We start from the raw sequence: 123746 nt of genomic DNA, 5'->3' as shown, positions 1-123746 counted from the left end.
CAGAACCCTGCAGAATGAAACACACTGAAGAACAAACAGGTTGGTGTTTATTCTTGATCCTTCATCAATGAGACTGAGAAACAATAATGTTATAAATATTCAAGCAGTTCATCAGATTTAGTGGTTGTGGCAGAAAAAAACTTTGTGAAGTTGTGCAGAGAAAAAAAAACAGAGTTAAACTAATAAATAATATAGAAAGGGGACTTTATATGTGCAGGGTACAAAATAAAACACAATTCTGAATGGATAACAGGGTGGCAGATTTAGCATAAAAATGTATACTTTTAGATAAACTTGTATTTTATAGTGTAAAGTTATTTTTCTTATTACTTTGGTAACAGGGTTTGAAGAATGCAGTGAACATGGATTGAGATTATTTTCACATCATACTCTAGAAAGCAGGGATGCACGATATATCTGCAAACATGTTTGTGTTTAATGTTATGAACTGTTACGGGGAAAGCGCATATATTTCTTTGTAAGGCAGTAGATACTAGGCTACTGTACTGGATATGTTTGATTTATGTTGAAGTGTTTGGGACGTGGATTTAATGGTAAACCTTTGTTTTTGTAATGTAGCTTTAAAAAAAATACATTAGCATTTTGATTTGGATTTAGATTTATCTGCAATTATATCAGTTATTGGCTTCCATATATAAATAATTATTGGTATCGGCCAAAATGTTAATATCGATGCATTCCTACTAGAAAGAGTTCAGATGATGTCACTTCCTGGGTGTGGCCATTTAAGAAACACTTTGTTTTTTGAAAAAAGGATGAAATTGTGTCTAAACTGTGTTGAGTTAAAATGTAGATTCAATATAGATCATTATATCTCATTTTATAAAAATGCATAGAATGGTTCAAAGTCGTTGTCTGCTTTTACTTCACATTTCTTTCATTTTTATTATTTATTTTGTGACTTTTTACTTTCATTTCAGACCTGATGGAGGAGAACGAGGAGAGTGAACAGCAGAAATATCATCGTGGCAAACCTAGAGATAAAACTCACTCTCAGACTGAAAGAGTTTCTTTACTGAAAAGAAGAGACGAGAAAAGTTTCACCTGCACTCAGTGTGGAAAGAGTTTCACATACAAACAGAGTCTCAAGAGACACATGAGGATCCACACTGGAGAGAAACCATTCACATGTGATCAGTGCGGGAAGAGATTCACACGATCAGAAAACCTTAAGGAGCACATGATCATCCACACTGGAGAGAAACTGCATGAATGTGATCAATGTGGAAAAACATTTTCATGGGCTTCAAACCTGAAGGATCACCTGAGAGTTCATACGAAGGAGAAACCACATTCATGTTCTTTCTGTGGAAAGAGTTTTTCACATCCGCAGAGTTTAAAACTACATCAGAAGATACACACTGGTGTGAGAGATTATATGTGCTTTACATGTGAGAAGACTTTTATTACAGCTGAACATTTGAAACAGCACCAGAGGATCCACACTGGAGAGAAACCTTACAAGTGTTCACACTGCGACAAGACATTCAGTCGGTCAGAAACCCTGAAATCACATGAGAGGATTCACACTGGAGAGAAACCGTATCACTGCACTGCATGCGGGAAGAGTTTCACTCAATCATCTTCTCTACGCAGTCATAAAATAAACAATCACAATAAGTAGTTCATCTTCAAGAATGAATAATTTCATAATTGTAGTTACATCCAAAAACCTATGAAATTTTATGATTGCTTTTTTTTTTAAAAGCCTTGGGTTCGAGGACAGGAAGCATCAGGACAGGATGGGCAGGCGAACTCATGAATTGCCTAATAAACTATATTTCAGCTCACACCTGACTGTCTTTTTGACCGAATTTTGCCGTTTTGAACACAATTTGGCGCGTTTTTGATCATCTACCGCTGATTTCACCTCGGGCGATGACGTCATCAATCACGCGCTTCAGTGTGAGGTTTCTGAGGTGAGCACTTCACGCGATTTTATATAATGTAAAATACTCATTACACAGATTGTTTCATCAATATTTAACTTTTTTTTTTCTGAATGGTTTCATCCGGTGTTTGTGTATCTGCTAACTGCAGCACTTTAAAGAAGAAGGTTTTACGGTGTGTAGCCTACTGTTTTTTTCACATATGAAATATTACTATGTTAACTACTTAGGAATGTTATTAATATAGTAATAAAAATCGACTATATTCACATTCATATGGGCAAATCACAATGTTTGTCAAAGAATGGTTTATACCAGCAAACAAAGATGATCTGCTGCTGATCCTGAATGGCTTGTTTAATGAGTGTTTATAGTCTGAGGCTCATCAATATTATCAGCTGCTGAAAATCCTCTTTATTTCATGTCAATAGATCCTGTTGTCACCTCATTCATTATGCTGATGACTTCAGATCTGTTAATTGCCACATTAAGTCTGTATCAAATGACACGATCAGCTATTGTGACATTAGCATTATAACAACATTTATTTAATTAATCTGTAATAAAACATGTATTATACACAAAACTAAAACACAATAAACAAATGCAAGTTGCTAAGTTAAACTTCAATGGTAGGTTATTTGTTTCTTGTGAATTTGTAAATTTATTTTCCTAATTTTGTTTTTCATTTTTTTCTTACATTGTTTATATTTGGTATCTTTTAAATGCTGTAGTCCTAGTCTTTATTATGTTATGTTGTCTACAGGGGTTAAAGTTCTCTGGCACCATGCTGTATCTCCACCAAAAGCTTGTTACAAACTGAGAGATTTCGCTTGAGTCTGATGAAATGTTAGTATCAATTCGAAGTCTCTTTAAAGAGGACAATTAGGTATTTCTCTTTTCCAAATAAAAAAAAAAAAAAATTTCGAGTTCATTTCTCCTTCTTCCAACCATTTACGCCGTGACCTCACAAAAGCTCCTTTAGCTTTATTCTCAAAGATTTGATCCAGTTCTAATTGCAATTTAACTAACGTGTCTTTATCTATCTGAGACAAATTAATGTTTTCCATATATAAAAGTGATATGTTTAATTATGAAGTCCTCATTAACCCTTCTGACTTTGGCCATTTATTTTCCAAACCTGATGGCAAACTTCCTTACTGAATACTTCATAAATTCCCAGTGTTTCTCATACACTAGAAGCACTCGCCTTTCTATAAAAATCCTTTATAATATCTTTAACCATTTTTATTTTTAAATCGTTAATTTCCAAGGAGAGGGTTATTTAACTTCCAATAATTAAACCCTGATCTTTTTCCAGCCAAACTATCAAAACTAAACATAACATAAACCATTTTGTAATCAGTAAGAATGGAAGGAATTTAATGAATATCTATTTCCTTAAATTTATGTGCAAATTCTTTATACAGTAACCAAAAATCAATTCTGGATTGTTTGGAACCATCCTTATTACTCCATGTAAACTCAACTTTATCAGGATTCCTACTTCTCCATTCATCAAGACTATTAAGATGCAAACATAAATCATTAATAAAAGAAAAATTATTTTGTTGTACATGTCGTGGAGGTAAAGGATTACTGACACTATTCCAGTCTCCACCCAAAACTACACTGTAAAAAAAAAACAGAACACATTTACAGAACAAACAGTAAAATTTATAGTATAAAACTGTAATTTACAAACAAGGAAATCTGAATGTAAACCAGTAAATTCAACAACACACTGCTATTAGAATCTGTTTTGTACCTTTAACATACTGACCATAATAATGCAGGCGGTAAAAGAGAAAGCCACATGAAGAAAGAAAAGCTCATCACAGGTAGCTTCGCCACAAACAGAAGTATATACTAATGTATAGAAGGTGCCCAGAGTCATTCAACACAAAACACCATCATGGTAACACGCATGATACTTAAATAATGCAATAAACTTTCATTAAACAACAGAAGATGTAACATAAAGCCCAAATCTGCATAACTTATAACAAAAACTATATAAAAACATGATTATTTAAACAAAATACTTTCAAATGTGAAATGTCATGCAGGGAATTCTGGGAATATCAGTTTACAGTTTTTGACTGTAAATTATACATTGATTTGTTATTTTTTTTACTTCTAAAACTGTACAATTAACAGCATTTTACTGTAAAATTACATTAAATGTCTGGTTAGATCTTTTACAGCTTTTCCCTGTATATAATATGGGAACAGTACTATACAGTTAAAATCACACTTATTTTTTACAATATTTTACAAAATATTAACAACATTCCTGAAACCTCCTCTTCAGAACTCTTCAACAAAGTTTGATTCTCAGTTTTGTTATTATAACCATAAATGTGGACTCGGGGCGTCCTGTGTAATTCAGCTTCTTGGTCAGTTTCAGTTCTGGTCACATTATCACTGTCTGATTCACTCTGAGATCCTACAATGTTATGTTTGGACTTTTAGAGAAGAACAAAAGCTCTGTGAAGGAAAGGACCATAAAATCAGAGATTCTGTCATGTGATGCCAGCAACTCTAAATCTCTTATGAGTATTATATAATGCTCAATTTTCTTATACTGCATATGTATCACTTCGAGATTGTTTACTCTTTTATGAAACTTTTTTTTTTGTTTTACATGTACAAACTGTTCTTGTTCAGGAAGCAGAAGAAGAGGCCGTAACACTTTCAAGAGAGATTTATTAACTGACTGACTATTAGAAACAAGATTAAAGAAGGAATTCTGGTGGGAGTATTGGGAGGTTTTCAAAAAGAAAGAGGAGGAAAACTCCTGTAATGAGATCACTGGTTAAAAACTGTGAGTGAGACGTTCTGCAGGAACATTTATCCATCTCAGCCAGTGATCAAACATATTATCTGGCCTACAGAAGACATTTGTAGAAGTTGTTTTAATATTATGACGCCGGTCAGATGCACTTTAAAAGCCTCGTGATCTACGTGACTGAGATTGTGTATGGAGGCTGCAAGAATGAATAATGTGTTCACCGCCCAGAAAGATTATTAAAACCTTGACAGCTCATGTGTAATGTAATATGCCTCTGGGCACCTGGAGAGGGTTAAATAATAATAAATTAAAAAAAAAGGTTATCTTTAAAACATCTTGTTTTGACTCCTGGGACTTTTCTCTTAATAAAGAGAGAGATCATGTCTCATTTGTTTTTACATCTACTCACAACTAAACCAAACCTATTAAAAAACGAACACTTTAACATACATCAGCTTAATAAGAACTACAAATGACACAATCCATCTTTGGGAGAATTTTATTGGAAGTGTAATTAGATTGTTTTTTGTTTTTTTGTTTTGTAGTTTCCCTCACGCTCCATTCGTTTACATGCAGAGGGCGGGGTTTGAGCTGAACTGCAGCCGAAAATGATTTGACTTCACTTCTCAGGACCTGTGCAGCACACTCGCTCTCAACAAATAAAGTATGATTTTTTTGACAATGGCAACTTCTTGAGAGATTTTTTTTTTTTGAATGAGAAAGATTTTGCTCTACAACAAAGTCTGTCTGAAATCAGTTCGCCTTTCGTGCACAAACGCTGTTTAAGTCATTGCTTAATGAAGCATCAAGAGCTGCCAAAGCTTTCAGTTTTCTGAGGTGAGTTGAGCTGTTCACGACATTTAGCATATTTAACTGTAAATGCACTGCTTGTTTATGCAACAAGAGGTCGTTTCTGCATTGTTTTCATCGGTTGCAGCGCTGTGTGTTTGCTGGCTTGCAATAAACACTGAGGGCAGCAGATAAAGACCAGATTCCAGCAAATAGACTCAAATGATTAAATCTGTACATTAAATCTGTGTTCATTTACAGGTCTGAGAGCGAGTTATGAAATCTAAAGTTCTGCCATGAAACTCTAGATGACTCAGTCCGACAGGTTCTAACTAAATCTGACATAATGACATTCACATGCCGCAGCTGATTGGTTTCTTTTCATATCAGCAGCCAGTGAACTTGCTGCTCAACATTGAAATACTTGGCTAGAGCTTGCTGTAGTAGTTGCAGCACCCTTTAGAAACCCTCCACCTTCCCCAGCTCCATCTGTATAGATCTGCAACGGGGTGGCTTCATGTATGTTATAAATGTCGGTCATGTTCATAGAGAAAATTCATAGATGAACATAAAGATGAGATTTGTCTTATATGAATCTTTGTCTCCAAAGAAGATGCATATAAGTTTTCATTACATTTTCATTTAGCAAATGCTTTTATCCAAAGCAATTTGCAAATGAGGAACAAACCAATTTCCCCTTCACGGACCTTATGTTATAGTGGGGGGTTTTTTCAGTTATAGCGCCCTTCTTAGCAGAATTTTACAAAACTTGGTGAGCTTCCAAAAATTGTCCTGTTTCACCCAAAAATTAAAATTACCACATGATTTACTCAACTCAAGACATCCTAGGTGTATATGACTTTCTTCTTTCAGACGAATACAATCAGAGTTATATTAAAAATTGTCCTGTCTCTCCAAGCTTTATAATGGCAGTGATTAGTGGTCCAGAGTCATTTATTAGTAGTAATTAAGCACATATAAATGCCTTATTCTGCATGACCTTATTCTACAATCCTAATCCTACCCAAAAGGTATAGATACATATCTAAAAGTCATGAAGTATTATGATTGCTTTTTGGGCTTTCAACTCATTGTTGTCAATGTGAAACAACACAGTTATGGAAAATTAAATGCTAAAGTTAATGCTTCAATCTCCACCCGAAAGTGTGTCTGTACTTTCGGGGTATCCTTATAGCGGATCGAGAAATATGTAGTCAATTAGCAGATGACACCACCTTATTTTTAAGAGATGCTTCCCAAATCCATATACCAATTAATTACAGAAAACTTTTCTCTGAAGCTTCGGGTCTTAATCTAAACATGAGTAAATGTGAATTAATGTCTATTAAAGATTGTAGAGTACCCACTATTTATAATATTCCAGTTAAATCTGAAATTACATATTTAGGCATTGTGATAACTACAAATCAAGACAAAAGATGTACCTTGAACGTTGACATGGTTATAATAAAATCCCAAAGAAGATTCGACGCCTGGTTGCAGAGAGACTTGACCTTGAGAGGAAGAGTACTGCTTACTCCAGACTTACATACACTGTATCTCTATATGTAGATAACAAAGTTTGTAAATCAGTTGATAAATTCCTGTTTAATTTTGTTTTTGGAAAAACAAAATCCATTATGTTAAGAAGTCTGTATTAATGAACACATGTGAGTATGGTGGGTTGAATTTCCTTGATTTATTTTCTTTGAACAACACATTCAATATTAATTGGATCAGGCAGTTTTTGTGTAATACAAACTCAATTTGGAATTTTATCCCCAATTACTTCTTTTTCAAATTAGGTGCTCTCCCTTTCCTATTGATCTGTAATTATAATATTGCTAGAATCCCGTACAATTTATATAAATTTCATAAACGGGCATTACTTGCATGGTCATTAATCTTTAAGCACAATTTCTCCCCTCACCGGTACTTCATCTGGAACAATCATGACTTTTTTTTTTTTTTTTTTAATAATTGTTTTGAGAAATGCATTTTAATTGTCTCCCAATTTATTTAAGGTCTTGTTTTTTTTTTTTTTACCATTGTCATGGAGGCTATTCCTAAATGAGCTGTTATGCTTTTAAGGGACTCTGTTAGATCATCCAGCACATTACCTATTTCTTTAGACCCATTTGAAATCCCAGTAGGAAAACAATGCTTTTTGTTACATCCGTCATCACGTAACTTTAAGATTAGAACACTTTTTCAAAAGGAGCTTGTAACAACTCCGTGTGTGGTGTCTTATTGGAAGATTGTGGTTGACTAGAACAAAGTATGGACTCTGCCTTCGAAATATATAACAACTAACAAGGTTACAGAAATCTCATTCAAATCATTACACAGATTTTACCCAGCTAAAGTGTTTTTGAAAAGGTTTAAATCAGACATAGATACAAGCTGTTAATTTTGTGGTGACCTTAATGAAACTGATACGCATATCTTCCGGGATTGTCCTCACACACAGCTATTTTGAATTGCATTATCTAATGTTATCAATTGCAATGTGCTCGAGGGTTTCTGTTTGTTTTTTAAAGGGGTGATGAACTGAGAAACCAAAATTGCCTTGATCTTTTGACATATAAAAGAGGTTATTGTACTATAAAAACATCCTGCCAGTTTCAGAACTCAAAACTTTGTTATTAGTCTAAAAACAGCTTATACTGAAGCCAGTTTGCCAAATTGACAGCTTTTGTAATGTTCCTGGTGTAATAATAGGTAGATTAAGCACCGCCTCCGCAGAAGAAGATCGACATCACTGCCTGTTTAGCCCCGCCCACCGATTCGCGCGTGTAGTGTTTACCAGAGAAAGGCGAACGCAGGTCTAGGCAGAAACCAAACGATAAAGACGGCTCTGAAAACAACAGGACTCTCTGCAGTGCCAGTTTGTGGAAAAAACAGTCTTTGCATTGCCTTCCTTCTGATCCCAATGTAAGGAAAGAGTGGATGAGCTTTATTTTAATGAAGTTCCAGACCGCGTGAGTGAGAACTCAGTCCTTTGTTTACTTCATTTTACCGCGGATTCGTTTACAGTTACCCATAGATTCAGTAACACAACTGAATCTATGGGTTCACAAAGAAACTGAGGTTACTTTAATAACCGGAGTGACACAATTCGACTCGGGATTTTCTAAAAGATTGAAACTAAAAGACTATGCTGTGCTATTGGATCCAACAGTGATGTCGCAACAAAATTGTGAGTGACTGTTTTCATTGTTAACAGATTAATAGATCTTTTGATATACTGAATTATTCTTGTGTTTTAAACCTAAACCACAGCGGCATCCATCTATGAGGAATGAATGTACGCTGTCAGCCAATCACAGCAGTGGGCGTGTACTTCCCAGTCTACAATCCGCCTATAAACAGAGCGTTCTGCTGAGGGGGGTTAAAAGCAGCACAATAGCCTATTACTTATAAATTATGTTTTTTGATGTAAAAATATTGATAACATTATAATTGGACCTCGGTATAATTACAGTATAAAAAAGACAAAGGCAGTTCATGACCCTTTTAAGGACGTACTGTTTGGCTACTTTAATAGACAAAAAGATAAAATAAATGAATATTTTATGATTAACCTATTACTTCCTGCAAAATTTCATATACAAATTCACTCATCAAAATCCTTCATTTATTGTTTTAAAAAGAGGTTCAACAGTATATCCAACTGTTTCATCTCCCAAGGATCTTAAAGCTGTTATAATTTATATAATCTTTTAAATTTATTTTGTTAAAGCTCTTGTTTTGGATTACGGTATTTATTTATGTACATGTAAATGGTGCTTCGCTTACTTCACTCAGAGAAACTGTCAATCGTCTGTTTTTACAGCATCAAATAAATAACTAAAACCACCTATTAAAGATAAACACTTGAACATTTCAGCGTGATGACAGAAAACATCTTTACATGTCAATAGATTCTGTTTTCACCTCATTCATTATGCTAATGAATTCAGATCCGTAAATTGCCACATTAAGCTCATTTCATTGCTGTCAACAGACTTAAGCAAACGACACGACCAGCTACTGTGACATTACAAGATATAATTATCATAACAGCATCTATTCATTCTGTGATAAACCATGTTTCAAAATACAATAAACAAAAACTATTTGTTATGTCAATGTCAATTAGTAGATTATTTGTTTCTTACACTGATTTATATGTTAGTTTCTTTTTTTCTATATTCTTACATTGCTTATTTTGGTTACTATTCATTGACGCTTTTTTAAAGTGATTTACTTGTTTTTGACAGATCTGTTCCTCTTACTGTACAGCAATCACAATCACACCTTCAGTGAAGCTCCTCCCACAACAAGCACAGTGAAGCTCCTCCCACAACAATCACACCTTCAGTGAAGCTCCTCCCACTGCAGTTCAGCAATAAATGCTGGAATATTCCCATCAGTCTACAAGTGAAGACGAGCATCAGAGCATCAGGAAGAAGTGAAATCTGCAGAGACAGAGTTTATTGAAGGACAGAGAGAACATGAGAGATCCAGAACCCTGCAGAATGAAACACACTGAAGAACAAACAGGTTGGTGTTTATTCTTGATCCTTCATCAGTGAGACTGAAGAACAATAATAATATAAAGCTTCAAGCAGTTTGTCAGATTTTGATTTGTTGTAATAGAAAAAAAAAAGTATAGATCTGTGCAATAATATAGTGGAAGCAGTAAATAATAAGAGCACATAAACTTGTGGAGTTGATTTCATATATTTAATATTTCTCACTATAGAAACATGAGATTTGTTCCTATAATGTTTTAAACATAATAATAGGAAGATCAATGTACCTCATTCATGGAAAATATCTGTGATTTACTGAACATTAAACATTTTACTTTAAATTCAGAGTTGACTGAAGAAAATGAGGAGAATGATGAACTGAATGAAGAGGAGAAACATGTCAAAACTGGAGAAAAAGCTTTGAGTCGCTCTCAAACCAAACAGAAAGATTTAAAGAAAACAAGAGACGAGAAATCTTTCACCTGCACTCAGTGTGGAAAGAGTTTGACAAGCAAACAGAGTCTCAAGATTCACATGAGAGTTCATGCGGGAGAGAAATTGTTCACATGTGATCAATGTGGAAAAACATTTTTGTGGGCTTCAAACCTGAAGAATCACCTGAAAGTTCATACAAAGGAGAAACCACATTCATGTTCTTTGTGTGGAAAGAGTTTTTCACTACTGCAGAATCTAAAAGCTCATCAGAAGATACACACTGGTGTGAGAGATCATATGTGCTTTGAGTGTGAGAAGACTTTTATTACAGCTCAACATTTAAAACGGCACCAGATGATCCACACTGGAGAGAAACCTTACATGTGTTCACACTGCGAGAAGACATTCAATCATTCAGAAACCCTGAAAAAACATGAGAGGATTCACACTGGAGAGAAACCTTACATATGTAATCAGTGTGGTATGAGTTTCAGACAAAAATCTCAACTTAAGATTCACATGAGGATTCACACTGGAGAGAAACCGTTCACATGTAATCAGTGCGGGAAGAGTTTTGCACAATCAGCAAAGCTGAAGAGACACATGAACATCCACACTGGAGAGAAACTGCATGAATGTGATCAATGCGGCAAAACATTTTTGTGGGATTCAAGCCTGAAGAGTCACCAGGAAATTCATTCAAAGGAGAAACCACATTTATGTTCTGTATGTGGAAAGAGTTTTTCACATCTGCAGAATTTAAAACTACATCAGAAGATACACACTGGTGTGAGAGATCACATGTGCTTTGAGTGTGAGAAGACTTTTTTTACATCTACAGAATTGAAACAGCACGAGAGGAACCACACTGGAGAGAAACCTTACATGTGTTTACACTGCGACAAGAGATTCAATCAATCAGAAACCCTGAAAAGACATGAGAAGATTCACACTGGAGAGAAACCGCATGTGATCAGTGTGGGAAGAGTTTCAGACATAACGATCAACTTAAGGTGCACATGAGAGTTCATACGGGAGAGAAACCATATCACTGCACTGCATGCGGTGAGAGTTTCAGTCGATCATCATCTCTACACAAGCATACTAAAAAAATTCACAGTGAATAGATTATCTTCAGATCCAACATTTTCAGGTCTGACACCACATCCTCACCAAACATGACACAATAATGTGTTTATCTGATTTATACAGATGCAGTGCAGTTTGAAAAACTGATTTCCAGAGTCATGAGATTTTCGGTTTCAGTGGGCACAGCACACATGAATATTCATGCATTTCCCAGACATGCATGTGGAACTGAGCATTTTAGTTCACATTCCTTGTATTTCAGCAGGTTTAACAGAATATTTCAAAAACAAACAAATATTTTCAGAGTTCCGCAGACTTATTTAAACTTGTTCCATCATTTCGTAAGAGTTTAATGCTTTTTGAGTAACACTTTACAATACGGGTGCACAGATATGCATTAATTCATGCTTAACTAATGCACAGATAATCACGAGATAATGTATAACTCATGAAGAACTAAACCATTTATTAATGATTACTACATTAGCAACTAATGAACATTCTATATGATTCATAGATTAAGTAATAAATAAATTATTAGTTAAATGTGCCATAATTTATTAGTTCCCTAATAACATATTATACTAACTAATGGCGTAAATTCATATGTTAATCACCACAGTGGTCAAAGCTTTGTACTTCAGCCTCCAGTTGTCTGCTTTAATTAATCGTTAGCTAATGATTTGCATGGGTATCATTATGTTATGACTTTACTTGTTGAGGCACAGAACTATTAACTAATTGTTAGTTAATATAACATTAGTTATGTGCCTCAACAAGTAAAGTCATAACATAATGATATCTTTGCAAATCATTAGCTAATAAAAAGCAGACAACTGGAAGTTGAAATGCATGGCTTCGACCCATTGTGGTAATTAACACATGAATTTACACTATTAGTTAATATAATATGTTATCAGGGAATTAATACATTGACGCATTTAATAACAATTTGATTACTTAATCTATGAATCATATAGAATGTTCATTTGTTGCTAATGCAGTAATTACTAATAAATGGTTTAGTTCTTGGACATGATTATCTGTGCATTAGTTAAGCATGAATTAATGCATATTAGTGCCACCTTATTGTAAAGTGTTACCGTTTTTTTTTTTTGTTAGTTTGCACGTTTCGTGCAGCCATCACTGACTGAATGACCACAGACATTTTTGTGCAATGTTAGGAGAAAGCACAGCAAACTTCAGCTAGTTGAGTTCAGTTTGTTGTACTGTAGCTTATTAGTTGAAACAACTAAATAAACTTTTATCTGTGGACTAATCATTTTAATCTATCCTGGTCTGAGCTGTTTTAACCGAAAGAAGCTTGCACTGACTGATCTTAAAATATATCAGTGCCTTTGTTTTGTCTCGAGATGCACACCGGTAATGTTTTTTTTTTTTTTGTTCTAAGGCCTGTTAATAAAAAGTACTTAAATGTCCTAATTGAACAATGGCCTAATCCTGGTTTAGTCTAAACCCTGTCTGTGAAACAGGGCCTATATGAGAAAAATACTTAAAGGGATAGTTATAAATGCTTAAATTCTTAAGGGATATATATATATATATAATATATACAGTGCCTATAGAAAGTCTTCATACCCCTTAATTTTTTTCACATTTTGTTATATTGCATTATGTTAACCTGCTTTAAAGCTGATTTGATACAATTTTCATTGTTAAAAGCGCTATACAAATAATAGTGACATGACTACTTTTTTTCCACATAAATCTACATTGCACAAGTCTTCAGACGCTTAGCTCAAAACTTAAAGCACTTTGGCAACAATTACAGCCTCAGGTCTTTTTGATGCAACAAGCTTTGCACACCTGCATTTGTTGTTTTTTTTTTGTTTTTTTTGCCTTTCTTCTCTTTAGATAATCTCAAGCTCTGTCAGGTTGGCTGGGGACCATCGGTGGACAGCCATTTATAGGTTTCTCCAAAGATGTCTGATTAGCTCCAAGTCCCAGCTCTGGCTGGGCCACTCGAGGACGTCCATAGAGTCGTCCCTAAGCCACTCCTGCATTGTCTTGGCTGTGTGCATAGGGTGATTGTCATGTTGAAAGGTGAACTTTTGCAGTGATTTTGTCAATTCCAATCAGAGTTTCATGTATCTTTACTGAGGAGAAGCTTGAGTTTGGTCACTTTGCCGTCAAGCCCAGATTGGTGGAGTGTTGCAGTGATGTTTGTCCTTAAGTTTCTCCCATCTCCATATAAGATCATGGAGCTCAACCAGAGTGACCGTCAGTGTCTTGATCACCTTTCTAACCAAGACCCTTCTCCTTCAATTGCTCAGTTTGGCCAGGAGGCTAGATCTAGGAAGAGTCCTGATTGTTTCAAGGCCATTCCTTTGACCTCAGGGCTTAGTTTTTGCTCTGACATCCATTTCAGCTGTTAAACTTTGTATAGACAGGTGTGTGTGCCTTTCCAAATCATGTCCAATCAACTGAATTTGCCACAGATTAACTCCAGGCAGAGTATAGAAACATCTCGAAGACGATCCAGTGAAACTGGAATGCTCCTGATCCTGAAGTGTCAAAGCAGTGTTTTCAGTGTTTCCTTTTTAATAAATTTGCAAAGTTATGATAAATCAGTTTTTTGCTTTGTCATTATGGTGAGTGGGGTGTAGATTTATGTGGCAAAAAAAGTAATTTAAAGCAGTTTAACATAAGAACACAACATAACAAAATGTGAAAAAATGAAGGGGTGTGAAGACTTTCTATAGGCACTGTATAACATTACAATATAACATTTCTGTAATATATATATACCCTACCAGTCAAAAGTTTTTGAACAGTAAGATTTTTAATGTTTGTTTTTTTCACCAAGCCTGCATTTATTTTATCCAAAATACAGCAAAAGCAGTAATGTGAAATATTTTTACTCTGTAAAACAACTGCTTTCTATTTGAATATATTTTAAACGAATTTATTTCTATGATCAAAGCTGAATTTTCAGCATCATCACTCCAGTCTTCTGATTTGCTGCTCAAGAAACCTTTTTAATTATTATTATTATTATCAATATTTAAAACAGTTGAGTACATTTATTTATTTATTTATTTTTTTAGGATTCTTTGATGAATATCCAAAGGTCAGCATTCATCTGAAATAAAAAGCTTTTGGAATTCAGATAATTTATATAATATAAAAAATAAAAAGTTAATAATAAACGAAACATTAGTGGTAGAAACAGGAGGAACAAGGATGAGACTTGTACACACAGGACTGAATGCATCACTGTTACTGGAGCACATGAGAATGGTTTATGTGAGGAGAAAGAAACAGTAGAGCATGTAATATACGATTGTAAAAAAATATGACGACGAAAGAAAGGAATTAATAACATTCTTAAAAAGGGCAAGGTAAATAAGGATTTGGGGTAGGCTACTTGTTAGGATATGAGTTAAATAAAGATAGAATAGGATATAGGCTGCTAATAAAATAAATTTATAGTACAGGGTTAAGCGAGAGGATTTAAACTAAATAGATGGGACCCTGGAGCCTGCGAATCCGGTATAGGTATTTTGTTGTTGTTGTTTGTTTTTGATCCCACCCCCTACCTTTTTTACATGTTCATATGTCATTTTAAGGATAATAGCTAACATGACTGCACAGCAGTAATTGTACTGTAGGTGGAGCAATAGATTTAGATTGTTATGCTCCAAAAAACTGAAGAAGAAGAAGAAGAAGAAGACGTCAGCACTAGCTCTTCATTCAGTCAGCGCGCGTTTGTTGTGTCTTCTGAGGTGAGTTGATCAGCTCAGATATTTATCTTATGGGACACCTCACTCAGTTTGTTTAATCATCCTACGAGGTTATTTCTAAATAGTTTTCCTCTGATAAAACACGTTATGCGCCTGTTCTGGCGTCTGCAGACTGATTTAGTTGAAAGGAACATTACTGTAAACTAATGTCATGCAGACATGAACGATTTCGTGTATTTTTTAAAGCTTGTTTGTTAAATTATAGTGATAATGTTAGTGTTATTTAATGTTGAACGTTAAAGATTGATCTGTGATCGCGTGGTTAATATTATGTATATATTTATCATCGTGCTCAGAACATATTTACAGTAGCTTTGCAGCAGGCTTTGCTTCTCTTCTTCTGTTGATATGCTCTGGCTTGTGCATCAAAGAGAGATCATTCATTTCCAAATAATCATGCATTAAACTTGGATTTATAAATAATTGCTATTGTAGGTTTTTCATGTCTGCTGATTCTACTTGCATCAATAATAATTGTTCAATGATTTTAATAAACGGTAACTATGACTGTATCAACATGCAGTTCCGTTGACGAAGTAAGACGGGACTATATGTATTTAAAAAATAATAATAATAAAAACTTTACCAAAAACCTCTTTTTATTTTCGTGAAAAGGGAGACAAAAGGTTATTGCGGACTGCTGTACACGCCTCTACTACGCGAGTTTTCATGTGTGCGGTTGCCAGATATTAAGAGTTCAAATCCCCGAAGCTTCGCTGTTACAAGGATACATTTTCTGCCCGGTGTTTTGGTTATTTAAAAAGCCTATAATTAAATCAGTACACTAGATGAGGTTAAATAAACCTTCTAGGCCTATGTATGGAGCAATAGTATGGAAGCCCGTTTCTGCCACCTTGAGAAAAAATATAATTCTGTAAGTCATAATAAGGAAATACTTTCTCATAATAATGACTTAATCCACGCAGATGGCTGACTGACTGACAAATATATCATTACAAATATAATTTTGAGCAAAAATAATTTTTATCCGTTTAACCATTATACAGCATAACAAAAATGCGACTTCGATTTAATTGACTAAAATGCTCATACATTTTTCGTTGACTTAACCATGACTAAACGAAAACAGGTTGACTATATATGATAATTAAAATATACATTTGAGTAAGACTAAGACTAAATTAAAAATAGCTGCCAGAATTAATACTGCTGTAGGTCTATGGTTAATTAATAATAATGTTATTGCGAAAATGTCAAGTTTTCTTTGACTTAAACTAAAATGTTGAGACTTTTCCCCCTGGTTTCACAGACAAGGCTTAAGCCTAGTCCTATACTAAAATGTAAGTCTGAGCTGTTTCAACTGAAATAAACTTGCACTGACTGATCTTAAAATATATCAGTGCCTTTGTTTTGTCTCAAGATGCTCCCCAGTAATGTTTTTTTCTAAGCATATTTATAAAAATTACTTAAATGTCTTAATTTATGGCCTAATCCTGGCTTAGTCTAAGCCCCGTCTGTGAAACCGGGCCTTAGTCAACTAAAACTTGACTAAACCCAGATAGGATAAGGTTGACTAAATATGATTAAAACTAAAAAGGACATTTAACATGGGACTTAGACTAAGACTAAACTTGAAAATAGCTGACAAAATTAACACTAGGTCTCTAGACTGTCTCGGTGCTGCACCGCTCCTGCAGTTTTCTCACCTTTTTTTGTTCTGATAACATCATTATTATTATTATTATATTAAGTAGAAAGTCGATTTTTGAAATTTGTGAATCGATGTGAATTGCTACACCGCAAAAAAAAAAAAAAAGGATCAATTATAGATTATTCTTTAATATTTTTTTGTTTTGTTTTGTTTCTTTCGTTTTTTAATTTACTTTTTTTTCTACATTGCTTAAATTTTTTTTTTTTCATTGAAGCTTTTTTTGTCTAGCTTATATATTAATGATAGGGCAGGTAAATGTAGGAATAAAATACGTGGATGAAATTCCTAAAAATATGAAGAGACAAAAATGGGAATAGAATTTGTGAATAAGTATAAAACTGTTTGCAATTACTTAAGTTATATTACTAAGATACATAGATAAACATAAATGCTTTAAATATGTGAATTAGTGTAAAGGTGTGCAAAGTGATTTATTATTTGATTTTTACAGATCTGCTCCTCTTCACACCTTCAGTGAAGCTCCTCCCACAACAATCACACCTTCAGTGAAGCTCCTCCCACTGCAGTTCAGCAATAAATGCTGGAATATTCCCATCAGTCTACAAGTGAAGACGAGCATCAGAGCATCAGGAAGAAGTGAAATCTGCAGAGACAGAGTTTATTGAAGGACAGAGAGAACATGAGAGATCCAGAACCCTGCAGAATGAAACACACTGAAGAACAAACAGGTTGGTGTTTATTCTTGATCCTTCATCAATGAGGCTGAAGAACATTAAGGTTATAAAGCTTCAAGTAGTTTGTCAGATTTTTTGTTGTAGTAATAAAAAAAAATACAGTATCTCACAGAAGTGAGTACACCCTTCACATTTTTGTAAATATTTTATTATATCTTTTTATTATATCCATCACTCTGCACCACCATCCTGATCTTCTGCTCACCGCAAAAGATTCTGGCACCGGTATCGGCGAGTATTTGAACCCATGCAATACCATTTTCTTAAACAAGACCTATAGTTATTAGAAGAAATACAAACGTGCTAGCACATTGCCAGTAAATCACTCGCATATGCGACTAAATCTTCACCCTGGGCGACTAAATAGTGTATAAGATTAGCCACTGTGAATAAATGCTTAGCCTCCAACTCACACACTGGCGAGTAAAATCTATGTATAAGTTTAGCACAGATATATTGTCACTCGCTGAACACTCTGACTGAGCGCTTCAGAGTTTCGCTCTCTGTCAAGCGATCTGTGATAACAACCCTAGCCACAGCCATATCACCCTGCAGCCCAAGACCGGTTGCCCACTGAAGCTAAGCAGGGTTGAGCTGGTCAGTACCTGGATGGGAGACCTCCTGAGAAAACTAGGTTGCTGTTGGAAGAGGTGTTAGTGAGGCCAGCAGGGGGTGCTCACCATACATACATGCTCCAACAATACATCACAGTTATTAAAAACAATCATATTATGCTTGACATTGCTGAATATGTTGACATTAATTTTACTTGTCTTTGTTGTCTAATAGATCATTAGTAACTGTGATAAGTAATTTACCGCTAATCACATTTTTATTATCATAATTATTTTTATCAATCACCATTCTACACAACTGTTCTCCCGCCTAATTAGTTGATAACCTGGTACCAGTATTTCTGACCCCAAACCACTCATTTACATTGTAAATGAAGCTGTAGTGAAAAGTGAAACTGTATTTCTCAACCATGTTTTCCCATGTTTCCCAAGTGACTAATTAAAGATGTCCAGTATTGACCACGATCCTTCTGCTGTCGGTCATGAAGCAGACTGCAAATATACTGTATATATAGATTTTTTTTTTTTTTTGCGCACAGTATATGTCTAATCACATTTAAAAGTGCTCTAAAAAGTGCTCATTTTTGTCAGTGACAGGCTCAAATCGGACAACATTATAAAAGGGATCCCTACAGTGATAGACATTTTTATTGTAATATCCCTTTTGTTTAAACTTAAAGTGCCATTTATCGATCTCCTCAAACCCAGCAGACTCCATTGACAAAAATGGAAATTTTACCTTGCATACCATAGTAAAGCAAGCTTTGACAGAACTCAAATAAAACTCACCAAAATGGTCTCGGTTTGTCATTTCAAGCTAATTCACTAGACCTGAAAATGTCGGGAGAGCAGCGGGGTGAAACGGCACGTAACTCGCAGAGTTTCGATCTCTTCCCTATGTGTGATATGACGTCAGGTGGCGCGCTATTTACAGCAATCCTGTATTATTGCCTGGCGTATTACAGTCAGGTTACAGCAACACTAAAATATACTGTAAAATATTCCCGCTCACCCAGAATGCAGTATAAATTACAGTATTTTACTTTTATGTCCTTTCCTTTCATATTTTTCTGTGATGTACTGAAAATTAAACATTTTACTTTGATTTCAGAGTCAATTGAAGAAAACGAGAACGAAGAACTGAATGAAGAGGAGGAGAAACATCATGTCAAAACTGGAAAAAAACCTCTGAGTCGCTCTCAACCCAAACAGAAAGATTTAAAGAAAAGAAGAGACAAGAAATCTTTCACCTGCACTCAGTGTGGAAAGAGTTTGAAACGCGAACAGAATCTCATGGTTCATATGAGGTCCCACACTGGAGAGAAGCCTTACAATTGTTCACACTGCGACAAGAGCTTCAGTCGGTCAGAAACCCTGAAAACACATGAGCGGGTCCACACTGGAGAGAAACCTTACACATGTGATCTGTGCGGGAGGTGTTTCAGACAAAAACCTAACTTTATGACACACATGAGAGTTCATACAGGAGAGAAACCATTCACTTGTGATCTGTGCGGTAAGAGTTTTACACAATCATCAACCCTTAAGAAACACATGAACATCCACACTGGAGAAAAACCATTCATATGTGATCAGTGCGGGAAACATTTTATACAATCAGCAACCCTTAAGGATCACATGATCATCCACACTGGAGAGAAAGTGCATGAATGTGATCAATGCAGCAAAACATTTTTGAGGGCTTCAAACCTGAAAAGTCACCTGAAAATTCATTTAAAGGAGAAACCACATTCATGTTCTTTGTGTGGAAGGAGTTTTTCACATCAGCAAAATTTAAAATTACATGAGAAGAGACATAATGGTGTGAGAGATTATGTGTGCTCTGAGTGTGAGAAGGCTTTTATTACAGCTGAAGAATTGAAACTGCACCAGAGGAGTCACACTGGAGAGAAACCTTACAAGTGTTCACACTGCGACAAGAGATTCAGTCAGTCAGGATCCCTGAAATCACACGAGAGGATCCACAGTGGAGAGAAACCGTATCACTGCACTGCATGCGGGAAAAGTTACACTCATTCATCTTCTCTTTGCACACATACAAAAAACAATCACAGTATGTAAGTCATCTTTAGATCCAGGTCAGACACCACATCCTCACCAAACATGACAATAATACCAGTGGTGTAGCAAGTCAGCCCTGGGCCCATATGCAAAAAAATAAATAAATAAATGTTATTAGTTAAAGTGGGCTCAAACTTGGTTAACTTAATTTATTCTTATCTTTTCTGTGGTAAATGCGTTACGTGACTATTCACAAGCTGTTTGATTGATTGTATAATTGCTTGGAAATAATATTTAACGTTTTCAAGCCCATTCATTATTTGTAGTGTGCCAGCCACCCAATAATTGTGATAACCTTTGTGCTTTTAATGTAACACAAAGTTTCATCCTTTAAGTTCTGTCGATTTTATCATGAAATACAAACAATACTTTTTTTTTTTTATTATAGCTTCAGTTTTGAAAATAAGTGTTCCGCTGAAGCCACAGCAACAGAAGTAAATTAAAGCAGCGCAGCTAGCTACAAACCTTACAAAGTTTCTTTAAATTAATTATATTATTATTTTATTTGGCCACGGCGATGCAGTGTTTGCACATAGTTAAAAATTAAACAGTTCTACGGCAGCAATATACAAATGCACGCAATAAATGACAAAGCCCTGCATATTACGTGAAGACAAAAATATCTATATACATTGTGGCCACAAATTAAGAATTCGCTCCCTCATTTAATTAAAGATCCCCCTTGTTGGGCCCCCAATCTGCACGGGTCCATATTCTCATGCATACCTTGTGTACCCAGAAACTATGCCTCCACTTTCTGCTGTAAAATATCTTGTGTGTAAATCTGTCTTAATCAGCATTAACAAGCGACATGAACTATGTATTATATTACAATAGACAAATAATATTGTTTTATTATTATTATTATTATTATTTTATTTGAACAGCAAGTTGTCCTGCAACTTGACATGTTTTCAGTATCATTAGGATATTTAAAAATTTGTGCCAGGCAACTTGATATCTTAGACTTGATATCTTATGAAATTATAATGAACTTTTTGCATCTTTTATTATTTAAATTTACATTTAGTAGGTGCTTATATCCAAAGTGACTAACAAAATGAGGACAATAGGAGCAATCAAAACCAACAAAAGAGCAATGATATGCAAGTGCTATGACAAGTCTCTGTTAGCCTAATGCTAGTCTCGCGTAGCCAGACCTTCAGACAGATGGCTGAAGGTCTGGAATCCATGGCAGCTTTTATTATATATTATTTAATTGATTATTATAACTCCTGAAGTGTTTCCACTTCTGTGTGCCATATGCATCAGACGTTCAGCCAACGGTCCGTGGGCGTAACGTCTGAGGCTGAGACTAGCCTAACGCAGTATATATAGTTTTTTTTTTTTTTTTTTTAAACAAGTCAAAATAAGCAAATACTGGTAGCCACCTGGGGATCAGAAATTCATTAAACTTGGCTTGTTTCTAAAAATATTTAGTTGTCTATGTATACCACGTTTTGTGGAGTTTGGACTTTGTATTCACAAAATATTGGCCAATTAAAAGTGCGTACGTCTGCTCAGACCCTGACGTGACGCTAAGCACTTTTCCACGTCAAAGACCGTCTTTATAAATATGAGTGCTGGCGTGGATTTAAGCGTACGCACACGATCAAATCTGAGCGTAAGCACGCTTTATAAATGAGGCCCCTTGTTTTGACTTCTGAAACTCTGAGCTATTTTATTTAGTTTTATTTTCGTCGTCATGGAGGAGTGGAAGAGGACTCCAGTGGTAACCTGTGAAGCTCTGGTGAACTCCATGCCCAAGAGGGCGAAGGCAGTGCTGGAAAATAATGGTGGCCACACAAAATATTAACACTTTGGGCCCAATTTGGATATTTTCACTTAGGGTTGTACTCGCTGTTGTGGCCAGCGGTTTAGACATTAATGGCTGTGTGTTGAGTTATTTTGAGGGGACAGCAAATGTACACTGTTATACTAGCTGTACACTCACTACTTTACATTGTAGCAAAGTGTCATTTCTTCAGTGTTGTCACATGAAAAGATATAATAAAATATTTACAAAAATGTGAGGGGTGTACTCGCTTCTGTGAGATACTGTATTTAATTGAGTTTTAGAGATTGCATTTGTAACAAAATATGGATGTTCCCGCCACACCTTAGAGAGGTATCATGGAATGTAATCGCAACAATATAACATTTTAACACAAATAAAGTGGTTATATTGTGAATATAGATTTTATTTAACATGTACAATTTTATTAAATTGTTTTAAAAATATATATATATTTTGTTATATTTAAGAAAAAAGTTGTGTCCCCCAAATTCATGTCTGTGGTGTCACAACAATGGATGTCGCCCTTTTAAGAAAAGGGGGAATTCTATTTGGACTACTTCCTGTGTGTAAAGGTCACTGCAGGTGCTGGTTGATCTGGGGAGTACATTCTTTCTTATTCATTTTCTTAAATTTAGCTAAACTTCTGACAATTTCATGTGTCGCACTTTATTAGTGTCTGTGGTGTTATGTTGATAACTTGCAGATCTGACATATTTTAATCAAAATTTTGATAAATACATACTTATTAATATTTCTAAAATGTCCCCTGATCCTGAAATCATCATGATGGCAGCCTCCCAGGCTTTTTCTGTTTCAGCACATGCCCCTCAAAAGTTCTGATGTGCACAGCCCTGGGTCTCAGTGCTATTTGTGAGTCTGCTAACACTTATATTTGAGGGTTTTATAATTTATATTTAACAGAGTAGCTAACTGCTTTGCTGTTATTAATGAAGTAATAAAAAAAAAAACTATATTCAGATTCATATGGACCAGTCACAATATTTTAAAAAGATGGGTTTCTATCAGCAAACTCTCAGAATAAAGTGAGATGATCTGCTGCTGATCCTGAATGGCTTGTTTAATGAGTGTTTATAATCTGAGCTCATCAATATTATCAGCTGCTGAAAATCCTCTTTATTTCATGTCAATAGATCCTGTTTTCACCTCATTCATTATGCTGATGACTTCAGATCTGTTAATTGCCACATTAAGCTCATTTTATTAGTATTAACAGACAAATATCAACTATTTTGAGATTACTATTCTGATGTAAATATAACACGAGCATTTATTTCATCTGTGATAAACCATGTTTAATATAAAACGGGTGTCAAACTCAATTCCTGGAGGGCCATAGTCCTGCAGAGTTCAGATGCAACCCTAATTAAACACACCTGATCCAACTAATCAAGTCCTTCAGGCTTAATTGGAAACTGCATAGTTATGTGTGTTGGAGGAGGGTTGGAACAAAACTCTGCAGAGTTTGACACCCCTGCTATAAAAGATAAAACTAAAACAAGTTATTAGGTTAGACTCAGTTTGGGGGTTATTTGTTTCTTGCAAATTATATGTTAATTAGATAAAATTTAGTTTTAATGTAGGTATTGCACGATTAGACCGTTTTAGAAATCATCTGAAGAGACATAATGATGTGAGAACTCATGTGTGCATTGAATGCGGAAAGAGCTGTTTCAGCCAGTGAACTGAAACAGCACCAGAGGATCCACACTGGAGTGAAACCTTACAAGTGTTCACACTGCGACAAGAGATTCAATCATTCAGGAACCCTGAAGATACATGAGAGGATTCACACTGGAGAGAAACCGTATCACTGCACTTCATGTGGGAAGAGTTTCACTGTGTTGTCTTCTCTAGTTAGTCATTCAGAACGCAAATGTATGCGGTAAGTAGTCCAGCATTTTAAAATGCAGAACATTAGTGCCACCAGTGGAAAGAAATAATCAGTGTTGCTCATTTACTTGCATGAGATTAGTCCCTTAGAAACAGAATCTGAAATATTTATTATTCAAATTGTGTCTTGCCTCTGGAAATTGGAAACTGTTTTTGTTTTTGGCAGAAGGGCCACACTGGAAGGAGAGGACCGTGAGAATATGGGAGATACTGAAGAACAAAGAGGTTGGTGTTTACTCTTGATTCTTCATTATTGAGGCTGAAGAACTTAAATTGATGATTTCAGATTTACTGGAAAACGTTTGGTGCAATGGAAAAGAGCATACCTGTCTGTCTGAAAAGAAGCATTGATACAACTTAAAAAAATACTTAATGTAAATACTAAATTAATGTATATCTAAAATTTGAATATACTGGGAGTCTTTGGCAGCCCAGAAGAACCAAATTGTAAAAAGGTGTTGAAGTTTGGCACACAGATAGACGACAGTCTGAACAATAACCACAGCAGTTTTGGTTACCTCAGTCCCTCTAACGCTACCAGTGTTGCACTCACATTTATGCTAATAACTTTTGAACAGTAAGTGCTGGAGACACTCTTTTCTGCCTTTTGTCAAACTCGTGCAACTCATTTTCCCATCACATACCAGATCAGAAAGGCATTTATTTTCAATATAAAATTAAATATTTGAAAGTGGCAATTAAACGCCTCATTAATAATACAGTGTGCTTAGCTGAAGGTAGGTTTTTGTGCCAATAAAGTGGCTTTCATCAAATATAATTTACACTCTGTTATTGCATACTGTTTTATAATGTACTGAAGTATAAATATCAGCCACCTAACTACTATTTACACACCTGTTGCTAAAGAAAATGCTGTTATTTTAGTGTAAACAGAATGTATCATTATTTGCACTTCGTGTAACTAGAATATATCACTAGAAAAATATAATTGAAGATAGATGAGTTAAAGACCGCTCATTCAGTTCAGTCCAATAGCATATGTAAAGTTCTTCAATTACGAAATGAGTTCAATTGGGCAATATAGCATTGTTTACTAATATGAAGCCTTCTTAACAAGCCTTTGTAAAAAGAATAGTTAGCACATTTGTTTGTAAGGTAACAACCTTGACAGCTGTGCTGAATTAATGTTTGTCATGTGACAATTAAGCATACTACTCTGAAACATTTGTTGCTTATTGTATACTGTTTCACACACTATTCTTTAAAAAATAGTAGGTAGTATGCACTGTGTACTGGGCAGTAAGCAAGTATGCCATTTCGAACACAGCCTATATCTCTGAAATCTTTAGCATATTCTGACCAAACTTGGTGTGTGTTGACAACCATGACCTGAGGCTACCTGTTCAACTTTGGCACAGCACCACTTAGTGGTATTAAAATTTTTTATTTTTGCTTGTAACATCTGAATAGTTTGACCAAAAATCAAGAAACTGTTGTTTTTATATTCAGTGCAACATAAGTACTAGAATGAAACTGGTCTTAATAGATTCCTTGGGTCATGGCGAAAACATAGATACCAATTTTGCCATAGCCAGCTCAACTTCTTGTTCACCATTTTGAAACCTACTTTTTCTAACTCTTCCTAGACTTTTTGTATGATTTATCAAATTTGAGACGGATCATCTTCAGCCCATGCTGGCTAAAGTTATTGCTTTTTTTATTGATGGATGAAATCGTTTTCGTATACCACATCAACGAATTTGATGACACCATGCCAAACTGCATTTGAAGCTGTATCTCTGGAAAGATTTGGCATATTGACACCAAATATATGTATGTATGTGTGTAGCCAACGAAATATGCTTATTGCAAGTTTTCACAGAACCTTTAGAACATCAAAACACTTTACCTCACCATTGATTTTTGATGATTTACTGTGTTTTTGTTTTGTAGACCTAAATGAGAAAAAAGGGAGAGAGGCCAAAAGAACAATCAGCTGCCCTGAGTGTCAAAAATGTTTCAAACGTAAAACGCACCTCCACCTTCACATGAGAGTTCATACGGGAGAGAGGCCTTTCACCTGTGATCGATGTGGGAAGAGTTTTGCATCTAAACCACACCTTCGGAGGCACATAAAAACCCACACCGGAGAGAAGCCGCACACATGTGATCAGTGTGGAAAGAGTTTCACAGAACCATTAATCCTAAGAGAACACATGCGAGTCCACACTGGAGAGAAACCATTTACATGCGATCAATGCGGAAAGAGTTTCACACATAAAAAATACCTGAAGATTCACATGAGCGTTCATAGTGTAGAGAAGCCCCACGCGTGCATTCAGTGTGGGAAGACTTTCAAAAGGAAAGAATCCATAAAGTGCCATATGAAGATCCACACGGGAGAGAGGCCGTACACGTGCAATTGCTGTGGAAAAAGTTTTGCACACAAAGTGACTCTTAAGAACCACATAAAAATCCACACTGGAGAGAAGCCGTTCACATGCGATCAGTGCGGGAAGAGTTTTGCACATGCCGTCACTTTTAAATTACATGCGAGTTCCCACTCAGGAGAAAGACCGTTTTACTGTGATCAGTGCGGTAAAAATTTCAGTCTCGAATCCACCCTGAAGATCCACTTGAAGTTTCATATGAAGGAGAAGCTTCATTCGTGTTCTTTCTGTGGAATGCGTTTTAGTCAATGGGGTTCTTTAAAATTACATCAGAAAAGACACGCCGGTGAGAAGAATCATATTTGCTTTGACTGTGGCAAGTCCTTTTTTACAGTTCGTGAAGTGAACCTGCACCAGAGAATTCACATTAGAGAGAAACCTTACAAGTGTTCACACTGTGACAAGAGATTCAGTCGGTCAGAAACCCTGAAAAAACACGAGAGGATCCACACTGGAGAGAAACCTTACAAGTGTTCACACTGTGACAAGAGATTCAGTCAGTCAGAAACCCTGAAATCACACGAGAGGATCCACACTGGAGAGAAACCTTACAAGTGTTCACACTGTGACAAGAAATTCAGTCGGTCAGAAACCCTGAAAAAACATGAGAGGATCCACACTGGAGAGAAACCGTATCACTGCACTCTATGCGGGAAGAGTTTCACTCAATTATCTACTTTAAACAAACATACAAAAAACATTCACAGCAAGTAGCTCATTTTGATATTCAGGTGCAACACTGCGTCCTCACTAAATGTGACACAGTAAAGCATCAGCAAAGAATCTGGATCAATCAGCCCCAACAAGTGTTGCATCAAGAAAAAACAACATGCAAAGTTGTGAAAAGTAAAGATTCTGATTCAGTTGAAGATTCTGAAGTGAAGACCCCCATCTTCAAGACAAGCCGTTTTAAACTTTTTTTTTTTTTCCTATTTTATTGTATGCTGAATCTACTTGCATCAAGTATACATCAAGAATGAATTAATTCATCATTTTAGTTATATTCGAAAGCCACGAATTATGATTGCTTTTTGGGCTTTCAGTGTTTTACTTCTAAAGGGCCTAATAAATCATTTTTCACCCTACACATTACTGAGACTGAGATGCTTGTTTGTCTGCAATAACTGTTTTAGCCTTATTTTTCTTTTTTCATTGTGAACAGTATTTGGTCTGTTTTTGGTAACTGTAAACCAGTAGTGTAGTATAGTTTTTTTTTGTAGTGAGTATACTGTTACTTTTATACTGAAAACCCATAAGCACCACCACACTCATTAAAGCATACAGTATACATGTATATGTAGTTGAGAGCATTCTGAAAGACTGCCTATGTGTTAACATGTCAATTTATTATAAGCAACACAAGACTTTAACAGCCAATGACATTTACAGCTGGGGAGTCTGGACTGATTTTCTACTGTTTAGTGTTAATCATCTAACTCATCCAGTTACATTTATCCTTAGATGTTAAATGAGTATGGTCCCTGGAGCACAGGTTTTATCAGCTGGCAATTTTCAATGCACATTTAAGAGCCTGACTTTCAGTCCACAAGGCTGGCCAGGAGTTCTCATCTGAAACAAGGAGTTATCAACATTGAATTTGGTTTACTGCTGTACACAGACACACACATAGACAGTATCTTAAGTTATCTCTCCCCTTCTCCCGCATTCATTGATCCACCACACTAGTGTTAGTGAAGTTATTAGCTAGTTAGTTGGCTTGACAAAGCCAACATATTGTTATACTATTTAAACTTGTTCTTCTGAGACCCAAAATTGTCTCCTTCTAGGGCTTTAATGCTGCAAGCACCTGTTTGTTGCTATATCTTTTCTAACTGATCAGACCTTTTGAAAAAACTATCTGCAGTTTTTGTATAAATAATTATCATTTTTATCAGGTTGCTATGTTTAGGTTCAGTCATTTTACTCTAATGGCAATGTATAGGTCCTTTTCTAAGCAATTAAAGTGAATTAACTGAACATAAATATAGGGGGCTGATAAAAATGCAAATTTTAGGTGAAAATTTCAGATGGCACTTAGAGGCTTTTGCATCTGAACTCTTCATTTTCAATCAGTTAAGTTTATAAATAAATGCATACATTACCTTTATGCCACCAAGCATATTCAATTGTGACCAGGTCAGGTAATGACTGCCTGCAACCCGGTATCATGTGTAGTCAATCCAGAGTCAATCCCTTATGAAAATGAACCATGGTTTTATTGTAGTAAAGTAGTAATGGTTTTTTATTTTTTGGTGTTTGGCGTGTTTGTTACCATTTGTATAATCACAGTTTTACTTCAAATACCATGGTTAAACTATGGTTACTGTAGCAAAACCATGGTTAATTTGTGGTTACCATGGTTTAATTATAGCAACCACGTTGTTTTTTTTGGTTTAATTTGTAGCCATGCCCACATGAAAAAAATACTATAGTAATTTATAGTAAATACTATAGTGTTTTTGAACCATACTATAGTAAAGTACTTGAAAATAATTTGTTGTGGTAATTCTATAGTATCTGTGGTAATATAACAATTACAGTAATATAAACAAATTACTTTATCCAATACTGTACTAAGTTTTCTACAGCTATAGGGTATATTATACTACAATACACTACAGTTTACTGTAATAAAAACTAAAGTACACTACAGTATTTATTACAGTTTATCAGTTCAATATAGTTAATACTACAGTACAGCATTCATTAACAGTGTTGTAAATACTATAATATATACAATATAATGCACTTTACTATAGTGGTTCAAAAACACTATAGTATTTACTATAAATTACTTTAGTATTTTTTCATGTGGGTAATTTTCGTAAGGGATGCACGGTAACCACAACATATACCACGCTTCACCTTAAATGTAGTTTTACTGTGGTATTTGTACATATGGTAAGCACAGCACTTAAGATTAGCACAGTAAGATTTGTAATGTTTTTTTCTTCTGCTCACCAAGCCTGCATTTAATTGATCCAAAATACAGCAAAAGCAGTAATATTGTGAAATATTTTTACTATGTAAAATAACTATAATTTGAATATATTTCAAAATATAATTTATTCTTGTGATTTCAAAGGGGAATATAAATACAAGTTTCTAATGTTTGTAAACGTTTCGTTTATTTTACATTATTTCACATTATTTCTGAATAAAATGATAAAATGTGTTTTATACAATCATCTTGTACACCAATGCAACTTATCTGTGTGTCATAAAGTGCTCATTAAAAAAAAAAAAAGCTAGAGATGGTACAATAGAACTGCCATATAGGCCTATGTACAAGTATACAGTACAGTAGTGAGTGTCAATTTACAATAAAAAAAAATTAATAAATAAAAAAAGCTTAATTTGTCATAAACGTTATGCGGCCCCTCACATAATGTGGGAAAAGTTGATGTGGCCCTCGAGTCAAAAAGTTTGCCCACCCCTGTCTTAGTGGATTTAAAGCCCATATCACCCATCCCTAATCCAGTAACTAGTGTTTGTTGTAGATATTTTTCTCTTCAATAAAGAACACTGTCGAAGGCAGTCTTTGGATTTATTTTATTTTTGCAAAAAGTTCAGACAGACAGCAGTGAGCTCCGCCATGTCTGGGAAACATAACTGAGCATGCTTCTCTGCTTTTATACTCTTTTGGCCTATTGTTTTCAATAGCTGTCTCCCAATATTACCATATATAGCTTAAGAAAGCTTGATAAACACTTGATCAATTTCATTCCTCACGTAGCATCATCCCTAAATTCTCACGTTATCCTGTTTTTCCCAAGCAAGCGAGAACAAGCAGGTATTTGTGACATCGTAAATACTCATACAACAGTTCATAGTATAAAAGGAATAATATGGAAGATATTGCAGTAAATATATGAAGTAAATATGCAGTTTCCCACAGGATTTTGTGAGACTTGTGGCAGCAGGTGACGTCACATATTAATTTGCATATTTATGGCATCATTGCATCAAGTTCGCGTTCAGACGAGTTTTGGCATTTCAGATCTGTTCTACTCTATGAAATGTCACATACTGTAATACAACTGAATGCCCAATAAAGCGGTTCACATTATATTTTCTGTTGTCGTACATAAAACAAGTATAGTAAACACGACCCATTAATACTACATTAACCAGGAATCACTCTCACTATACTCCTTAAATCCTGATTTATAATCGCAACATCGTCTGATAAAATCAATATACATCTAACTTACACTAAAAAGCGACTATATGCGGTGGTTTTGGCTATATTAGCTAGGCTTCCGTTTTGTCTAATTCAGCGCACTGCCTGCGTCTGAGTAGCAAACTATGCTCATAGTAACAGTCGAATTATGTTCATATTTAAAAGTCCAAACAGTCAGTAAGCGACAGGTGTTTGGAAACGCTGTTTTGTAAATGATTTATTGACGATTTTGCAGCATTACGGCCAACTGAATGTGCTGCTTCTCTGCCGCTCACTGCTCAGAACAGACGCCGAGAGAGGCGACACTGTTTTTTAGTAAATATAAAGATTATTAATTTTACTTGATTTTTGGATACTCTACCCAACTTTGCCAGTGATTAACTTTTCAACCTTTCAGCCAAGAAAATCTCTTTCCACATAAAGAACATGAATGTGGTTTCTCCTTCGAACAAACTTTCACGTGCTTCTTCAGGACTGAAGCCCTCAAAAATGTTTTTCCACATTGATCACGTGTAAAGTTTCTCTCCAGTGTGGATCCTCTCATGTGTTTTCAGGTTTCCTGAATGACTGAATCTCTTGTTGCAGTGTGAACACTTGTAAGGTTTCTCTCCAGTGTGGATCCTCTCGTGTGATTTCAGGGTTCCCAACTGAGTGAATCTCTTGTTGCAGTGTGAACACGTGTAAGGTTTTTCTCCGGTGTGGGTCCTCTGGTGCTGATTCAATTCTTTAGCTGTAATAAAAGTCTTTTCACACTCAAAGCACATATATTCTTTCACACCAGTGTGTATCTTCTGATGGACTTTTAAATTCTGCAGCTGTGAAAACCTCTTTCCACAGAAAGAACATGAATGTGGTTTCTCCTTTGTATGAACTTTCAGGTGATTCTTCAGGTTTGAAGCCCACAAAAATGTTTTTCCACATTGATCACATGTGTGCAGCTTTTCTCGAGTGTGGATGTTCATGTGTATTTTAAGGAATCCTTGTTGTGTGAAACTCTTACCGCATTGATCACATGTGAACGGTTTCGCTCCAATATGGATGTTCATGTGCGTCTTAAGGATTGTTGATCGTGAAAAACTCTTCCCACACTGATCACATGCGAATGGTTTCTCTCCAGTGTGGATGTTCTTGTGTTTCTTAAGGATTGTTGATTGTGCAAAACTCTTCCCACATTGATCACATGTGAACGGTCTCTCTCCCGTATGACTGGTCAGATGCGCAGTAAGATGTCCTTTTTGAGCAAAACACTTCCCGCACTGATCACACGCATATGGTTTCTCTCCAGTGTGGATCCTCTCGTGTATTTTCAGAGTTTCTGACCGATTGAATCTCTTGTCACAGTGCGAACACATGTAAGGTTTCTCTCCAGTGTGGATTCGCTCATGTTTTTTTAGGATTCTTGACTGACTGAATCTCTTGTCACAGTGTGAACACTTGTAAGGTTTCTCTCCAGTGTGGATCCTCTCATGTGATTTCAGGGTTTCTGAATGACTGAATCTCTTGTCACAGTGTGAACACATGTAAGGTTTCTCTCCAGTGTGGATCATCTGGTGCTGTTTTAATTGATCAGCTCTAATAAAAGTCTTCTCACACTCAAAGCACATATGATCTCTCACACCAGTGTGTATCTTCTGATGAACTTTTAAACTCCGCAGTTGTGAAAAACTCTTTCCACATAAAGAACATGAATGTGGTTTCTCCTTTGAATGAACTTTCAAGTGATTCTTCAGGCCTGAAGCCCTTAAAAATGTTTTTCCACATTGATCACATTCATGCAGTTTCTCTTCAGTGTGGATGTTCATGTGTCTCTTAAGTTTTGATGCTTCTGTGAAACTCTTCCCGCACTGATCACAAGTGAACGGTTTCTCTTCAGAGTGGATCCTCATGTGAACCTTAAAATTATGTTTGCTTGTCAAACTCTTTCCACACTGAGTGCAGGTGAAAGACTTCTTGGCTCTTCGTTTTTTTAAATCTTTCTGTTTGGTTTGAGAGTGACTCAAAGGTTTTTCTCCAGGTTTGACATGATGTTTCTCCTCTTCATTCAGTTTTTCATTCTTCTCGTTTTCTTCAATCAACTCTGAAATTGTAAAATGAAATAGAAAAAAGCAAAATGTTTAATTCTCAGTAAATCACAGAGAAATGTGAAACGAAAAGACATAAAAGTGAACCCTGATGTAACAGTGGAAAGTAGACAATTGTTTTACAAAAATTTCATTATGTTGATGCATTTTTATCAATTTAAACGTCTCTGAAACTTTCCATGAATGAGGTACATTGATCTTCCAGTTATTTCTTTTAACATGACAGGCACAAATGCCATGTTTTTATAGTGAGAACTATTAAATATATTAAATCAACTCCACAATTGTCTTACATAAATTAATTGTGCTGAAAAAATGCAAACACTTTATAGAACATCAGGGCAGCGGAGAGAAAATGGCACAAATAAAAAGGTATCAGTCACTGCTATCTTAATTTTCCTCTAAAGCTCACACTGCCCAAACTACCTTCTTCCACACCAAGATCCACAGTGCATCAGACACACAAAAACTCTTCAAAACATTCAACTCCCCCTCCACCACCTCTTTAACTGCTGATGATTTTGCTAATCACTTCACTAACAAAACCACATCCATCAGCAGTCAGTTCTCAGCTCCGCTTACCCAGGAACTCAGAGCAAACACTCACACAGCTGAGCATCCTCTCTCCTCCAACAGAAGATGAAGTCTCTAAACTTATCCTCTCCTTGCCCTCTAGACCCAATCCCCTCACAACTCCTACAAGCTACTTCCCCTGCACTTCTGCACTTCACTCACACACATCATCAACAGTGTCTTCCTTCCTCTCACAGAACAACCTGCTGGACAATAACCAATCCAGATGTAAAAGTGGCCATTCAACTGAAACCACCTTGCTGTCAGTCACTGAAGTGCTACGGAGTGCAAGAGCCAAGTTCAAATCCTCAGTTCTCATTCTGCAAGATCTATCTGCTGCATTCAACACTGTTAATCATCAAATCCTCTCAACACTGGGCATCACCTGAACTGCACTCCACTGGTTTGAGTCTTACCTCACAGGAAGGTCTTTCAGGATGTCTTGGGGAGGAGAGGTATCCAAATCACATCAACTGGTCACTGGGGTTCCACAGGGATCAGTTCTTGGGCCCCTCCGCTTCTCTATATACACTACATCACTGGGACTCATCATTCAGACATGTAATTTTTCCTATCATTGCTATGCTGATGAGACACAGCTCTACTCTCATTTTAACCAGATGATCCAATGGTACCTGCTTGGATCTCAGACTGCCTAATGGACATCTCAGCATGGATGAAAGAACATCACCTGCAACTCATTCAGGCAAAGACTGAGCTTCTCATCATCCCAGCCTCCTCATCAGTACAGCACCAGTTTACCATCCAACTGGGCTCATCAACGATAATCCCATCGAGTTCGGCCAGGAATCATGGGGTGATCCTTGATGATCAGCTGACCTTTAAAGATCATATTGCAAAAACAGCACGATCATGCAGGTTCGCCTTACATAACATCAGGAAGATCAGACCCTTCCTAACAGAGCATGCAACAAAGCTTCTCATCCAGGCCCTTGTCATTTCTAGGTTGGACTATTGCAATACTCTTCTGGCTGGACTTCCAACGTGCAATCAGAGCTCTGCAAATGACTCAAAATACAGCAGCACGTCTTGTTTTCAATGAGCCTACATGGTACGGCATGGCATGGCTCACTTTTGAGGGGGTTTACACTTGTGTACAGTGCCTGGTACCTGGTACTTTTTTCAGTACCACCTCGGCTGAAGTTCTAAGCGAGCCGTACCATTACCAAAATGTGACGTGTAAACCCTGCCGATCACTGATTGGCCAGAGAGAATTGTCACTACCTACATCATAGAATTTGCGACACAAGACACTAGACTCACTAGATTAAATCAGCACAGCCAGCAAGGATTGAACGCAACTTTTTTTTTTGAACGAACGCAACAGTTTTGAATGAGCGCATCTTTTTTTAAATAACAAAATAATGGCTGTTTCGTGGTCTGTTGAAGAAGTATAGACGTTCCTCTCGTTGATAGCCGAGGAGCGGATCCAGCGAGAGCTTGATGGGATGATTGAAAACGTTTTTCAGGAGGTCGCTCAGCAGCCACTGGACCTACAAACGTCTATGACGCTGTCACGTCAGTAGATGCGGTGCAACTATAACGACATGACTATAATCCCGCACACTCTAAAGCGGTACTAAACTGCAGTGGGAACACAAACTAAGCTGAGCCGTGCCGAGCCATACCATGCAGTGGAAAAGTGCCACAAGAGAGTCCAAGTCACACCACTTCTCATCTCTCTGCACTGGCTTCCAGTCGCGGCTCGCATTAAATTCAAATCATTGGTGCTTGCCTATGTAGTGTCGTTTTCCGCAGCTCAAAGAACGAAATATGTAATTCTATCTGTCCCAGAGGAGAAGAGACCATCTAGACTTTGTTATGGTAAAGGGGAGAAAGCCCACTCCTAATTTTATCCAGATGTGTCTGCCACGTATACATTTTGACACAAAGGCCTTAGAATATAATGGTAGACTCAATAGATATATTTTTTGGCAAAATTCACCTTGATTATGTCTAATTAATTCTGATTAATATCAATAAAAATCTTCTACACCTACAGAACAGCCATGGTCTCCACAACCTCCTACCTATGCTGTCTCCTAAGTGTCTACGTCCCTTCCAGAAGCCTGTGGTTGGTAAACAAGCAGCGGCTCGTGGTCACATTGCAGAAAGGCACAAAATTACTCTCCAGGACGTTCTCTTTCACCGTACCCTGTTGGTGGAATGACCAACCTAACTCCATCCAGACAGCAAAATCCCTCACAATCTTCAAGAAACAACTGAAAACTCATCTCTTCTGTGGGCACCTAACTGCCTCCTCATAAAAATAAAAATACAGCAGAAAAGTATTACTTAAGTAAATCCCTATAGGTTACTGTGCTTAGGCTACAATAAATGCACTAATAGCACATGATTGGATAATTCATTCATATGTGTTTAGATGTGTACCAAAATTCACAATTTAACAGTAAGCATACTTTTAGCATAAAGTAGCTGAAGTGCTATATTTTTGATGTGGAAAAAAGTGCTACTAATGACATCGTAATAGTGTACTTGATTGTACTATTTAAAGACACCATAAACATGTAGTTAGGTACATCACATAAAGGGAATGTAAACAATTACAATACATTTGAAATGAACTATTTAATCTATACAAACATATGGGCAATACATTATAAATACATTTTGTATATGTTCATTATATATTAATCATATATTTTTAATAATTGTGTATTTTTAAAAGTGTATTTTCTCTGTACGATGTCGATGACTATGTTTAAAAGTGTATGAAAGATGGTTTCAATTGTACAACAAGTGGTAACTAAATACTTTTATTTATTTTTTATTTTTTACAGAGAAAGTATGTTAAAAGAAGATTTTAGTTCATTTTCATGGTGTCCCAAAATAGCACGGTTGAGTACACTTAGGCTAGATGTTCTTCAGATTATCTTAAGAAGTACTAAATAATCCCTTTTTAAAGTGTATTTTACTGCACTTATTTCATCTTGGTGATGAAGGATCAAGAATAAACACCAACCTGGTTGTTCTTCAGTGCGTTTCATTCTGCAGGGTTCTGGATCTCTCATGTTCTCACATGGAAAAATTCTAAATCTGTAATTACATGTGAAACTAAGAATGAAAAACCTTCTTTTCGATCCTTCAATTCTTGCAAGAATGGTCAATCTAACACACAGAAGCTCTGTAGTGAGAAAGACAGGAGGCAAATCAGTAGAGTCTCTGTTTTTCTGGGAAATATCTACTTTGACCTTCAGCTTTATCTCTTCAAACTAGTTCTAGCTGGTCTTAGCCATTCCACTGTTAGAGGAATATCAACAGAAGGTTTAGACACGTACATAGAGAAAATTCCCATGCAAATAGAACATATGGAAAATAAAGAATACATTATGGAAAATAAGCAGCAAAGACAGATATAGAAATGTCCATCACACTGTTCACACGAATGCAAAAATCCATTTAAGAAACAAATTGACTTTAACAAAAATGTTTGTGTTTTATATGAAATATATGATTGTTAATTCTTGCAGATGTCACAATATCTGATTGTGTCGTTTAAGTCTGTTGACACAGATAAAATGAGCTCAATGTGCTGCAACTTTAGAAAACACATGTACATATAAAAAGCACCAGCAAAATAAGAAAATGTTTTCATCAGTTTGACAGCACATGTGCTGCAAATACAGAAAAGCTTTTAAAGTAGAACAGACCACAACTAAAATGTTTCAATGTGTCCCTAGCAACCCTTCCAAAAATTAATCATGGTTTTATTATAGTAAAAGTGTAGTAACCATGTTTTTGGCGTATTAATTACCATTTGTATAATCAGCTGTACAAATACCATGGTTAAACTATGGTTAATGTAGCAAAACCATGGATCATTATAACTATAGAACTATTATTCAACTATAGAAACTAAAAAAACTAAACTAAAAAAAACTATATATATATATATAGTAAAACTATGGTTAATTTTTGTAAGGGAAGTTGTACAAGTAAGTTGGCCAGCTTACATAATGTTTTACAGTTACAGTAATTGTGTATTTCATCATCTTATTTAGGCTAATAATATTTCTTTTCAGCAGCTCTGATAAGCCTCAAAATATAATAAATCATTAAAGCTGCATTACGTACATTTTTGTGTTCAAAATGTACAAAATAAGCCAGTACATCATCAATCCATTTTCCAAACTGTGTTTTTGACTTAGCCTGAATCACTACGGTACACCAATAATAATATTTATAATATAATAATAAGTGTTTATATTCGGACTATTTTAGACTGGTTTGGGTCGGCACCGCTGCGCAGTAACGTTAGTCCAGTACCTGCGTGACACATAAACAGAGAGAAGCAGCTCCCGCTACAACAGCCCTGCAGAGTTTTGCTTCAACCCTAATCAAACACAAACCCTAATCAAACATACCTGAAACAAGCTAATCAGGTTCTCCAGGGCCCGGTATACTTCACTTCCAGCGTCCCGTTCCGTTCCGTCTCGCGCACAGCCTCGTCCGCACAGCTTTCAAACCATACTCATCCGCGGTGGAGCGCGAATTGCAAAGTTCGACACATGCGCAGTACAATTGTTTGGACTCTGATTTCTGATGACGTCATCATTCGCGCGCACTTCAGTGTGGAGTTCTCTTTCTTTCTTTTTTTTTTCTTGTTTTTTTTTTTTAAAATATATATAGTATAACACAAAAAAATATAAGAACAAAAAAAAAAAAAAAAAACGCATAATCAATCTTTAAACCATCCATTTTAATAAATACAAATTAAACGGGATAAGTAAGACATTATAATAAATTACATTTATCAAATAAATCTAACAAGATTCCAGCTTTTATATATATATATATATATACTTTCTGCATTATCTGGAGGTGAATTACAAAATTTGCATAATATCATTTCAAAATTAAATCTAACCCTTAGGAACTCTCCAGAAGGGTAAATGTCATATACAATTTTAAAGTGAGTTTCTTTAATTTTGGGGTGAAGTGGAAATTTTAAATATCAGATTCTAATACCTTTAAGCATTCGTTTGTCAAAGAAAAGATCCAAATTATTTCTTAAAGACCTGTAAGGACACATGACATTGCTGAAAATTTGTCTGATATAAACGTTTGTACATTTCTCAACTGTGTGGAGTTTTCTGAGGTTAGTAGTTCAGCTGTTTCACGTAATTGTAAAATAGCTACACGTTACATAGTTTAAGCAACCTTTTTCCGGGGTCATTTCTGAATAGTTTTTTTTATCGGGCTCAGTGCTATTTGTGTGCCTGCTAACACTTATAAAGAAGGCTTGTAAACTGTAAGAGGGTACTATTTTGTTATGAATATAGTTATTATTAGAAAAACAAAGTATATTTAGAATAATGTGGTCAAATCATAAAATCTGATAAAGATAGTTGTCAAAGTCTTTATATTAGTGGTATTGTACTGATTCAAATTAGTAATCAATTATTCTACCTCCCCTGACATGCTCTCCTGCCCCACACATTAACAACCCCTGAGGTAGACGACTCTGCTTGCATTCATTCACGTGAATTGTCCAGATGAGAGGTGACCCCTTCTGGTAGTGTGATTTATTGGTATTTCTAATCACCCAGACACTGACTCTTTGACTCTGAGTACCGGAAACCTGTCAGAAGTGCTGGTATGCATGAAAAAGTGCCGGTATGAAGACTAAAATATAGAAGTGCTGGCCCACTTCAAGCACTGCTTGTATCACACTGCAGATTCGCACTCTCTTGATTCATACAAACATGACTGGCGCCATCTTGTGTCTCATTTATCACCTCAGAGTACTTTAATACTAATATTGTATTTTATATACAGTTTTGTGTGTACATGTATAGTATTGTAAAGTAGATCATCTTCAGATCCAGCATTTTCAGGTCTGATGCTGCCTCACCAAAATGTGAGACAATAATTTGTCAAGCAATAAAATCTTTCCTAACCCGCCACAATAAGCTGCATGACAAAGAAACATCATGTAAAGTTTTCACAGTGAATAAAGTATGATTTATAAATACACACGATACACATCATGTTTGAAAGTGGCCTTCTTCAATTCTCTTGATATTTCCTCTTTGTAATCGTATTAATCAATAAAGAGAGATCTGTCTGTAACCCTTATTTTGTTTGATATGTTCTTTTATTGATTTAAAAAAAAAGAAACTGATAAATGATAGATTTAAAAAAAAACAAAAAAAAACGCGTTTTTATAAATCCGTTGATTTCGCCTCGCAGTGATGACGTCACTACTAGCGTAGTCTCGCGCTATGGCTCTGGTCTCGCGTAGCCAGACCTTCAGACTGACAGGTAAAGCAACCAATCACGTTTCGTCATGTTTAGGGGCGTGGTGTAAAACCGGTTGATCCTGACAAGCGCTCGCCTTCAGTTGTAAACACCACAGCTTTCTGCTTTCGCGAGGGGTTTGGAGCCACAGGCACCTTTGTTTCCAGGCGGAAAGTTAAAGGGGAGATTTCACTTTTTTAATGGTAGTTAGTGTCTTTTAAAATTCTGAGAGTTTCATGTCTTTTTAAAATTTTTAAACTTTTTTTTTAATGAAAATCAGAAAATGTACACGCAAAACAGGCTTTAAATGAACAAAATTAGGTCATAAGACATAAAGAAGAAGAAAAAAAAACACAATTGCAGATACAAGACAGACATAACTATAAGTTGTACATCATTAACATCAATAAATAAATATAAGTTAGAAATCAAGATGAAAAATATGAAACAAAAAATAAATAAAATCAATCTAAATAAATGCAGAAGGTGTTACTAGATATTATGAATCACTAAATTGGTTGAACGAATTAGCTAATGTAATAGCAATAATTTGAAGGTCATTTATGAAATGAGGGATGCATTTCAAAAATCTACACTTATGAATGAAGAATTTTCCACAACAAATAAGGTTGTTAATTAAGTAGTATTGCATACAATCTTTTTTAAAGACTCCAAACTTAATTTGTTTATAGTTAAGAAGGGGAGAGTTTCATGTCTCTTCATGTGAGAGTTTCACTTACTTCCCGGGTCCCTTCCGTCATGAACCCATAAATTTACATAAACCACGCCCCCGGAAACATGCAACAAAGAGGGCGAGGCCATGTTGTGCGTCTTTACAGGAGAGGAGTGAAAAGTTGTAGCCATGCCGTCGAAACGGTGTTATTTTCACCCAGCTATCAAGTCTTCTGTGTTCGGGCTTCCTTCAGATGCTGTAGTTCGTGAACAGTGGTTAACATTTCTTTTTAATTCTGTTCCTGAAGATTACAATCCTAATGTAGCTGTCTGTGCTGCACATTTTACGGAGGACAGCTTCCAGAATCTGCACCAGTTAAATGCCGGATTCACACAGAGGCTGTTACTGAAACATGGAGCTGTTCCCACTTTAAAACCAGAGGCAGCTGTTTTTGGGCCACAACCTGTAAGTATGCATTTGTAAATATATTGTCCATGTATACTTTCTGACGTTATTTTTTGGTTATATCAAGGACATAAACAAATGCCAATGTTGTTTGGCTTTAGTAGCCAGTTGGTTACTATTTCGTGTGTCTAAGACAAACGTGTACAAACACAAACAAAAGTATATGTAATCACACCAGCAAACTTCATCAGTGTGCAGTTTGTTTACAGGTTTTATGTAGTGTTTACCCACATAACTCATGTACCTAAATGTATATTTAGCTATAAATTGTCAATAATTACACATTGTCATTTGTTACAGTCAATATTTCAGCAAAGTCCAAGTACCCAAGAGTTCCCCGGTAAATCTATAGGTGTTGAAGTTGGATGTCAGTCAGAAAGTGTGGCCACAGAAATATCGCCAAATATGCGATCAGTGGGCACACAAATTTCTACAGGCACATTGAGGGATTTCCACGTGAGGAGCAGAGGTATGAAGTACACACTCCAAGTGTTTATGTATTACTTTGTAAAATTAATTATTGGTACATGTTATTTAATTGTAAGCTACTGTGCTGTGTATTGAAAATTGCTAACATGAAAATTGTCTCCATGTACACTTGATTTGTAATAGCATGACAGGTGGTTTAGAGTATGTTTAATGTACAACTTTATTGTCCACCTGAGTGGAAAATTGTCTTTGGCTCACCAACACAACAAGATTATTAACAACATACAAATAGAATAAAATCACAATAACTAGTCACGTTACACACACAACACAAAGAAAAAATGGATACAATTCAAGCCTTACACACTGCCTAATTAAAAATTTGCTGAATTAATGATTCTAATTGCATTGGGGATAAAGGACCTCTTATACACATTTTTATTTGCTAGATCATATGCATGATTTTATCATCAGCATATTTAAATAATCTGAAATTTTCCTCATTAAGTATTTTTGGTTTTGGCACTTGTAGGCATTCAGGAAACAGTTTCTAGCCAAGATGTTGGTACTGAAACAACAGTCATGTTTCCAGATGTGCATCTGTCTTCGACGCAAATAAAGGGCTCAATGTTCAGACCAAGGAAGAGACCTCGTCTGATGTTAGAGGAGGAGGAAAAGGATGACACTGAATCAGAAGTACAAGTGGAACCCCATGAATCGACATATAACCCCGAGTGTACTGCCACTGAGGAATCTGAATTGTCGTAAGTTATAAATACAGCAGTTTTATATGAATTATAAATAAATAAATAAAAAATGTAAACTTACTGTTCAATGAACAAATGGGACAATTTTATATTTGTTTATATTTAGGATAGATCCCCAGACTAACTCCGGTGAAAGAAAATACATTGTTTTTGAAAGTTGCATAAGAGAGTTATTGGGGTCCTGCCCAAATTGTAAGACAAAATGTGCAGACCAAATCAGGCAAATGGGGACATTTGTGGCATTCACTCAGATCTGTGAAAAGTGTCAGTACCACAGACAGTGGCAGAGCCAGCCCATTGTAGGGAGTACACCAGTTGGTAACCTGTTACTGTCTGCTGCAACATATTTTACCGGTGGATCCTTTGTTCAACTGCAGAAGGTATGTCAAACCATATTATAAGTAAATTAATAGGAAAGTAACTGTGTTGTTTCAGTTTTGATGTAAATACACGTTTCTGTATTTATTCTTTCATAGATTTTCAAGGCCATGAACCTCCAAATGACGAAATATAGCACTTTCAGGAAGCATGCCAGGAATTTAATTGAGCCTACCATCATTCATAAGTGGAACAGAGATCAACTAAATCTTATTACACAGCTGCAACAGCAGGGAAAGATCCCATTAGCTGGAGATATGCACGCTGACACACCACGTATGCTTTCTAATATTTAGGCTGTTTATTTTAAAAGTATTGTAGTTTTCATAAAATATTGTATTACTGGTATCATTAATGGTCTACTTTCGATTATGTGTGCCATAGGACACTCAGCCAAATTTGGTAGCTACACTTTGATGCATGTGGAAACCAACAAAATTCTGGATCTTCAACTAATTCAGGTTAGTAACTCCTAGATATCTACCAAAATTGTTACTCTTTCTGCAATCTGTTACTGTTAACACTTACATATTTTAAATACGCTATACCCAAAATAGAGCAGCGAGGTGGGAGGCAGTTACCACATGGAAAAGGAGGGATTAAAGCGTTGCCTGGATAAACTGGAGTCTAATGGTTTAGCTGTTGACTACATAATCACCGATAGACGTCCACACATTCAAAAGTACCTGAGGGAACGCAGTATCACTCAGTTCTATGACGTGTGGCATTTTGAGAAAGGTACATATTCTTATTTGTATTGAATTAATTACAAACATGATTACAGGCTTGTACAAGGACATTTCGCTTGTGATTTGGTTATCTAAACGTAATGCTTATACAATTGACGTATGTGTTTGTACAGGGTTGTCAAAGAAACTAGACAAACTTTCACAGAGAAAAGACTGCAAGGTGCTAAAGACATGGTTGCACAGCATAAAAAACCACATATACTGGAGTGCGACTTCCTCTGTGTCTGGGCCAGAAAAGGTGGCGAAGTGGACCTCACTGCTGAACCACATTCAAAACGTGCATGTTCACGAAAAACCCCTGTTCCCTAAGTGTGAACACCCGGACAGAGTTTCCAGGGATCAAAAGAAATGGTTCCAACCAGGTATGACTATATAAAAAGGATAACTAAAGTGACAGTGAACTGGTAAAATGTACATATCTTCTTCATAGTTTCATGTCTGTGCCGCTACAGGATCAGTGGAACTCCACAAATTGGAAAAGGTGCTAAACAACAAAAGAGTACTGAAGGACGTAGAAAAACTCAGTCACCACTTCCAAACATCGTCACTGGAGGCATTTCACAGCCTTATTCTGCGTTTCGCCCCAAAGAAAGGGGTTTTCCCGTTCATAGGGATGTTGTGCAGGTATTTAGCAATATTACTAAATAAAACACAATGTCTTACTGTCTACTAATGTTCTCATATTTTATGTGTTGTTCACCGTTTACAGGTTGTATCTCGCAGCCATGCACTACAATGAAAATGCTGACCATGACCAGGCAACAACAACTATAGGACAGGCTGTGTTCAAATTCCTTTTGCCTAAGTCAAAAATGGGGGAATGCACAGCAAAGCCAGTGAAAACCGAACCAGCATACAGTAAGTTGAAAAAAAAAAAAATTAACAACAATATCAAACAAATAAATAACTGTAATAAAATAAATAATTATTAATAAATACAACACATGAAAACTGCACAGCAAAGGTGGATTGTTTATCAGTAGTTATATAAAACAATATAGTGACTTTAGGTTTTCATCCTTTCTTACAGACTATGTCGATGACCTTATCAGTCTTCTGGTACATAAAGTCTGTCTGGACCCTACGCCATACACAGAAGAGCTGCATGCAGTCCCGATTCCACCACCTCCGTCTTCTCAGTTTGAGAAACCGTCAAAGGAAGATGTGACTGCACGCCATGTGTCCTGCTTCAGTCAAGGGAGGGCTGGAACCCAACATACTGGCCAGTTGGATCAGGAAACTGCTGGCGGATCCGGTGAACAACACAGGACGAGATGACAACCCTCATATCTCGTCCTAGGTAGCCCCAGATTCAACAGTAAAATCATGCAATTCAATCATTTCTTTCATTATTTTCTTATTGACTGCTTCCTGCTTCCTCAGCCAGTGCAGCATTGCTCTCATCTTGAAGACGATCTACTGATTCTCCAGTTTTCTCCTGTATCGTCTGCGCCGTTCCATCTTCTCTTGTTTCTTGACCTGCCGGTTCCAGTTACATTGCAGGCCTTGTATGATAAGATCATCAGAATTAATTTCTAATTTACCTGGTTCAGGGGCACCGCACGGATTCTGTTCAGTTTAGTTCAGTTTTGTATGTAATGGCAAAGTGATTATTTCGTTTAGTTTTTTTAATTTTTTTATTAAATTGGTTTAGAAAAAACGTTTGGAGCATTTTTCTTTTTTTTCTTTCTTAAAGTAACGACAAAGCGGCCAGCGGCAGACCAGCAGGCTGATCATAGCCATGTTTGATCAATTTAGCCTTCACAAATACATAATTTCTTGAATAGTTATGTTCTTTGTGTTGTCTTGATAATCCATTGCATATTAAAATAGTATATTGTTACTGAAATTAAAATGGATCATTATGAAACACTCAGTTTTGTTCCGCCTCACCTGTGAGAGCAGAGTTTTATCCCTGTATAAATCTGAGTTTGTCTCAAAAGCCATGATGAGGAAATTTTATTAAACTCAAATATAGAGATTCAAACAAAACAATGTAATCATTTATTTTTTATTGATTGCAGTGCTGACACTAATGATTAGTTAGTAGTTAGCTAATACAGATAATACAGTAACGCAAACTGTTTTTTTCTTTCTTTCTCAGAGATGGGCCTATGTGTATAAAATTCCGAAGTTGTCCAAAGCTCAAGACTTTAAGACCAGCAGTTTCAACTGTGAGATTCAGATCAACTCAAAGATGGAGTTTTTTCCCCCAAAGAACATCATCTAAATATTTGATTCTTGTATATCAGTTTGCTTCATAATCTATGTCATAATGCATTATGATTTTGTTTCATAAAGTTAATTTACTTACTTTTATGTAAAAAAAAAAAAAAGGAAAATAAAGTGGACTTTTTTTAACATAGACTACAAAATGGCCTGAAGAAGCAGAAGCTAAAAGTCATTTCTAAAGGCCAAAATGCTCTGACTTGCTCATAAATCAATAAAAAGAGAGAATCCGTCTCATTCATTTTCAAGTAATTATATATTATTTTTATCAATAACAATTGTTGCCTATTTTTATTGTCTACTGATGCTACCTGCATCAAGAGTTAATCAATTCATAATTGTGGGTCTATCTGAATGCCGTGAACTGCATTGTTAAATGTAATAAAGCCTTTAACTGCGTAATAAATTGTCACCCTACACATGACTGAAATTGAATGAAATATATTACAAATATATACTAATATCTAGATAATATATATTGGTATATATTGTACTGATATACAGTAGGCAACATTTGAAGTGGATCAAAAAAGTTAATCTAAGACAAGAATGGGTATTGTTTTGTTTTTAGGACGACTTTGATGAAAGGTTTTGATCCACTTCAAATGCTGACTACTATATATTGTATACATTACTGTTCTGTGACTGTGAGGAGTATTTGGCGCGTTTTGATAAACTACCGTTATTCTCGCATCGCGCTCATGACGTCACTAGTTTCCTTCCTCGTTCAGTCAGCGCGCGCTTGTGTCTTCTGAGGTGAGTCGAGCAGTTCAGATATTTCACTTATGTACACATCCTTAAACAACACTTTACACGTTTTGTTTAATCAACATCCTACGAGGTTATTTCTAAATAGTTTTCCTCAGATAAAACGCTATTTATTCGTCTGTTCTGGCGTCTGCAGACTTATTTAACATTACAGGAAACTAAAGTCATAGGAACGATTCGTTTATTTTTTAAAGCTTGTGTGTTTAAATTTTTTAGAGTGATAATAGTGTTATTGAATGTGGAACGTCAATGTTTGATCTGTGATCGTCGTGCCAAGAACATCTAAATGCTGACATATTTACGGTAATGTAGCTTTGCAGCGAGGTGCTTCTTTGCTTCTCTTCTTCTGTTGAGATGCTCTGGCTTGTGCATCTCATTCACTGTTCCTGATGATAGCTAATACCACCAGCTACCCGGACGGCACGCTCTGCTCATTCTACAACGCAAGTCTGAACACCGCGTGCAGAGCGCTGTCGTCCGAATATGGTCCTCGAGAGGATTTCGCCGCCTTCGTGGAGTGGATTCTGGTGAGAAACCGATCACCCCTCACCGTCTCTTCCGAGGATGATCTCGCCAGAGCCACTCCTGACCCAGAGCCCAGCCCACCAACTCCCAGCGGTGCGGAGCATCAGCCCGAGCCCACCAATGACGGAGAGCCATTTCCCGCCACGATCTGTGAGCCAGCGCGAAGCCAAGCGACTGAGTGGAAGATCGTCCCGGAAGTTGAGCCCAACTCGTCAGATCAGGTGCAAGAGCCGGCGTCAATGCCCATCGCGAGGGAGCCAGCCATTGACTGTGTGAGCGGGTGGAGCTCCGCCCCCTACATCACGGCTGAGGGTGAGTTGATTGTTCATCTGGGGCTGCTGGACATGGAAGGGGATCTGATTGACTGGGAGACGGATCTGGAGGTTGACGTTTCCCTTCACCAGCCGCAGTTCGCGGTCCAGGAAATCCCGCCGGCAGAGAGTATGGCAAGCCCGCCAGTGCCTGCCCCTCGCAAGTGCCCGCCAGTGCCGGCCCCTCGAAAGTGCCCTACAAAGATTAGCCCTGAAAGCCCGGAGGCTCACAAATGCCCGCCCTCCCACCCGCTCCAGCCTCCTCCACCGCTGTCGTCTGGCAGCCCCTCTGCTCGCCCTCAGTCCACCATCCATGCGGTGCGAGCCCCACGAGACTGCCATCCTCCAGCGTCGCCGGGGCTGGAGTATCCCTCACCTCCGCCTCCAACCTCCTCGGCCCGGACTCTGCCTCGGCCCGTTGACCCAGCGGCTCCACCTCGGCTCCTAGCTCCCTCGCCTCCACCGTCACCCGTCGATCCTCCAGCTCCACCGGGCTCCCTCGTCCCTCCGGCTCCGCCTTGGTCGGGCGTCGACCCGCCATCGCCTCAGGACTCCGCTCCTCCGGCTGCACCTCGTCGCTCCGTCCCACCGGCTCAGTTGGGCTCCTTCCTCCCGCCAGCTCCACCTTGGTCCTCAGTCGCTCTGGCTCCGCCGTGGATCTCTCGAGCTCCGCCCGCCTCGGTCGCCAGAGCACTCGGCTCCACCTTGGCCCCGGATCCTCGGCATCCCCTGGCTCGTCGGCTCTCCGTCTCCACCTCGGGCTCCTCCACCACCTGCTCCGCCGCCGTTGGTCAGCCCCCTGGAGTCGGCGGCCATGCCTCCTCCATGGCTCCTCCCTCCGTCGGCTCCACCGTGGGCCATCATCATGGCTGTGGCCTGGGTCCTGCCAGGCTCCTCCTGCTCCGGGTCCCTCCTGTCTCCTCCCTGGCTCCTCCCTCCTTCTTCACCTCCCTGGTTTCTGTCAGCCGGCCCCCTCCCGGTGGTCCGTCCTCCTCCTGAGCCTCCGCCTTTGTTCCCACCCGTTCCCCCCTCTGTTGTTCCACAGTGCGAGGCGCACCTTCCGGGAGGGAGTAATGTCACGCCCTGGACTGTCTTGTGTGTGTTTTGCTCCCCATGTGTGCCCTGTGACCCAGTTTCTGTCTCCCTTTGATTGTTTAATTTGATTCCAGGTGTGTCTCCTTAGTCCCTTGATTGTCTTGTCTTTATAAGCCCCAGTCCTTTCAGTTAGTGTTTGTCGGTCTTCAAGTGTCCACCCTACCTGTGATCCTATCTTATATTAAACTCCTGTGTTATTGAAATCCTCGTCTCCTCGTTCCTGGTTCCCGTGCTCCACGTGAGATGTGACATATACCTCTGGGACCTCTGGGCAGCTGGAGAGGGTTAAATAAAAGTGTTATCTTTAAAACATCTTGTTCTGACTTCTGAAACTCTGAGCATCTGAACATTATTCCTGCAAAACTGAGAAGACTTTGCTCCACTACACCAGCGAAGACTGATTTTGGCTTCTGGAAAAAGAGAGATTTGAAGCTCTTGTAAGTCAGTAAAGAGAGAGACCTCAAAAAAAATAAAAACTTGTTAATAATTCCACAAACAGCTTTATTGTCTCTTTTTATTTTCTGCTGATATTCTGTTTGCATCAAAAATAAATGATTTCATATTTTTCGTGACATCTAAAAGCCATAAACTATTAGGCTATAATTGAATTTTTGGGCTTTCAAGTCATTTTGTGAAACAACACAGTTATAGAAAAGTAACAGTTAAAACTTCAGTCCGTTTTCACTAAAAGTCGCATTTTTTGAGTAGCCTAAATACTGTGTACATGATTTTTCCTTCTTACATATTTTATTAGCAACTTTTATTGTCTGCTGATTGTATTTATATATATATATATATATATATATATATATATATATATATATATATATATATATATGAAATGATGTTAAATAAGTTTTTTTTTGCGAGATTCTTTCAACTTAAATCTGTTTTAAATTTCTCAATAAAGCGTTTTAATTGCCTAATAAACTATAATTCACCCCACACATGACTGTCTGTCCGTCTGCATCAGTAACTGGTTTGCCCTTATGTTTGTTAATATGTTGTTTTATATAGATATTTTGTGGTTTTAAATGGATTTTAGCGATTTTTGTTTTTGATGAACTACCGTTGAGCAGGGTTGCCAGGTTTTCATAACAAAACCCGCACAAACGCGTTTCGGTGGGCGTCTTTCGGTAAAAACCGAGGACTTGGCAACAATGCCCTCGGCTCTCGTTGATGACGTCACCACGCACGCACGCACGCTCAGCGTCGAGTCTGGTCGTTCAAGCTGCTCTCTTGTGTTTGCACAACCAAACACATTTTATTTAAGAGTCATTTCTGCCTTGTTTTCGTCGGGTACAGCGCTATTTGGGCCTTTGCTAATTAAAACACTTGCAGCAGACAACGAGCATGTGAGGAAAATGTTTAAAATCTGAGAGTATTTGTGTTTTTTATGTAGCCTTTGGTTGTTTGATTGGTTTGCAGTTTGTCTCAGTGAATATAGATATATATGAAGTTGATTTTTCAGACATATCAAAAAGATGTGCTAGTGATCGATTTATTTGATTGCTATGAGTGCAGTTATCAGGAATTCTAACAATGTTTAGATTCATATACAAAAAAAAGTATCAATGTTTTGTCACTATCTTTATATTGTCTGGTATTCTTTCTGTATCATATTATGCAAAATAATCATTATGTATTAATAGAGCATTTTATAGTCTTTCAGCAAATATCCTTTTACAAATAATCGGTTTCTACCCACAAATACATAAAAAGGGAGATGATCTGTTGCTGATCCTGAATGGATAGGTGAACATCAATAATTAAAATGTGTGAATTGGTGTAAAAACTCGGTAACTGATTTATCTCAATTTTGGCAGATCTGCTCCTCCTTCAGTGAAGCTCCTCCCACTGCAGGTCAGCAATAAAATATTCCCATCAGGAAGAAGTGAAATCTGCAGAGACAGAGTTTATTGAAGGACAGAGAGAACATGAGAGATCCAGAACCCTGCAGAATGAAACACACTGAAGAACAAACAGGTTGGTGTTTATTCTTGAACCTTCATCAATGAGACTGAAGAACCATTAAGAATGTAAAGCTTCGAGCAGTTCTTCAAATGTAGTGTTTGTAGTAGAAAAACCTTGTTGTGAATGAATGTTGTTAAAGCAGTAAATAATATCGGGGAGACTCTCTACAGATGGTACTCAGCCAGAATAATACTTTTACCGCTGCGTGTATTTATTAAGTGGCACTTTAACCAGTCTTTGAGTCTTCAAGTTTAAACCCACAAGTTCTTTCATTACTCAACAAAGACTTCATAATGAAATAGTGTTGTTAATATTTTTTTACGATATTTTGCTGAGTGTGTTATTGTGCTGATATCTGACTACCGTGGACAGCTGCAGTTTTTGATGTGTGGTCAGTTAATATTTTCATAAAAGTTTAAATAGATTTTTACCTTTTATGGGCAATTTTACCTTTAACAAAGCCATTTTTTCAAACATTATAAAACCCTATAAAACTAATTGAATGCTTGGATCGCACACAATCTGTTATAATCTAATCTAGTCTGTATTACAATCTGTGATGTTCAGTGTGAGCATCGGTCCACTGTGGTACATTTTTGCTCATCTTGATTTTTTTTCTGTCAGTATTGGAATGTGTGGAATACAAAACCTAGTGTACCTAATAAATAATAGTTTAGCTTCAGATACATCGCGAATATGGAAACATTTGGATTTGTGCCGAATGGGAGAGGTAGTCTACATGAGCCCAACTGTACTCTGTTTCGCTTTAAATTCATTTGTTTTGGCTTGTTTATTGCTAGGCATATATCATTATATTTTATACTGCAGTTATATTATAATTATTCATTCCAAATTAAAAAACTTGTTCTGTTCTGAATACGGTTAAATTTAATAGATTTGTTGTGGAGTGAGGGGAACTAAAATAGCCTATGTAGTGTTGGTACATTATAACATTATGCTTTATGTAGGCCTGACGGCATTATTTTGACCAGACTGTTATAAAATGCAACTTATATGTGACTTCAACTTTGTTTTGTGTGTTTAGTGTACATTCTGGCACTGTTTTTTTTTTTTTTTTACAGTCTTGTTTACAGGTGTTTGTGACCTTTTAAAAAAAAAAAAATTATTTATTTTTTTTAAATGTATTTAATTATTATTATTTTTTTATTTATTTATTTTTTATTTATGTACGATAGATTCTTACAATTAAAACAAAAATCAGGCTTGTGTATTTGTTATCAATTACTACTTGCTTTGGTCAGAAATGGAAATAACTTGAAATGTAAAAAAAAACTCGTAACGCCAAGGCACTCAAAAATATAGTGAAAAATAGAAAAACCTTTATTCTCGCATGGCTTTACATTAAAAACAACTCACAAGTCATCACACTGCAGTTCCACAACTACTGAAGAACTTTGTTCTCTCCACCGGGCTCATGTGTGTCGGTGAGGTAAAGAGGGAAAACATGGGTTTGTGCCTGTAATGTTTTAAAATTTTAATTTGGAGATCATTGTGCCTTGTTCATATTCATAAAAATGCATCAAAAGGATCATAACCTTGTGAAGCCCCTACTTTCAGGTTCACTTTTATGACATTTCACCTCACATTTCTCTCTGATTTTTAAGATTCATAAAGTATCTATTTAATTTTCATTTCAGAGATGGAGAAACATAATGTCAAAAATGGAAAAATCGATGTCAAGTCTCAGACTGAAAGTATCTCTTTACTGAAAAGAAAAGACAAGAAAAGTTTCACCTGCGTTCAGTGTGGAAAGAGTTTAACATGCAAGAAGAGTCTCAAGATTCACATGAGGATCCACACTGGAGAGAAACCGTTCACATGTGATCAGTGCGGGAAGAGTTTCAGACAACAAGGACACCTTAAGGACCACATGAACGTCCACAGTGTAGAGAAGCTGCACCCATGTGATCAGTGTGGAAAGTGTTTTGCATACAAACAGAGTCTCAAGGTTCACATGAAGATCCACACTGGAGAGAAACCATATACATGTGATCAGTGCGGGAAGAGTTTCAGACAGTCGTCGCACCTTAAGGACCACATGAACAGCCACAGTGTAGAGGAGCTGCACACATGTGATCAATGCAACAAAACATTTCTGTGGGCTTCAGGCCTGAAGAAGCACCTGAAAGTTCATTCAAAGGAGAAACCACATTCATATTTTTTATGTGGAAGCAGTTCAGAAGTCTGTCAATGGGCGTTAACAGAGGCCAGAGACCCTGAAGACGGATGCATAGATGAGATAGAGGAGATAATACTGTGGTAGGCAGAGCAGGTCACTGTTCACGGTGAGCGAGATATTGGAAGAAAATCTTAAAAACTGGGGTGGGGTTTATATGAATATATCCCTGAGTATCTTTCTGATTGTCTTCAGAAAACTTTAGATATTTAGTTTTTTCATCTTACCTCCCTATAATACATATTAAAGTGGTATTTATAAATGCAAGCACTGCTTTGTTTACAGCAGTAACCAAAGAAACGCTGTATCGCTGCTGATCCATAAGCGCCACCTGCTGGCAGAGAGTGAATTTGTTCTCATTCAGCCCGCCTGATGTTTTTGTTTTGTGCAAATGTTGTACGTAGTTTAATTTCACTAAGCTGAAGTCAGGCCGTTCTGTTTTTGCTTCAGATTTTTAAATTATATACAGCATCTTTGTTTGGATCGTGATTAAAATGCAGTGGTTGCCTCTAAATTTAAATAGCTACAGAGAGTTCGGCCAGTAATAGAGCAAATAAACGTCATGTTCACGTACTCATATTTTCATTCTTTCTTGCCGTTTGCTTAAAAAATAAAATAGATATAAAACAGCAATCAGAATCAGCCCATTTGCTTGCACATCGAAATTCAGGATCAGGTTTTGATTTGTTGAAGGTTTTAATTGTTGCTGGTGCTTATAACTTTTTGAAGCTGGGAGCACCAGTGCTACCGAGTAAAAGACTTAATTTTAACCGCTCAACACGTGAAACGGCACCGGAAGCTGGAGGGAAACCTTTCAAGTATTCACACTGCGACAAGAGATTCATTTAGTTACGAAAACGAAAAACCACAAGAAAGGGAACCATATCAGTCACAATAATATCATCTTCAGATGCCCCATCCTCACTAAACGTATAAATCTGTCCTAAGCAGCAGGAAAAAGAAACATCATCTAGTTTTCAGGAGTTTCATCTGTGGGATTCAAATCAACTCAAAAATGATTGTTTTGGATGAGTTTCGTATAGTTACATTTTCTCAAAGTAAACGTTTTTTACATGTATAAAGCTGTTCTTGGTCAGGAAGCTAAGAAGAGGCTGTAACATTTCTAAGAGAAATTAATTCTAACTCGTTCTTTATTGGGGTTTTTTTTTTTTTTATTATCTCGTCAGTCAATAAAAGGAGAAATCTGTCTCTTTGGTTTCTACTTTCACTTACTTTTTTTTATTTGCTTCACCAAGAATTAAACTCATTAATAATTCTATCAACAGCAAATAATATGATGATAATTTTGTCATATTATTTATAAATAAACCATCAAGCCATGAACTAATTGTGATTGTCAACGTTGAAGGTTGGTCATGTACCGGTTGGTTTTCAACCGTTAAGCATTAAACGTTGAAACAAGAACTGACCTTATTTCAACCATATTTCAACGCTGAAGGTCGGTCATGTGCCGGCTAGGAATTTAAATAATGGACATCTTTAAAAACTACATATAAAGTGTTAGCACATCGGTCTACACATATTGTGTTAAATGCTGTGTGTAAATACACAAGTTGTGTTGATTGTTAAACTACACATAAATATGTGTAAAAGAGGTTATTCTTTTCTACACATTTTTATTTAACATTGACACAAAATGTGTAAATTAGAGTGTTACACATAAAGTGTGTAATTTTTTAACACATCTTTTGTCAGAGTGTAAGACATGAAACTCCAGGGCTGAAAATGAGTCCCACTCCGGCCCTAATAGAAAGATTGGCAAAGTGGCCATCAAATCTCAATGAATGGATGGCGAATGCTTTTTTTGAATAAAAGAGGCGTTTTGCTCTCAAAAATAGAAAAATTATTATTATTTTTTTTACTTAATGATTAGAAATGCCTAGACAGCACTTACAGCTTCAGAGAACATCCTTACATTTGGCTTTTCGATCTCCTTGTGCTTAATGGTTTGCAGGAGTTGTCTATGGATTAACCAGAGCTCCACATAATTCTACTTATATAACTTATATAATGCCCTACACCCTTTAAAGAACACACTTCAAAGGCTCCCTTTGAAGGGAGTAGGGTACAGGGATGCCCAATTGCGTTTCGAGGGGGTCCCCCATTAAAAACCGTACGTGTAAAATACGCGTTTTTTGTCGGAGTTCCTCTGGTAAATTCGCGTTCCAGGGGTTAAATATGACTGGGGTTACTGGGGTCGCTTCAACCCGCGGCAACAGTGTTAAAGTAGCTCAATGCCGCGGGAAAACCGCGGACTTGGCAACACTGCGATGACGTCATCACTCGCGCGCGCTCAGCCAGCTTCGAGTCTCGTGAGGCGCGCAGTTCGCGGTACTTCACGTATTTAAATTATTGTAAAACAACACTTAACCGTTTATTTAAGCAACAGTCAAAGAGGTCAGTCAAAGATTTCTGAATTGTTTGCGTTTGCTGACTAAAACATTTATAACAGCAAGCGACGAACATGTGAGGGAAAATGCTCAGATTTAAGCGAATTTGTGTTTTTATGTGTTCGTTTGTTTTGATGTTTGGAGCGATTATGTTGCTGGTACTGCAGTTATTAGCAATGTTAACTATATTTAGATCATTATGCAAACATTTTGGTTGATGTAAGTGATGTCATTAGTGCCTGTCTGTATGTTACTGATATATATTCTGTATCATATTATGGGAAATAATCATATTGTTTTAATAGAGCAGTTTTATGGTCTTTCAACAAATATGTAAATAATCCGTTTCTACGCACAAATATGAAAAGTGAGATGATCTGATCCTGAATGGCTTGTTTAATGAGTGTTAATAGTCTGAGGCTCATCGATATTATCAGCTGCTGAAAATCCTCTTTATTTCATGGCAGTGTTCACATCTGCTACAATCTCAAAAGACCCTTTTTTCAAAAATGACTGAGGAACAATAGATCAGTTTAAACTATGAGATCCAACCTCGTCCATTAGAGGGAGCCAAAGCGATCAGCCACTTTAAAGATGTTTCATATAAAACACAAAACACCCAAACTAGTGGGTTATTTGCTTCTTAATTTTAAATGGGTTTTTCTATGTTTAATCTTTCATTGTTTTTATTCTTTTTTTTTTTTTTTTTACATTGTTCAACCATTAACCATCAACCATTGTGGGTTTTCTTCACTTCTATATCAAATTTTCTGTAGGTTATATCATAGTATCTCAGTGTGTATGTGTGTGTGTGTATGTGTATATATATATGTATATATATATATATATATATATATATATATATATATATATATATATATATATATATATATATATATATAATCCTTGCTTATTAATTAATTTAGGAATTAAATATATAAAATCCCTATAAAAAGAGACAGGAGCAGGTTTGTGATTTTGTTTTGTTTTTGTTCAGCAGTTTGGTCAGCCATGCTAGCTTAAATGTGCTATATAAATAAATTTAATTGAAACTTGAAGAATAGAATTTGCAAGTTGTTATAAAACACTGTAAAATTCACTGACAAACTTACAGTACTAGATGTATAGATGATAGGTAAACATTAAATGCTTAAAATGTGTGAATTAGTGTAAAAAGTAAAGAAGTAACTGAATTATTATTGATTTTGACAGATCAGCTCCTCCCACAACAATCACACCTTCAGTGAAGCTCCTCCCACAACAATCACGCCTTCAGTGAAGCTCCTCCCACAACAATCACACCTTCAGTGAAGCTCCTCCCACTGCAGTTCAGCAATAAATGCTGGAATATTCCCATCAGTCTACAAGTGAAGACGAGCATCAGAGCATCAGGAAGAAGTGAAATCTGCAGAGACCGAGTTTATTGAAGGACAGAGAGAACATGAGAGATCCAGAACCCTGCAGAATGAAACACACTGAAGAACAAACAGGTTGGTGTTTATTCTTGATCCTTCATCAGTGAATCTGGAGAACATTAAGGTTATAAAGCAGTTTGTCAGATTTTGCTTTCCAATAGTAGGAAAAATATATAGAGATGTGCAGTAATTCAGTTGATGCAGAAAAAATAATAAGGACAATATTTTTATAAACTGGGTATTTTTATTTTGAATTAAGTTCAAGGCTCATATAAGGTCATAAAAATGCATTTTAAAAAATGTGTAGCAATTGCCTACTTTCCACTGTTACATCAAGGTTCACATTTATGTCCTTTCTTTTCACATTTCTCAGGGTTTTTTTTTTTAAACGATTTACTGAAAATTAAATGTTTTTTACTTTTGTTTTTACTCCAGAAAACATGGAGAAAGAAGAACTGAATGAAGAGGAGGAGAAACATGTCAAATCTGAAGAAAAACCTTTAAGTTGCTCTCAAACCAAACAGAAAGATTTAAAGAAAAGAAGAGATGAGAAATCTTTCACTTGCACTCAGTGTGGAAAGAGTTTGAAACGCAAATATAATCTTAATATTCACATGAGAGTTCATACTGGAGAGAAACCATTCACATGTAAACAGTGTGGAACAAGTTTGACAAGCAATAAAATTCTCAAAGTTCACATGAGGATCCACACTGGAGAGAAACCGTTCACATGTGATCAGTGCGGGAAGAGTTTCGCCCGATCATCAACTCTTAAGAACCACATGAACATCCACACTGGAGAAAAACTGTATGAATGTGATCAATGTGGAAAAACATTTTTGTGGGCTTCAAACCTGAAGAGTCACCTGAAAGTTCATTTAAAGGAGAAACCACATTCATGTTCTTTATGTGGAAAGAGTTTTTCACATCTGCAGAGTTTAAAAGTTCATCAGAAGATACACACTGGTGTGAGAGATCATATGTGCTTTGAGTGTGAGAAGACTTTTATTACAGCTGAAGATTTGAAACGGCACGAGAGGATCCACACTGGAGAGAAACCTTACAAGTGTTCACACTGCGACAAGAGATTCAGTCGGTTAGAAACCCTGAAATCACACGAGAGGATCCACACTGGAGAGAAACCGTATCACTGCACTATATGCGGGAAGAGTTTCACTCAATCATCTAATCTAAGCGGTCATAAAAAGATTCACAGTCAGTAGATCATCTTCAGATCCAGCACTTTCAGGTGTGACATCGCGTCCTCACCAAACATGACACAATAATGTATCGAGGAATAAAATCTCTTCTGTATAAATCTGTGCAATGGTGTAAAAGTGTTATAATTCATCAAACTTTGATTAAGAAACACTTTGTTTCTTAACCAGGTGCAGAAAGACTGGGTAAGGGGTGATCCATTATATCAGTGTTTGAACAATTGCAATAGATATTATTTTTTGTATTTGAAAAATCTCAAGTTTGCTTGTCGAAAATCCTTATACGCCATTGACAAACTGTATTGGTTGAAACGTGCGATGGTGTCATATTTCTAGGAACAATACAACATCTGAAGTATCAATTTATGTCCTATGTTCATTTTCGTAAGAATGTTGGGGCTTGTTAATGTTAATATGAGTTTTATTTCATTCCAATGTGATAATATTAGTGGTTAATTCCTTGCTGCACAGAATGAAATGCTCGCCTATAATCAGCGGTGCATGTTGGGTAATGTAGTTCATGATTCAAAGCATGTTATATGGTAAAGGAAAATAAATTGAAAGTATGAATTGTGACTTTATTGTAAGTTGCCTGCATATCAGAAGATGGGACAGTTTACTAACTAAATGATGTATTTATAGATTGTGAAATGGAAATTGGATTCGGGTTGTAATATATTTACCGTAATTATTAATTTTTGAACAGATAAGAGCTAACTCATGCTAGTAGCTTTGTAATCTGACTTAAAACAGTCTCAAATCGACCTGCTCAGCTCGTGTAGTTTGGCATATTTGCAGCAAAGAAAGAAATTTGGACTTTGCCATTGTAATGAAAACTGAACCAGGTGTTTTAGACTTAGTTTTGTGGTATTTTTTGAACAATTCTCTCAAGATCTCTCTCGTTACGTTCAGTACTCTGTACAGTACTAAATTGTAAATAAAAACAGGTAAATTGTTCAAAGTGCAAAATATACCACAAAACTAAGTCTTAAACACAGTAGTGTGTCAGTTTTCATTACAATGGTAATATGTAAATTTCTTTCTTTGCTGCAAATAAGCCAAACTACATGAGCCGAGCTCTACCTGTGCGCCATCATTATCTTTCAACAACTGCTCATTTTTAGAGTGATAATGTTTATTGAATGTTGATCGTCAAAGATTGATCTGTGATCGTCGTGTTTACATCTAAATGCTAATGTAGCTTTGCAGCAGAGCTTTTTTTTTTTTACTTTTCTTCTGTTATGATGCTCTGGCTTGCTTGTAAACCAGAGAGATCTAATCTCATTCATTTTCAAGTAATCATAGATTAAACTCGTTACTTACTTTATCAACTATTTTTATTGTCTGCTGATTCTACGTGCATAATAAATAATTCCATAATTTTCGTTATATCTAAACACCATGAAATATTGTGTTTTAATTTTTCTGAAGCGTTTAAATGATTAATTAACCATATTTCACCACACACCACCTGACTGAAATTGAATAAGGCCATTGTCTGTCTACATCAGTAATAGATTTGCCCAATTGTTTTTTTAAAGATGTATTTGGGTCAAAGACGAAAAGGGTGTTTCAAACATCAAAAAATATAAGTGCAATGCAGCTTTAAGTTTTGTTTTTTACCCATACATTAGAATGTGTCCTGTTTAAGTTTATATTTTGTATAATAAATAAATAAAGTTCATTTATTTCAGTAATTTAACTCAAATTGTGAAATTTGTGTATTAAATAAATCCAATGCACACAGACTGAAGTAGTTTAAGTCTTTGGTTCTTTTAATTGTGATGATTTTGGCTCACATTTAACAAAATCCCACCAATTCACTATCTCAACAAATTAGAATACTTCGTAAGACCAATAAAAAAATTTTTTAGTGAATTGTTGGCCTTCTGGAAAGTATGTTCATTTACTGTATATGTACTCAATACTTGGAAGGGGCTCCTTTTGCTTTAATTACTGCCTCAATTCAGCGTGGCATGGAGGTGATCAGTTTGTGGCACTGCTGAGGTGGTATGGAAGCCCAGGTTTCTTTGATAGCGATAAAATTTCCTGGTAGATGGCTGCGTTGACTGTGGACTTCAGAAAACACAGTGGACCAACACCAGCAGATGACATGGCAGCCCAAATCATCACTGACTGTGGAAACTTCACACTGGACTTCAAGCAACATGGATTCTGTGCCTCTCCACTCTTCCTCCAGACTCTGGGACCTTGATTTCCAAATGAAATGTAAAATTTACTTTCATCTGAAAAGAGGACTTTGGACCACTGAGCAACAGTCCAGTTCTTTTTCTCCACAGCCCAGGTAAGACGCTTCTGACGTTGTCTCTGGTTCAGAAGTGGCTTGGTAGCCCTTTTCCTGAAGACGTCTGAGCGTGGTGACTCTTGATGCACTGACTCCAGCTTCAGTCCACTCCTTGTGAAGCTCTCACAAGTGTTTGAATCAGCTTTGCTTGACTGTATTCTCAAGCTTGCGGTCATCCCTGTTGCTTGTGCACCTTTTCCTACCCAAATTCTTCCTTCCAGTCAACTTTGCATTTAATATGCTTTGATACAGCACTCTGTAAACAGCCACACCTTTCAGTAATGACCTTCTGTGACTTACCCTCTTTGTGGAGGGCGTCAATGTTCATCTTCTGGATCATTGCCAAGTCAGCAGTCTTCTCCATTATTGTGGTTTCAAAGAACAAGAGATACCCAGAATTTATACTGTAGGGATGGTCATTTATTCAAACTCAAATGTAACTATTCTAAAATTTTGAAATACTAATTTTTGACTTTCATGCTCTAAACAAAATTAAAACAAAAAAAGTTTTACTTTACATGCAATGAATCTAAAATATATGAAAGTTTCACTTTTTGAAATGACTTTACTTGGGGGGGCACAATATCATTAACTCATCATTAATTACTTATAACTTAACATGAATTCATGAGTTGTCAATGTATCATGTCATGACTTGTCTTGGAGGGCACATCTTTAAAAAGTTATCAATTACACATGTTTTATACATATTCAGCTCATCTAAATCAGATATTTGGTGTTTTTGGTGGTTTGTAAAAAAGTGGAAGAGCAGAGGTCCTGTGGCTGCATTTGGATGGAGAAGGAACTGAACGGTAGGAGGAAGGTTAACATTTTGAAGGGGCAATAGTGGCCCAAAAGAAGAGCAAGAACTCAAGACAAACGTGTGATTTCAGTGCATTATTATGATATAAAGAGTAAACCAATCCATAACATAACCATCATCTCTATGCTAACACTGATTTTAATTTGGAAAATCGCATCTGCTTAATGAATACGTTATTGTAGGAGGGCAGCAGTGGAATCACTCCAAACAGGATGAGATGAAGATGAAGTTGTTTTTAATTATGAATGCATCATTGTGCGTTGGATGAGTTGGTTAAACGTAAATATTGCAAGAAATCCACTGTCATTCACTGATGTTTGTGACATAGCTGCAGGTGGAAAATTCATAAACAATTTTGCAGTGTGCCATTTTCATGAATCTTTCTTCTAGAGCATGTTTGATTTAGTTTACCCCAAATTGTTAATTAATACATTAACTAACATGCAGGAACTAACATGTAATTAAGGTGGTGTTATTCATGAGGTAATTCATATGACTCATGTCGTAGTTAAGTTAGTTCTTCATTAGTTCTTGATTAATACATGTCTTAACTCTTCATTAGTTCATAGTCAAGTAATTATTAATTAAGGTATTAGTACCTGATAATTCATGTACTGTTATTGTAAAGTGTTACCAATCTTTCTGTTTGGTTTGAGAGTGACTAAAAGGTTTTTCTTCAGTTTTGACATGATGTTTCTCCTCTTTATTCAGTTCTTCATTCTCCTCGTTTTCTTCAATCAATACTAAAATTAAAGTAAAAAATGTTTCATTTTCATTAAATCCTGAAAATGAACACCGAGGAAACAGTGGAAAGTAGGCAATTGCTCTCTATATTAGGCACTTAAGCTTTATTGAGAAATTTAAAACAGAAAATCCAAAATGCAAACATAATACTTCATGGTGCTAAAATCAAATTTTAAAATAAAATCCTGATGCAAATACAGTCAGCAGACAATAAAACTTGTTGATGAAATGTATAAACTAAAGATAACGTATTAATTAAAAGGTAACATTTACAAAGAAAATACAAATAATTAGCCAAGTAAAAGTGAAAACTAACTTGATTTATCTCTCATTACTGACTACTAATCAGGTAAATAATAGCCTACAAAAGAGAACTGAATGAATGAATCAAATGTAAATCATTTTCAGGCTGGCTTCACATGACAGAATCTCTGTGGACTCGGAGATCTCTCTTCTGGAGTGTGAACAGCAAAAACACATCATAGAATCTATTGATATTATATAGAAATGATTAATGAAACACAATTTACAATTATAATAAATGGTCATTTTATTAAAGTGTATTTTCTTAATTTCTCCAGCACCCAAACAGATTGGGTTCTGGTACCATCCTGAACAAGAAAAGCAAAGGAGGATCACTTGCAAAGCTACAGTACATCTTACATCTGCATTTTCTAAATCCATGTAAGAATAACTATTTCATTTAAAAACAAGTTAAAAATAAATGTTGGTTTAAAAGTGTTACAGCCTCTTCTTCAGCTTCCAGAACAAGAACGTTTTGCACATGTAAAAAAAATTTTTATTGCTCGATGCATTATTGTGTCATGTTTGGTGAGGACGCAACATCAGACCTGAAAGTGCTGGATCTGAAGATGATCTACAGTACTGTGAATGTTTTTTGTATGTCTGCGTAGAGAAGCTGATTGAGTGAAACTCTTCCCGCATGCAGTGCAGTGATACGGTTTCTCTCCAGTGTGGACCGTCTGGTGCCGTTTCAAATGATCAGCTGTAATAAAAGTCTTCTCACACTCAAAGCACATATGAACATTTTCACCGGTGTGTATTTTCTGATGAACTTTTAAACTCTGCTGCAGTGAAAAACTCTTTCCACACAAAGAACATGAATGTGGTTTCTCCTTTGAATGAACTTTCAGGTGAATCTTCAGGACTGAAGCCCACAAAAATGTTTTTCCACATTGATTACATTCATGCACTTTCTCTCCAGTGTGGATGATCATGTGTTCTTTAAGTTTTGATGATCGTGTGAAACTCATCCCGCACTGATCACATGTGAACGGTTTCTCTCCAGTGTGAATCCTCTCATGTGTTTTCAGGTTTCCTGACCGATTGAATGTCTTGTCGCAGTGTGAACACTTGTAAGGTTTCTCTCCAGTGTGGATCCTCTGGTGCTGTTTCAGTTCTTCAGCTCTAATAAAAGTCTTCTCACACTCAAAGCACATATAATCTCTCACACCAGTGTGTATCTGCTGATGTCGTTTTAAATTCTGCAGCAGTGAAAAACTCTTTCCACAGAAAGAACATGAATGTGGTTTTTCCTTCGTATGAACTTTCAAGTGATTCTTCAGGCTTGTAGCCCACAAAAATGTTTTTCCACATTGATCACATTCATGCAGTTTCTCTCCAGTGTGGATGTTCATGTGTTCTTTAAGGGTTGCTGATTGTGTGAAACTCTTCCCGCACTGATCACATGTGAACGGTTTCTCTCCAGTGTGGATCCTCATGTGAATCTTGAGACACTGTTTGCTTATCAAACTCTTTCCACACTGAGTGCAGGTGAAAGAATTCTCATCTCTTGTTTTCTTTAAATCTTTCTGTTTGGTTTGAGAGCGACTCAAAGTTTTTTCTCCAGTTTTGACATTTTTCTCCTCTTCATTCAGTTCTTCATCCTGCTCGTTTCCTTCAATCAATTCTGATATTAAAGTAAGAAAAAATTGTTTCAGTAAATTGTAAAAAAAAAAAAAAAAAAAACAGAGACAAATGTGAAAATAAAGGACATGAAAGTGAAACCTGATATATTATTGTTATATGTATTATTGCAACTATTACTTAATAATTATTAAACATTTTTAAACAATAGAGGCACAATTTTGTGACGTCTTTATAGTGATAATAAATATGTTTGATCAACTACACAATAATCTAATATAAATGAATTATGTTGAAAAATAAATAAATAAATAAAAATGTACCCAGTTTATAAAAAGTGCCTGTCATTTGCTGCTTCAGCTAAATTATTGCACAGCTTTTACACTTTTTCCTACTGCAACAACAAATCTAAAACTGCCTGAAGCTTTATAACATTATTGTTCTTCAGCCTCATTGATGAAGAATCAAGAATAAACACCAACCTGTTTGCTCTTCAGTGTGTTTCATTCTGCAGGGTTCTGGATCTCTCATGTTCTCTCTGTCCTTCAATAAACTCTGTCTCTGCAGATTTCACTTCTTCCTGATGCTCTGATGCTCGTCTTCACTTGTAGACTGATGGGAATATTCCAGCATTTATTGCTGAACTGCAGTGGGAGGAGCTTCACTGAAGGTGTGATTGTTGTGGGAGGAGCTTCACTGAAGATGTGATTGTTGTGGGAGGAGCTTCACTGAAGGTGTGAATGTCACAAAAGCTTATGTGCCATTTGCTTAAGTCTGTTAACACCAATAAAATGAGCTTAATGTGGCAATTAACAGATCTGAAGTCGTCAGCATAATGAATGAGGTGAAAACAGGATCTATTGACATGAAATGAAGAGGATTTTCAGCAGCTGATAATATTGATGAGCCTCAGACAATAAACACTCATTAAACAAGCCATTCAGGATCAGCAGCAGATCATCTAGGCCCGGTTTCACAGACAGGGCTTAGACTAAGCCAGCATTAGGCCATAGTTCAATTAGGACATTTGAGTAATTTTTATAAGCATGCATCATCTACAAAACAAAGGCACTGGTATATTTAAAGATCAGTCAATGCAAGTTTCTTTCAGTTGAAACTGCTCAGACTTATATTTTAGTCTGGGACTAGGCTTAAGACTTGTCTGTGAAACCGGGGGCTAGCTTTTTATAGTTAAGTATGTGGGTATAGTTATTATTTTTGTAAGGATATTTGCTGAAAGACTAAACAAACAAAAAAAAAAACACAACAACAACAACAACAACAACAACAGAGAACTATGCAAAATAACAAAATACAATTCTCAATAAACAATACAACAACATTAATTAATACCTGCCTGCATACATAAATTCAACCAATACCATCAAAACCTTTATTGGAGCTGTATAAAAAGCCACATAATTGGATAGGCATTCCATATTTAAAGAAATGGACGAATATCAAAATCCTAATTTAAACCTCTCGGGGACAAAGTATCTAATGTAAAAATCCAAAAGGCCTCACGTTGTAAAAGTAATTTATTAATGTCACCACCGCGCCGTGGACACTTAACTACCTCTATTCCTATGTACTGAAGAGTGGAAACAGATTGTCTCGAATTTACAAAATGCTGAGCTACTGGACTTTTCGGATCGCGATGTCTGATTGCACACCGATGTTCAGAAATACCATTTTTCAAAGGTCTACAAGTCTTACCAACATAACATAAACCACAAGGGCAACGCAACAAATAAATAACATTAGCCGTCTTGCACGAAATCGTACCCCGAATCTTAAATATTTTCGCCGTATGAGGATGTGTGAAAGTCAATGTCTTATATGTGAAATTACACTGTTGACAGTTACCACATCTGTAATTCCCATACGGTATTTTATTCAAGAAATGAGGAGCAGGTTTCAAATCAGATCTGACCAAGATATTACGAAGACTAGGTGTTTTCTTGTGCACTAAACGAGGTGGTTCATCCAAACACTTCTTGAGACCGGGATCACTCTCTACGATGTGCCAATGTTTCAATAAAACATGATGAATGTCCTTCGAAACAGGCGAATATTGAATATAACAATTAACCCGACGTTTCAATTTTTTTGTTTTTTTTGTTTTTTTAACAAGACTGAAGAAAAACTTTTTAGTCGCTCTCAAACCAAACAGAAAGATTTAAAGAAAAGAAGAGACGAGAAATCTTTCACCTGCACTCAGTGTGGAAAGAGTTTGAAACGCAAACAGAGTCTCGAGATTCACATGAGGATCCACACTGGAGAGAAACTGCATGAATGTGATCAATGTGGAAAAACATTTTTGAGGGCCTCAGACCTGAAGAAGCACATGACAGTTCATTCAAATGAGAAACCACATTCATGTTCTTTATGTGGAAAGAGTTTTTCACAAATGCAGAGCTTAAAAGTTCATCAGAAGATACACACTGGTGTGAGAGATCATATGTGCTTTGAGTGTGAGAAGACTTTTATTACAGCTGAAGAATTGAAACAGCACCAGAGGATCCACACTGGAGAGAAACCTTACAAGTGTTCACACTGCGACAAGACATTTAGTCGGTCAGGAAACCTGAAATCACACGAGAGGACCCATACGGGAGAGAAACCGTTCACATGTGATCAGTGCAGGAAGAGTTTCACACGATCATCACACCTTAAGGACCACATGAACATCCACACTAGAGAGAAAGTGCATGAATGTGATCAATGTGGAAAAACATTTTTGAGGGCTTCAAACCTGAAGATTCACCTGAAAGTTCATTCAAAGGAGAAATCACATTCATGTTCTTTGTGTGGAAAGAGTTTTTCACTGCAGCAGAGTTTAAAACGACATCAGAAGATACACACCGGTGAAAAGACTCATATGTGCTTTGAGTGTGAGAAGACTTTTATTACAGCTGAAGAATTGAAACGGCACCAGAGGATTCACACTGGAGAGAAACCTTACAAGTGTTCACACTGCGACAAGACATTCAGTCGGTCAGAACATCTGAAATCACACGAGACGGTCCACACTGGAGAGAAACCATATCACTGCACTGCATGCGGGAAGAGTTTCACTCAATCAGCTTCTCTACGCAGACATACAAAAAACATTCACAGTACTGTAGATCATCTTCAGATCCAGCACTTTCAGGTCTGACGTTGCGTCCTCCCCAAACATGACACAATAATGCATCGAGCAATAAAATCTTAACAAAGAAACATCATCTAAAGTCCCAGTGAATAAAGTTTATTTTCTTTTATAAAGGAAAGTTTTTTTGTGTGTTTTTTTTACATGTGCAAAACGTTCTTGTTCTGGAAGCTGAAGAAGAGGCTGTAACACTTTTAAACCAACATTTATTTTTAACTTGTTTTTAAATAAAATAGTTATTCTTACATTTATGATGGATTTAGAAAATGCAGATGCAGATACTGTAAAAAAGAACTCCAAATTCATGCTCTGCATTTAACCCATCCAAGACCAATGCACCAATGCACCCGGGGAGCAGTTAGGGGTTCGGTGCCTTGCTCAATGGCACCTCAGTCGTGGTATTGAGGGTGGAGAGAGCGCTGGACATTCACTCCCTCCACCTACAATTCCTGCCGGCCCGAGACTCAAACTCACAACCTTTGGATTACGAGTCCGACTCTCTAACCATTAGGCCACAACTTCCCGTAGCTTTGCAAGTGATCCTCCTTTGCTTTTCTTGTTCAGGATGGTACCAGAACCCAATCTGTTTGGGTGCTGGAGAAATTAAGAAAATACACTTTAATAAAATGACCATTTATTATAATTGTAAATTGTGTTTCATTAATCATTTCTATATAATATCAATAGATTCTATGATGTGTTTTTGCTGTTCACACTCCAGAAGAGAGATCTCCGAGTCCACAGAGATTCTGTCATGTGAAGCCAGCCTGAAAATGATTTTACATTTGATTCATTCATTCAGTTCTCTTTTGTAGGCTATTATTTACCTGATTAGTAGTCAGTAATGAGAGATAAATCAAGTTAGTTTTCACTTTTACTTGGCTAATTATTTGTATTTTCTTTGTAAATGTTACCTTTTAATTAATATGTTATCTTTAGTTTATACATTTCATCAACAAGTTTTATTGTCTGCTGACTGTATTTCCATCAGGATTTTTTTTTTTTTTTAAATATGATTTTAGCACCATGAAGTATTATGTTTGCATTTTGTATTTTCTGTTTTAAATTTCGCTATAAAGCTTATGTGCCTAATAAACTATCACCCCACACCTGACTGAGACTGATCTGCTGTCTACATCAGTAACTGTTTCACTCTTATTTTGTGATGTGTTGTTTTAGAGATGTTTTGTCATTTTAATTAGTATTTGGCGCTTTTTTGATGATCTACCGTTAGTCTCATGACCCCAGATAGCACACGTACGTCTGCAAGATGTCTGTTAAAGATCTCTTGATCTGGAAAGCATCTGCTGTCTACAAACATCTGACAGACGTCTTTCAGATGTCAGTTTTACATACATTCTAAATCATAAACATATTAAAGACATCTGATAGGAAACGGCCTATAGACGTATTGCAGATAAAAAAATTTGTCTTGCAGATGTAAATGCAGATGTCAAATAGACGTCTCCGAGATGTACGTGTGCTATCGGGGACGTCATCACTCGCGTGCGTCGAGTCTCCTGATGCTGGGTACACACTAAAAGATTTTTTAAATCTTAAAAGATCTTCAAAATGTGAGAGACCACAAACATGAGGGGAAAAAATCCTAGATTTAACCGTTTTGCAACATGTTGAATATTTACGATTCACGATCGAGGCGCCTCCGATGTTCTTATGATCGAATCTTGCACCTCCCGTTCTGCTCGCGCACAAATCGGGGCCACCCCAATCATATCGAACATGTTTGATATTTGGGATTTAAATCAGGATAATGACGGCTATATGATTACATCAGTACATTCACAATAGCCAATGTTCCACCGCAAAACAGATGCTGTACAGCTCCGTTGGATAGTGGAGATGGAAGACACCGTTTCTTGATGTTTTGTAGTATCACGAGTGTCTGTATTAATGTGTCTCAAACGTATCACAAACGTAAGGAGAAAGAGAAGCACTGGGGTGATTGCCATTGGGTGAGTGCAGAAAGCTGCTAGCATGCTAGCTAACATATGTAAACATCACTGAAATATCAATGAGGAGCTGCTGCGCTTAATAATATCTTGTAGTGTGTGATGCACCACAGTTTTCAAATCTTGTAGTGTGTGCATGTTTAAGATTTGAGGGAAGATTCTCCTTATGTGTGTGCTGCAACCAGATTTCATAATCGGTTAGGATTTTAAAACTCCTGTAGTGTGAGCCAGGCTTAAAACACACTTAACCGTTTATTTAAGCAACATTATAAGAGGTAATTTCCAAATTGTTTTGTTTCTGAGTCTGCTGACTAAACCATTTATAACAGCAGGCGACGAGCATGTGAGGCAAAATGTTAAGATCTGAGAGAATTTGTGTTTTTATATGTGTTCGTTTTTATGATTGTTTAGATGTTTGAGTGATTATGTTTCTGGTACTGAATGCTCTTTATTTTTAAAGGTTGTATAATTGGTCAGTTTCTGGACATACCAAAAAGATGTGCTAGCTAGTTACTATATTGCTAAGAATGTGGTTATTAATTCAAACTATTTCAAACATTTTGGTTGATGTAAGTAATGTCATTAGTGTCTGTCTTTATATTATTATATATTCTCTATCATTTTATGAGACAATCATATTATGCTTTAATAGAGCAGTTGTATAGTCTTTCAGCAAATATCCTTATGCAAATAATCAGTTTCCACCCACAAATACTTATATAAAAAGCTAAATGATCTGCTGCTGATCCTGAATGGCTTGTTTAATGAGTGTTTATAGTCTGAGGCTCATCAATATTATCAGCTGCTGAAAATCCTCTTTATTTCATGTCAATAGATCCTGTTTTCACCTCATTCATTATGCTGACGACTTCAGATCTGTTAATTGCCACATTAAGCTCATTTTATTGGTGTTAACAGACTTAAGCAAACGACACGATCAGCTATTGTGACATTACAAGATATAACTATCACAACAGCATTTATTCATTAATCTGTGATAAACTAAATTAGTGGTTTGTTTGTTTTTTCTATGTTAAATCTTTAGTTTTTAATTCTTCTTTACATTGTTTATTTTTGGTTTCTTTTATTTGTGGTATTTATTCAATTTTCAAATTTTCTGTATATCTTAATTTTTTTTTAGATATTTCCTTGCTTGTTAATTAGAGATCAAATAAATGTAGAGATGAAATATGTGGATACAATTCATATAAAAATAGGAATATGGTTTGCCATACACTCAAGAAAAAAAAAAGTTAAAATAATCAGAAACAACACAATTCTTGATTTTTTTTTCTACATAACTCATTTCTGTTATGTTCAGTCCATTTAAATTTGTAAAATTTAAGTGAACAATCATTTTTGTGTTGGGAATACTGTACATCCATAATTTTTGTTGACACAACTAAGCAGTGGATGTGTAGTTCCCAGCATGCTTTGCATGGGTTCACATTAAGAGGGAAACATGTTGAAAATAATTGTCATTTTAAATGTTTTTAAGTAAAGAGAATGACATGTTAGAGTTGTTAGACATGTAACGGTGAGTTATGTTTGAGGTTTAGAAGAGGTTTGGAGATTAGGATTTGTTTTGAGGATATCACAACCAACTTGATCCAGTGAACAATAACTGTGCTATAAATCCAGTTCTGAGATCAGTCTTCTTTGCTCAGTCCTTATGGTGTACATTACAACTGTATATGAAATTGTCATCAACATGCACTCAAATAAATAAATAATAAAAAATCACTTGTTCATTGAACTTAATTTAATCAAGCTAACTTTTCCATGCAATTAGTTCAGGTCCAAACAACAAGACTAAAACAAGTTCAGTTACACAAATAATCTTTTGTTGAACATGCCAACATGTGTTTTTGCTAAATATTATCTAACACAGGAATTTCAATCTGTTAAATTGGTTCAACAAAATATTTTTTTGTTTTAAATTATAAACATTGTACAATTCATTGGCAAAACTTACAGTACCAGATATATAGATTATAGGTAAACATAAATGCTTAAAATTTGTGAGTTAGTATAAAAAGTAAATAAGTAACTGGTTTATTATTGATTTTGGCAGATCTGCTCCTCCTTCAGTGAAGCTCCTCCCACAACAACCACACCTTCAGTGAAGCTCCTCCCACAACAATCACACCTTCAGTGAAGCTCCTCCCACAACAATCACACCTTCAGTGAAGCTCCTCCCACTGCAGTTCAGCAATAAATGCTGGAATATTCCCATCAGTCTACAAGTGAAGACGAGCATCAGAGCATCAGGAAGAAGTGAAATCTGCAGAGACAGAGTTTATTGAAGGACAGAGAGAACATGAGAGATCCAGAACCCTGCAGAATGAAACACACTGAAGAACAAACAGGTTGGTGTTTATTCTTGATCCTTCATCAATGAGGCTGAAGAACAATAATGTTATAAAGCTTCAAGCAGTTTTAGATTTGTTGTTGCAGTAGGAAAAATATTAAAAAATGTGCAATAATATAATTGAAGCAGCAAATAATAAAGATACTTAATAAACTGGGTAATTTTTTTTAACAAAATTATTTGTTGTTGGAAAGTGTCACTGAGGTCATATAAAAAATGCATCAAAATGATTAAAAAAAACACATATAGCAATTGCCTACTTTCCACTGTTTCTTCAGGGTTCATTTTCAGGATTTAATGAAAATTTAACTTTTTTTACTTTAATTTCAGTATTGATTGAAGAAAACGAGGAGAAGGAGGAACTGAATGAAGAGGAGAAACATCATGTCAAAACTGGAGAAAAAACTTTGAGTCGCTCTCAAACCAAACAGAAAGATTTTAAGAAAATAAGAGACAAGTCTTTCACCTGCACTCAGTGTGGAAAGAGTTTGAAACATAAACAGAGTCTCAATGTTCACATGAGGATTCATTCTGGAGAGAAACCATACACATGTGATCAGTGCGGGAAGAGATTCAGACAACAAGGACACTTCAAAGACCACATGAAGATCCACACTGGAGAGAAACTGCATGAATGTGATCAATGTGGAAAAACATTTTTGTGGGCTTCAAACCTGAAGATTCACCTGAAAGTTCATTCAAATGAGAAACCACATTCATGTCCTTTGTGTGGAAAGAGTTTTACACTGCAGCAGAGTTTAAAAGTTCATCAGAAGATACACACTGGTGTGAGAGATCATATGTGCTTTGAGTGTGAGAAGACTTTTATTACATCTGAAGATTTGAAACGTCACCAGATGATCCACACTGGAGAGAAACCTTACAAGTGTTCACACTGCGACAAGAGATTCAGTCGTTTAGGATCCCTGAAAGCACATGAGAGGATTCACACTGGAGAGAAACCGTATCACTGCACTGCATGCGGGAAGAGATTTGGTCGTTCATCTCATCTAAGCAGACATACAAAAAAGATTCACAGTCTGTAGATCCTCTTCAGATCCAACACTTTCAGGTCTGACGTCGCGTCCTCATCAAACATGACACAATAATGCATCAAGAAATAAAATCTCTTCTGTATAAATCTGTCCTAACAAAGAAACATCATCTAAAGTCACAGTGAATAAAGTTCATCTTCAAGACCAACAGTTTCAACTAACATTTCTGTGGGCTTCAGCCTCAGAAGAATCACCTGAAAGTTCATTCAAAGGAGAAACCACATTCATGTTCTTTATGTGGAAAGAGTTTTTCACTGCTGCAAAGTTTAAAACTACATCAGAAGATACACACTGGTGTGAGAGATCATATGTGCTTTGAGTGTGAGAAGACTTTTATTACAGCTGCAGATTTGAAGCGGCACCAGAGGATCCACACTGGAGAGAAACCTGTCAGATTCAGATCAACTCAAAGATGGAGTTCCTCCCAAAGAACAATATCTAAAAGTTTTATTCTTGTATTTCATTTTGCTTCATAATATTAATTATATCAATTTGTTTTGTTTTTTTAATGAGTTTCATTCATCATTTGTAGTTTGTTTACTCTTTCTATGAAGAGAAGTAGTGTTGTTTTTATTTATTTATTTTTTTAACGTGCAAAATGTTCTTGTTCAGGAAGCTGATGAAAAGGCCGTAGTTATTCTTTCATTATGATGTATTTATAAAATGCAGATGCAAGATGTACTGAACGATTCTCCTCTGCTTCTCTTGTAAGTAGGGATGGTACCAGAACCCGGTAGAGTTTGTTTGGATACGCGTTTTTGCTACTTGAAGTCCAAAAGAGATCTCACTCATGGTTTAGGTCTGTGCGATTAATCTAATTTCATTTGCAATTTGGAGTTTGGTTTGATGTAAAGTGATTATTGTGCTGCATTCCATACCTTTCCTTCACGGAGCTTTTGTTCTTCTCTAAAAGTCCAAACATGACATTGTAGGATCTCAGAGTGAATCAAACAGTGATAATGTGACCAGAACTGAAACTGACCAAGAAGCTGAATTACACAGGACGCCCCGAGTCCACATTTAGGGCCATAAAATCAGAGATATTTCCATGTGACGCCAGCGAGACTGAAGCTGATTTTACATTTGATTCATTCATTCAGTTTCTTTTGTGGGCTATTATTTACCTGAATACTGCTGTTAGACCTTACTGGAAAACTTTGTCTAAAAAGCATGGTTTACTTAACTTTTTATTATTATTATTTTATTCGTGCATTGCTTCTGTCTTCAGTGATTGTTTACGGACTTTTTTCTTACATTAGTTAGTTTAGTATTAGTTGTTTCATGAAGTATCAAAGCTATATAAATAAATGTAAAAACAAAAATTTAAAAAAATTATTTTAAAGTACCAGGTCGATAAGGAAGATCGCGAGTAGTAATCCTGTTTTTTTTTTTAAATCATATCAATCTCTTCTTATAAGTCATCTTAAGTTCATCTTAAATTTTTACTTGGCTTTTTTTTTTTTTTTTTGCTTTGAGTAATCATTGAGTAAATGCTACCTTTTCATTAATACGTTATCTTAATTTATACATTTCATCAATAAGTTGTCTGCTGACTGTGTATTTCCATCAGGATTTTATATATGTATATATATATATATATATATATATATATATATATACATACATTTTAGCACCAAGAAGTATTGTGTTTGCAAGTTGGACTTTGTTTTAAATTTCTCAAAGCTTTTAAGTGCCTAATAAACTATTTCACCCCACACCTGACTGAGACTGATCTGCTGTCGACATCAGTAACTGTTTCACCCTTATTTTTCTGTGATGTGTTGTTTTAGAGATGTTTTGTCATTTTAATTAGTATTTGGCGCGTTTTTTGAAGATCTACCGTTAATCTCATGACGTCATCACTCGCGCGCGCTCAGACAGCGTCGAGTCTCGTGAGGTGAGCAGCTCGCGGTGCTTCACGTGTTTATATGATTGTAAAACACTCTTAACCGTTTAAGCAACATTCAAAGAGGTAAGTTCTGAATTGTTTTGTTTCTGCATTAAACATTTATCACAGCAGGCGATGCAAATGTGAGGGAAAATGTTAAGATCTGGGTGAATTTGTGGTTTATATGTTCGTTTGTATGATTATTTTGATATTTGGGGTGATGTTGCTGGTACTGAATGCTCTTTATTTTTAAAGGTTTTATAATTTGTCAGTCTCAGGACCAGTGGCGGTTGGTCAATAGCCCCATCAAGTTAGCCAGCGAAGAAGCAGACTTCAACATGTTTAAAAATAAGTTAAATATATATTGCAAATTAATCACGAAATTGCATTGGTTAGTCGGACTATTCGACTGGTAATCATGTTAGCACCTATTAAAAAATAATAATAATAAAATAAAACTGTATTTTGTTTGTGTGTGTGTGCGGGGCCCGGACTAATGGTGTCTATTAGGTCTGTAAACTTTTGAAACGCATGTGACTTGAGGCTGAGCTCTAATTGGCTTGTTTCAGATTGTCCTCGGGGCGCACTGCGCCCAAGACCCTCCCACTTTTGATTTTAGGGAGTCAGTATTGTTTTTATATATTTTGGCCTCATGTGATTGGACCGTTCTCCGAGATGAAAGTAAATTCGATTTTAATTTTACAAAAAAATCCTTTCACAAGGCATTCAGATGTAGAAAAAAAATAAATACAAATACAGATCATGGAGACTGGGCGGAGTTGGCGAGCAGGATGCGATGTAAGTCATGCCTTTTATTGTTTTTCCTGATTGTTATTTCAGAGTCCTGTCACCGAAGCTTTGGCAGACTCAGAAGTTAATTAGAGCAATGCAGTTTAACTTGAGCCGATCATCGAGATCCAAGCACAGTTGGCTTGTGTAGATCGCACAGTTGTCTCTTTTCAAGTAAATTATGAGTTTTTATTATACAAATATATAAATAATGTAGTGTCCCATATTCAGTCTGACATATACAGTATGTCTGACAACTTGAATAATATATTGTCAATAACATAATAATATTGATAAAAAACAATGGTCTGTAAGTCTCTAGGAGATTACAGTTTTTGCATACTTATTACATTAGACTTTATTAAACTTTATGGAAATATAGTACATTTATATGCAATTTATCTTTTATATATATATATATATATATATATGTCAATTTTATTTAACATTTCAGTCTTTATCTTGAAGTATTTGCTATCCTGTGGCTCCCTCATGTGGACAATTATCACTGAATTCCGTTAATATAAATGGATAATAATTTTTTGAATGATTGCAAATGTTTAATGATCACTTACAGATAATATACATTAAACTCAAATTCACTGATTTGGTATCTTATTTTACACTTTAACAGTTGCATTTTTAAGCAGTAACAATTCATTATTATGTCCCTTGCTAAATGGTTATTTAACAGTTGCATTCAGTCATATGCTGTTGCATTAACAGTGTGATTTAAGTTTGTTTGCCCCCCCCCCCACACACACACACACACATACACCAAAAACTGCTCTGGACATACCAAAAGATATGTTAGCTAATTACTTCATTGCTAATAATGCAGTTATCAGCAATTCTATATATTTACATATTTAGATCATTATGCAAACATTTTGGTTGATGTAAGTGATGTCATTTGTGTCTGTCTTTATATTACTGATATATTCTGTATCATTTTGAGACAATCATATTATGCTTTAATAGAGCAGTTAGTAGTTCAGCAAATATTCTTAAATATTCTTATAATAATCACTACCCACAGTCACAAATACTTATATAAAAAGTGAGATGATCTGCTGCTGATCCTGAATGGTTTGTTTAATGAGTGTTTATAGTCTGAGGCTCATCAATATTATCAGCTGCTGAAAATCCTCTTTATTTCATGTCAATAGATCCTGTTTTCACCTCATTTATTATTCTGATTTGTTCAGATCTGTTAATTGCCACATTAAGCTCATTTTATTGGTGTGAACAGACTTAAGCAAACGACACGATCAGCTATTGTGACATTACAAGATATAACTATCACAACAGCATTTATTCATTAATCTGTGATGAACCATGTTTTATATAAAACACAAAACACTCAAATTAGTGGTTTATTTGTTTTTCTGTGTTTAATATTTGGTTTCTTTTAATTATGGTGTTTATTCCTTAATCAGATTTTCTGCATATCTTAATTTTTTTATATATTGCCTTGCTTGTTAATTAGAGATCAATAAATAAATTTAGGGATGCAATATTTAAGGAAATTAAGGAAATCTTTTTTGTGCAATTAGTTCAGGTCCAATCAAGACTAAAACAAGTTTAAATAAACAAAAAATGTTTTGTTGAACCAATTTAACAGATTGAAATTCATGTGTTAGATAGTATTCCAACATGTGTTTTTGCTAAATATTATCTAACACATGAATTTCAATCTGCCATATCACAGTAGCTCAAGACTGGTTGCCCACTGAAGCTAAGCAGGGTTGAGCTGGTCAGTACCTGGATGGGAGACCTCTGGGGGAAAACAGGTGCTGCTGGAAGAGGTGTTAGTGAGGCCAGCAGGGGGTGCTCACCCTGTGGTCTGTGTGGGTCCTAATGCCCCAGTATAGTGAAGGGGACGCTATACTGTAAAAAGACCACTGTCTTTCGGATGAGACGTTAAACCGAGGTCCTAACTCTCTGTGGTCATTAAAAATCCCAATGCACTCATCGTAAAGAGTAAGGCAAGGCAAGTTTATTTATATAGCACATTTCATACACAGTGGTAATTCAAAGTGCTTTACATAAAAGGAAGTGAAATAGTCATTAAAACAAATAAATAAATAAATAATCACAGCAATAAAAACAAGGAATTAAAAATAAAAACAAGGAAATTATATAAAAAATAATTATACATAAAATACAGTGCAATCAGTTCGGACGTAGCACAGTGCTCATTCAATAAATGCACAGCTAAACAGATGAGTTTTGAGTCTGGATTTAAATGTGGCTAATGTTTTAGCACATCTGATCTCTTCTGGAAGCTGGTTCCAACTGCGGGCGGCATAATAGCTAAAAGTAGACTCCCCTTGTTTTGTGTGAACCCTTGGTATTTCTAACTGACTCGATCCTAATGATCTGAGTGGTCTGTTAGGTTTATATTCAGTGAGCATATCTGCAATTTATTTAGGTCCTAGGCCATTGAGTGATTTATAAACAAGTAAAAGTACTTTAAAATCAATCCTAAATGTAACTGGAAGCCAGTGTAAGGACCTGAGGACTGGTGTGATATGCTCAGATTTTCTGGTTCTAGTCAGAATCCTGGCAGCAGCGTTCTGGATGAGCTGCAGCTGTCTAATGGTCTTCTTTGGAAGGAAACCATTACAATAATCCACCCTGCTGGTGATAAAGGCATGAACCAGTTTCTCCAAGTCTTGACTGGAAACAAAACATCTAATTCTTGCAATGTTTTTGAGATGATAGCATGCTGATTTAGTTACTGTTTTGACATGACTACTGAAACTAAGGTCTGTCTCCAGAATCTCCCCAAGATTTTTGACTTGATTTTGGTTCTTTCTCATTATTTGACTTAGTGGGAGCATATACAGGCAAAACAAGAGTGGAGCAAGAATTGAGGTCACATAATAACCTCTCCTTCTAAGTATGACCTGAACCATTTGAGTACCATCCCAGAAAGCCCGACCCAGTTTTCCAGTCTCTCTAGAAGTATGTTATGATCAACAGTGTCAAACCAGCACTAAGATCTAGTAGTACCAGAACTGATATTTTGCCTGAATCAGAATTGAAGCGAATATCATTTATTATCTTAATAAGCGTGGTCTCTGTGCTATGATGTGCTCGGAAACCAGATTGAAAATTGTCCAGGTATCCATTTGAGTTTAAGTATTTGTTCAACTGATTAAAAAAACGACCTTTTCAGTAATCTTACCTATGAAAGGAAGATTTGATATTGGTCTATAGTTGTTCAACATTGTGTTATCAAGATTGCGCTTGTTCAGAAGGGGCTTAACAACTGCAGTTTACAGGGAGTTTGGAAAAGTCCCAGAAATAAGTGAGGCATTCACCACTTCTAAGAGATCTGCTTCTAAACAGTTAAGCACACTTTTGAAGAAAGATGTGGGAAGTGTGTCAAGATAGCATGTTGACGATGTAAGGTGCTGTTCTATTTCTTCCAAAATTTTGCTATCAATTGCTTCAAAAACAGACATAGTCTCTTCTTTTTTAAAATTGCGGTTGAATCTGTGTGACCTCTGCAAAACTTGAGGATGTGCCAATCTCCTTTCTGATATTATTGATCTTCTCAGAAAATAAGGAAGCAAACTCATTGCATTTACTGTCGGAGAGCATTTCACTGGGAATCTGACTTGGGGGTTGTCAGTCTCTCCACAGTAGCAAAAAGAGTGCGAGAGTTGTTTAAGTTACTGTTTATAAGGTTTGAGAAGAAGGTCTGTCTAGCTGTGGCTAGTTCCACATTGAAAGCATGAAGGCTGTCTTTATAGATGCTATAGTGAATTTCAAGTTTTGTCTTCCGCCACATCCGCTCAGCTTTTCTGCATTGTCTTTTCATACTCTGAACTGCTGTTGATTTTCTCCAAGATGACTTTTGTCTGCCAGACTTCTTGCTGACCCTTGTCGGAGCAATATCATCAATAACATTCTTAACTTTTGAGTTAAAAGAATCCAGGAGAAGATCAACAGAGTCTGCAGAAATGCTTGGTGTTGAAGATATAGCCTTCATAAATAGCGCACTAGTGTTCTCGTTAATGCATCTCTTTCTGACAGAGACAGATCTAGATTCAGTGGTAACAGAGATCAATATATCAAAGAAAATACAGAAGTGATCAGATAGTGCTACATCCTTAATAACAATGGATGAAATATTTAGACCTCTACTGATGAGTAAATCTAGAGTGTGTCCACGATTGTGTGTGGGTCCATACACATGCTGGGTCAGATCAAAAGTGTTTAAAACAGTTGTAATTTCTTTTGCAGTTTTGAGAGCTGGGCCTGCAGTCTTTGGTGGTTGGGGGGTCCGCCGTTTTTTAGTTGATATCTGGGGGCTTGCAGCGAACGAGTGGGAGAGTTTGGTCCCAGCATACACCAGTTCCTCCATTTTCTGTGAGAAGCTTAGAAGTGGAGATGCTGGAGAGAGGGATAATGTGTCTTTTGAGCTGGGCTCTGGCTCTGGTGTTTCCGGTGGCTGTGATGTGTTGTCCTGGCCTCCCTGGCTGTTTTCCAGAACGTCGTCCTTGGGTGCTGAGTCTTGGAGCTGTTGTAGTACGTCACAGTCTATCTGTGATGAGTTCTGTGAGGAGAGCTTGTTGTGGCTGCGTGGCGTTATCAATGTCCTTGTGGGATGTGTCAACCACATGATGACTCACTCATGCTCTGTCCAGGTGTGTGTGTGACATTCAGGTTGAGTTAATTGGCACACAACACTGAAGGATGACGGAGGGAGAAATAGATATTGTCCTTTAGCACTCTTGCACCGCAGCAATATGAGATACTTGTGACAATCTGATGTCTCGAGTGCCTTTGGGTCTCGCTCCCTGTTTGTGCCATCGATTGGTTTGTGTGAGGGCCAAATTCCCTCCACTGGCCCTTGTCAATCAAGGCCTCCAAGTGGATGCTGCACACTGGTGGTGGTTGAGGAGAGACCCCCCCACATGATTGTAAAGTGCTTTGGGTGTACAATAATACACAATAAAAGCACTATATAAATGCATCATTCATTCATTAAGTATAAAACATTGTACAATTCATTGACAACTTACAGAAAAGGATATCTAGATCATAGGTAAACATAAATGCTTAAAATGTGTGAATTAGTATAAAAATTAAATAAGTAACTGATGTATTATTGATTTTGACATAGCTCCTCCCACAACAATCACACCTTCAGTGAAGCTCCTCCCACAACAATCACACCTTCAGTGAAGCTCCTCCCACTGCAGTTCAGCAATAAATGCTGGAATATTCCCATCAGTCTACAAGTGAAGACGAGCATCAGAGCATCAGGAAGAAGTGAAATCTGCAGAGACAGAGTTTATTGAAGGACAGAGAGAACATGAGAGATCCAGAACCCTGCAGAATGAAACACACTGAAGAACAAACAGGTTGGTGTTTATTCTTGATCCTTCATCAGTGAGGCTGAAGAACAATAATGTTATAAAGCTTCAAGCAGTTTTAGATTTGTTGTTGCAGTAGGAAAAATTTTAAAAGCTGTGCAATAATATAATTGAAGCAGCAAATAATAAAGATACTTAATAAACCGGGTACATTTTATTTATTTATTTATTTTTCAACATAATTCATTTATGTTAGATAATTGTGTAGTTGATCAAACATATTTATTCTCACTACAAAAACATGTCACAAAATTGTGCCTCTATTGTTTAAAAATGTTTATTAATTAAGTAATATTTACAATAATACATATAACAATTTTTATATATAAAAAGTTGTTTTTTAAACAATTTACTTATTTTTTTTTTTTTTACTTTAATATCAGAGTTGATTGAAAAAAACAAGGAGAAGGAAGAACTGAATAAAGAGGAGAAACAAGTCAAAACTGGAGAAAAACCTTTGAGTCGCTCTCAAACCAAACAGAAAGATTTACAGAAAAGAAGAGACGAGAAATCTTTCACCTGCACTCAGTGTGGAAAGAGTTTGATAAGCAAACAGAGTCTCAAGATTCACATGAGGATCCACACTGGAGAGAAACCTTTCACATGTGATCAGTGCGGGAAGAGTTTCACACAATCATCAACCCTTAAAGAACACATGAACATCCACACTGAGAGAAACTGCATGAATGTGATCAATGCAGCAGAACATTTTTGTGGGCTTCAAACCTGAAGAATCACCTGAAAGTTCATTCAAATGAGAAACAACATTCATGTTCTTTATGTGGAAAGAGGTTTTCACGTCTGCAGAATTTAAAAGCACATCAGAAGATACACACTGGTGTGAGAGATCATATGTGCTTTGAGTGTGAGAAGACTTTTATTACAGCTGCAGATTTGAAACGGCACCAGAGGATCCACACTGGAGAGAAACCTTACACATGTGATCAGTGCGGGAAGAGTTTTAAACAATCGGCAAATCTTAAGCAACACACAAACATCCACACTGGAGAGAAACCGTATCACTGCACTACATGCGGGAAGAGTTTCGCTCATTCATCTTCTCTACTCATGCATAAAAAAAACATTCACAGTACTTTAGATCATCTTCAGATCCAGCACTGATGCCTCGTCCTCACCAAACGTGACACAATAATGCATCAAACAATAAAATCTCTTCTGTATAAATCTGTCCTAACAAAAAAACATCATCTAAAGTCCCCATAAACAAAGTTCATCTTCAAGACCAGCAGTTTCACCTGTAAAATGTTTGTGGGCTTCATGCTTGAAGAATCACCTGAGAGTTCATACAAAGAAGAAACCACATTCATGTTCTTTCTGTGGAAAGAGTTTTTCACATCTGCAAAGTTTAAAACTACATCAGAAGATACACACTGGTGTGAGAGATCATATGTGCTTTGAGTGTGAAAATACTTTTTTTATTACAGCTGCAGATTTGAAACGGCACCAGAGGATCCACACTGGAGAGAAACCTGTCAGATTCAGATCAACTCAAATATGGAGTTCCTCCCCAAAGAACAATATGTAAAAGTTTTATTCCTGCATATCATTTTGCTTCATGCTATGAATGATATCATTGTGTTTTCTCATGAGTTTCAGTCATCACTTTAGTTTGTTTAGACTTTTAGGAACGAAAGTAGTGTTTTTTTTAATTTAATAAACATTTTATTTAATAAAACAACCATTTATTAATGGTATCTTGTGAATTGTGTCTCGCTAACCATTTCTATATAGTATTATATAGCTAATCTATGTTACATCTTTGCAATTTTCAGTCCAGAAGAGAGATCTCTCTCACACTTTAGAGCTGTGTGATTAATCTAATTTTATTTTAGATTTTGGTTTTGGTTTCCAATGATTGATTGAACAAAATAATTTTCATGTGATGCAACCAAGTCTAACTGATTTTACATTTGATTAATTCATTCAGTTTCTTTTGTAGGCTATTATTTACCTGGTTACTTTATTGCTATGAATGTGGTTAGAAATTCAAACTATATTTAGATCAGTATGCAAACATTTTGGTTGATGTAAGTGATGTCATTAGTGTCTGTCTTTATATTATTATATATTTTGTATCATTTTATTAGATGATCATATTATGTTTTAACAGTGGCAGGCTGTGCATTTCAAACCTAGGCCTTCAGTGGTGTCCTACATGAATTATTAATTAATTAATCCACATCTTGATACCATCATAATGATGCCAACGCTATAGAAACCATATATATTACACAGAAATGCAGTATAATAGGGCATTGCATCACAGACAGATATCTTACCCAGATAGCACAAATACATCTGCAAGATGTCTAAAGATCTCTTGATCTGAGCCCTTATTCACAAAACATCTTAAGGCTAAAAGTAGCTCCTAACTTGCCGATTTAGGAGAAAAAGTAGTGGGCGTGTCAGTCTTAAACTTAAGACTCCTCAATAGGGCTAAATCAATAAATCTGTTTGTTTTTTCTTGTAAGTAAAGGACAAATTAAAAACATGGGAAATATGTTTAGTCATTGTAGTAGTAATGACTGCCTGTTTTTGCAAAAACAGTTTCATGGCCAAAAAAAAAAAATCTTTTGGCCGGTAAATTTTATCACATCACCGGCAGTGGCGTAGCAAGTCAGCCCCAGGCCCATATGCAAAAAATCTGTACGGGCCCCCTCAAATGATATGGGCTCCAACTCCATAACTTGTTGATATTTTTTGACGTAAATACCGTTACGTGACTATTCACAAGCTGTTTTAATTACGGTATAAATGCTTGGAAATAATATTTAACGTTTTTAAGTCCATTCATTGCACACAAGTCACCCAATAATCGCAATAAACTTTGTGTTTTTTTATTATAACACAAAGTCCCATCTTTCTGTTTATTTTAAGATCAAATACAAACAATAAATGTGTTTTGCGCCCTTTCCTTTGTAGTGAGGTAACTACATTTGCCTCAGTTCAAGCTGCATGTGAATCAATGATATTTTCCTCTTTAATATTTGCATCACGAAATAAACATGAATAAATATTTGAATGCATATTTAAAAAAAAAAAAATCTGAACAATTTATACAAACGAATGTCTCATGAAATCGATCAATTAGAGTTTTGAAAATATCTATAAGCCTACGTGTTATTGCTGTTTTTCGTGTTAAGAACAACAGGTTGGATGCCACAGACTTTTTTTTTTTGCGGAGTGTAATTTTAATTTCACGCAATATATGATTTTATTATCGTAAATTTGACTTTATTAATTTAGTATGACGTTAATATTATTTTGTTATTTTTCAGTGTGACACTAAAATGCACAAAAAATTTGTACTGCATGCAAACACAATCTTGGACCAGCGGCCCAAAAAACAAAACAAAAAACAAAAAAATTAAAATTATTCAGTTTGACGATCCTGACTCCCCATATCTCCTCATTGGACGTGCCTTTAGAGAGAAATGCATCTTTACGGATTACATAGGCTAATGAAAGATTTTTTTAAATTTTTTATTTGAATTATTTCGTTGTAAAGTAGTATTTTATTAGCCTGGTAATACCAAACTCTGCTACTTCGCTTTGCTTCGTAGACAGTCTGGAAGGGCATAATTGACAAGCGTTTACTGTCTCGTGGGCGGGTGCTTGTCTGAAGTTTAAAATCACTGGTGTACCCGTAAGCCAATCACATAACGGTTGGTTATGACGTACGTTATGCGCCGGCTCAGCCACCTTGAACTTCCACTGTAAACACAGGTATGCGGCGAAAACAATTCAAGCGAAAAGAAATATAACCACTTTGCCATTAAGAACCAAAACTGAACTTATTTTAATGGCTGCAACAGCAGCTGTGTAAAGGGGTAGAGAGAGAGGCCCGTGCAAGGCTCTATTATCGTTCCCTTGTTTCAATTAAAAGTTCCCCCTCGGCTCGGCGGGCCCCCGGTCTGCCCAGGGCCCATATGCACCTGCATACACTCCCTTACGAAAAAGAAGTTTATTCAAGTGTGCTATTAGTATTCTTTTAAACTACTTTTAGTCTACTTTGTTACATCCCTAGGATGTATGTATTTAAAAACTCATGGTTGAAGTGTGTGTGTTCCCGCCCCTTTGGGTGTGGTTATGTTTCCCCTGTGTGCTCTCTCTCTCACTCTCTCTCTCTCTCTCTCACACTTTCTGCTTGCTTGGCAGTTGTAATTGTAAAGTAACTATTCTTGGACCTTATTCTTGAAACACAAAATGACCAATAAAAAAGTGTCAAGCACCAAAAGCAGTCCTGTATTTTTCCTTTCTGAAGTTGGCAACCCTAGCTGGCGACGAGCATGTGAGGGGAAAATGTTCAGATCTGAGTGAATTTGTGTTTTATTTGTTAGTTTGTATGATTATTTTGATGTTTGAGTGATTATGTTGCTGGTACTGAATGCTCTTTATTTTAAAGCTTTTATAATCAGTCAGTTTCTGGACATACCACAAAGATGTGTTAGTGATTTAGCTACTATTGGTGTGAATAGAGTTATCAATTCAAACTACAGTGCTGCTTGAAAGTTTGTGAACCCTTTACAGTTTTCTATATTTCTGCATAAATATGACCCACAATATCATTAGATTTTCACACAAGTCCCAAAAGTCGGAAAAAAAAGATGTCCTAGCACTGTATATTTGGATCAATATGCAAAAAATTTGGTTGATATATGTGATGTCATCAGTGTCTGTCTTTATATTACTGATATATATTCTGTATCATTTTATGAGACAATCATATTATGTTTTAATAGCAGTTTTATAGTCTTTCAGCAAATATCCTCATGCAAATAATCAGTTACTTGTACTTAGTGAAATTATCTGCTGCTGATCCTGAATGGCTTGTTTAATGAGTGTTTATAGTCTGAGGCTCATCAATATTATCAGCTCTTTATTTCATGTCAATAGATCCTGTTTTCACCTCATTCATTATTCTGATTTCAGATCTGTTAATTGCCACATTAAGTTCATTTTATTGGTGTGAACAGACTTAAGCAAAGGACACGATCAGCTATTGTGACAGTACAAGATATAACTATCACAACAGCATTTATTCATTAATCTGTGATGAACTATGTTTCATATAAAACATAAAACACTCAAATTAGTGGGTTATTTGTTTCTTTAAATGGATTTTTCTGTTTAATCTTTTGTTTTTATTCTTCTTTATCGTTCTTTTCAGATTCCTGTGTTAGATAGTATGCCAACATGTGTATTTGCTAAATACTATTTAAAGATTCCAGCATTACTTGTGATTGAAGAAGATTTTTATTGTTAAAGATCTGAATTAATCAAGTATAATCAAGGTGAATCTTGCCATTAATATATCTATTTAATCTTCCATTATGTTCTAAAGCCTCTGTGTTAGGAATGCCTACGTGGCAGGGTTGTCCAGACAGAAAAAAATCTGGCGAAATAAGGGGGGCTTTTCCCCTTACCATAACAAGTCTAGGAGGTCTCTTCTTCTAAGGGAGAGATAGAATTGCATACGTAAGTGAAATGTAGAATTGTATACATAAGAGAAATTCCTAAATGTATAGGAACCCGCCTTAAAATCTTGTATATATACCAGAGCCGAGAAACATTCTGGAGACTTTTCTGCAGAAGGGCCACGGCTTTATTCTTGTTAATCAGATAATAAAGTCTATTGTTCTGGTATCAAACTCCGAGATTGTGCGTGATTCTTCGAGCAGCAGCAGAAGACACTACATGATGAAGGAGACTTTATTTCTTAAACTCGAGATACACTGCAGACTCACGATGCTAATCTATCAGCCAAAATCGTGCAGTGTGTCTCAAGCTTTAAACAATACCGATGTGTTTCGGCCTAAGAGCCTTCCTCAGGGTATTCAACACACATTATACACAGACATTTGAAAAACACATCTCCATGCTGGATTACTCGTTCACAAATTGACAAGCTTAACTCAAGTCATCACACTAATTAATAGGAGTTAACTAACTATCCACAAGTAACAATCACCCAATTAAAGTCCACATCAAGTTAACACACATTAACATTACAAAAACATACTTAAAACCACCATCATAGAAACTCCTATTAATTAGTGTAATGACTTGAGTTAAGCTTGTCAGCTGTTGCTAATTTGTGAACGAGTAACCCAGCATGGAGATGTGCTTTTAAATTTCTGTGAAGAATGGGCCTCATTCATGAAACGTGAGCAGAACTAATTTTTTTTTCGTAAAGCTGTTCTGACATAAATTTTCGGATTCATGGAAATGTTCATATTTTCAAAACGCTAGTTGGTACGAAAGAAACGTTCACCTGGGGGCGTAGCAAGCTTTTCAAAAGTGTGGGGGATGGATGTGGTTTGTTTGATAAAGATGATGAATACAATGACAGAAGGGTAAAAAGGTATATCATACAAGATATAAAAGCTTCCCGTTTAAATGAGTGATACTAGAAAAGTATAAAAACACACTCGGAACACACAGAACATAAGTCAAAACTTTGTTGTGAAAATACACAACAGTAGACTTGCTAAAGAATCAGAAATACTTTAATAATCCCAGGGGGAAATTATTTTTTGTTACAAACTCCAGATATACAAACAATATATATTATACAAACAACATATATTAAGAACAAAATATTAGGGTTGGGTACCGAACTCGGTACTTTTAAGGGTACGGACCGAATTGCGTTGGTACTACCGAGTATCGATTCACATTAGCCCCTTTCACACCGCTTTAGTTCCAGAACTAAAAGTACAGTACTAAAGTACTGGGATGATTTTGCGCGAACTATTCCCAGTACCATTTAAAGGGTTGCATTCGCACCGACAGTGGGAACTAAGAAGTGACGTAAGCCGGTCGACAGCAACGACATTTGTGCGCGGCGTTCAACAACGAAAACAAAGAACAACAGCGTTAACAACAGGAGGATGGAGGACGCTGTGATCGGAGCTGTGTTGTTGTTGTGTCTTGCGGGGTTCACAATAATGGACATGGAATGACGACGTAACTTATACGTCAAGCGATTGAAAGATCGGAAAGGAGTTCAAAATGTTCAAAAGTGCCTGCACTTCAGCGTCCGTCCGTCCGTCCGTCCGTCCATCTATCGCTGTTCTCCATTCTTGCGAAATATAAGTTGATGCGATGTTTACACAGTATGTTTACACAGTGTTTTAAATCATGGCGGGTGAGGGCGTTTTCGTACGCGTTTAGCCAATCAGTGTACACTTACGTCACGATAGTTCCTATGGAACTGTTTTAGACCCTACTCTGAAGTAGGAGCTAATTAGTTCCTCCAAACGGAGTTCCGGGAACTAAAACAGTTCCTAGTTCCCGCGGTGCGAACACGCCAAAAAGTGGGCAGTTCCACAATTAGTTCGGGTACTATGAAAAAGTTCCTGCGGTGCGAAAGGGCCTATTAAATCATTTGGTACCAAATTTGATGACCATACAGTCATCCTTACCAAATTCCATACACGCAGTGTTCGTAGACAGTGCATGTAAGTCACCCACCCTTTTACCACATGCCAAGGCAAGCAAGAGCGCTGTCTTAAACGAGAGCACTCTCAACTCTGCCGAAAACAGCGGCTCAAAGGGTGACTCAGAAAGTGCACTAAGCACTAAGGACAGATCCCACACTGGTACCAAATTAGAACGAAAGGGGTGCAACCTCCGCGCTCCTCTTAAAAAGCTGGCCACCAGATGATGCCTACCGACTGAACGATCCAAAATAGGTGAATGGAAAGCTGAAATAGCAGCCACGTACACTTTTAGAGTAGATGGCGTGCGTCCAGCATCCAAGCATTCCTGCAGAAACAATAGAATGACAGACACATCACAGCTGGCTGGGTCCTCATCCTTCGACATGCACCATGAAGTGAAAACTTTCCATTTCAGATTGTACAGACGCCTGGTAGACGGGGCTCTGGCTTCAGCAATTGTATCCAAGACTCGCTGAGATACATTTAGTGACTGCCCTCTGCGCTGACTTGCCAAACATGCAGGTTCCATAGCTCCGGTCTGGGGTGCCACACCGAGCCCTTTGCCTGCGATAAGAGATCTCTCCGTAACGGAATCGGCCACGGGGGAGCCGTTAGAAGCTCTATCAACTCCGGGAACCATGGCTGATTGGGCCAGTTCGGCGCAACCAGAAGCACCATCCCCCTTTCCTCTCTGATTTTCTGCAGCACTAGCGGCATAACCTTCACTGGGGGAAAGGCATATTTGCGCTTCTTGGGCCAGCGACTCGAAAGAGCATCCCCCTCCAGAGGTGCGTTCGTCAGCGAGAAGAACAGCTGGCAATGCGCGTTCTCCTCTGAGGCAAACAAGTCGTTCTCCGCCTCTCCGAACAGGCTCCAAATCAGCTGGATGGTCTGCGGGTGCAGTCTCCATTCCCCGTGAACTGGACCACCCCTGGACAGCATGTCTGCGCCGCAGTTCTGGCTGCCTGGAACATGAACTGCTCGGATCGACAGAAGCTTTCTGTCCGCCCAAAGGAGGAAACGTTCTGCCAGCCTTTGAAGCGAGCGTGAACGAATTCCTCCCTGATGGTTGATATAGGATACCACCGTCGTGTTGTCCGTCCGAACCAGGACGTGTCGATCCTTTACCAGTGGAAGAAAGCCCTGCAAAGCTAAAAATACTGCCTTCAGTTCTAGGCAATTTATATGCCACCTCGCTTGCGCATTCGACCAAGTGCCATAAGCCGGTCTGCCGTCGCAAAGGGCTCCCCAGCCCGTCAATGACGCATCCGTAGTGACAATTTTTCTGCTGAGTCACTCTGCCCATCGAGACTCCCTGCTCGAAAATCCTTGTGTTGAGCCAGGGGGCTAACGTCTGCATGCATTCTCTGGTCACCAAGACGCGAAACTGACCGTTCTTCCACGCGTTGTTTGGCACCCCGGATTTCAGCCATAGCTGAAGTGGTCTCATATGCAGAAGCCCGAGTTGACACACCACAGCTGCTGCTGCCATACGGCCCAACAACCTCTGAAAGCATTTCAGAGTCACTACTCTCCCTGGCTTGAACGAGGTGAGATTGCGAGTCCAAATCCATTCCTAAGAATGCGATGGCCTGTGTGGGTCGAAGCTTGCTCTTCTGCATATTGATCGTCAGACCAAGGTGCTTCAGATGCTCTAGAAGCTGACATTTGTGGCTTTCCAGTGTATCCCGTGACTGGGCTATAACAAGCCAGTCATCCAGATAATTCAGGATGTGAATTCCACTCTGCCTGAGAGGGGAAAGCGCTGCATTGATACACTTCGTAAAAGACCTCGGGGCCAAAGCCAAGCCGAAAGGGAGAACTTTGAATTGATAAGCTCTGCCCTTGAACGCGAATCTTAGAAAGCGCCTGTGACGAGGGACTATCTGAATGTGAAAATGGGCGTCTTTCAAGTCCACCGAGATAAACCAGTCCCCGGGCTGAATGTGCACGAGGATCTGTTTCACTGTTATCATCTTGAACGAGCGCTTTGCGAGCGCGCGGTTCAGTGGTCTCAAATCCAGAATAGGTCGAAGCCCCCCGTCCTTTTTGGGGACTAGGAAGTAGCGACTGTAAAGGCCACACTCCATATTCCCTGGGGGGACTTCTTCTATCGCCTGTTTTGCAAGGAGAGAGAGAATTTCTGCTCGCAACACTGGTGCGTCCCTGCTCTGCACGTCTGACATCCTCACGCCGCTGAAGCGGGGTGGTCTGCGTGCGAACTGAAGCGTATACCCGCTCGAAACTGTGTTCAGCACCCATTCTGACACTCCTGGAAGCGTGCGCCACGCGTCCAAATAGTGAGAAAGGGGTAGAAGCGCCCCGTGACGCGTCTGAACCGGCTCGTTGTCTGATGATAGGAAGCCGCCCACCACCAGAGGGGCATCGTATACGTCTTCCGCACCGGTTGGACCGCCAGCATGAGCCGGGGGAACACTCGTGCTTAGACTGAGAGGGCGCGTGGGGCTTGCTCCCTGCAGAGCGCCGCTCAGAAACGGGACTCTGCTCATAACGCGCGATTGGGGAAAATTCTGAGGGGGAAAAGAGCTCTTTTGCCGAACAGTGTTTGTTTTGTGCTTTTTTTGTGCAAGCTTTATTGACAACAAACATTTCCCCCTGTCGCCTGCAACATGCAAGGGGACAGGCAGGTGAAAAACAGCAGGATGAACTCTCTTGCGAAGCGGCCCGTCGTCCATCTCTCCGGACGGCCGCTTCCCCCTCGGACCAATCCCGTCAGGAACGCTGCTGAGGATCTGGTCCAGCACTAGAGGGACGGGGTCCCATCTTCTTTGGATACCGGAACTGCCTCGCTTTTGGTCTCACGGCCGGCTCCGGGTCCACCCTCGCCCTAGTATGGGAAGGAGTAGGCGGCAGTCGTTCCCGCCTTTTTGGACGCTGCAAAGAAGAGGACCTGGAACGTGGCGGAGGCGCTGCGGACCGATCTCTCTTCGGCAAAAAATGGCTCATCGCCTTCGACTGCTTCTGGGCCTCCAGAAACTTCTCAGAAAACGAGTCTACAGCATCCCCAAAAAGGCCGAGCGGGGATATGGGCGCGTCCAACAGCTGAGCTTTTTCCAACTCCCTCATGTCGGTCAACGTCAGCCAAAGATGCCGCTGAAGCGTGACGAGATTGCCCATACAACGGCCGTCTTTTTCGTGGCTCTGAGCGCCAAGTCAGTGGCCGAACGCAGCTTTTTGAAGGCGGCAGAGTCCGGCCCCTCTTCATCCAACGTCTGCAGCATTTTGGCTTGGAAAGCCTGGAGAACGGCCATAGTGTGGATCGCAGACGCTGCTTGGCCGGCTGCCATGTAAGCCTTATCCGCGATGTGGCTTGTGGTACGGCACGGCTTCGATGGAAGCGATGGCACAGATTTCCACCCACGTGCGGACGGACACAGGTGTGCTGCAACTGCCTCCTCGACGGGCAGCGGCTTAGTATAGCCCCAGCGGTCGGCTCCGTCGACAGAGGAGAGCATACGCGATCCCGCGGCTTGGGCTCGGGCCGAATAGGGGGAGCGCCAAGACCGCGAGACCTCCTCGTGGACCTCTGGGAAAAAGGGAGCTGGTCTCTGGGGGGCATGCGTTCATCGGAGGAGCCTACTGCAAGTGGCTGCCTCGGCCTTTCCTCCCACGGCTCGACGGCGACGGGGGGCGGAGGCAATGGATTAGCCGGTGCGCAGTTTAGGATAACGGAAATCCTGGCCCGGAGGGTTTTGACTGACATTTCTTCACAGGAAGGACAATCAGGCCCATCCAGCGCGGCCTCTGCGTGGGCTCGGCCCAGACAGAAGACACACGCGTCGTGTGCATCAGGGAGCTCAACTGGGCCCCCGCATGCACAGCACTCCTTAAGTGACATCTTGTCTTCTTGCCGGATCGCCAAAGGGGAACTAAAAAGGAATGGCGTCCTCTTAGGGCGTTGTCAACGGCGAGAAGAGTTAACGGCGGTGAGTAAATTTTTTCAAGTCTTCGATGCTTGCTTCGTGAAGGAGAAAGATTCTGGGGCAATGACGCTGGATGTCGACCTATATAGTGGGTGACTCCGCCCCTAGCTCGAGCGCTCGAGCGTCATTGGTCGGTAAGATTTACCGGCGTGATGCAATAAGGCTTCAGTATTTCGGGAGGAGGGGGATTACCCCCAAGCGTAAGCTACGCAGTGTCGAGAGACCGAACTTGATAGGGAACTGCGGAAAAAGTGCAGGTGCGACGCCCCTAGGTGTAAATGGTGCGTAAAACGTTTTGTGTTCTTTTTGACAAACTGATGACACTGAATTTTGATGCACTGCCATTATAATATTTTACAAGCTCGTTTGCTCTTTTTTTTTTTTTTTTTTTTGTAGCTGAGACTGAGAGCTTTTAAAATAACTTTTTTTTTAGCTCCAGTTCGCTTTGGGGCTTGTCACTGTCACTTTTTCATTAACATACACAATTCATTAACATACACTTAACTATCAAATCGGACGTACGTTTACGAAGTGTTTGTGAATCCTGAGGAGAGTTATTGGGAAGGTCCGTTTTACGCGGAAATTACTCTGAACTTACTCCTATATTTACGAATGTTTCATGAATGAGGCCCAATGTGTGTTGAATACCCCGAGGAAGGCTCTTAGGCCGAAACGCATCGGTATTGTTTAAGTAATAATGTCTCCTTCATCAAAAGTAGTGCTGGAATCATTTTTCTCGTGTTTTTGTACACAGCTTGTTTGCACCTTTTGAAGTGGTAAAGTTTTCACACCTTCAGTGAAGCTCCTCCCACTGCAGTTCAGTAATAAATGCTGGAATATTCCCATCAGTCTACAAGTGAAGACGAGCATCAGAGCATCAGGAAGAAGTGAAATCTGCAGAGACAGAGTTTATTGAAGGACAGAGAGAACATGAGAGATCCAGAACCCTGCAGAATGAAACACACTGAAAAACAAACAGGTTGGTGTTTATTCTTCATCCTTCATCAGTGAGGCTGGAGAACAATAATGTTATAAATTTTGTTTGTTGAAATTTGATTTGTTTTGATAGGGAAAAAAAAATGTATATATATATACACTGTATATACTTTCTATAAACTTGTGGAGTTGATTTAATATATTAATAATTTCTCACTAAAGAAACATGGGATTTGTGTATGTAATGTTTAAAAATGTTTTAAAACGCTTAATAATAATTAAGTAATCGGGTCATTCTTCATTTGCGGTGGCAAGTGGTGTCCCTGCGGTGGCAACAGTTGAAATAAACTTTAAATACCAATAAATTATAAAATGTTTGCATTCTGTAGGGTAAACACAATTTGTGCACTATTAATAGTTACATTTTTGTTTTAAAATACATATTTAATTGAGTTTTAGAGATTGCATTTGTAACAAAATATGCATGTTTCCGCCATACCTTAGAGAGGTATCATGGAATGTAATCGCAACAATATAACATTTTAACACAAATAAAGTGGTTATATTGTGAATATAGATTTTATTTAACGTACAATTTTATTAAATTGTTTTAAAAAATACATATTTGGTTATATTTAAGAAAAAAGTCCCCCAAATTCATGTCAGTGATGTTACAACAATGGATTTTGCCACTTTAAGAAAAGGGGGAATGCTATTTGGACTACTTCCTGTGTGTAAAGGTCACTGCAGGTGCTGGATGATCTGAGGGGTGCATGGGGAGTAGGCAAGGCAAGTTTATTTATATAGCACATTTCATACACAGTGGTAATTCAAAGTGCTTTACATAAAAGGAAGTGAAATAGTCATTAAAAATTATAATAATAACAAGAAATTAAAAATAATAATAATCACAACAATAAAAACAAAGTGATTTAAAAATTTATTTAAAAATAATTTAAAACATTTAAGAACACAAAGTGATTATACATAGTGCAATCAGTTCAACAAATGCACAGCTAAACAGATGAGTTTTGAGTCTGGATTTAAATGTGGCTAATGTTTTAACACATCTGATCTCTTCTGGAAGCTGTAACTGCGGGCAGCATAATAGCTAAAAGTAGACTCCCCTAGTTTTGTGTGAACCCTTGGTATTTCTAACTGACTCGATCCTAATGATCTGAGTGGTCTGTTAGGTTTATATTCAGTGAGCATGTCTCCAGTGTATTTAGGTCCTAGGCCGTTTGGAGATTTATAAACGAGTAAAAGTACTTTAAAATCAATCCTAAATGTAACTGGAAGCCAGTGTAAGGACCTGAGGACTGGTGTGATATGCTCAGATTTTCTGGTTCTAGTCAGAATCCTGGCAGCAGCGTTCTGGATGAGCTGCAGCTGTCTAATGGTCTTCTTTGGAAGGAGACCATTACAATAATCCACCCTACTGGTGATAAAGGCATGAACCAGTTTCTCCAAGTCTTGACTGGACACAAAACATCTAATTCTTGCAATGTTTTTGAGATTATAGTATGCTGATTTAGTTACTGCTTTGACATGACTACTAAAACTAAGGTCTGTCTCCAGAAACACCCCAAGATTTTTGACTTGGTTTTTAGTTGATTGACCCCTAGAGTCAAGGTATGCATTCACCTTGAGAACTTCATCTTTGTTTCCAAATGCAATGACTTCAGTTTTCTCCTTGTTTAACTGAAGAAAGTTCTGGGACATCCAACAGTTTATTTCATCAATGCATTGGCAGAGGGAGTCAATGGGGCTATAGTCATTTGGAGATAATGGCTAGGTAAATCTGGGTATCGTCAGCATAGCTGTGATAGGCAATTTGGTTCTTTCTCATTATTTGACTTAGTGGGAGCATATACAGGCAAAACAAGAGTGGTGCAAGAATTGAGCCTTGTGGGACTCCGCATGTCATGGACATCCACTTAGACTTATGCTCTCCTATACTCACATAATAAGTACTCCCTTCTAAGTATGGCCTGAACCATTTGAGTACCATCCCAGAAAGCCCGACCCAGTTTTCCAGTCTCTCTAGAAGTATGTTATGATCAACAGTGTCAAACCAGCACTAAGATCTAGTAGTACCAGCACTGATATTTTGCCTGAATCAGAATTGAAGCGAATATCATTTATTATCTTAATAAGCACAGTCTCTGTGCTATGATATGCTCGGAAACCAGATTGAAAATTGTCCAGGTATCCATTTGAGTTTAAGTAGTTGTTCAACTGATTAAAAACTACCTTTTCAATAATCTTACCTATGAAAGGAAGATTTGATATTGGTCTATAGTTGTTCAACATTGTGTTATCAAGATTGCGCTTTTTCAGAAGGGGCTTAACAACTGCAGTTTACAGGGAGTTTGGAAAAGTCCCAGAAATAAGTGAGGCATTCACCACTTCTAAGAGATCTGCTTCTAAACAGTTAAGCACACTTTTGAAAAAAGATGTGGGAAGTGTGTCAAGATAGCATGTTGACGATGTAAGGTGCTGTACTATTTCTTTCAAAATATTGCTATCAATTGCTTCAAAAACAGACATAGTCTCTTCTTTTTGAAATTGCAGTTGAATCTGTGTGACCTCTGCATAACTTGAGGATGTGCCAATCTCCTTTCTGATATTTGTGATCTTCTCAGAAAATAAGGAAGCAAACTCATTGCATTTACTGTCGGAGAGCATTTCACTGGGAATCTGACTTGGGGGGTTTGTCAGTCTCTCCACAGTAGCAAAAAGAGTGCGAGAGTTGTTTAAGTTACTGTTTATAAGGTTTGAGAAGAAGGTCTGTCTGGCTGTGGCTAGTTCCACATTGAAAGCATGAAAACTGTCTTTATAGATGCTATAGTGAATTTCAAGTTTTGTCTTCCGCCACATCCGCTCAGCTTTTCTGCATTGCCTTTTCATACATTCTTTCATTCTTTCTTAATAATGTTCTTAAATTTAGCTAAACTTCTGACAATTTCATGTCGCACTTTATTAGTGTCTGTGGTGTTATATTGATAACTTGCAGATTTTACATATTTTAATCAAAATTTTGATCAATACATACTTATTAATATTTTCAAAATGTCCCCTGATCTTGAAATCATCATGAGGGCAGCCTCCATTTTAGAAAAGTCTATATTCATGCCGATTTGTCTGTGGTGTTACTGTCTTTTCTGGTAACACCACAGAACCTATTAGTAACTTGCAATGTAAAGTCTGTGGTGTTATAATTACGTCTGTGGTGCTACTTCAAAATGACATAGACATAAGTGGCTTTGTCACCAGTGTTTGATTGAAATTATTTAAAAATCAAAATGTTCTTAAGCTTTCATTTGAATGGATATAGCATTTAAACTAATTTTAAATGCATAGCAATATATTTTATTACAAAAAAAACAAACAAGCATTTTTACAAATTCTGCCTCTCATTTGCCACCCCAATTGAAGAAAGACCCAATCAATGAAAGAACAATGTACCTAACTCCAGGAAAGTTTCAGAGACATATAATTTATAAAAATGCATCAAAATGATCAAAACCATTTCAGAAACAACAAAAACATTCTGCGATTTACTGAAAATGAAATACTTTAATTTCAGAGTTGACTGAAGAAAACGAGGAGAAGGAGGAACTGAATGAAGAGGAGAAACATCATGTCAGAACTGGAGAAAAAACTTTGAGTCGCTCTCAAACCAAACAGAAAGATTTAAAGGGGTGGTTTACTGCTTTTTTTCTTTGCTTGATTGTGTTTATGGGGTGCAATATAACATGTCTTCGTGTTTCGTTTGTTAAAAAACGCCTTATTTTTCATATATTTCACCTTTATTGTGAGCAGCTTTCTCCTCTGTCATTTGAACGACCGGTTGACTTCCTGATTCTCTGAAACCACTCCCTCAGAAACAGGCAGTGGGCTCAGATTGGTTAGTTGTGATTGGTGTGTTGTGATTGGCTAAACTGCGTACTGCACATTGTCCGGAAACGTCACGCCCATTACCTCCATGGGCGACAGTCGCATGTACTCCGGTCAAATGTAAATAATGGTGTCAATATTGCCGTATCAGTTTGAGCCAGAATCAGACCCAGAAAGCAGTAATGAAGAGAGTCAAGCAGAACTTCCGCAAGCACGGCTCTTACAAAACGTTTCTGAATGAAGTTTGCTGTTGTGATTACATATAATTTTTTGAAGTTTGTACACGTTTGTCTTATACACACAAAATAGCATCGAACTAACTGGCCACTATAACCAAACAGCGTTGGCTTGTGTTTACGGTCTTGATCAAATCGAAAAATTACGTCATAAAGTATACATGGAAAATACATTTACAAAATTAGTACATAATTACACATTCGCGTCCAAAATGTTTGTACGCGTTTGTCATAGACACAAGAAATCGCCTTTAACTAACTGGCTACTAAAGCCAGTTGGCATTTGTTTACGACCTTGATAAAACTAAAACATTACGTCTGAAATTATACATGCAAATACATTTAAAATTATGAAATCTTACTTACAGGTTGTGGCCCAACAACTGCTGCCTCTGGTTTTAAAGTTGTAACTGCTCCATGTTTTAGTAATAGTTTCTGTGTGAATCCGGCATTGAACTCGTGTAGATTCTGGAAGCTGTCTTCCGTAAAATGCGCAGCACAGAGAGCTAAATTAGGATTGTAATTATCAGGAACATAATCAAACATAAATTTTAACCATTGTTGATGAACTACAGCGTCCATAGGAAGCCTGAACACAGAAGACCTGACAGCTGGGTGAAAATAACACAGTTTCGACGGCACGGCTACAACTCTCCACTATAACTCTTCCTCTTCGACAAAGCCGCAGAACATGGCCTTGCCCCCTTTTTTGCATGTTCCGGAGGGAGGGGTTGATGGGTTTTTTACGTATGCAACCCGGGAAGTATCTCGTTGTAGTCCCATAGGAGTCATTTTTGTAGGCATTAAACTTCCTGATTTTTAAAAGACGATATCTCCGCTTACGTTGAACTTTCAGCGCCTCAACTTTGCAGATACTGTTCATGCACCAACAGCAACATTACACACTATTTAAAATGAAAAAAGTGAAGTCGCAGTAAACCACCCCTTTAAAGAAGAGAAAATCAATTATCTGCACTCAGTGTGGAAAGAGTTTGACATGCAAACAGAGTCTCAAGATTCACATGAGGATCCACTCTGGAGAGAAACCGTTCACATGTGATCAGTGCGAGAAGAGTTTCACAGATTCATCAACCCTTGAGAAACACATGAACATCCACACTGAAGAGAAACTGTATGAATGTGATCAATGTGGAAAAACATTTTTGTGGGCTTCAAGCCTGAAGAATCACCTGAAAGTTCATTCAAAGGAGAAACCACATTCATGTTCTTTATGTGGAAAGAGTTTTTCACTGCTGCAGAGTTTAAAAGTACATCAGAAGATACACACTGGTGTGAGAGATCATATGTGCTTTGAGTGTGAGAAGACTTTTATTACATCTGATCAACTGAAACGGCACCAGATGATCCACACTGGAGAGAAACCTTACAAGTGTTCACACTGCGACAATAGATTCCGTCAGTTATGACATCTGAAATCACACGAGACGGTCCACACTGGAGAGAAACCGTATCACTGCACTGCATGCGGGAAGAGTTTCACTCAATCATCTTCTCTACGCAGTCATAAAAAAAACAATCACAGTCAGTAGATCATCTTCAGATCCAGCACTTTCAGGTCTGACGTTGCGTCCTCCCCAAACATGACACAATAATGCATCGAGCAATAAAATCTTAACAAAGAAACATCATCTAAAGTCCCAGTGAATAAAGTTTATTTTCTTTTATAAAGGAAAGTTTTTTTGTGTGTTTTTTTTACATGTGCAAAACGTTCTTGTTCTGGAAGCTGAAGAAGAGGCTGTAACACTTTTAAACCAACATTTATTTTTAACTTGTTTTTAAATAAAATAGTTATTCTTACATTTATGATGGATTTGGAAAATGCAGATGCAAGATGTACTGTAGCTTTGCAAGTGATCCTCCTTTGCTTTTCTTGTTCAGTAGGGATGGTGCCAGAACCCAGTAGAATGTTTGGGTGCTGGAGAAATTAAGAAAATACACTTTAATAAAATGATCATTTATTATTGTTACATTAATGGTATCTTGTAAATTGTCTCATTAATCATTTCTATATAATATCAATAGATTCTATGATGTGGTTTTGCTATTCATATTCCAGAAGAGAGATCTCCGAGTCCACAGAGATTCTGTCATGTGAAGCCAGCCTGAAAATGATTTTACATTTGATTCATTCATTCAGTTCTCTTTTGTAGGCTATTATTTATCTCAATAGTAGCCAGTAATGAGAGATAAATCAAGTTAGTTTTCACTTTTACTTGGCTAATTATTTGTATTTTCTTTGTAAATGTTACCTTTGAATTAATACGTTATTTTTAGTTTATACATTTCATCAACAACTGCTGACTGTATTTCCATCAGGATTTTATATATATATATATATATATTAATTTGATTTTAGCACCATGAAGTATTATGTTTGCATTTTGGATTTTCTGTTTTAAATTTCTCAATAAAGCTTAAGTGCCTAATAAACTATCACCCCACACCTGACTGAGACTGATCTGCTGTCTACATCAGTAACTGTTTCACCCTTATTTTTCTGTGATTGTGTTGTTTTAGAGATGTTTTGTCATTTTAATTAGTATTTGGCGCTTTTTTGATGATCTCTACCGTTAGTCCCTGATAGCACACGTACATCTCTGAGACATCTATTTGACGTCTGCATTTACATCTGCAAGACGCATTTTTTAGGGTGTTTGCTCATCTGCAATAATCACCTGCAAGGTGTATCATCTGCAGAGTTTAAAAGTTCATCAGCAGATACACACTGGTGTGAGAGATCATATGTGCTTTGAGTGTGAGAAGACTTTTATTACAGCTAAAGATTTGAAACGGCACCAGATGATCCACACTGGAGAGAAACCTTACAAGTGTTCACACTGCGACAAGAGATTCAGTCGTTTAGGATCCCTGAAAGCACATGAGAGGATCCACACTGGAGAGAAACCGTATCACTGCACTGCATGCGGGAAGAGATTTGGTCGTTCATCTCATCTATGCAGACATACAAAAAAGATTCACAGTCTGTAGATCATCTTCAGATCCAACACTTTCAGGTCTGATGTCGCGTCCTCATCAAACATGACACAATAATGTATCAAGAAATAAAATCTCTTCTGTATAAATCTGTCCTAACAAAGAAACATCATCTAAAGTCACAGTGAATAAAGTTCATCTTCAAGACCAGCAGTTTCAACTAACATTTCTGTGGGCTTCAGGCCTGAAGAGCCACCTGAAAGTCAAAATTTAAAAGTTCATCAGAAGATACACACTGGTGTGAGAGATTATATGTGCTTTGAGTGTGAGAAGACTTTTATTACAGCTAAAGATTTGAAGCGGCACCAGAGGATCCACACTGGAGAGAAACCTGTCAGATTCAGATCAACTCAAAGATGGAGTTCCTCCCCAAAAACAATATCTAAAAGTTTTATTCTTGCATTTCATTTTGCGTCATGATATTAATTATATCTTTTTTTTTTTTTCTTTAATGAGTTTCATTCATCACTTGTAGTTTGTTTACTCTTTATATGAAGCGAAGTAGTGTTATTTATTTTTATTTTTATTTTTTTTACATGTGCAAAACGTTCTTGTTCAGGAATACTTTCAAACTGACGTTTATTTTTATTTATTTTTTTGTTCTTCATAGTTGTTTTTAAATCAAGTAGTTATTCTTTCATTATGATGTATTTATAAAATGCAGATGCAAGATGTACTGAACGATCCTCCTCTGCTTCTCTTGTAAGTAGGGATGGTACCAGAACCCGGTAGAGTTTGTTTGGATACGTGTTTTTGCTATTTGAAGTCCAGAAGAGAGATCTCACTCATGGTTTAGGTCTGTGCGATTAATCTAATTTCATTTGCAATTTGGAGTTTGGTTTGATGTAAAGTGATTATTGTGCTGCATTCCATACCTTTCCTTCACGGAGCTTTTGTTCTTCTCTAAAAGTCCAAACATGACATTGTAGGATCTCAGAGTGAATCAAACAGTGATAATGTGACCAGAACTGAAACTGACCAAGAAGCTGAATTACACAGGACGCCCCGAGTCCACATTTAGGGCCATAAAATCAGAGATATTTTCATGTGACGCCAGCGAGACTGAAGCTGTTTTTACATTTGATTCATTCATTCAGTTTCTTTTGTGGGCTATTATTTACCTGAATACTGCTGTTAGACCTTACTGGAAAACTGTCTAAAAAGCATTGCTTACTTAACTTTTTATTATTATTATTATTATTATTATTTTATTTGTACTTTGTTTCTGTTCTTATAGTATTATTGTCTTCAGTGATTGTTTGAGGACTTTTTACTTACATTGGTTAGTTTAGTATTAGTTGTTTCATGAAGTATCAAAGCTATATAAATAAATGTAAAAAATAAAAATTTCTTTGTATTTGCTTTGAGCTAATCATTGAGTAAATGCTACCTTTTTATTAATACGTTATCTTAATTTATACATTTAATCAACAAGTTTTATTGTCTGCTGTCTGTGTATTTCCATCAGGATTTTTTATATACATACATTTTAGCACCAATAAGTATTATGTTTGCAAGTTGGAATTTGTTTTAAATTTCTCAAATCTTTTAAGTGCCTAATAAATTTCACCCCACACCTGATTGAGACTGATCTGCTGTCTACATCAGTAACTATTTCACCCTTATTTTTCTGTGATGTGTTGTTTTAGAGATGTTTTGTCATTTTAATTAGTATTTGGCGCGTTTTTTTGATGATCTACCTTTAATCTCATGACGTCATCACTCGCGCGCGCTCAGACAGCTTCGAGTAGCTCGCGGTGCTTCACGTGTTTATTTGTTTGTAAAACACTCTTAACCGTTTAAGCAACATTAATTTTGGTAAGTTCTGAATTGTTTTGTTTCTGCATTAACGGACTTTATCACTGCAGGCGATGAAAATGTGAGGGGAAATGTTAAGATCTGGGTGAATTTGTGGTTTATATGTTCGTTTGTATGATTATTTTGATATTTGGGGTGATTATGTTGCTGGTACAGAATGCTCTTTATTTTTAAAGGTTTTATAATTTGTCAGTCTCTGGACCAGTGGTGGTTCACCGGCGTTTTGCTCATCGTTATTCAAGCGGACCACCAGCGGCAGCCAATGCTTTTCCGAGCCGCTGGTTTATAATTACTGTTTTCTGGCGGTCCACGGTCGGTCCGTGGTTCATAATCAGTTTGATTTGCTAACCAAAATGTCCTTGCACACAATAATGGATCAAAAACAATGTACAATAGCAATTGCAAATTTATTTTCAGTGAACAGATTAAACATACAAATGCATACAGTATATTTATCAGATGGTTTTATCCAATGTGACTTTCAAATAGAAGCATTCAGTTCACATATTTGTACCCGTTCAAAAGTCAACCACAAAATTAACCATAGTTTAACTATGATTGTTGTAGTAAATTCACAGTAACTGCCATAACCATGGTCTTACTACAGCATAGTATTAAACCTATAGTAACTACAAACTTCACCATGGTTTCAAAAACTATGGTTAGCACAGTTTTACTCCAGCGTTACTAAAATATTACTTTAGTAGAACCATGATATCAAAACCTTAGTTTGAGAAAAACTAAAAAACCCTGATTACTACAGTTATGATTACTAGTTTTACCATAGTAAAAACATGGTTAACTGTTGTAAGGGTACACTGCTTTTCACAATCAAAGCAGCTTTAGAAAATTTCAAGGTTTCAAAAAAAAAAAAAATCCTATCAACAGCCTGAGGTGACTGTGACTCAATGGGGAGCATCTTCTGGCAACAAATTAATGTCTATATGTCAATAACTCTAAGATAATACAAGTTATGTGTTCAAAGTCATGTTCAGTTAAACAGACAAACATTAAAGGGTAAGTTTGGTGAATTTAAATCCACTTTATACTGCCACAAAGTCTGTAATATGTAAATAAACAATATTCGGATAATGCAAAATATTCTTTGGCTGACAAATAAATGGGTATATATCATGGAACTAAGAGAAAGATTAAACATTGTTTGTTCACATATATTACCATCATAGTAACAATACAAAGTGGGTTGAAAATCACTCAACGTATGCTTTAAGGCAATGATTGCAATACATAACATTTGTCAGGTTGGTATGTTCATCTATAGTTGCCATCATCTGAAGTAACCACAAGTGAGGCTGGATCCGAGCTGTAGTAACACTGGGATGGAAACCTGAGAGATAGAAACAGGAAAACAAAAGGAGAAGAATTAGCATAGATGCTGTTCATATTATTTCAGGCAAAAGATGATCATACGCATTTATTACTAGAGTACAAGGTTATGAGTTGTTATGTGAACGCTTGGCTAAAAGATGTATTTTTAATCTAGATTTAAACAGAGAGTGTGTCTGAGCCCCAAACATTATCAGAAGGCTATTTGAAAATTTAAGAGTAAAATACAAAAAATCTCTGCCTCCTTTACTGGACTTTGATATTCTGTGTACTATACTGGGTACTTTGTGACATTATTTAGCTTACTTTGCTATAATTTGGTTAAATCGCATTCTGATTTTATTCTGTATCCCTTAGTAAGCATATAATTTGTCCTCCGTATTCAGGGAACAGACACAGTCTACACTATAAAAAGTAGTTTTATAGTCCATTCAAATAAAATGTTTTAATTGGTCAAACATTTAGAAGACTACAGCAAGTTATGTCATTTAAAATTTAACCATTTACTCCATGTGTTTTATATGTTACCTCAACTAAGATTTATTATTTGGGCATCATAAGAAACTGCGGGGAACTAAAACATATATTTTTATAGTTTAACAAAATTATTAAAAATGATTAACTGGTGTTTATCAATCACTAAAAACACACAATTTACAACACATAATAGCCATTATTTAATAACAATCTCCATTTATAACATTTGTCATACAGACTAAACATACAGGCTTAAAGAAAAAAAAGTCACCTACATCTTGGATGGCCTAAGGGTCAGTAAATTAACAGCAAATTTTCATTTTTGAGTGAACTATCCCTTTAAAGCTCCAGCTGACAAACATTACATCTGTAATATAACTGCAAAATTCAGTTTAAACTTTAATGAACTAAGAAAAACCTAAACAAGCTAAACAAAATGTTAGCAAACAAACATTTACAAATATTACTACTGTTCACAATTACATATTTAAAATGAGGCAGAAGCCACAAAAATAAAAACTGAACCAGGTGTTACAGTAGGGCTGGGCGGTATATCGAGTGTCAAGTCAAGTTCAAGTCAAGTTTGTACGATATATCGATATATTCATTATAAGCGATACGGTATGAAGCAATACCGTTAATATCGATATAAGTATTTGATACGAGCGCATCTAAAAAAAATATCTAGGGAGGACACAGGGCTCGTATTTCAGCTGTTAAAATAATTCAGTTTTGTATGTAATGGCAAAGTGATTATATTTCGTTTTTTTTTTCGTTTTTTTCCTTTTTTTTTTTATTTTTTTTTATTAAGTTAATTTTGAAAAACATTTGGAGCATTTTTTGTTCGTTAAACAAGTTATTTATTTCTTAAAGTAACGACCAAGCAGCCAGCAGACCGGCAGGCTGATCATAGCATGTTTGATCAATTTAGCCTTCTCAAATCATCACAACTTGTCTAAAATAAAATCTATAGATATACTAAAACAGTTCAAGCATATAACAATGTTTAAAGGTTAAACCTAGATAAATGTGCGCTGCATCCAGTAGTTTGTGCGGAGAGTGGAAGCTAAATGGAGGCACCAGCGCAATCAATTGCATTTTTTTTTTCAATGGAAACAACTTAAAATAGGCCGTAATTTTTGCTCATAAAGGTAAGAGTAATACATCATTCGGAACTGTAAAGGGTCTACTTCTATTTGTGTGCACTCACAATATCAACAAAACGTCGTGCTTTTAAGAAAACGATACGCTTTCTGCCGTCTCGTCTTGAACAGGAGCGCTTCACAAAAATGAACCGAAAGTCAGCGAATACATGCCTCACAGACATGATAAATATATCTATAGAAAGCTTTAAATTACTACTTAACGAAATAAATCAAATCGAAAACAAAAACTCATTCATTATAATCATAATCCGTGAAGATGCACTTCTCTCTAAAGGCGCGTCTAATGAGGAGATGAATCCACACTGATGCAACATTGACACAGAAAACACTAGTTTATTAGTAATTCAAATATATCCTTACTATTTCCCTCGGACAAATTCATGGTAATTACTTTTGCTGGGGCTTTACGGCAAGCTTTATTTGAACGCAGAACAGCTGCAGCTGACAGAGACGTGCTGTTTTCCTTAACGCATAACTTACATTTCACAGGTATATTCTCCATCTGTAAATGTTAGAAAGCCATGGAAATATTTCCATTTTGCAGTCAGAAGTGCGTGAGCTTTTGCTTTGCGATTCTCCGCTAAACTTCACAGACTTCATTTAGAACGACCGCCGCCACGCACATGCTCGCCAAACAGATGGAGCACAATAACTCTGACTAAAATATACATTTTGCTGAAATATTTGTAGTTGGAAAATAAATGTGACATATGTAGAATTTTAAACCGACAAGTAAGTGTATTTGTATGATAGCACAAACTGTAAAGTGTAATGGGGTAATCAAAATAGCCTTTTTACTCAATTACTCTGTGCTTTTTTGTTATTTTCAATTTTAGTTTAGTAAATTTAACTTCTGCTTTAAAAGCATTATTTTTGTTTTTAGATTGCAATATTACAATGTTAGAATGTAATGTGATTTTAACCCTTTTTGCACATAATATATGCCTTCATGCTTACATTCACTTTATTTGTTTAATCCAAATACAAAATACCGAGATATATACCGTATACCGCACATCAGCCAAAAAAAATACAGAGATATTAATTTTTACTCATATCGCCCAGCCCTATGTTACAGTATATAAAATCAAGTCAAGTCACCTTTATTTATAATGCACTTTATACAATACTGATCGTGTCAAAGCAGCTTTACAGTCAAACAGGAAAATAATTTGTTAATAATGCAAGAGGACATTAACAAGTCATTTTTCCAGTTAAAGTCAGTTCATTGATGATTCAATGAAATCATCATTCAGTTCAGCTCTCTTCCAATAGTATCTATGCAATCAGCCAAGTGTCCCCAAATAAGCAAGCCAAAGGCGACAGCAGCAAGGACTCAAAACTCCATCAGTGACTCACAGTCACCCAGTTGCCCTGCTGCACGGGCTCAACCGAAACCGAACAATGAACAGTGAACAATAACTGTGCTATAAAGCCAGTTCTGAGATCAGTTTTCTTTGCTCAGTCCTTATGGTGTACATTACAACTGTATATGAAATTGTCATCAACATGCACTCAAATAAATAAATAATTAAAATTAGCTTGTTGAGTAAACTTAATTAAATCAAGCTAACTTTTCCATGCAATTAGTTCAGGTCCATACAACAAGACTGAAACGAGTTCAATTACACAAATAATCTTTTGTTGAACCAATTTAACAGATTGAAATTCCTGTGTTAGATAGTATGCCAACATATGTTTTTGCTAAATATTATCTAACACAGGAATTTCAATCTGTTAAATTGGTTCAACAAAATATTTTTTGTTTTAAATTATAAACATTGTATAATTCATTGGCAAAACTTACAGTAACAGATATATAGATTACAGGTAAACATAAATGCTTAAAATGTGTGAATTAGTATAAAAAGTAAATAAGTAACTGGTTTATTATTGATTTTGGCAGATCTGCTCCTCCTTCAGTGAAGCTCCTCCCACAACAATCACACCTTCAGTGAAGCTCCTCCCACAACAAGCACATATTCAGTGAAGCTCCTCCCACAACAATCACACCTTCACTGAAGCTCCTCCTACTGCAGTTCAGCAATAAATGCTGGAATATTCCCATCAGTCTACAAGTGAAGACGAGCATCAGAGCATCAGGAAGAAGTGAAATCTGCAGAGACAGAGTTTATTGAAGGACAGAGAGAACATGAGAGATCCAGAACCCTGCAGAATGAAACTCACTGAAGAACAAACAGGTTGGTGTTTATTCTTGATCCTTCATCAGTGAGGATGGAGAACATTAAGGTTATAAAGCTTCAAGCAGTTTGTCAGTTTTGCTTTGCTATAGTTGTAAAAATATATAGAGATGTGCAGTAATTCAGTTGATGCAGAAAAAATAATAAGGGCAATTTTTATAAATTGGGTTGGTGTTTATTCTTGATCCTTCAGTCTCATTAATAAAATTTTTAACAAAATTAATTTATTTTAAATTCATTTTCATTTTCAGATTCATTTTCACAGCTGCCTTTGCTCATATTTATCAAGGGTGCCAATATTAGTGGAGGGCACTGTGTGTGTGTGTATTATATATATATATATATATATATATATATATATATATATATATATATATATATATATATATATATATATATATATATATATATATATATATTAGGTGGCATGGTACATGTATTCGTCCCGAACCGTCACGGTACGGGCATCTCGGTTCGGTGCATGAGGCTTCACGACGAATACAGGCAATTCACCCCAATCCAGAAGGGGGCGCCCGCAGTAATGCAGCGCTGTTTGATAACCGCCAGCAGAAGAACAGCGAATGCCATGAGTTGCGCACTTGAAAACAAAGCCCCCTAGACAGTGACCATGTGCTGATTCTGAATGCGTCTCTCACATAGACTGATAAAGGAGTATACTTTAAAGGCTTGCGCAGTCAACTGTTTGCGAAATGGAGCTTTGTGCTCGCATCCTACCTCTCTCATTCGGCACAAATCCAAATATTCCATAATATTTCCATTTTTGCGATGTAAAGTATCTGAATGCTAAACTATTATTTATTAAATAAATTATAGGCTTTGTACTTCACACACGTTCCAACGGTGACACAGAGGCGCGTGCGCTGATGTTTGGCTCACTGTATTTTATTTTGATAAAGTACCAACTGCGCTGTCAAGTTAGCAATGCTGGAACTGATGTGTGTGTGTGTGTGTGTGTGTGTGTGTGTGCACGCTCCGCGTTTCCTTATACCAGCAGAATCGACTTTAAACACTTATTGTCTTATTAATAATCACTGTATAAAGGTCTGCATTTATTTGTGTACACTCACAATGAAAACAAAACAGATTTTATATATATATATAACGTAATAATATTAAGTATTTTCACATCTAGATGGAAAAAATTGTAATTTGCACTACTATCTGTTCAAAATAAATGAAAAGAAACTGAGCATAGTAGATTTCTTGTTGTTTTTCCCCTGTTGTACCGAAATCGTACCGAACCGTGACCCCCGAACCGAGGTACGTACCGAACCGTGACATCTGTGTACCGTGCCACCCATTTTATATATACACACACACACACACACACACATACAGGTGCAGGTCATATAATTAGAATATCATCAAAAAGTTGATTTTATTTCACTAATTCCATTCAAAAAGTGAAACTTGTATATTATATTCATTCATTACACACAGACTGATATATTTCAAATGTTTATTTTTTTTAATTTTGATGATTAGAGCTTACAGCTCATGAAAGTCAAAAATCAGTATCTCAAAATATTAGAATATTTACATTTGAGTTTGAATAAATGACCATCCCTACAGTATAAATTCTGGGTATCTCTTGTTCTTTGAAACCACAATAATGGAGAAGACTGCTGACTTGGCAATGATCCAGAAGACGAACATTGACGCCATCCACAAAGAGGGTAAGTCACAGAAGGTCATTACTGAAAGGTGTGGCTGTTTACAGAGTGCTGTATCAAAGCATATTAAATGCAAAGTTGACTGGAAGGAAGAATTTGGGTAGGAAAAGTTGCACAAGCAACAGGGATGACCGCAAGCTTGAGAATACAGTCAAGCAAAGCCGATTCAAACACTCGGGAGAGCTTCACAAGGAGAGAACTGAAGCTGGAGTCAGTGCATCAAGAGTCACCACGCTCAGACGTCTTCAGGAAAAGGGCTACCAAGCCACTTCTGAACCAGAGACAACGTCAGAAGCATCTTAACTGGGCTGTGGAGAAAAAGAACTGGACTGTTGCTCAGTGGTCCAAAGTCCTCTTTTCAGATGAAAGTAATTTTACATTTCATTTGGAAATCAATGTCCCAGAGTCTGAAGGAAGAGTGGAGAGACACAGAATCCATGTTGCTTGAAGTCCAGTGTGAAGTTTCCACAGTCTGTGATGATTTGGGCTGCCATGTCATCTGCTGGTGTTGGTCCACTGTGTTTCCTGATGTTCACAGTCAACGCAGCCATCTACCAGGAAATTTTAGAGCACTTCATGCTTCCTTCTGCTGACAAGCTTTATGGAGATGTTGATTTAATTTTCCAGCAGGACTTGGCACCTGCCCACACTGCCAAAGGTACCAAAAGCTGGTTCAATGACCATAGTGTTACTGTGCTTGATTGGCCAGCAAACTCGCCTGACCTTAACCCCAGAGAGAATCTATGGGGTATTGTCAAGAGGAAGATGAGAGACACCAGACCCAACAATGCAGATGAGCTGAAGGCTACTATTAGAGCAACCTGGGCTCTCATAACACCTGAGCAGTGCCACAGACTGATCGACTCCATGCCACGCCGCATTGCTGCAGTAATTCAGGCAAAAGGAGCCCCAACTATGTATTGAGTGCTGTACATGCTCATACTTTTCATTTTCATACTTTTCAGTTGGCCAGGATTTTTAAAAATCCTTTCTTTGTATTGGTCTTAAGCAGTGATAGGAATAACAGCGTTATAAATAAATGCCGTTATTAACGGCGTTATTTTTTTCAGTAACGAGTAATTATTTATTTTTAATTATTAATTAGTTATTTTTTTCAGCGCATCCATTCATCTGAATGGATGCACAGTGTAGCTGTATTTGACGTACCATAAACTCTAGTGTGAAGCGCACGACTCACTGTCGCTTTCTCTCACAACCACGCACGCAAAGAAAGATACAGAGCAAGAGAGTCTTTCATAACATGCAGAATTGACGCGCTACATGTAAACGATATTCTTTGTTGTATTTTCCTGTCAAAATAACGGAGTTCCTTTGGAATTCTTCAGCTTTTAAGAACTGCTAGTTTCTCTGGTAGTGGGCGGAACTAATGCGCAAACGACAATCTCATTGGCTGGCGCTCACCTATTATCTTCCCTGTTTTGATTTCAGCAAATCAAATTCCAGCGAACGCAGACAACGTGATTAATATTCATGAACCCAGCAGCTCATTAATCCTCAGTGCGCTTTATATGACAAATATGCAATCATACTTGGTTATTCTAATTACTAAAGTTCTATCATCATATAATATTAAATTATCATAATATTATATTATAATGCTTGACTGACTGATACTAAGTGTCAGTAGATAAATAGTGTAGATTAATGTACAATATAATAATTATTACAATGTTTTATAATAATAATTTATTCTTTTTAGTGTCCATTTCATTAATTTAACATTTAATATTGGGGGCATCTAAAGTTATTTGACATTTGAACTTTTTTTTAAAAAAGTAATGCAATAGTTACTTTCCCTGGTAATTAGTTACTTTTATAATGATGTAACTCAGTTACTAACTCAGTTACTATTTGTGAGAAGTAACTAGTAACTATAACCAATTACTTTTTTAAAGTAACGTGCCCAACACTGATCTTAATTAATATTCTAATATTTTGAGATACTGATTTTTGACTTTCATGAGCTGTAAGCTCTAATCATCAAAATTAAAAGAAATAAACATTTGAAATATATCAGTCTATGTGTAATGAATGAATATAATATACAAGTTTCACTTTTTGAATGGAATTAGTGAAATAAATCAACTTTTTGATGATATTCTAATTATATGACCAGCACCTGTGTGTGTGTGTGTGTGTGTGTGTGTGTGTGTGTGTGTGTGTGTGTGTGTGTGTGTGTGTGTGTGTATTAGCAATTGCCTACTTTCCACTGTGTCTTCAGGGTTCATTTTCAGGATTTAATGAAAATTAAACGTTTTTTTACTTTAATTTCAGTATTGATTGAAGAAAACGAGGAGAAGGAGGAACTGAATGAAGAGGAGAAACATCATGTCAAAACTGGAGAAAAAACTTTGAGTCGCTCTCAAACCAAACAGAAAGATTTAAAGAAAATAAGAGACAAGTCTTTCACCTGCACTCAGTGTGGAAAGAGTTTGAAACACAAACAGAGTCTCAATGTTCACATGAGGATTCATTCTGGAGAGAAACCATACATATGTGATCAGTGCGGGAAGAGATTCACGGATTCATCAACCCTTGAGAGACACATGAACATCCACACTAGAGAGAAACTGCATGAATGTGATCAATGTGGAAAAACATTTTTGTGGGCTTCAAACCTGAAGATTCACCTGAAAGTTCATTCAAAGGAGAAACCACATTCATGTTCTTTATGTGGAAAGAGTTTTTCACTGCAGCAGAGTTTAAAAGTTCATCAGAAGATACACACTGGTGTGAGAGATCATGTGTGCTCTGAGTGTGAGAAGACTTTTATTACATCTGAAGATTTGAAACGGCACCAGAGGATCCACACTGGAGAGAAACCTTACACATGTGATCAGTGCGGGAAGAGATTCAGTCGTTTAGAAACCCTGAAATCACACAAGAGGATCCACACTGGAGAGAAACCTTACAAGTGTTCACACTGCGACAAGAGATTTAGTCAGTCAGCAAGTCTGAAAGCACATGAGAGGATTCACACTGGAAAGAAACCGTATCACTGAACTGCATGCGGGAAGAGATTTGGTCGTTCATCTCATCTAAGCAGACATACAAAAAAGATTCACAGTCTGTAGATCATCTTCAGATCCAACACTTTCAGGTCTGATGTCGCGTCCTCATCAAACATGACACAATAATGCATCAAGAAATAAAATCTCTTCTGTATAAATCTGTCCTAACAAAGAAACATCATCTAAAGTCACAGTGAATAAAGTTCATCTTCAAGACCAGCAGTTTCAACTAACATTTTTGTGGGCTTCAGCCTCAAAGAATCACCTGAAAGTTCATACAAAGGAGAAACCACATTCATGTTCTTCATGTGGAAAGAGTTTTACACAACTGCAAAGTTTAAAAGTTCATCAGAAGATACATAATGGCGTGAGAGATCATATTTGAGTGTGAGAAGACTTTTATTAGAGCTGAAGATTTGAAGAGGATTCACACTGGAGAGAAACCGGTCAGATGGAGTTCCTTCCCAAAAAAAATATCTAAAAGTTTTATTCTTGCATTTCATTTTGCGTCATATTAATTATATCAAATTTTTTTTTTAATGAGTTTCATTCATGTCTTGTAGTTTGTTTACTCTTTCTATGAAGAGAAGTAGTGTTATTTATTTATTTTTTAACGTGCAAAACGTTCTTGTTCAGGAAGCTGATGAAAAGGCCGTACTTATTCTTTCATTATGATGTATTTATAAAATGCAGATGCAAGATGTACTGAACGATCCTCCTCTGCTTCTCTTGTAAGTAGGGATGGTACCAGAACCCGGTAGAGTTTGTTTGGATACGTGTTTTTGCTATTTGAAGTCCAGAAGAGAGATCTCACTCGTGGTTTAGGTTTGTGCGATTAATCTAATTTCATTTGCAATTTGGAGTTTGGTTTGATGTAAAGTGATTATTGTGCTGCATTCCATACCTTTCCTTCACGGAGCTTTTGTTCTTCTCTAAAAGTCCAAACATGACATTGTAGGATCTCAGAGTGAATCAAACAGTGATAATGTGACCAGAACTGAAACTGACCAAGAAGCTGAATTACACAGGACGCCCCGAGTCCACATTTAGGGCCATAAAATCAGAGATATTTTCATGTGATGCCAGCGAGACTGAAGCTGTTTTTACATTTGATTCATTCATTCAGTTTCTTTTGTGGGCTATTATTTACCTGAATACTGCTGTTAGACCTTACTGAAAAACTGTCTAAAAAGCATTGCTTACTTAACTTTTTATTATTATTATTATTATTATTATTTTATTTGTACTTTGCTTCTGTTCTTATAGTATTATTGTCTTCAGTGATGGTTTGAGGACTTTTTACTTACATTGGTTAGTTTAGTATTAGTTGTTTCATGAAGTATCAAAGCTATATAAATAAATGTAAAAAGAACTGATAAGAATACCATTAAAGTAACAGGTCGATAAGGAAGATCGCGAATAGTAATACTGTTTTAAAAAAAATAAAAAATCAATCTCTTCTTGTAACTCAGTACGGAGAGACCAGTCAAGTTCATTTTAATTTTTACTTGGCTGTTTTTTTTTTTTTTTTATTTTTTTTTTTTATTTGCTTTAAGCTAATCATTGAGTAAATGCTACCTTTTTATTAATACGTTATCTTAATTGATACATTTCATCAAGTTTTATTGTCTGCTGACTGTGTATTTCCATCAGGATTTTTTTATATACATACATTTTAGCACCAATAAGTATTGTGTTTGCAAGTTGGACTTTGTTTTAAATTTCTCAAAGCTTTTAAGTGCCTAATAAACTATTTCACCCCACACCTGACTGAGACTGATCTGCTGTCTACATCAGTAACTGTTTCACCCTTATTTTTCTGTGATGTGTTGTTTTAGCTTTTTTTTTTTTTTTTTGAAGATCTACCGTTAATCTCATGACGTCATCACTCGCGCGAGCTCAGACAGCGTCGAGTCTCGTGAGGTGAGCAGCTCGCGGTGCTTCACGTGTTTATATGATTGTAAAACACTCTTAACCGTTTATTTAAGCAACGTTCAAAGAGGTAAGTTCTTAATTGTTTTGTTTCTGCATTAACTGAATAAAACATTTATCACAGCAGGTGATGGAAATGTGAGGGAAAATATTAAAGTCTGGGTGAATTTGTGTTTTATATGATTATTTTGATATATGGGGTGATTATGTTGGTACTGAATGCTCTTTATTTTTAAAGGTTTTATAATTTGTCAGTCTCTGGACCAGTGGCGGTTGGTCAATAGGGGGCGGGGACGTTAACCAGGGAAGAAGCTGACTTCAACATGTTTAAAAATAAGTTAAATATATATTGCAAATTAATCACGAAATTGCTGTTAATCATGTTAGCACCTAATTTGTGAAGCTCATTTATCTTTTGATGCACATCAGAAATATATTCTTTGGTTTTTCTCATTGTCATGGATGATTAAGGGAATTTGGGCTTTGTGTTCCTCATATTTCCTTCATATTTATAATTCTGTGGAACAGGAAGTAATGGCTGGACAATTTCATGCTCCTAGTCACCCTGGTGTGCTAAAAATGTAAATATGAATGGGAATATACTTCAGAGATATTTTACTCATAAGAATTTCTAGGGGTGCCAATAATTGTGGCCAACATTCATTGGAGAAAAACATTTATTTTATCATAAGATTTTCTTCCCACTTTCAGTTGTTTTACTTCAATGATAGGTTAGAATTTTGTGAATTTTTTGAATGAAAGATCAAAAGAATAAACAATGCAGATTCATTTTCACAGCTGCCTTTGCTCATATTTATCAAGGGTGCCAATATTAGTGGAGGGCACTGTGTATGTGTATAATATATATATATATATATATGTATATATATGTGTGTATATGTGTGCTGTCAATCGATTAAAAAAATCATGGACTGTGATTAATCATGATTAATCACAAATTTAAAATACTAGGATTTACCTCTAAATATGTTGAAATAAAGAAATGCATGACAAACTAGTTTAAGGAAACAGAACCTTTCACACTTCCGCCAGGTATGAGACATAATCCTTATTCTTTTATCATTATCTTTTGTTTTTATTCAGCCATTATCAGCCTTTATACTGGCAATAAAACGTTTATCAAGCCACATCGCTTCAATCCCAGTATACATTTACACAACTATTATCAAAAGTATTTCTAAATAAATACAACAAAACATTTTCTTGCGACCTTACATAAAGTATTATGACAAAATTTATTATGAAGAAGAATTGGACCTGTTCTGCAGCTGCATTAGAGCTAATATTAACATCATAGAAAAATCACATAGAAATATCCTATCGTAATCGTGTTTATTATCTTATATAATCTATAGTGGCTGTTGTCAAGTTTATTGCTGCTGTCTAAAAGCCTTAACATGTAACGTATGCTTTGGCTGAAACTCACGTTGTTTGTGATGTTACAACCGCCTCTCCATTCTTAAGTTGCCAGGGATACATTCCAAGTATAATACACATTAGTAAAAGGATCTATTTCAATTTTTATTTCTCTATTTGGGCGGCCGGGGTATATTATAAAAGTAGCCCAAAAAACCACAACCCATGGCTCTGTAATTTTTCCCACGACTGTATTTTCAAAATAGCCCACTTGTACCGTTACCCTGGCAACACTGGTTCGCTGTACCCTCATCACACAATGATAGATAACCTTCCACGCTGCAATGACGGGAAGAAGTTGAGGTGAAACCTTATCAAACGATTAATTTGCGTTAAAAAAAAATTAACGTGTTAAACTTTTTTGATTAATCGCATGCGTTAACGTTGACACCCCTAATGTATGTGTGTGTGTGTGTGTGTGTATATATATATATATATAGCTTTTTAAATATCTGGAAGTTTACTCTTAACAGTCAGTCAAGCATTATAATATGATAATCAATTAGGCCTATTATTTAATGATAGAACTTTAGTAATTAGAATTCAAACTTGGTAACCAAATATGAATGCATATTAGTCATTTTAACTGAACTTACGACTGGTGTTGGTGCTTTTTTGGTCATTCAGTGTTTCTATTAAAAAAAATGGGGGGGACTAACAGTAATACTGATAAGATAATAATGAGAAGGAGAATTCTATTAATAAGAACAATATAAAACACACTAAAGATTAATGAGCTTTGTGGCACTGCTGAGGTGGTATGGAAGGCCAGGTTGCTTTGATAGCAGCCTTCAGGTCATCTGCATTGTTGGGTCTGGTGTCTCTCATCTTCCTCTTGACAATTCAGATCAGGCAACTTCAGTTCTCTCCTTGTGAAGCTCTCACAAGTGTTTGAATCGGCTTTGCTTGACTGTATTCTCAAGCTTGCAGTCATCCCTGTTGCTTGTGCACCTTTTCCTACCCAAATTCTTCCTTCCAGTCAACTTTGCATTTAATATGCTTTGATACAGCACTCTGTAAACAGCCACACCTTTCAGTAATGACCCTCTCTGACTTCAATGTTCGTCTTCTGGATCATTGCCAAGTCAGCAGTCTTCTCCATAAAAAAAAATGGTAACACTTTTATTTCGATGTCCACTTTAGACATTCTACTAACAGTAAGTAACTTTGCAACTACATGTCAACTAGCAGTCATTAGAGTATTAGTAGACTGTCTGCTTAATATCTTCTAACACTTTACTTTGATGGACCCGCAACATACTGACTATAAGAATATTTGCAAGCATATGTCAACTTATTCTACTAAACCTACCCTACTGAGAGTTAGCAGACATGTAGTTACAAATTAATGAGAATTAGTTGACATGTAGTTACAAAGTTACTTATAGTTAGTAGAATGTCTAAAGTGGACTATCGAAATAAAATGTAACCAAAAAAAATCCCACTGGGCGTATTTTATATGTTTGCTACATTCGCCTCCGGTAAAACTCCCGTAATTTGTTTGACCCAAACCTCATTATATGAATATGAGTAAAATTCCTGGCAAAAAGACTCCGAACCCTCCCTCATAGACACACCCCATAGCCCTCTGCAACCGCCCAAGTTTCTCATGTGGCCCCTTGGGAAAATGAATTGCCCACCCCTGCATTACAGTGTGCATGGATCCACACTTCAAAAATCGACCTGAAATAGCAGACCATTTGGGGACTTTTGGCTTACTCTTTTCAACATACTATGCTTTGGGACACACTTATTGTAATCTCACATACTATTTAGGATGGATAGTATGAACATTGGGACTCAGGGATAGTATTTAGGGTGGATGGTATGCATATTCGGACGCAGGCCTGGACTGCCCCGGAAAACGGGGATGTCTGGCCTTTTTTTTTATTAGAAACTACAGCCAAACAGAAACATATACACACAGCAAAAATATGTTGGGAGATTTGTCACCATGGGTGTTAAAATTATCACTTTCCGGGTGAACATACAGGTCCATCTTTGCTAGTGTTAAAACAACACTGACGAAAGTGTTTATTATACCAACACTGTGTTAGTGTTTAATTTTAATCACTAAGGGTGGTAAGAAATTATTAATCACAAGTATACACATTTAACACTTTATGGTGATTAATCCTACACACAAATGTTGATTTAATGTAAATATTGTAAATACTTATTTTAAAATGGTAATGCAGATTAAAACATAAACCTACACTGCAAATTTTAAAGAGTGAATTTAACTCCCTCAACTGGTAAACACTGCAGCAATGTTCAGGTAAAAATATTAAAAAAATAAACCCACAAAACAATACACTTTTACAATTATTAATTTTTAATTGAAACATTGTAAATCTTTTTCCCTGAGAAAAATGTTTTCACATTCAGTGTTTTCAATGCATGTAAAGAACATGTTCTTACAACAATTAAAACTTCATAATGTCAAAGCAAATCAGTGCAAAGGCACAAAATACATATTCTTATTTGGTCCATATGTACACTTAATGTCATGAGGTTTATAATGCTTACATTTATCAGTTTAGACAACAGCATCCCATTCATTAGCACCCAGGCAGAATGCATGTTAATGCTCACTGAACAAAGTCTCTGCTAATGGTGTTTGGACCTCCTTGTAAAGAGTAGTTTTCAGCAAGACAAGATGTGTTTCTCTGCAGTTTTCAGCCAAGCAAGATGCCCAACTCCCACTTGCAGCATCACAAAAGTGCTCCTGTAAAATAGGAGAAAAAAACAAAACAAAAAGGATTATTTCACATCCATTTATCAGGTGAAATGTCAGGGACAAGTATCACTTACAATATAAGAATAGTTAACCCACAATTGAAAATTCGGTCATTTATTTATACTCATGTGGTTTCACACCTGTAGGACCTTCTGTCTTCTGAGGAACACAAAAAATAGATATTTTGAATAATCAACAGAAGAAACTGTCATACATGGCATCTGTGGAAAGGCATGAGTACACGTAAACATTTACTGTTCACTTATGGTTGGACTCCTACCAAAATGAATGCACATAAATGGGACAGTACATAAATAAATGACAATGCAAGCATACCAAAAACTTAAATTTGATGCATTTTTATGAAACATTTTTAGAAGGAGATCAGATTCTTTATTATTATTGTTTAATAATCAAAAAATTAAGCATGACAATCAATAATCTTAAAATATGCAATTGTGGCTTCCCCATGTCTCTGCTATGTGTAAGCTCTTCTCATCCCACTTAATGTATTGGTGGCTTCATACTCTTCAAGCACATCATCTTTCGATTTTTAGACATATAATGGTGAGTTATGTTTGAGATTTAGAAGAGGTTTGGAGAATAAAATATGTTCTCACCACTGTGCTCATGCTTAAGTGCTGGCGGCTTCATTGATAACTTGTTGATTCAATGAATAATAACCATGCTAAAGCCAGTTCTGAGGTCAGCCGCCTTTGCTCGGTCCTTATGGTGTGCATTACAACTGTAGAAAGTATTTAACATGCACTCAAAAAATAGCTTGTTCAGTGAACTTAATTAAATTAAGGAAAAACTTTCCACATACTTAGTTCATGTCCATGCAACGAGACTAAAACTATAGTTCAATTAAAATTATTTTTAAAAAAAACAGCTTAACAGATTGAAATTCCTGTGTTGGTGTGCCAACGTTTTTGCTAAATGCTGTCTAACACAGGAATTTCAGTCTGTTAAATTGGTCCAACAAAATATTATTTGTTTAAAATTAAGCATAAAACATTGTACAATTCATTGACAAAACTTACAGTACTAGATATATAGATGGGTAAACATAAATGCTTAAAATGTGTGAATTAAAGTAATAAAATAAGGTAAATTAATTAACTGATTTATTCTTGATTTTGGCAGATCTGCTCCTCCCACAACAATTACACCTTCAGTGAAGCTCCTCCCACAACAATCACACCTTCAGTGAAGCTCCTCCCACTGCAGTTCAGCAATAAATGCTGGAATATTCCCATCAGTCTACAAGTGAAGACGAGCATCAGAGCATCAGGAAGAAGTGAAATCTGCAGAGACAGAGTTTATTGAAGGACAGAGAGAACATGAGAGATCCAGAACCCTGCAGAATGAAACACACTGAAGAACAAACAGGTTGGTGTTTATTCTTGATCCTTCATCAGTGAGGCTGAAGAACAATAATGTTATAAAGCTTCAAGCAGTTTTAGTTGTCCAAATGAAGTTCTTAGCAATGCATATTACTAATCAAAAAATAAGTTTTTATACATTTACGGTAAGAAATGTACAAAATATCTTCATGGAACATGATCTTTACTTAATTTCCTAATGATTTTTGGCATTAAAAAAAATTATAATTTTGACCCATACAATGTATTTTTGGCTATTCCTACAAATATACCCCAGCGACTTAAGACTGGTTTTGTGGTCCAGGGTCACATATAATAATAATAATAATAATACATCAGGTTTCACTTTCATGTCCTTTATTTTTACATTTGTCACAGTGTTTTTTTTTTTACAATTTACTGAAAACATTTTTTTTTTAATTTTAATATCAGAATTGATTGAAGGAAACGAGCAGGATGAAGAACTGAATGAAGAGGAGAAAAATGTCAAAACTGGAGAAAAACTTTTTAGTCGCTCTCAAACCAAACAGAAAGATTTACAGAAAAGAAGATACGAGAAATGTTTCACCTGCACTCAGTGTGGAAAGAGTTTGACGAGCAAATATAGTCTTGAGATTCACATGAGGATCCACACTGGAGAGAAACCATTCACATGTGATCAGTGCGGGAAGAGTTTCACACGATCATCACACCTTAAGGAACCACATGAACAGCCACACTGGAGAGAAACTGCATCCATGTGATCAATGCAGCAGAACATTTTTGTGGGCTTCAGCCCTGAAGAGTCACCTGAAAGTTCATACAAAGGAGAAACCACATTCATGTTCTTTATGTGGAAAGAGTTTTTCACGTCTGCAGAATTTAAAAGTTCATCAGAAGATACACACCGGTGTGAGAGATCATATGTGCTTTGAGTGTGAGAAGACTTTTATTAGAGCTGATCATCTGAAACGGCACCAGAGGATTCACACTGGAGAGAAACCTTACAAGTGTTCACACTGCGACAAGAGATTCCATCTGTCAGCAAGTCTGAAATCACATGAGAGGATCCACACTGGAGAGAAACCGTATCACTGCACTGCATGCGGGAAGAGTTTTGGTCGTTCATCTCATCTAAGCAGACATACAAAAAAGATTCACAGTCTGTAGATCCTCTTCAGATCCAACACTTTCAGGTCTGACGTCGCGTCCTCATCAAACATGACACAATAATGTATCAAGAAATAAAATCTCTTCTGTATAAATCTGTCCTAACAAAGAAACATCATCTAAAGTCACAGTGAATAAAGTTCATCTTCAAGACTAACAGTTTCAACTAACATTTTTTTAGGGCTTCAGGCCTGAAGAGTCACCTGAAAGTTCATTCATCACTTGTAGTTTGTTTACTCTTTATATGAAATAGTGTTTTTTTGTTTTTGTTTATGTGCAAAACGTTCTTGTTCAGGAAGCTGAAGAAGAGGCTGTAACACTTTTGAACTGACGTTTATTTTTACTAGAAGTCCACATTTAGGACCTTAAAATCAGAGATATTTTCATGTGATGCCAGCAATTCTGAAGCTGATTTTACATTTGATTGATTCATTCATTCAGTTTCTTTTGTTTACCTGAACACTGCTGTTAGACTTTACTGAAAAACTTTGTCTAAAAAACATTGTTTACTTCACTTGTTTGTTTACTTGTTATTCTGTTTGTTGGAAGTGAAAAAAAAATGCAACAATTAAACAACACTGCGTCGTTAGCGTTGGTATTGTATCAGACGCTTGCTCTTAACATTATATGAAAATCAAGCTCAAATGGAGTTAACAATGTTTTTGACCAGAGAATGAGGAGATGGAGAGTTTTGTCTGTCATTAGAACGGCTGTGACTGAGGCGGCAAGTGCATTGCATTACATGCTTTCATCAACTTTGACAAGTTATATAACTTTGATTGTAGCTATATGGGCGCTTAGTTTTTCTTGTTGTTTAATACACTTGGCCAAAATCTCAAATTAAGCGCTTATACACAGGATATTTAAAACGTACACAAGTTTATAGACGGCAAATAACTAATTCTTCTCCACTCTTCAAACACACAAAAACATTAGCCTTTACAGACATAGTGTTTGAGTAAAGAAAACGCTGTACTATTCAAACATCAATTATTGATTTACCCTTGCAATGCGAAAAAGCGTAGATCTGTCTCCAGGCTGTGCGCGGTGAGTCATTCTGAATGGAGGCGGGGTGAAGTTACGAGGTCTCGCTGAGAGCTTGATGATCCAATGGCGTTACGACATTTTACTGACAAGTTCTTTTTAGTGGCTCCATATTGGCCCAACAGGACCTGGCTCCCGGAACTCATGCTCCTCGCGACAGCCCCTCCCTGGCCGATTCCTCTGAGGAAGGATCTGCTTTCTCAGAGACGGGGCACCCTCTGGCACCCGCGTCCAGACTTGTGGAAACTCCATGTGTGGTCCCTGGACGGGATGCGGAGGTTCTAGGTGATCTGCCCCAGGAGGTAGCTCTCACTATTGCTTCGCCTGAAGAAGAATCGCCTGAAAGTTCATATAAAGAAGAAATCACATTCATGTTCTTTCTGTGGAAAGAGTTTTTCACATCTGCGAAGTTTAGAAGTTCATCAGAAGATACACACTGGTGTGAGAGATTATGTGCTTTTGAGTGCGAGAAGACTTTTATTACAGCTGCAGATTTGAAGCGGCACCAGAGGATCCACACTGGAGAGAAACCTTTCAGATTCGGATCAACTCAGAGATGGAGTTCCTCCCCAAAGAACAATATCTAAAAGTTTTGTTCCTGTATATCATTTTGCTTCATGATATTAATGATATCATTGTGTTTTTTTATGAGTTTCATTCATCACTTTAGTTTGATTACTTTAGACTTTTATGAAGGTGTAAGGTCCACACACTTGGCCCAAAGAAGGTATCCAATGGTGGATGAAGGTTTCTTGCGTGTTTGGATTTTTCAGTGCGCAAAGTTATTAAATTTAGGTTAAATTCTAATCTGACTGGTTGAAATGCAAATTGGTTCGTCTGTTTCTAATTATTATTCTTCTGACAATTGGTTATTCTAGCTAACTCTTTACTTTATTACTTGTTCAGGAATCTATGTCGCTCAGGGTGTATCACGCCGGCCGATGTACATGTACCCCACGGTCACAAACCCTCCAGTCTGATCATTAGTCATTAGTCAAAGCTCAAACAATAATCAGAGGTTATGTCTAGCACTATGAAATATGCTAATACTTCAATAGTGTTTGATCTAGTCCCCTGTTTTAACTATATAACAACTTGAATAAAACTGAGACAATAAACAGAGGTTATGGCTAGTACTATGAAATATGCCTGAACCACGCTAGTACTTCAAAAGTATTTTATCTAGCCCCCCATAGTTAGTGCAGCTGCATAACAACTTAACTGAAGTCAAGCAGTTAGTCAGAAATCTAGAAACTCACCTGATGTGCCCCGTGCTCAATCTAATCCATCTAGTATGTACTTAACCCTGGACGCATATTTGCGGTAACATACGCCTTCACTTAATCTACTTGAGAAAATAATTTCAGAATAAGTCAGAATAAAATCAAATGTAACAATTTATTTTCAGTCAGGTAAATATGTATTATGTCAGTTACATAGCCAATTCAAAGATCAAAACATCAAATTCTCAAAGATGAATCTAAGAGTAAGATGCATACCTGACTTGAGAAAAATACATAGTATGAAGTGTGCGAACACACTTCATCCTATGGGCTCATTCCGGCTACAGAAGGCCCTGATCCTTTTGCAACATTTCCTTAAGTACTTCAGACCAAAACCAACGTCCCCCGAGATGGAGACAGGAACCAAAAATTGGAATTTGCATTGATCAAGTAGAGTTATCACCTTTTCGGACAGAAGGTCATTGGCATGAAAGACACTTGGAACTGACAATGTGCAAAATATCTCTAAACTTTTAAGGTGCGTTCACACCAGACGCCAATGAAGCGTTAAGCATGAGTGATTTACATGTTAAGTGTTAAGTCAATGCAAAGACGCAAATAGACATCCTGCGGATACCCGGAGCTGTACAATACATCTTCGTACTTATACAGAAACCGGAATAAAAAGGATCTTGCTTTGTGTGTTACTTTGTGCACAACATGGTAAATCATAATTTATAGCATTTGTTACATAAAAATATTATTTCTATGTTAAGACTAGAATAGGCTACTTACGGCAAACATTTGTACATTCATTCTAATTATATCCTATTGCAAATACACTCACTATAGTAAAAAATAGTTATTTGTGATTGGACCAGTGTAATGAGACTGGAGCTGCCTGGCAGAAGCCCCTCCTTGACGCGAATTCGCGTCTGTTGTGAAGTGAATTTCTCGCGCGAATGAAGCGAGTAAACTCAAAATGTCGCGTCTGGTGTAAACGCACAGTTAGGATCTGTATTACCTTTTAGTTTACTTATTGTAAGAATGAGACCATTGTACCAGATGCACTAAGACAATTAAAATTATACCAAACATGACTGTAAATACCACTTGCATTCATGTAGAACATTATATTCTACTATTGACCATTCTGAGTCAGCTGAGTGAAGGGAAGGAAGGAGATGAAAAGGAACTGATGCATATGTGAGAGAGGCGTTTTCCTGCATTTTCTCTCAGTGGGATGTGGAGACAGATGTCTGTATGTTAATACACCGTGTTGGTGTTGTCCATCTCGGAAGTTCAAAGTGTCTGAGGTTCTGTAATTCTTACAAAGGAAAGTAGTGTTTTTTTGTTTACATGTGCAAAATGTTCTTGTTCCGTGAACATTACACGGAATTCTGTGAGATCATGTTGATCTCACAGAATTCCGTGTAATGTTCACGGATTTAATTAACCTCCGAATCTGTGGTGGCATCACGGAATCGCCGAAAATTACGTGATGGGCTCACAGAAAAAAGAACTGGGTAGGTTTAGGGTAGGGGTGGGTCAGGTACTCCAGTGAAACTATAATTGCATCGGAGTCACTCTTTTTACGTGGTCCGATGTAGCGCTGGTGTTGAACCAGTGAATCCGTGCATGGACCACGGCTGATGCCTTCTGTGAGCCCATCACGGAATTTTCGGCGATTCCGTGATGCCACCACAGATTCGGAGGTTAATTAAGTCCGTGAACATTACACGGAATTCTGTGAGATCAGGTTGCCTGGAAGCTGAAAAAGTAAAAAAAAAAAAAAAAATTGAACTGACATTAATTTTTTTATCCCGTTTTTATTGTTTTTAAATCAAGCAGATATTCTTCCATTTATGATGTATTTAGAAAACCCATCAATATACTGTAGCATTGCAACTGGTCCTCCTTTGCTTGTCTTGTAAGTAGGGATGGGTACCAGAACATGGTATAATCTGTTTGAAATTAAAAACAAACCAAAAAAAAAAACATTTTATTTAATAAGATGACCATTTATAAATGGTATCTTGTGAATTGTGTCTCGCTAACCATCTC

At 36.8% G+C, this 123746-nt stretch overlaps 6 protein-coding genes and 3 pseudogenes across 14 annotated transcripts in view; 8 read left to right on the top strand and 1 right to left on the bottom strand.

The window, feature by feature from the left end:
* LOC131530178 (gastrula zinc finger protein XlCGF8.2DB-like) overlaps positions 1–1645 on the top strand; it is a 3222-nt gene extending 1577 nt beyond the window's left edge. The window contains exons 2-3 of the mRNA XM_058760344.1: positions 1–39; positions 942–1645. The exon at positions 1–39 is cut by the window's left edge and continues 288 nt beyond it. Coding sequence (XP_058616327.1) covers positions 1–39; positions 942–1645 — 743 coding nt within the window. The remainder of the gene's footprint in view (positions 40–941) is intronic.
* A 4545-nt stretch (positions 1646–6190) lies between these two features.
* LOC131530970 (zinc finger protein 271-like) lies at positions 6191–22352 on the top strand (annotated as a pseudogene).
* A 309-nt stretch (positions 22353–22661) lies between these two features.
* On the top strand, positions 22662–28833 carry LOC131530162 (zinc finger protein OZF-like). Of its 4 annotated transcripts, none has more exons than XM_058760313.1 (4): positions 23944–24023; positions 24198–24256; positions 25639–25825; positions 25946–28833. In XM_058760313.1, exons 3-4 carry the CDS (start codon positions 25720–25722, stop codon positions 27154–27156), a joined length of 1317 nt encoding a protein of 438 aa, XP_058616296.1. In that variant the 5' UTR covers positions 23944–24023; positions 24198–24256; positions 25639–25719; the 3' UTR covers positions 27157–28833. The 4 variants fall into 4 exon arrangements, with proteins under 4 accessions (XP_058616295.1, XP_058616294.1, XP_058616296.1 ...); XM_058760314.1 differs by having other exon boundaries at positions 24009–24023; positions 24201–24256; XM_058760312.1 differs by lacking the exon at positions 25639–25825 and having other exon boundaries at positions 22662–24023; positions 24201–24256; positions 25946–28832.
* Positions 28834–29979: 1146 nt separating this feature from the next.
* LOC131530161 (zinc finger protein 271-like) lies at positions 29980–63658 on the bottom strand. 4 transcript variants are annotated; one of them, XM_058760310.1, is made up of 4 exons: positions 63406–63658; positions 62549–62966; positions 62251–62464; positions 61879–62169 (listed from the first exon to the last, which is right to left on the bottom strand). In XM_058760310.1, exons 1-4 carry the CDS (start codon positions 63452–63454, stop codon positions 61882–61884), a joined length of 969 nt encoding a protein of 322 aa, XP_058616293.1. In that variant the 5' UTR covers positions 63455–63658; the 3' UTR covers positions 61879–61881. The 4 variants fall into 4 exon arrangements, with proteins under 4 accessions (XP_058616290.1, XP_058616291.1, XP_058616292.1 ...); XM_058760307.1 differs by lacking the exons at positions 61879–62169; positions 62251–62464; positions 62549–62966; positions 63406–63658 and adding exons at positions 29980–32702; positions 36284–36357; positions 37686–37832; XM_058760308.1 differs by lacking the exons at positions 61879–62169; positions 62251–62464; positions 62549–62966 and adding an exon at positions 29980–32702.
* Positions 39782–45119, top strand: LOC131530158 (uncharacterized). Its single transcript, XM_058760303.1, has 12 exons — positions 39782–40699; positions 41000–41168; positions 41661–41892; positions 42002–42275; positions 42372–42549; positions 42658–42734; positions 42831–43011; positions 43136–43384; positions 43475–43646; positions 43732–43880; positions 44053–44322; positions 44406–45119. Exons 1-11 carry the CDS (start codon positions 40424–40426, stop codon positions 44298–44300), a joined length of 2205 nt encoding a protein of 734 aa, XP_058616286.1. The 5' UTR covers positions 39782–40423; the 3' UTR covers positions 44301–44322; positions 44406–45119.
* Positions 49128–71911, top strand: LOC131530160 (zinc finger protein 845-like). Of its 2 annotated transcripts, XM_058760305.1 has the most exons (8): positions 49128–49305; positions 49623–49705; positions 49777–49936; positions 51583–54539; positions 55745–56022; positions 56383–57162; positions 65278–66019; positions 70927–71901. In XM_058760305.1, the coding sequence occupies exons 5-8, from the start codon at positions 55974–55976 to the stop codon at positions 71459–71461; spliced, it is 2106 nt and encodes a 701-aa protein (XP_058616288.1). In that variant the 5' UTR covers positions 49128–49305; positions 49623–49705; positions 49777–49936; positions 51583–54539; positions 55745–55973; the 3' UTR covers positions 71462–71901. The 2 variants fall into 2 exon arrangements, with proteins under 2 accessions (XP_058616288.1, XP_058616289.1); XM_058760306.1 differs by lacking the exons at positions 49128–49305; positions 49623–49705; positions 49777–49936; ... (2 more) ...; positions 56383–57162; positions 65278–66019 and adding an exon at positions 70163–70413 and having other exon boundaries at positions 70746–71911.
* Positions 71912–73316: 1405 nt separating this feature from the next.
* LOC131530174 (gastrula zinc finger protein XlCGF7.1-like) lies at positions 73317–82933 on the top strand (annotated as a pseudogene).
* LOC131530176 (gastrula zinc finger protein XlCGF7.1-like) lies at positions 73389–118222 on the top strand. 2 transcript variants are annotated; one of them, XM_058760339.1, is made up of 4 exons: positions 73389–73442; positions 105774–106046; positions 110036–112774; positions 118028–118222. In XM_058760339.1, exons 2-3 carry the CDS (start codon positions 105998–106000, stop codon positions 110761–110763), a joined length of 777 nt encoding a protein of 258 aa, XP_058616322.1. In that variant the 5' UTR covers positions 73389–73442; positions 105774–105997; the 3' UTR covers positions 110764–112774; positions 118028–118222. The 2 variants fall into 2 exon arrangements, with proteins under 2 accessions (XP_058616322.1, XP_058616321.1); XM_058760338.1 differs by lacking the exon at positions 73389–73442 and adding an exon at positions 100738–100855 and having other exon boundaries at positions 105752–106046.
* Positions 90585–100392, top strand: LOC131530969 (zinc finger protein 501-like; annotated as a pseudogene).
* Positions 118223–123746: the final 5524 nt, after the last annotated feature.

Source organism: Onychostoma macrolepis, chromosome 22, assembly GCF_012432095.1.
Source record: "Onychostoma macrolepis isolate SWU-2019 chromosome 22, ASM1243209v1, whole genome shotgun sequence".
Classification (NCBI taxonomy): Eukaryota; Metazoa; Chordata; class Actinopteri; order Cypriniformes; family Cyprinidae; genus Onychostoma; species Onychostoma macrolepis.
The sequence above is the reverse complement of the archived record's forward strand: the minus strand, read 5'-3'. Positions and strand labels throughout refer to the sequence as shown.

Excerpts from the sequence above, each read along its gene's own strand:
- LOC131530158 (XM_058760303.1), top strand. The coding sequence starts at position 40,424 with ATGCCGTCGAAACGGTGTTATTTTCACCCAGCTATCAAGTCTTCTGTG. Across the intron at positions 43,012-43,135 it reads CGTGTGGCATTTTGAGAAAG|GGTTGTCAAAGAAACTAGAC; the intron begins GTACATATTCTT and ends GTGTTTGTACAG. Across the intron at positions 43,385-43,474 it reads AAAGAAATGGTTCCAACCAG|GATCAGTGGAACTCCACAAA; the intron begins GTATGACTATAT and ends GTGCCGCTACAG.
- LOC131530161 (XM_058760308.1), bottom strand. The coding sequence starts at position 63,454 with ATGAGAGATCCAGAACCCTGCAGAATGAAACACACTGAAGAGCAAACA. Across the intron at positions 32,703-63,405 it reads ACACACTGAAGAGCAAACAG|AGTTGATTGAAGAAAACGAG; the intron begins GTTGGTGTTTAT and ends TTACAATTTCAG.
- LOC131530162 (XM_058760311.1), top strand. The coding sequence starts at position 23,782 with ATGTGTGCATTGAATGCGGAAAGAGCTGTTTCAGCCAGTGAACTGAAA. Across the intron at positions 24,024-24,197 it reads TCAGAACGCAAATGTATGCG|AAGGGCCACACTGGAAGGAG; the intron begins GTAAGTAGTCCA and ends TGTTTTTGGCAG. Across the intron at positions 24,257-25,945 it reads AGATACTGAAGAACAAAGAG|ACCTAAATGAGAAAAAAGGG; the intron begins GTTGGTGTTTAC and ends TTTGTTTTGTAG.
- LOC131530176 (XM_058760339.1), top strand. The coding sequence starts at position 105,998 with ATGAGAGATCCAGAACCCTGCAGAATGAAACTCACTGAAGAACAAACA. Across the intron at positions 106,047-110,035 it reads ACTCACTGAAGAACAAACAG|TATTGATTGAAGAAAACGAG; the intron begins GTTGGTGTTTAT and ends CTTTAATTTCAG.
- LOC131530160 (XM_058760305.1), top strand. The coding sequence starts at position 55,974 with ATGAGAGATCCAGAACCCTGCAGAATGAAACACACTGAAGAACAAACA. Across the intron at positions 56,023-56,382 it reads ACACACTGAAGAACAAACAG|AAAACATGGAGAAAGAAGAA; the intron begins GTTGGTGTTTAT and ends TTTTTACTCCAG. Across the intron at positions 66,020-70,926 it reads ACTCAATCAGCTTCTCTACG|TGTTCACATGAGGATTCATT; the intron begins CAGACATACAAA and ends ACAGAGTCTCAA.